At 42.0% G+C, this 141,058-nt stretch overlaps 13 protein-coding genes across 16 annotated transcripts in view; 4 read left to right on the plus strand and 9 right to left on the minus strand.

The window, feature by feature from the left end:
- Positions 1-18,080: 18,080 nt before the first annotated feature.
- On the minus strand, positions 18,081-23,902 carry LOC308364963 (rho-related GTP-binding protein RhoE-like). The gene is made up of 5 exons (XM_080838255.1): positions 23,701-23,902; positions 23,312-23,399; positions 21,973-22,082; positions 21,447-21,581; positions 18,081-19,542 (listed from the first exon to the last, which is right to left on the minus strand). Exons 1-5 carry the CDS (start codon positions 23,803-23,805, stop codon positions 19,294-19,296), a joined length of 687 nt encoding a protein of 228 aa, XP_080694381.1. The 5' UTR covers positions 23,806-23,902; the 3' UTR covers positions 18,081-19,293.
- Positions 23,903-33,653: 9,751 nt separating this feature from the next.
- On the minus strand, positions 33,654-38,609 carry nmi (N-myc (and STAT) interactor). The gene is made up of 9 exons (XM_080839362.1): positions 38,209-38,609; positions 37,276-37,338; positions 37,025-37,183; positions 36,606-36,722; positions 36,156-36,318; positions 35,795-35,901; positions 35,414-35,600; positions 35,018-35,121; positions 33,654-34,708 (listed from the first exon to the last, which is right to left on the minus strand). Exons 1-9 carry the CDS (start codon positions 38,218-38,220, stop codon positions 34,508-34,510), a joined length of 1,113 nt encoding a protein of 370 aa, XP_080695488.1. The 5' UTR covers positions 38,221-38,609; the 3' UTR covers positions 33,654-34,507.
- Positions 38,606-52,616, plus strand: parp14rs3 (poly(ADP-ribose) polymerase family member 14-related sequence 3). The gene is made up of 26 exons (XM_080839363.1): positions 38,606-38,870; positions 39,071-39,261; positions 39,728-39,755; positions 39,940-40,101; positions 40,232-40,468; positions 40,673-40,909; positions 42,983-44,529; positions 44,799-44,895; positions 45,019-45,123; positions 45,379-45,441; positions 45,551-45,727; positions 45,826-45,989; positions 46,080-46,131; positions 46,277-46,381; positions 46,654-46,716; positions 47,768-47,944; positions 48,284-48,456; positions 48,599-48,707; positions 49,244-49,363; positions 49,493-49,555; positions 49,890-50,066; positions 50,414-50,593; positions 50,677-51,339; positions 51,473-51,636; positions 51,739-51,913; positions 52,307-52,616. Exons 1-26 carry the CDS (start codon positions 38,696-38,698, stop codon positions 52,600-52,602), a joined length of 5,700 nt encoding a protein of 1,899 aa, XP_080695489.1. The 5' UTR covers positions 38,606-38,695; the 3' UTR covers positions 52,603-52,616.
- Positions 52,617-53,150: 534 nt separating this feature from the next.
- On the minus strand, positions 53,151-60,328 carry ubxn4 (UBX domain protein 4). Of its 2 annotated transcripts, none has more exons than XM_080839540.1 (13): positions 60,173-60,328; positions 59,110-59,212; positions 58,974-59,002; positions 58,680-58,798; positions 58,010-58,199; positions 57,629-57,722; positions 57,384-57,438; positions 57,115-57,279; positions 56,578-56,705; positions 55,581-55,683; positions 54,718-54,849; positions 54,323-54,531; positions 53,151-53,966 (listed from the first exon to the last, which is right to left on the minus strand). In XM_080839540.1, exons 1-13 carry the CDS (start codon positions 60,252-60,254, stop codon positions 53,828-53,830), a joined length of 1,548 nt encoding a protein of 515 aa, XP_080695666.1. In that variant the 5' UTR covers positions 60,255-60,328; the 3' UTR covers positions 53,151-53,827. The 2 variants fall into 2 exon arrangements, with proteins under 2 accessions (XP_080695666.1, XP_080695665.1); XM_080839539.1 differs by having other exon boundaries at positions 57,629-57,725.
- Positions 60,329-62,349: 2,021 nt separating this feature from the next.
- Positions 62,350-73,282, plus strand: ankar (ankyrin and armadillo repeat containing; the record flags this gene model as incomplete). The annotated part of the gene is made up of 22 exons (XM_080839684.1): positions 62,350-62,962; positions 63,422-63,856; positions 64,085-64,248; positions 64,351-64,466; positions 64,603-64,783; positions 64,889-65,118; positions 65,453-65,680; positions 65,943-66,151; positions 66,646-66,750; positions 67,094-67,341; positions 68,753-68,921; positions 69,373-69,614; positions 69,867-70,020; positions 70,728-70,889; positions 71,071-71,177; positions 71,271-71,393; positions 71,590-71,748; positions 71,841-71,958; positions 72,367-72,476; positions 72,605-72,801; positions 72,912-72,958; positions 73,110-73,282. 22 exons carry the CDS (start codon positions 62,350-62,352, stop codon positions 73,280-73,282), a joined length of 4,290 nt encoding a protein of 1,429 aa, XP_080695810.1.
- Positions 73,281-75,534, minus strand: osgepl1 (O-sialoglycoprotein endopeptidase-like 1). Its single transcript, XM_080838851.1, has 7 exons — positions 75,323-75,534; positions 74,852-75,239; positions 74,562-74,766; positions 74,312-74,460; positions 73,854-73,984; positions 73,698-73,769; positions 73,281-73,614 (listed from the first exon to the last, which is right to left on the minus strand). Exons 1-7 carry the CDS (start codon positions 75,523-75,525, stop codon positions 73,530-73,532), a joined length of 1,233 nt encoding a protein of 410 aa, XP_080694977.1. The 5' UTR covers positions 75,526-75,534; the 3' UTR covers positions 73,281-73,529.
- A 285-nt stretch (positions 75,535-75,819) lies between these two features.
- Positions 75,820-77,743, plus strand: adat3 (adenosine deaminase tRNA specific 3). Its single transcript, XM_080838634.1, has 3 exons — positions 75,820-75,944; positions 76,286-76,351; positions 76,460-77,743. The coding sequence occupies exon 3, from the start codon at positions 76,493-76,495 to the stop codon at positions 77,546-77,548; it is 1,056 nt and encodes a 351-aa protein (XP_080694760.1). The 5' UTR covers positions 75,820-75,944; positions 76,286-76,351; positions 76,460-76,492; the 3' UTR covers positions 77,549-77,743.
- Positions 77,744-77,984: 241 nt separating this feature from the next.
- ormdl1 (ORMDL sphingolipid biosynthesis regulator 1) lies at positions 77,985-81,817 on the minus strand. Its single transcript, XM_080839457.1, has 4 exons — positions 81,740-81,817; positions 80,001-80,183; positions 79,119-79,270; positions 77,985-78,943 (listed from the first exon to the last, which is right to left on the minus strand). The coding sequence occupies exons 2-4, from the start codon at positions 80,172-80,174 to the stop codon at positions 78,808-78,810; spliced, it is 462 nt and encodes a 153-aa protein (XP_080695583.1). The 5' UTR covers positions 80,175-80,183; positions 81,740-81,817; the 3' UTR covers positions 77,985-78,807.
- Positions 81,818-83,762: 1,945 nt separating this feature from the next.
- me3 (malic enzyme 3, NADP(+)-dependent, mitochondrial) lies at positions 83,763-96,615 on the plus strand. 2 transcript variants are annotated; one of them, XM_080839314.1, is made up of 15 exons: positions 83,763-83,862; positions 84,332-84,549; positions 85,949-86,082; positions 86,551-86,700; positions 87,526-87,601; positions 87,991-88,152; positions 88,470-88,573; positions 88,694-88,803; positions 89,110-89,207; positions 89,608-89,721; positions 90,013-90,118; positions 92,475-92,617; positions 93,061-93,234; positions 93,508-93,606; positions 95,052-96,615. In XM_080839314.1, the coding sequence occupies exons 2-15, from the start codon at positions 84,337-84,339 to the stop codon at positions 95,211-95,213; spliced, it is 1,845 nt and encodes a 614-aa protein (XP_080695440.1). In that variant the 5' UTR covers positions 83,763-83,862; positions 84,332-84,336; the 3' UTR covers positions 95,214-96,615. The 2 variants fall into 2 exon arrangements, with proteins under 2 accessions (XP_080695440.1, XP_080695439.1); XM_080839313.1 differs by having other exon boundaries at positions 83,801-83,945.
- Positions 96,616-96,688: 73 nt separating this feature from the next.
- On the minus strand, positions 96,689-106,722 carry LOC308366050 (coiled-coil domain-containing protein 81-like; the record flags this gene model as incomplete). Its single annotated transcript, XM_080839685.1, has 13 exons — positions 96,689-96,836; positions 97,274-97,399; positions 97,724-97,944; positions 98,787-98,904; positions 99,581-99,750; positions 101,181-101,285; positions 102,917-103,066; positions 103,230-103,305; positions 103,967-104,075; positions 104,938-105,109; positions 105,368-105,630; positions 106,039-106,176; positions 106,578-106,722. 13 exons carry the CDS (start codon positions 106,720-106,722, stop codon positions 96,698-96,700), a joined length of 1,932 nt encoding a protein of 643 aa, XP_080695811.1. The 3' UTR covers positions 96,689-96,697.
- A 7,285-nt stretch (positions 106,723-114,007) lies between these two features.
- On the minus strand, positions 114,008-117,406 carry LOC308365067 (NXPE family member 3-like; the record flags this gene model as incomplete). Its single annotated transcript, XM_080838393.1, has 5 exons — positions 117,219-117,406; positions 115,969-116,762; positions 115,405-115,472; positions 114,801-115,007; positions 114,008-114,579 (listed from the first exon to the last, which is right to left on the minus strand). Exons 1-5 carry the CDS (start codon positions 117,309-117,311, stop codon positions 114,008-114,010), a joined length of 1,734 nt encoding a protein of 577 aa, XP_080694519.1. The 5' UTR covers positions 117,312-117,406.
- A 15,294-nt stretch (positions 117,407-132,700) lies between these two features.
- LOC308365430 (NXPE family member 3-like) lies at positions 132,701-136,091 on the minus strand (the record flags this gene model as incomplete). Its single annotated transcript, XM_080838849.1, has 5 exons — positions 135,970-136,091; positions 134,732-135,525; positions 134,102-134,169; positions 133,455-133,661; positions 132,701-133,272 (listed from the first exon to the last, which is right to left on the minus strand). Exons 1-5 carry the CDS (start codon positions 136,060-136,062, stop codon positions 132,701-132,703), a joined length of 1,734 nt encoding a protein of 577 aa, XP_080694975.1. The 5' UTR covers positions 136,063-136,091.
- A 588-nt stretch (positions 136,092-136,679) lies between these two features.
- The window catches only part of LOC308365043 (NXPE family member 3-like), a 6,499-nt gene continuing 2,120 nt past the window's right edge, over positions 136,680-141,058 (minus strand). For both annotated transcript variants that reach the window (XM_080838361.1, XM_080838362.1), the window contains 4 exons: positions 140,439-141,058; positions 139,809-139,876; positions 139,174-139,377; positions 136,680-138,991 (listed from right to left, as the gene is read on the minus strand). The exon at positions 140,439-141,058 is cut by the window's right edge and continues 174 nt beyond it. In XM_080838361.1, the coding sequence (XP_080694487.1) occupies positions 138,420-138,991; positions 139,174-139,377; positions 139,809-139,876; positions 140,439-141,058 (1,464 nt within the window). In that variant the 3' untranslated portion in view covers positions 136,680-138,419. The remainder of the gene's footprint in view (positions 138,992-139,173; positions 139,378-139,808; positions 139,877-140,438) is intronic.

Below are 141,058 nucleotides of genomic sequence, written 5' to 3' on the forward strand. Positions count from 1 at the left end.
TATGCCTCCCATCCCAAATATGAGCTTGAGTGTGATGTCTGTGTGTCTGTTTCCTTTTTGCTTAGCTTTCATCTTCACATGAACCAAAAAAAAACACATCTTTTCACTCAGCTTACACATCTGTATTTCATTCGGAAATATTTTCCATACTTTCTAAAACATTCAAAACTGACAACATAGCCTAAGGGTTAGCTCTATATAGTCTGTGTATACCTACTAACCAATAAGGGAAGATGACGTTCCTTAAAACACATGTGCCTTGTTAAATGCAACCATGTGTGTATAAGAGCAGTTCGCATTCTGGCATTGAAGTTGTACTATGTCAAATCTCATAACGTACGTAGGAAACAGCTTCACAGTGACTGAATCTCAGTTTAGTGATGGAAACAGCCATAAATTATGGTTTGTGGTCTTGTCCTTTATGTATGTGGCATAGAGGAGTGAAAATGGTTCTTGGATGTGATCAAATCTAATGAGCATGCCAAACTCGAAGAAGGGACTGGAAGACGCAGTCAGGATTTCCGGAGTTTAGTTCAGTGTGGAGACCCCCTCTAAGCGTGTTGCTCAGAGAACGGCCTACCTGATCGTAGCATGTGTTGGTATTCATACCATTCAGTCAGGTGGAGCACAGGGGGGAGGAGGTGAGACATCACTCTATAGGTGATGGCCGGAAGGGAAGACAGTGGGGTTGAGTTGTTCACCTGTGGTGGGTGAGGACAGAGGACAAAGGGTGACAGCAGGAAGGAGGCTATCTGGGGGGAAGGGGTTTAGACGCTAACGGTTCAGGTCTCAGTGAGACAGACAGAGTACACATCCAGGGGTATGAGTTATAGATACAAAATAATGCTACACTTGTCTCTATCAACAGTAGAATATCGATATTCAGTTCCATCAAATGTTTGGAGGTTCCCTCGAAGATTACCAAATCTCACTCAAAGATATTCAGGCACTGGAAAGGGGGTGTGCCAATGGCAGTTAAGCTGTGCCAAATAGATGAGGTAGGTATAAGTTCCACAGGATTAAAGATGGAGAGTCAGAATTGTGAGTGATAAGATAAAGAGAATCATTAGAGGCAAGCACAATAATTATGACGACATGATAGTACTTGCTAGGGAATACAGTCATTATTGTAAATAAGATGACTTGCGGCTGAATTAAAATATGGTTTAATCTTATTTTGTGGCTCAGAAATGACAGGGCACATACCATGGTTGTAAAGGGACAACAAACAAGTCTCTATCTTCTACTGCACTTACACAAAATTGGAGGCAAAATAGAATAGCTGCTGAAATTATTTGAATTACCCCTAAATGCAATGATGCATAACAATGATAAAGATATTCATCAATTTGGCCAGTTATTCTTCCTGCCACTTTCCATTTACAGGAAGAGGAAGCTCATCTTAAACAGGTAAGGAGATTTCCCTTCTCTCTGGCTTCTTGGTAAGTCATGTCTGTAACCTTGAAAATCGTGCACAAGTGAAAACGTTTGTGGTTGGCAGTTCACATGCATGCTGAGAGTATAATCTCTTCGCCATGTTGTCTCAACATGGAACGCCTCATATTCATCCTGACCCTGACGTGAGAGGAATTTTAATCTATCCGACAGCATTTTCATCAGGCACTGTATCAAAATTATCTGGGGCTTTTTAACAAGGTAGAATAATATTATATGTGCATCTATGATATATTTTTTCAAGTTGCCTAAATATTGTGTAATTAAATAATTCCTTCAGGATCTACATTAGCTAGTCAAATAGAAAAAGAGACCCATACCGTAAGCGCAAAAGCCTTTTTCCATTGCTTGTATGGATATAAGTGTTTTAAGGGATAAGTGCTATGTTATCATTATTTTCATTAAGTTATCAACATCAGAGAGGACGCAGGCTTGGTTATTTGGATGACAGTACTATAGCAAGTGCCAAGTACCAGATGCATCTCTCAAACCACGAATTCTCCCTCTTCTGGATTCCTTCACTGGTTAATGGTTAAACCAGATCCAAAATATCCATGTGCCACAGCTGGGCTCCTGTCACAGTATCTCTCTTTAAAGAAGATCTCCCTTATCTCTTCATAGCTAGGAAGGCACATATTAAAGCAGAAACTAACTGCAGGAAACGTCATGTCCTTGCATGTGGCCTGGCCTGATGATCCTCATCAGTAATTCAGGACCATGCATCTCCTCTCTCTCTCGTCCAGTGTCTCAAATGCCAAACACCTCTTCCAGGTTGGCCCTCCCTCCCCCCTCCCACTACTCCAGACACAAAGGTCGGAGCCGGCTACGCTCCCTCCTGATTGGAACGACAAGCCCTGCGGCCCTCATCCTACAAGCTCACCTTTATCTGTCTGGTCTGGGACTCGGAGGTGACCTCCTCAGGGGGAGCTGCAACGGTGACCTGTGACCCCAGACTTCTGCATTATTCAGCAGTTCCAGGAGAGGAGAACAAACATCATTAACACTCTGGGAGCTACCCACAATCCCCCTGTGGATGGTCCTCAGTAGCTCTATATTTAGGGTGAGGAAGAGAAGGATGACCTTTTTTTACCCCAATCCTTTTTCCTTACCATGTTTTTTTAATGTTTTCTTTTCACCCCAATCCTTACCCAGAATCCCCCTGTAGGTGGTCTTCAGCAGCCCTTTATCCGGGGCAGCCCAGTGAGGAAGAAGACGATAACTTGAGCTGATGTTTTTACGCCAATCCTTTTTCCTGTGGCTGTGTTTCATGTTATTGTTTTCAGGGGGCTGTTATGTGCTACTGTCATATCAAGGTCAAATTTAATGTCACAGTTAACAGGAGATTTAGGTTTTGTTTGGGTTTTGTTCCCCAGTATAACAGGTGCACACAACAATGAAAAAGACGTAAAAAAGAGATGGTCACAAAGAGACTTTTTTAATAAATCCCTTTGGCTGACGTTAAGCCATTACGTACATGGCCCCAACAATGAAACTTGTGACACTGATATTTTTCCATGGTAGAGACCTAGATATGTCAAGTATGCATGCGTCACTAAAAGGAGGAAAAAGGAGAAAAGATTCATTTCCTGGTTTGTCTCTGACATGCTTGTCACTTTGTGTCATCCTGAAGACTGGGTTTGTTCCGTTCTGCCCCAGAAGATGATAATCAGAGTGAAGGTTCCTGAGAGTCATGACAAATACCACATGGATGGAAGTGATTGTTGGGGACCCAGGGGCGCTGGTGATGTCATGCAACCCTTGTCCTTAAACGCTGGCTGGTACTGTGTGTTTGTGGGGTGGCGTGTGTTTGTGTGTGTGTGTGTGTGTGTGTGTGTGTGTGTGTGTGTGTGTGTGTGTGTGTGTGTGTGTGTGTGTGTGTGTGTGAATCCAGCCAATAGAATACCACCTCACTGAAGAGCCAACCCTGAACACTCAAAGTGTGCTCACACTGGACATTTGCCATTCACAATGTAATGCTTTTCAGTAGAATGGAAATTTAAATGCAACTTAATCGTTACACTCACAATTCATTAACCAGAGTGTTTTTCATTAGATAATAGTCCATGAGTCATAGTCATGTGCAGTACCTTTTCAAGGTGATCTAAGGAAGAGGAAACCTTGTTTCATGTGTCTATCCAAATTCCGTTTGGGGTTCCATATGACTGAGCAGTTGAAACAGTGTAGGTGTGAACCACAACATCCCATAAATCCATTTGTCTTGGATGCCCTTAATGTATATTTAGAGATTCTTTAGCCATGTCCCCTTTGAGACAATCTAACTATAGATTTCCCAGAGGTTTTGTTTGAAAAGCTTGCAGCCTGAATCTGCCCTATTTCCTGTTTTGAGACCAGTTTCATAGGGTTATACATGCCCGGGGTAATGTTTATCATGCAGATTCCCTGGCACATTCAGACTCTTCAGTAAACACAGGAAAGCTGGATCAGGAAGGTGACTCTCCCTCTAATCCCCCTAAATGATGCAATGATAAGACCGCTGTGTATAATCACGCCTAAACTGTTGTATTAAGTAAATCCTGCCCCAAGATAAATAGTGGAGGATATAGGCATCAGTTAAGAATACTGTGCCTCCACTATTCCACAAATGGAGAAGCTTTATTTCACCAATTAAATTAGACTGTGTGTGTCATTGGAAGTTTTTTTTAATAATTATATTTGTCACCACACATTCAAGGTCTTTAGGACTGGAGGAAAGCAATCCAAGGAAATTGCTGCCTGCTATCTTGGGGACGCAATGCTTGAAATGCATGTGGGGAGTAAACATGAATGTTCATTGATGTGGCCGCACTCCCAGAGGGGAATTAGTCAAGTCAGCTCCAACTTATGCAGATGGATGACGAATCTGCAGAATCTAAAAGGATGGGAAGGATTCTCGCTCCACTGCATAAATAAACGGACCCAAAAACGCAGTGTTACATTTTTTATATTAGCCACGACGAGTTCCTTTCTCTGCCACTGTGTAAATATCCCTTAAATTGCGTTTAGGGAACAGACAGGAAATGAGATAGCCCTTACTTGCTCTTCGAACATAAAAAGCAGCATGTATTATGCTGGACTTTAATTGAGTTTCACGAGTGCAGAATATGACTTTGCTGATTATGGGCTTTGATGACTTATTCATGAGATGGGATGGAGAATTATACTTCTATCAGCGGGGCGACGTCCTCACCCCTTACTGACCTTGAGATGGATGGCAAATAGGACAGACTGAGGGAGGAATGCCACATAAACAACACGAAAGTAAACATGGTTAGATATGTTTACATGTCAGTGATATGATGAGATATGGATAATGTACTGTACATCTTGACAAATACAAGGTAATGCTGGTATTATGAATGTGTATGGGTACATGAATACATTGTATTTGGGGAAATAGTATGGGTTGATAGCAGACTGTGACATGACCTCTTTACATAGCTGGTGGATAATACACCCCTGTGTTCTGTACTCTCATGTGTAAAAAATGTGAAATAAGAGTATTTTATATCTTGGCACATGAAGGATATTGCCTGAGTTTAAAATGTTTACGTATAGACATTTTACTAGGGAAAATAGCATGGGCATGATTGCATATTCCGACACATTCTCCACAGACAGCCACAGGACAATACAGCCTGTAAAGTTTTATGTATGCCAATTAAGATGTCTAGTGCAAGAGGGTGGAGAGGAACTGCTGCTCACTCATGCACAGCCAAATGTGACCAGGCCAGCGACCGCAAGTCAGCTCATGTTGGTTCTTTTCAGTTTCTCCATTTAGAAGGGAATATGGGATCAGTAAAGTGGTGATATAAGAGGAGACATGGCTATGTGTTGCACAAGATATCATTTGAATTAATTTGATGACGATGTCATTCATTATATAACCTGCCACTACTGAGGACTGAGGATCTTTCAACATCAGAGGCTCTGTTCTATTTAACCTGACCTCAGGCTCAGAAGACCAACTGAGCTACTATCAAAGTAGCCTACGGTTGAGCCTGAATGAGAGGTGTCAGCTGCAGAAAGTGAGTTCCAAATCCATGGAGACGGGTGCAAAAGCAAGCACAGAGACTGGCACACCACCTTCTGAGGGAGCCCATGTTTTTAAACCACAGGACAAATCTCTTATAGCTATAGTTATTATAGCTATCCACAGACAACATTTTATGTGACTTTTTAATATTTTTTGAATGTTTCTATATTTATAATTTAAAGGTTTAAACGGCTGTCATAATTGTGCTTTATGTACTTGTCTTAAAGAGTCTCTTAAATGTGTTTTAATGTCATAATTTTGGTCTGACCACAAATAAAGTCAATATCTCTCTAAATGGGTCTTTCCCTCTGCTTGGACACAGACCAGTTTTCACAGCTGGAAGTGTTTTCTGTACACCTGGAGTTGATCGTGTAGGTGATGCAGTTGAATTATAATTTGATATTGTAAAACATTCCTCTGCCTTCCAAAAGAGAAAATAGGACTCTTGATCTTGTGTGTTCTTGTATAATTTCCCCCAAAATTGAATTAGTTATTTTCTCTTCCACGAATTTCCCATTACTGAATTCAAAATAACAACCATTGAACCAATTGGTGCTCTTTCTTTTTTTAATTGTAGAGTCAGGTATGTGAAGCTGTGAGCAGAGCTCTGTAAATTCTTACCTATAGTTAAAACTGCAATGTCTGTCCCAAGCAAGTCTCAGCATGGCACAACATCAAACATTTACCATCTATAACCTCTGGTCTGTGATATACACAACAATACAACAAACTGAGTGTTCATTGGTTACGTATCAATTTGTTATGTAGATGAACATCAAACATGTAGTCATAGTACATTGAACAATATTGTGAGATTTTTGTTATTCAAATTTTTAAATGTTTACATATATTTATATCTATTTGTTAGAAACATGTGCTAAATGTTTGTTAAGTATTAGTGATAGTGAAGGCATTTTTACACCACCAATACCACTTTCATTTAGTACATGCTACACTGTACACAATATATAATCCACCAGTCTCTGTCTGTTTCATCATTGCAACCCATCTCCTAGCACACACCAGGAAGTCAGAGAATATTTTGACTAAGGCACAAAACACAAATACAGTGGCGGTCCGTGCATTTCACGACTAGGCCTTCAGCGATGTCCTACACGATGTTAAACTGTGTAAATCCACCTCCTAATACCATCATTATGATGACGCCATGGCTCTCGAACCATTATATTTATACAGAAAGGCAGTATAAGTGAGCATTGCATCACCTTAACATAGTCGAGTACAACAGACTTTATTAATATTTCCGGAGCATTTAAAATCAATACACCCGTATTAACAATACATTAAGAGTAGTAAACTCTCAGTTACGATCGCTTGGATATTACTGTCACAACTTTAAAATAAAAGGCGATTTTCAGGGATTAGTCTACAAAGTTTTATTAAGTCCACCGAAAGTAGCCGTGAGCTGTAACAAGTTTGCCCACTAAACATCGCATTGTCCCACCTTCAAAGCAGTTTCATTAAACTTCCCATCCTCACGATATCCAGTTTTTCTTGAAAGTTCCGTCTTGAAAATGGCGTTGTAATTGTATCAAAAAACTGGAATTATCAAGTTGGTGTAAACTAGTTTATTTGAGTTGGTTAATGTTATTATATTTAGTCTTACCAATTGAAACAACTAGCATAATAAGCATTGAAACCGATGTACGTCGTTTTCGCATTAGCCAGCTAAACTGAGCACTGAAGCACTGCACCGGTCTGCCTCAGTGTCCAATCAAAGGACGTTTACGTGTCACGTTCAACGCGAGGAAATAAATCTTCCGGGCCTTCTAGAAGGCCCAGTGTCGCCAACTCGAAATCTGATTGGTTGTCACAACTGTCTGTTTCAGTTCATTCAACTTAAATGAACTGAAACAGCCAGTTGTGATAACCAATCAGATGTACACGGGCCTTCAATGTGAATTCTGAAGGCCTCAGGGAAGATTTCTGTTCTCGGGGAAGATTCCTCGGAGCGTAGCAACACATGATTAGGGATGGGTATCGTTTGGCTTTTTTCCGATACCGGTACATAACCGATACTTTTAAAACGATACCGGTGCCTAAACGGTGCCAGAACCGATACTTTTTTTTTTTTTTTAATTAAAGACATTAAAGGCTTATTTATTGCCAAGGCAAATAGTTTTCTTCAAATTTAACAATATATTCACTGTTTAAGGTATACTATAAATAAAAATAAAATACAAAACACTTGGCTTCAAACCTTTTAACTTCAAACTATGAACAATATATTAACTTATAACAACTGTTTACAGTGTACTTAAATAAATATAAATAAATACATAACACACTCTGTACACACACTTCAAACTTCAGTAATTCTTTTGCAGAAATATGAGCATGTTTGCCTTCAGAGTAAAAAAAAATATTATTTAGTTTGCATTTATTTAAACCCACTGGTTTCGTGAATGTGTACTGCCCTTTAAGAGTTTAGCTTCAGGGCCTCTTGAGTTCTCTACCCCATTTACATGCTGCACGTCGCGTTGTTTGAATCTTTTTGTGCGAAATACAGCCACACTTTTGATCGTTTACCTTACCTACATTAGACTGTTGCAATGTTATTGTAGCGTCCGAGCTAGGGCTCTCTTAAGAACTCACATTGAGAAGGAATATCTTTGGATGAGACGGTAGCCACAGAGCCACCAACGCCCCCCCCCCAAAAAAACACGCACATTAACACTCACGCGCAGATAATGGGTTACAGCCAAAACGTATTGCCCTTATAATTTAAGTTAATTCTCCTTCTGCATATTGTTTTAGTACTTTTTCACTGTCGATTTCCAAATCTGTGTGAATATTCATGAGAGCAAGTCCGGTCAGTCATCGTACTTCTATATGTCTTAAGATTGTACTGAATGACCGCTCAGCAGAAGTTGTTTAAACGGTCATTGTCAACAAGACGCAATGAATGTTTGGGTAGAAATCTGCCGAACTTTGCTTGACAAAGCTCACTGCGATTAGGCTGTAACTCATTTAGCTGTTTCCACAGCTCCAGCTCTGCATACTCAACGGCCATTAGTTGTCCGTACTCCGATTTTATTTCCTGCCATACATTGTCGGATAAGGACGAGGGGCGTAAGATACTGAAGCAAACCCTGAATATGCTGATCATAAAGTCAAATGACTACCGCAATTTTTGCGCGCCCCTCTGTCTGCAGTTTCCCTATTGTAATATGCGTTCATAATATTGAATTACAGTGGCAATGCATGCGTCGTGCTGGGAACAGCGTGTGCCAGAAAACTTTTGTAAGCGTTTGTTTGTGCTTTAATCACTATTCGTTTGTTTGTGCCTTGTGCACTGGCCAGGCTCAGCGCATGATTTCAGACTCTCTCTCTTTTTCTTCTTCTCGCGTAGCAGAAGGTACGCACAGTGCGTACAGCCGTACGGCTGCAGGCGCCACTGGCTCTCCGTTTAATAAAGCATATCCAACTTCTGCTTAGAACAACCACACTTATCTTTAAACCGAAACCACACGCAAGTCAGCCCATTACCATGGCAACTCCTCAACACAAATCCCGTTTCCACTAGTCCCATATGGAATGCTACATTATCACCAATGAGCGTGAACACAGGCGAGAGTCTACATTGGGAGATGGAGCAGTTTTATATGTGCCACCACGAAATCTGTTAGCAACACAAAAAAGTATACAGATCGTACTCAGAACGATCTACGCCACTAACGTTACTTCTCGTTAGCTATCGCTAGTTTTGTTAAATTACAAAAATTAAAAAAAAAAAAAAAAAAAAATCTGCTCAGGCACCGAAAGGAAGCACCGAAATCTGCGTTGCATTTCGGTCCGGGTAGGTATCGGTTGTATGGAACCGGTGCCGTATTGGTACCGGTTCTCGGTACCCAACCCTACACATGATAGCTGAAATATGATTGGATGAAAGCTCTAACATAAATTAACAACGCTGGAAGCTATGAAATGAAGATAATGGACTATGGGGAATAATTTAATACATATTTATGAAAAGAAAATATTAAAATTAAATTTATTTTATTACATTTATTTTCTGATGATGTTTAGGCCAGCAGAGAAGGCCTTGAAGGCCCTGACGGACCACCACTGCACAAATACAATACTTTATTCAGGAGCCCAGTCCACCCTCAGGCAGATGGTGACTGTCTTTAACCTTTCAGAAAAACATCCCAGACAAAAGGCAGGAAAATGAACCTATCCGAGGCTTATCTCGATGTAGCCTTTACAGAAAGTATCCATCAAGTGACAGAGACATTTGAATAACCCCTTCGCTCCTGACGGGATTGCCTCTGGTCTGCTTGTTATGCGTTTCCAATCTATGTACTTTGTCAGCTTTAGTATCTGTGTATTTAACTGACTCCTATTTGTGTCACTGTTGTTTGAAATTGGCAGCTTTGAGACAGGAATAGCTAATCTGAACCAATGCAAGACACACTTTACATTACCTGTAAAATAACTTTAACAGGGTATCAAACCTTGAGTCAGTTCTGAAGACACTAAGTATACTACACAATCAAAACAGGCAAAACAGTTGCCCCTAAAGGAATAGAATAAATGATTCCCACAGTATTAAAGCTTTCAGAGCAGATTTTCTGTCTCTAGCTAAACTAATGATATGATTGAGCAGATATTCTATGATCCCACTGAGACCAAGGTGACACAGCTTAGGAAACGCTCTGTAGTTTCCAATTTCGCCAACAGTGAGGCTTAAGCCTTCACACTGCCTTGGGAGACTCGGCACTGACCTTGTCAGATACTGTAGGGTGTTCGTCAGTCATTTTATGTCAACATTACCTTGTTAACTTCGCAATAGAAACAGCTTCCATTTTTTGCTTTGTCCTTTTCAGATGTCCCTCTGTTGGCTAACTTTCTTACTCACTTGCCTTTTGTTGAACAATTTTACAAATGTGTTCAGGACACCCATCCTATTTCTGCACCATGTTATAAGAAGATTCTTGCACCTTGTTTGAGTCAGCACAGAATTCAAAACTGGCATGTATAGCCCATCTGTTCTTTCCCACCTTTTCAGTATAAAAAGTTAAATCTCTTTTTGAACATATTTTGCCATGCAAAGACATCAAGAGTGTTCAAAGGTCATAGTAAGCAGCAGCATTATGTCAGTAAATAGTTTGACAGTATTGACATGATACTTTGTCACATTGTCACCTTCACTTTTCTCTGCATTCCTCTTCTTTGGCGTGAACAACCTTGACACCTGTCTGAACAGTATGGTGCAGATTGTGCTGTGCTGGTTGTAATGCAGTGGTAATATCTCTTTGATAGACAGAGGCAGCCTGGACTTCATTCCCTTCACCTCTATGTCTTTGTCTGAAACTTTTTTTCTCCATGTATTTTTCATTGCATGCTTGTACTGGCCTACTGCATACATTTCCTATTAATGAGTGAAACCTCATAATCTTGCTACCGCAAAAACATTCTCATGAGTTGTGCCCCCAGTGAATGTGTTCGTATTTGTTTTATTGTGTGTATTCAGAGTGTTTAATAAGACAATTCCTGCTGATAATGTGGCTTTGCATATTTGATCAAATGGAAAGAAATGCATGCTGTTGTTTACAAAACAGGATTTCTGAGATTAGCTCTATGTTTCTCGAATCATCATGAAGATTGCTTTAAGATTATCTGCTGTCTCATAGGACTCATAGTATTAGCACTCAGCTTTTTAAGGGGATGAGGGGAAAAATATTTTGATGAGAAAACGGTTGCATTTCTAGTAGGTGTCACTACCTCATGAGAAATATAGTTAGATGGTTTCTTGATTTTATACGAGACCTCATATTCAGAGGGATGCAATCCCTGTATATGTTGTAGATCATGAATGCAAAGAGATCTTCCATATGGCCCCATTCAGCTATGCAAGCATAATTCAACCATTCATCATTCTTTTAATCATTCCGTTGTCATGTGGTATTCCCACACTGTTAACTAATTGACATCACTGACCAGAGATCCACTGTGGTTGCTTCTCTCTGATAGGTGTATCAACAGAGCAGTCTTTTATGTGTATACAAAGGGTCCATGGTCCACCCTGACCGCCCTAATTGTCATTTAATTTGCTTGTGAATCTTACAATAAGTTTGTATATTTAGAAAACACCTTCCACACATGCTGCAAATTCATGCCCCCTGTGGCCTATGCTAGAGCTTAAAATAACACATTTCATCCCAGGGTCCTCTGTGCACACTAGTACTAGAGTAGAGCACATAATCTTAATGTCATTTTACAACCACTGACCTATTTAAACGGTCTTCAGAAGACCCATACACGTAGTCCCCAAAAAGCCTCCCAGGTATGCCAGGGGGAGAGAGGATTTTCCCCCACCCACCCCACTGTCAGCTCCCTGCACAGTGCTCTGTGTCTCAGAAATACCATCAACCAACTGGGGAGAGGACTGCAGGGAGTGCTTCACAAGCATATGGTGCCTTTTCATCTCACCCAGTCGGCTCTACAGCGTACACAATCAAATTAGGCTGTGCTAATACTGAATATAAAGTGATCTTTTAGGTTACTGTGAAGAGTAGAGACAGCTCATGGTGTCCGTCTAGTCCAGCTGTCACAGCCTGGAAAAATGTAATTGAATCCCTTTGGCTGTCATTCAGAAGACTTGCCCAGCTGCTGCTCTCCAGGATAGCTTAATTGGAAGAATTTAATTGGAGTCTGAATACACTATAAAGTCAGTTGTCTGCATAATTGAGTGTAGTGTCCTGTGCACAGCGCTGTTGAAATTATGCTTTACATGTGGCCAGGATGTCATACATGGAAAATGTAGTTATGCAGATTGATTGTTATGCTAGTAATTATCACAAAAGATAACAAAACATTCCAATTTAACATAAAATATGATCACCAACTGTGACAAAAAGTAATCTGCCTACCTGGTGCTTTCATACTGCGCTCTTTTTTTCAGTAGTTAATAATCCTTATTACATATAGTGCAGCATGAAAATGTATCCTCTCAAAATCATAACAGCATGCAAGAGAAATGATTAAAGTCAGTCCTTGGTATGCTAACTGTCCAATTGCAATAGCTTGGGTTGCATCCAACTCATTCTCATACTTTAGGAGCATTTATGAAAGTTCAGCAAAATAAATGCGAGTGTGTACACTTTTCCATCCGCTGTGTCAATAACTGGAGACCCTCACAATCAAGGGAGGAGTTGTGAACAGCTGTGGGTTCAAAACTTTCAGAATAACATGTAATAAAATCTCCAAAAATGTGATTTGAAGCGAATAAACCCATTTCCATCAACCTTTAACTCACATTTAACCCTGTGCCAATCGGGAGTTAATGTAACCCCCCAGCAAATTAAGTTGTTATTAGACTTTATGTGAATTTCAAGCATTTCCACACAGGATTTCATATTTGAATGGTCCAAATTGGCATGAAAAGTTGGACGGACACCCAGCTAGTGTTCCGTGAGTGCGCTGGGAATGATTAATCACCGGCTGACCTCCAGATGATCATCCTGGAGGGTGTCGCTTGCACACAGCAGCTGCAGGAGTGATGCAACTTCCTAGGACCGGAGTCAACAAGGCAGCACTAAAGCACTAGACCCTGCAGCTCTCGTGCTAGAGCCCACTGAGTGTCCTCATGCCCTTGACTGAATTGATCTCCGCAATCACGTCGCTGTGGACCTGAATCCTCTCTGGGGGGGAAAAAGAAGGCCCCCAGGCAGGTTCCCACCTCTGTGGAAGAGGACAAACTTAAGAGGAGGCTGTCAGGACAGAGCCCACCTCCCCATCGTCGACCCCGGGAGAGACCCCTGGCAGATCACACACCAGTCTGTGTCATGAGGTGATAATTGATTCACATGCATTCATCACCCTGTTAGAATTGTGCCGATAATGATGTCCTACAGCTGTGTGACTCATTCCCAAACACCTTCACAGTCCTGAAAGCACTGAATAAATCTTAAAATAAAGCCTTTCTAATTAGTCACAGAGTGACGGTTTGTGCATGATGTGGTGTCAGCTTTATCAGATTGTTCATCAGTGTTTACATCTAGTAATATGGATACCATTAATAAGATAAGCTCAAATGTTAAAATTAATATGATATGGATCATTACATTGTGTATGCATGCTGAAATATACCCTCATGCCAGTCAGTTTTGTTGTCTTTTTGCTCTCCCACTTTATGTGCATTCTCAGTGAGGCGTCTTACTTCTGTGAACACAGTGTCCAGATGATATGAGGTCATGTCTGATGTCATAGCTCAGGGAGGTGGTTATGACATTTTTTTGACAGGATACCTGAGGTTTCAGCAGTTGCTATTTTGCGCAAACATACATTTACAAACGCTTTACTGACAAGCGTGCTCATGACTCACCATGAAGACACTTGTGGGGACATGTGACATTTTTCAAGGACAATCATTACAAATGCAAAAGTCATGGAAATCAGAAGAGCAATGCATACACCCATAGTTGTTTATGGCAATCACACCCCATCTGTAGACTCCAAAGGAAATGGCAAAGAGGTGACATTTGTTTAAAATATAAATATGAGACCAAAGGGATGGTAGAGCAACAGCCAAAGGCCAAGCTGTGGCCTCTCTGGGGGACAAGGGAATCAGACACAGATGGTATTCAGAGTAGCGGAGTATGTGTACATGGTGCGTGCCAGGAAGGGTTGAACACTGAGAAGAATACAAAAGCACAGGTAGGAATTATCCATGTATTATACATAATTATATAGTGAGATACTATAGTTAGTAGTTAGTTAGTAGTTCTATACTTTCTGTATATCTTCTATCTATCTGTGCATAAATACATATGCATATACAGTATTACTACATGTTTTAAAATATACATTAATGTATATGTCATGACAATGAGATGGACAAAAAAATTGCTGAAAAAGATGGCGTTCAACAAAATGACTAAGTGTCTGCCCATGATGTCTTTTTCAATATCCACAAGGAAACACATAATTACTACAAACAGCAGTGTGGTCTGCCTCCCACAAGACAAGGGACAGGTCAATTAATCAAACCAGACAAATTGACAATTTATGCAACATAGTGCGCTCATAATTGGTTATTACAGACTTGGGCATCTGGTGTGAAACATAATTACTCTTCCGTATGTATGGATGTGAGTCATTTCAGAAAAGTAAAGTAAAGATTTGTATCTCAATCCCATCAGCCTATTCCCTATTATTTCCCATAATACCATGTCCCCTGCCGATGCCACCGACTCTTGCCTGACTGGACCCCTGGGGGACTAAACCCTGTAATGGCATCTTTTGCTTCCCTCTGTTCTGGTCGTTTTTTCCTTCGAATAACTCCAAGCACTTTACTGTCAGCTTTCAAAGCTAATAGTAGAAGAGAAATCTTTTTGTCTTCATACAAAAATAGGCTCCCTAGCTTATGTAAGGGCCAATATCTGTTATTATAAAGCCAGACTAAGACAGCTGTGTCTTTCTACATTTCAGTTTTGTCGCTTAGTCCATTGAGCTCATGCTGTGGATGTCAACCTTCCCTTTGTCATTTTTAAAGATATAACTAATACAGTAACTTAGAAACACTCTAGGCTGCAAACATGTCATCAAAACGCCACACGCACCTACTCTACACTGCTGGCATTTTCCTACTCACAGCTATATTGCTGTCCGTTTCTGAAATATGTAAATTAGGGGTTTTGTGGAAACTGTGAAAAATGATTGTTTGTACAGTCAGTGTTTTACCTTATCTCTTTTTCCAGTCTCTGACGTAACACCACATTCATTGTCTGTAGTTGATTGGCCTACCTATGGTGCTGCAGTGGGTAGTCAAAGGAGAGCACCTCCCTTCGATAATCTACAACATATGCACTGAATGGGGTGCTATGTCACAGACCAGAAGAAGTATTATTACTTTGTTACATTACACCACTGTGTACACATTATATCTGCATCTGTGTGGTCTCTGAGGGGACCTGCTTGCAAAATAGATGAAAAAAAGTAATGTATTATATCCACACATGTTCATGAGCAACACTACCAAATTACTTTTTACTGCTACACGGATGCAAAATAAAATGTTCAAATCACATGACGATGTCTAAAATACACATCTTCAGCAACATGCATGTGTATGTAGACCCGAACAGATTCCATGTACATTTGGGATTTGAACTTGAACTTGACCTTGGTTGTTATTTATCCATTGTGCCTGGGGTTAAACTCACCCTTTAAAGATAAAGGTTATGCCATTTTTTTTCCATGACCTATGGATCTGTTATGTACTGTGGCAAGTATGTTTTCTCAACAGCTGCACCCTGCAGCAACCTACACCTACACACATGAGCATGCTCCACATAGAAAGGTCAGAAAGTTTAGAGCATTTTTGTCAAATTTGTTTTGGGAGAATGCTGGATAACCTGGGATGTCTAACTATATAAATGTCTCATCCAAATACTATACTGTTTCCATTGTGTTTTCAGTTACATTGTCTGCATGCTGTAGTTCCATGCACATGGGTTAACTAGAAGAGAGAAGCTCCTTATTTTCATGTATATATTTTTATTTCAATTGTTTGGACATTTCTCCATTACTATATTGCAGTTCACAGTACAGTGGTCTTCTATATACCACTATAAGCACAATTGTGGTTGGTTTTGGCTAAGTTACTGTAAGGTCACAGCTATCCAAGCCAAGAATCCGATGTGTCCCCATGTCACGATTCAAATGGCAGCAGTGAAGAAGCACTGTGGCAGCTGAAATGGGAAAGGTTCTTCTTTGTGACAGCATCTCAGGTTAATTGTCCACAGGGTTACCACCCAATCGATAGCTACAGGGACTCCCTGACCCCGGGCATGGTGACTGCTCTTAATGACTGCTTTCCGGTTTGTGGTGGAGAGGGAAATCCATGAAGGTCAAAAGGTTAATCAGAGAAGGTCGATCCCACTTTGTCTCCGATGTTATCTTTGCATTGATGGCTACTCTGTAACATTGAGGCTTCACAGAGAGAGAGAAGAGTAGCCATTAATTAACCCCAAGAAATGACAGCTTTGAGTCCAAGGAAGGTTATTCTTTTGGTTACGGACAGAATAAATCTTTTTCCAATGGAACATGAGGAGTCAAAAAGCATTGAATCATGTCTTGATTACATGCCCCATTGATTTATTTTCACCAAAAATGAAGCCCTAAAGAATGCCATTCTTTTGTTTTGTGTTAAAGACCCACACTATATTGCCTACCAATGAACACAGTTAACGCGACACAAAAAGTGAGACTGTAGAAATTTCCTATCAGCACCAGACTGTATCTGTTGTGCACTGTGCAGTTTGTCTCCAGTGACAGACTCCCTTGGGCTTGATTCTGGCACGCTGCATCACAGTAAATTAGGGACTTAGAGCATCAGCAGTACTTTGAGGAAAGAGGTGGGAATGCCTGTCTTCCTGTTTACATACACCATAACACTGGAGACACTCAGGGATGTCTAAAAAGATAGCTCAAAGTTTGTTTAAACCAGTTAGCCAATGATCCTGAGATGTTTAACCGGAACTCTGCGGGATAGGCAGTATAAGTTCTAGCACAAATATCTGTTGGGGAGGAATGGTGGAGCCATTTTACATGCCAGTGCCTTGTGATCTTCTGTTTTAAAAGCTCATGTCTCTGTTGAATGAGAGCTACATTCACAGAATTGGCTATCTTAAATCTCACCCACCCACGTATAGAAAACTGTCTCCACTGTCAGGCGGGGTTGCTACCCTCTGCAGTGCCTCATTAGGCCTGCGCTGTGTGCAGTCGGAAGTGGGAAGCCTGTAGCCTGCTTTGTCTGTTATGGCGGAGAGTGTCTCGTGAAGTGAAGTGAATTGCCATTTAAATTGTCACCACACTACGAGTCTGCCTCATTATGTTGGAAAGGAGGCAGGGAGGAAGTATTAAAGGGCTCTCACACATGATGGGAGAGGTGGCTGCGGATTAGGGGGCTAATGGCGGAAACACCAGGGATGCTGTCACGCACCATGTCTCACATTCTTTATGGAAATAGTATGTAGGGCCGGGCCACCATCATAGAGACACCCAGCGTGAGAGAAAGGAAGATGGAGGAAGAGGCACAGGGAGAAAACACCACCCTCTGTATATTATTCTTTAGAGGAGATAGAGAGTTTAGTCAAATATGTTGAGCACCTTGATAAATTGCAATCTGACACATGCTGTATCATGGTTACTTTGAGCAAATTAGCCGGCCCAAATCTCAACACATCCGGACGAGCAGTAAAGTTTTGAGGACAACCATTTGAGCTGATTGAAATAAGACAGCATGGAAAGGGGCTCAGCGGATAATCCATCACTATGACTTATTTGGCAGTGTGAAGCGAAAAACAAAGTGAGGGATATTTTTCCCTTTTATGGGCCATGAAGCACATTGAGTGAGTCTGAGACAGTCACTTGGACAGATTGATTTACAACTAATCAATCTTGTTTTATCTTTATTGTGAAGTTAAAAAAACCCTATTAAACATCATTGTCACCTGATTGGACTGAAACAAGTTGACTTCCTTCCACATAAATTCAGTTGTGCACTATGCGTTACCTTGAACTGTGATTGTGTTGACTACAAATAAAGGGAAGCTACTGAAAATTCTCTAAACGGACATTTATTACAAGCAGATCAAAAATACATAACTTAAATAAATACTTCAAAAACTAAGTCTAACCACAGACATTCAAATGGCAGACGTCTAAGAGCCGATGGTTTTCATGACTTCACTGTTCCAAATGTAATTTTCATTTCATTTCATGCCATGTACATTTATTTTTCTTAAATGCAATGAAATAAATGGCCCATGTATGCACCAGCGCATATACTGCCCTGTGAAAGGCTGAGGTCTTACAGGCTGAACCGTTTTGAGAAGTTCCAGGACAGGTACTGTAAGTAGTACTATAAAAACAATCCTTGGGTCACGCAGTGGTCAGCTTCAGTTTCTTGTCAGCAGATTCTGTCAATTATCGCAGGACTGTATTGTTATGAGATTACTCCCAGGGTGACCTATAATAGCAGACTGATATGACGAAAGACAGGATGCCAAAAAGGCAGATGACTGATAGTTGTATATGGCGGCTATACAATTTGCCAATCAGAATTTTTGCATAGCTGTTTACTCATGGATCTAATGTTCACAGACTGAAAAACACAACTTCATCTAGCCGACATGTTAAATTCACAAACCCATTTACTTAGGCACTGAAGTTGAGGTTTGGAGCGGTTCTACTGGCATAACGAGTTACAAAAGATGTACATATCTTCTTAACAGAGGTTTCTACCAGAACAGTCCACAGCAAACCCCTCCAATATCAAGCTACTGTAGGAAGTTTGGAAATATCAACAAACTGTCAGGATTTCTCTTTGGTATGTAAAGAGGACAAAAGATCTGGAAGGCAGAAGTATTTCATAACAACATCCTGGAAAGTAGGTAAAAAAAAGGATTCCACTAATTTTTCAGTATAACAGATTGAACCATTCTCAGAATAAGACCTCAACACAGTGATGGTTTGTCACCCCTTTCGTGATGTGATGACTGACAAGTAGACTACATCCAGAAGCAATGTCTACTCTTCTTACCAGGACTCTGACATCCACAGCATCTTTACTCTGCTGTTTCTTTAAATCTTGGCTGTAGTTCTGGTGGCCAGTCAACAACCAATAACCTGGGCGAGATGCACACGTGTTAAGGTGTAGAACCTTTCCCAGGAGGTATTCAGAGACAACTAGCACAGTATCCCAGGATCCTTCAAATACTGTCCTCCTCTGCCCGGCTGTCAGGCTTCATATGAGCACCATTAGGTCCATCTCCTCACATCACAGTACAGCTTCTGGTTTTGTTTTTGCGTATATCTGATGGCACAGCAGCCAGGTCAGCCTGGGCGGGCATGTGGGAGATCCTCTTTGCGGCCTTGGAGGCTTTCTGGCGTTTCACATTCTTGTGGCCCTTGTTGACGCAGGCCAGAGTGGCCACGTGAAAAATGTCCCTTACGCTGTTCTCAGACTGCATGGCCGAGCACTCCAGGTACGGGGCCGAGATCTGCTTGGCCATGTTTGAACCCTGAGAAACAGAACTGTGTTAATGTTTGTGAAATTAACTAGAAAATGCATTTCCTGAAGGAAATACCAGTGCATGAAATGCAAAAGTTAGGAAAGGAAGAAGAAAAGAAAGAAGAGTGAAAGAAGGAAAGAAGAGTGGAAGAAGGAAAGAAGAAAGGATAGAAGAGTGAAGAAAGGAGAGAAGAGAGGATGAAGGAAAGAAGAGTGAAAGAAGGAAAGAAGAAAGGAAAGAAGAGTGGAAGAAGAAAAGAAAGAAGAGTGAAGAAAGGAAAGAAGAGTGAAGAAAGGAAAGAAGAGTGAAAGAAGGAAATAATAGTTGAAGAAGAAAAGGAAAGAAGAGTGAAAGAAGGAAAGAAGAAAGGAGAGTGAAGAAAGGAAAGAAAAGTGAAAGAAGGAAAGAAGAGTGGAAGAAGGAAAGAAGAGTGAAAGAGAAAAAGAGAGTGAAAATATTGAAAAAAGGAGATAAAAATGGAGTGAAGAAGAGAGATTGAGTGTGAGAGAAAGTAGACTGAGAGGGATAGAGAGAAAGATGGAGAGATGGAGAGAAAAAAAGTAGAGAATGGAAGGTGTCTTTATGTTCCTAGTTACAGTTAAATTGAGAGGGACAGAGAAGAGGTTCCTTTGATTTGGCGCAGCTGTCAGTGAAGCACAGGTGCAAGCCAGTTTAAAGACCCTATTATGATGTCATAATGGCCCAATGTAAGTCAATGGGAAAATTTAGATTAGTTTTTATTTAATATCTTAAAAAGTATAAAGTTTAGAAAAGTGAAAAATACATAGCATAAGTGTCCTTTACAAGACCTACGCGACAAAGTTTGAATGAAGTTTCTACGTTAAGCGGTTCGGGCTTAATTAATCGCAGAAAAAGGTAACAAGAATAAGAAGAAGAAGAAGAAGAAGAAGCCTAGGAATAACAATACAGGGCATTTCATGCACTGTAACTAGAAAATGCATTTCCTGAAGGAAATACCAGTGCATGAAATGCAAAGGTTAAGAAAGGAAGAAGAAAAGAAAGAAGAGTGAAAGAAGGAAAGAAGAAAGGAAAGAAGAGTGGAAGAAGGAAAGACAAAAGGAAAGAAGAATGAAGAAAGGAGAGAAGAGCGGAAGAAGGAAAGAAGAGTGAAAGAAGAAAAGAAAGAAGAGTGAAGAAAGGAAAGAAGAGTGGAAGAAGGAAAGAAGAAAAGAAAGAAGAGTGAAATAATGAAAGAAGAAAGGAAAGAAGAGTGAAGGAAGGAAAGAAGAGTGGAAGAAGGAAATAAGAAAAGAAAGAAGAGTGAAAGAAGGGAAGAACAAAGGAAAGAAGAGTGAAAGAAGAAAATAAGAAAGGAAAGAAGAGTGGAAGAAGGAAAGAAGAGTGAACAAGAGTGGCTCTGGATGAAGAGATAAAGAGAGAGTGAAAATATTGAAAAGATGAGATAAAAATGGAGTGAAGAAGAGAGATTGAGTGTGAGAGAAAGTTGACTGAGAGAGAAAGATGGAGAGATGGAGAGAAAAAAAAGTAGAGAATGGATGGTGTCTTAATGTTCCTAGTTACAGTTAAATTGAGAGGGACAGAGAGAGTAGAGGTTCCTTTGATTTGGTGCAGCTGTCAGTGAAGCACAGGTGCAAGCCAGTTTAAAGACCCTATTATGATGTCATAATGGCCCAATGTAAGTCAATGGGAGACATTTATATTTGTTTTTCTTTAATATCTTAAAAAGTATAAAGTTTAGAAAAGTGAAAAATACATAGCATAAGTGTCGTTTACAAGACCTACGCGTCAAAGTTTGAATGAAGTTTCTACATTAAGCGGTTCGGGCTGAATTAATCGCAGAAAAAGGTAACAAGAATAAGAAGAAGAAGAAGAAGAAGAAGAAGCCTAGGAATAACAATACAGGGCATTTCATGCACTGTAATAATGCTCACCTGGTCATATGACACTGGTATCTGCTGGTGATTCGAAAGTTCTAACAACGTGGACAGATCTGTGCGAAGGTCTGACTTGCATCCAACCAGAAAAACCTGGGTGTTGGGGCAAAACTCCGTCACCTCAGGTTTCCACTAGAGAGAGTGTGGGAGAAGGTTGTTTTCACTGCAGTTTTTACAACCTATATATCCACCTAAAGTGGTGTAGAATATACAGTATGTCCTGCTGATTTATCCCTTCTAACTATAGTCCACAGGTAAATGTCACAGAGATATTTTGGTGCCTTAATGCCACCGTGTCAAACATACTGAGATCTAATACCACTCATCATACAACAAGGCGACATCAAATACAAAATTCCCACCAATCCCAGTTTTCTATACCACTTCACCGTCACCACCATAACAAACAAGATATTCTGAAGTCCATCATAAGTCTATAAACTGCTTCTCTGTCAGCTTCCCACTGATGGAAGGGCAAGGGTGTGTTTATTTTAGGACGTGTTATAGCCTCAGGAATGCTTACTTTCTTAAGGACACTGTCCAGGGTGTCTGCTTTACTGATGTCAAAACAGATGAGGACCGCATCAGAGTCAGGGTAGGAGAGGGGGCGAACATTGTCATAGTAGGCTGATCCTGTGAACGCAAAATGCCATTACTAGTATACCACGTATTGTACCAACATGTATTTTTTATCACATTCAAGCTCTCTTCATGGTCTAACATTTTCATCTGGACATGATATAATACTCCTCTAAGGGGAAGTCTGCACCTCCGCATATTCATACATTAATAATTTCCCTGACCAATCATTTTAGCCAGTCTGTCTTTGGCCTTACATGAACTCTTCAATTCACTAATGCTAACAGAGTTGAAGTGAGGTCAGTGGAAACACAGATATCTCTAAATCATTCTAGGAGGCTTAAGTCATAGTAGTGGAAAGATGGCCATCTTAGTTTCATTATTTTACATAACACACGCAGTATACCTGAACTATAGTAACTACAAGTACACATTAAAATGAATGAGCTACATGTATTTCAGAATATTCCTTTCAGAAATTATCTTTTTTTTTTTTTTTTTAAATGTATGTCGCTGTGGTACTTATTGCCTAATTGCTCATTGACTCAATGAGAAAACAGTGTTTGGCTGAGTGTTCAAGGCTTTGCCACCTGCATCACTTTAAATTATTAACGTTAATGGGAGGTAAAGCCAGTGGCTGGGAGTGTTTAGTGGATGATGCTGTGCCCAATTAACTGCTGTGCAGCTGACCACATGAAAGACCCCAGGTTGTGATGAAGCACTTTTGCTATTTCTTTATGTGATTTTTCAGGAATTCCTCTGAAAACTCTACCTAATAAATGAGACAATATATCTTATGCAAGTAACCCAAGCATGCGCGAACACCCAAAACAGCCACCTATCTTCTTTGAAATTTCTAAATGTATAAGTTAGGTAGTGTTGTTACTGCCTATTGCCATATGTACTCAATTCAATTCATATTGATGTATTTTAATGCAGCTATTGTCTCCCTAATGTCGACAGGGGGTGGCATTGGACAGTGACGACGGTTATCCTCTCTAGGTATTAACGTTTCTTATGGACTTCCAACTGGAGCTTTATGGACCTTGGTTTGTAGCCTGAACGCAAATTACCTTATTGTTGTCTCTGAAATGCAGATGTATCAACTGGGACAATCTCGATCTGAATCGTGTCTTTGTTTGCATGTAAATCAGACCAAGCAAATATGTTTTTCCAGCAACCAGGGTGGCCGACTTCAAAATGAGATATTGATAGGTTATCCTTGAATCCTAATTATGACTGGGCTGATATCAAGTCTTTGTGACATAAAGAGAATAATTTACCTGAGGTGTCCCACAGACTAAGTTCAATTCGTTGTCCGTCGATTTCAAAGCTGGCAGTGTAGTTCTCAAATACAGTGGGAACATAGCTCTGCACATGAAAAGAAATATGTAACACCAAGTAAATTGGCTTTCAATTCAACATCATAAAATCATTTAAATCACTGTAATATCATTATTGGCTAAAGTGCTGTAATGTAACTTATCCTACTGAAACCAAATCTATACATAATATTGAAACGCCGCACATTATGTCAGAAACTGACACAGTGCCAGTATAAATTAAAGAACTTTTGAATAGCATGATGTCCACAAGGTGCCTTTATGCCTCCGAAACCCATGCGCACATGCAGGATTCCAAGTCCCGTGAAGGTCGAAGATCCTTAACGTACCTCTGGAAAGCAGTCTTTTGCAAATATATGAAGTAAAGCAGTTTTCCCACACTGGCTATTCCCGACAACCACGATCTTATATTTTACATTCTGGTTGAGATCCATGTCGCGTTGCTGTGATAGCTTCTCTGGTGCTCATTGACGTCGTGAAATAGAAGTCCACAGATAGGAATACCCAGCAAATGAGCGCCGCACGTGCCAAACCTCAATACGCTTGCTGGGGCAGGTGAAGCCCTTACGTAGTTATCCCACCAGTGCGTTAGTGGACGTGACGCTCTTTCGAATCTTGTTTACAAATAGGCAGGGATGTAATGATAGTCTAAGGACCAATCATCTTTGTCTTAATAATCTGAGAACGCAACTCCTACTCGCTATGTGTGAAAAGCAGAATGGACACAATAGGAACGCCCTCTAAGGTGGGCAGCATATTTGAACTGAACCAGCACAGAAGAGGTAGGGTAATGTAGTGTATGAATGAATGTGGGTTAAGATAACAGTTACAATAGTAATACTCCCCGGAGTTTTTAATTACTTTCAATATCTTTCAGGGGGAATTGGGGGCATATTCATCCCCAGCACAGCACCATATCGATGTATGCTGTATTGTGTGCATTGTATTGTGTTGTGTGTAATGTTTGTCATGATCAGCAGGGACAATTGTCTTCAATGCCTCTGATATAGACAATGGGTGCCCCAACCCTAAATCCAGAATTGTCTGAAACTGTGATGAAGTTTGTGACCAAATAGAGAGCAAGCCAACCAAAAGACAAAATAAATGGAATATTGTTTATTGTATTACATTGTAAAGCCTGCACATGCTGTTATCACATCATAGGAGAAACAAGATCCATAGATCCATATCTGCTTGAGAGTGAAAGTCTCAAGTCTAGACCAAAACAGTGGGACTTTTTTCTGCATGACCAACACTCATCGCTGGTGTTAGATGGCATGTGCTCACTGTGCCCTCAGTGGACTTCTTCCCAGGAAACATGTAATGAGGGCTACATTGGAGAGAGGATCATCTGCCTTAGGGCCACGCCTGCTCTGTGGCATGAGTCACCGACTGTTGGTTGTAATGAACACTAGAAAGCATTGTGTGGGTGATATTACATTGCAATTAGTGTGTCACCCCAAAACACACTTGAGAGTGTGGTTTTCGACACACACACACACACACACACACACACACACACACACACACACACACACACACACACACACACACACATACATACACACACACTCTCTCTCTTTTACCAAAGCAGACCACAGGATTATTGTGCATCACATAACTGATGACAAAGCATTAACAAGGCAGTGGTATGATCAACATCACAACCATTTCATTTCATCCACACCAGTATACATAGAATAAAGTCCTTTCCCCCCCCAGAGCCCAAAGCAGACGGGCTGATAGGCTGATATGGGCTGATATAGGCTGATATGGGCTCATACGGGCTGATATGGGCTCATATTCGTATCACACCTTAGACTCTGAATTTACTGGTCACTTTTGAGGCAGACACTTAGGCCGAATCTCGATTCTTCCCCTTGCCCCTTTTGCTTTGTCTTTGTCTTTGTCTTAACCCTAGCACTTGCAAGTGTAAGGGCCAAGGGCTGAAAACTTTCCCCTATGAAATGAGACGCCACTCGGTTTCGGGTACGTCATGCGTGACTGTATGAGTTATGAAACTAGCGATTTAAAAAAAGTTTCAATGAAGAACATGGTTGCAAATATATATGTATACATAAACTGTGTAGACCACGACACAAGACTGTCGTCATTTTTAAATTAATTATAAGCCAAAAATACTTACATGTAGTGTATGTAGCATCTAGCTAGAAAGCTACCATATAAGCCAATGGAGTGGTGGTATAAGCGCTAATTGTAACCTAAAACTACTGTTTGAAAGCTTCAGTTAAGACTTACAATACTCTGCATCGTTCGTGTAGCACATTTCAGATCAAACCGAGTCATTATAAACATATAAAAAGTTGTGTAGATAGCTTTATTCATGTAAAATATTCCTCACTTCAAGCAGCCATGTTTTTTTGAAAATTCCCAAGCTGGTTTCGCTGTGTGCTCTGGGATAGCCCTTGGGCAAGTAAGCTCTCCGATCATCTTAAAACCAAGGGGTATATAGCCCTCAATCTTATCCCTTAATCTTGATCAAATTGGGTATTGAGACACCACTAGCTCTCACATGAACGCGCAACTTCAAGGGTAAAGGGTAAGATAAGGGGCAAGGGGAAGAATTGAGATTGGGCCTTATTTTATATGATCTCAGTTCTCTCCAGACTCCGACCGGATAATAATGCCAAATGTGTGAACTGCAAATTAAAATTCTTGCAAAAAAAAATGTTTTATTGCATACAAAATCATTTTTTATCAGTTCTTTTTAACATAAGACCCAAACATCAAGAACATATCTCCCCACACCTGTCCCCTAAAAAAACGTCTCCTTGGTATATATCTTATGACTACACGTTGGTAGTCAAACCCATTCATACTCCATAGCATTTGTATGATATTATGGCACAGAGCAATTAGTCACAGCTCTTCGGTCATCCAGCCCTGTCAGCAAAACTGCTGATACCTGGAAGCCAGCTTCAGGCTGATATTGGCTAAAAACAAGTGCTTGTTGATTGCACCATCAGCAGCAAACACAAAGCCTGCAGTCAGACGGGAGTAATGAACCTTTGACAAAAATCAATTACTTCCAGTCCTACCTTCCAGCCAGGAACATTTGATAAATCACATCACATTAGCTCTGATTCCCTGCACCCAGATTCTAACATTTTCTAGACCTTACATTGTCTTGAGGGCATTCCATACACCAGCACAATACAGTTACACTACATTACTACAGCACAACCAGTTCAGAATAATGCTTGCTTCAGGAGATGTACAATGTATCGACACCAGTGTAGACAACACCAGTTTAAGGTCATCTGTCTGTCTATTTTTTTTCTCAACACATAAAAGGCGATGGTAGCTTTTAGGTGTTTTTTTTATGATGGCAGGTAGTTTTTGCTTAGCATGGCTGAGCCATCGCTATGAAACAGGGAAAGTGTGGAGGAGGGGAAAGTAATTACCTCTATCAGTGAGACAGCCAAGACAATACAATTAATATAGTCTCTGCCCTGCTTCTTCATCATCAGCAAATCAGCTTGAATTAAATGTCAAGGAGAGAGACATAAAATACACCACCTGTCTTAGGAAATAAAATTAAGTACTAGCCCAATATACTGCTATGGAATAATAACAATTACAGATGGCTAGCATTCTAGTTTGATGTTGATATTTATCACAAATAGCAGAACTTGTTTCTTTGCTTTTGGCCTCACTCTTGCAGGCTCCTATAGTCCTTTTGAAATTAATCTGATGCAACCTAGACCAAAGTGATGACCATTTCACCATAAAGTTACTTGTATTATTAAACATTAAATATGAATCCATTAAGTTAGGCATTAAATCCCCTCATGCACAATTTATTTCATCCCATTGTTGTATGCTTAGACGGATATCCCAATCTTAGATACTTAGTTTCCTTAAAACGTGTATCCCACAGCCAATGGCAGTGCTTGATTTGTGGCTGTTATTTGTCCGAGTGTCTCCATGTGTCAACAGCAACACATTATTTGTGGCTTCCTGTTCTCATCTACCTGTAATGTTCCTTTGCCTAATACTATTGTATTTTTGTCTTTGTCTCCAGACAGTGTTTTCCCCCTTTCCAGTTGTGACTCCATCATTAAAAGACCACAATTCAGGTGTTTTCCTGTTTCATGATAGGTCTGTTTTGAGTTTTGTCTGGTTTTGTTTGTGTGGGCGTGCAGGTAGGCATGACCTCATCAGAGGTGCCATGTGGGTCAGGTCAGGAGAGGTACTCAGCACTTTGTTTCACAAAGGCAGATGAAGCCACGATGAACTCACATGGCTACAAAAGCAAAATAGATAAAAAATAATCCAAAGGATTTCAACAGGGTTTCAGTAGCGAGTACATTTAATAGCTATTGCCAGATAAAATAGATCCTAAATATGAAATTTGCATTATCATCCAATCTTCACCTGTTAGCTAATGGTGTCTTTATATTCTAACATGTACATTTCATTTGGAAAACTTGTTCACTTGCCACTACTTGACATATTGCTGAGCCTTTAGCATGTCTAGACGGAAATTCGCAAACACCCCCTGGCAATAAGAGGAGATATACATCAAAATGTCATTTTCTAACATATGCACTGTTGGAGTCTACATCTTCACTGTAAGAGTCTACATCATGAGCAGTCAGCAGGTATACTTTAGATGGTTATTTATGTACTGGTTATTTATTTACTTCTAGTGTACCAATATGTATATTTTTTATTTTTGCCAGATTTTGTCATATGCATTAATGATATGCGTATACTTCAGGTTGCAAGGTTTAATGAGGGACAATAAGGAAAAGCACAATTGGAAATTAATTTCGGAAGTTGTAATGGGGTCAGTCTATGGCCCACACGAGACTAGGAGAGTTCAACAGCACTGCCCTCTAAGTTTAGAAAGCAGCGACCCGCCATAAATAGCAGCCATTACATTTCTGCGAGAGGTACGATTACAGCAGTTCCTTCAGTTTAGGGGTGCACATCCTGAGACGCCTGGTGATATTAGGACATCTGTTCGGCTTAAGTCAGAGTATCAAAGTCAGCCAGATATAGATAAATATACATATATCATACACATATGCCACCTAAAGCTACAGAGTCTCAGAGGGAGAGTATATTCCAGTTTACAATGAACTGCCTAGTAACAGCCTCAGTCACTTCTTTATGAGACAAAAAACATTCATTGAAGGAGCTTGTCAAGGGTGCAGAGAAGGTGGAGGAGGGAGGGTTCTGTTGGGACTGGGTGTGAGGGAACAGATGTGTTCTCCATTATTCTGGTCTCTAGAGACCTAATAAGCATACCAATCCGCTAAGCCAACCGACTTTAAAACTAGAGTAAAACAATACTATTATTCAGAAACATAATCAAAGTGGGGACCCAAATAGATACATTAACTGATTTGATTAAAAAAAAATCTAACAGTCTCTGTTTTATTGGAGTCTAAAATGTTGTGTTTAGTTTGTCTACTCTCTTACTTCCCTGGAGTTAAAATGACTGTGGCATCAGAATTCTCCATTTTACAAAACATCTTAGAGATAGAAATGTTATTCTTTTGATGTATATTATTTTATTAATACCAGTTTTAAGAATCCATACCCTGAACTGAGTTGTGTACACATGACACTGGTTGACAAACTCAGCTCTCTCTACTGCTCAAGTCAAAAAATTCTCCATTAGCCACGGTAAGTGCTTGGGCCTTATATATGGACCTGCGTGCATTCATCATTCTGCACACAGGAGGACTTGAGCTCTGACACAGATAAACTTACTGCCCAGGAATGTCACCACAGCCGGGAGAGGAGCATTCCACAGCAGCATTCCATCCACAGCTGGCCAGTAATTTCCTCAGAAGTCATGCCTGACAAACAGTGTATGATGCATCAAGCCCCTATACACGCTCATATGCACATTTCTTTCTTTCGTTCGTTCTTTCTTTCTTTCTTTCTTTCTTTCTTTCTTTCTTTCTTTCTATGTCTATCTCATTCATTACCAATAACAATTGTGTTTATCACACAAGCTGTCAAGGTTTGTAATCGATTGACAAGCCTTTTGCAATCAGTAGTGTGTCATCATTTTGAACTCCTGATTACTCATCACCTATTAAAAAAATATATTCCCTTTTACACTAACAGCTGATTTCAGAGTCAGTAAGTCTCAGCCCTGAGTCATACATGAGCTCATAAAGGGAAGCAGAGCAGAAAAGGACTTTTGTCACTGGGCGGTGTCCGATGTCTCATTTGTCTTCTCTTAGTCAGTGTTAAGGCCAACTTATAGTCCAGGTGACTAGAGCTGCTCAACAAAACTGATGTAAAAGTGACAGAGTTTGTGTCTGCTGGGTGGCTCAGACCATGTTAACTGCATGTCAATTTTTGAAAAGGTGCAGGCACTGAAAACTTTCGTCACTCTCTCTGATTGGATGACAAGAGAGTGTCAAGTGTTTCTCCTTATTTATATGTCCACAGTCATCTAGCTGGCTTGAATGCTCCCCATCATGATACACTGCTTCTCAAAACAGATTTGTAATTAGCCTGGTTAAATAAGCCTATTTGGAGTGGAGGTTTGTGATGTTCACCATCATGTTGCCTTGAAAATATATTTTTGCATTTTATTTTGATATCTACAACTTGAGTATTTTGGTTATTCTATCAAAGCACATTTTGATGTACCTTTGCCCATCCCTGACCCAACCAGGAATTGAAAAATGAAGTCTATCTTGCCCCCAATCTAATAAACCCCAGGCAGTGAATACAACGCAATGTTGCTGCATGTTGTCCTTTCTCTTGAAAGTTTGTCTTCGTAACTGTGGGAGGCAGACAGAAAGTTAGCTGGTGTAGGAAAACAAAGGATCTCACTGCTGGCAATGACCTAAACACACTAACTCTCAAGGGTCTGTCAGTGCTCGTGGCTGAAGAAGGCAGTACTTTCACAAGCATGGTGTTTACACTGAACATACTTCTATTTTATGTGTCATTCGTCAACCTAAAATCTATCTCATGTTAGGGTGACCAGATGTAAATAGACCAAAGTAAGTTTGTGTGGGAACATTTTGTGGGATATGTTACCAACGCTGATATAATGTCTATTATTTATCTAACTGCATAAGAAACATTTCTATTCTGCCTTTCAGCTCACGAACACATATACTCTACTGTAGTCAATTCCACAGCACACCAGTTGGGCCATAAGAGATGCAGGATACAGCTATGGCTATATGAAAGATATGAGATAACATGGTAAGATGATAACAGATAAGATGAGCCATGATGTCACCTGGTAGTTTTACCTTATTTGCAAAGTCTGTGTAAGTAGGCTATGTTTTTTGTGACGTGGCAGAGGAGTTCACCGGCCCCAGGTCGGTACAGGTGTATTGACGGTCGCCACAGCCAATTGATTACCGCTGCCACTGCTCTCTTCTCAGCCATTGGGTGAAAGCCAGACTTATAGAAAAGCTTGGCTATGTTGCATTTGTAAATGAGACAGGGACACGTTCAAACTGAAAACGGTGTGCAATGTTTTGCTACGATTTCCAGGCTGAAAAAAACAGTGGGCAAAGGGCTTACGACACTTGGTCACTCTATCTCCAGTGCGTGCCAGGACTGGTTATTTGCAGCTCACCATCCAGCCAAAAGGCACTCCTTTGACCCACTGATATTTTAAGCAATGCCGACCCCTTAAATATCCTGTTTCTGAAATGCATGCACACTGGATGTATCTGAGTGTTGTTTTTCCAGACTGGCTGTCTGAAAGACTTCCTGTGCCTAACCTTTATCTATTGTTCCATCTTTAATTGGACTTTTATTTAACTTATTTGTCTTTCTTTCCTTCTCATCATGCACAATAATAAACCAGTTTTGTGCACTGGAGTATGTTCTAATATGCTTCAAGCTCAAGCAATGATAAACCAAGATGCATTTAAATGGCTTCTTTTACAGTGTCATCATATGTGTCACTATTTCATGTCACCCACCTTTGTCTTGGTACATAATAAATTCAGTCTGACATCATTTCCATGTATTACACTGAATTTCATTAAGACAGCACAATCTAAACTCATATACTTTTTTCTCCCAGAAATCGCATCCAGTGCACCCATGTTCTGCACAGAGCGGGCTCCATTTGAGAAGTTTACAAAAAATTTGAGACCTTGAGGGGGCAACTTAAGCCTTTATGTCTTAAAATCTAATCTGATTGTGTTTGAAAAGCAGGGTCCTCAGAGTGAGACCTGTGTTATTCCAATGATCCGTTACACTCCCTGCAGGTCTCCAGCATCCCTTAATGAGCTGGTGTAGTCACCTACTATAAACGTCCAGTCCAGCTGCCTATATTCACCTGACAGGCCAGTGATGGAGATATTCCCCCTGTAGTGTGTGTTATTGTGAGCGGGGGTCCAGCGCTCCCGAGGGTCTGTGCATTGGGGAAACTGCAAATGGAGCAAACATAAGCTTGGTGCCAACGTTTGTTTCCCTGACAAGTACCTTGTAAGACCACGCTGTGACATGTTTTATGGAAACCTTATGGAGTCATTTGCCCCTGTGCCCCTTTCAGTAATCTCATGAACAAAGTGCTGCACTCAGATTTTTTGCTGCTGAAATAACCTTTAGTTATAATAACCTTGTGTTTTTACTATTAATATATCTTCTTTTTATCTATTTCCAGACAGAAACATGTATTGTATGTATGGTAGAAACTTGACTGTGTAAGGCAGCAACAACCCTTTGTTTTGGTTAAAATCCAAATTTTTAGTAGTCTTTTAACCCTAACACTAATGCCTCAACTAAATCAATCAGCAGACCTTGAACTGGCTTTCAGGAAGCTACTATAGCCATTAATTATTCATGGTGGAAAGTCTTAAGACACTGTTAAGTGGTTTACAAAGACAGACAAATAGACAATGAGAGAGATGAATGAATAATTTACAACTGGACATTCTGACTTGGGTTTCTGTTTGACAGCTGTTGTATTTTGATGAATGAAATAGTGCTGGCCAGAATTGCAAATAACCTTAACATACTGTCCTGTGATATTGTCAACCAAGGCATCTTTTAAGATCGTAAAATTGTGAAATCTGAAAGCTATAAAACAGAGAGGGTCACTAACTCAGTCCAAAACAGTCTGTACTTAGGTTAAACTGCCAATGAAAAGAAAACGGTTATTGTTATGTTTCAAAGCAATGTAAACATAGAACAAAAAGTAAGAAAATTTGTGTTTGGTAGATTATTTCTTTGTTGTTACAATGCTTCTTGGCAATAAATCGTATACCGTTGGAAAGCCTGTTTTCTTCCCTTTCAAATGGTGCCACATTTGTAAGGAGCATGCGTTGGTGGGATGAGCATCAGAGCTGAGTATGTGGGTTGCGCCCATGAAAAATGTGCCAGAATAAACTGAAACTAAGGAAATTTGTGTTTGGTAGATTATTTCTTTGTTGTAACAATGCTTCTTGGCAATAAATCTTATACCGTTGGAAAGCCTGTTTTCTTTCCTCAAATTTTCTTACTTTTTGTTTTATGTTTAGATAAGAGTGTAAATAGCATGCCTGAACAAGTCAGCTAGCTAGATGTTTGGACCAGTGTTGCCATAGTTAATGAGTATTACATAACATTCTAAAGTTGAACCATTTTTATTACTAAAACCATATTCGGACAATCTGGCCTGAATACAGTATGTTTACTTATATACTCATGTAATTGACCAGTGGTTAAGAATCGACTCAGCATATGTAACTTCAGCATTTTGTAATGCAGCCTTTCATCATTTTATGGGTGGTGCAAGATTGGGGCATTACTTTAGTGAAAATGTATGATCAGTGTTTGTTAACCTGTTAATCCAAGTACATTCCCAGCGAAAAGCGAGCTAGAGATATGTAGTCTTATGCTATTCAAGCCAGAGAGTTTTATCAGGTCATGTAAAAGTGTGTGAGATCTATGTGAGGAAGGTGGAGGGTGGTAGAACACACCAAATCCCTAAAGTACATGTACTCTGATATTAGTGTGGAGGAGTGGGTCCTCTCGTGAAAGATTTATTATTTACATGACCATATAGGTATAATGTCCTCTGGACTTTCCATGAAACTACTCTGAATTGCTTTAAATTAATTTATCATAAATGTCCGGTGCTGATTAAGAATTTAAATAGATTCACACTATTGTGTCATTATAGCTCCCTCTACTGGCAAGCCACACAAGATTTAAAGACAACTTTATGAAATGATAATGTAGATACAACCATTTCATCTCTGTTCTGCAAAATAAAAAAATAGATTTCATACAGTATTTTGAAGGTTTTTATTACTGTTTATTATTAGGCTACAGGGCTATCTGATAATGAATTTCCATCTGGGAAACAAGCATTCAGCAAGTAAAATTCACATTTAATCAAACGCTTCTTGCAACACATGAACAACGATTTTCCCCTATACTGTAGTTTTAAATGTTCTCCTATGTAGCGCACACACTCCACAATTTTGGTATTGTATTAGTTTCATTTAATGTGCTGAATAAAAAATATATATATCTTTTCCATTTTCTCATGTTAAATTGCATAGATGGTGTTGATGTTGTTGCAGTATGTTGATATGTTATAATTACAATGGAAGGTAGTCATTTCTAAGCTATTGTGTACATGTACTTGATGGCATGATTTCTGTACCGATATGAGGACTGTTGGCATGATTATTGGCATAGTTGTTGGCATGGTAGTTGGCTTGGCTTGGCCTTTATTTTATAGGTTTTATAGGTTTCGGCTATTACTCAAAAGAATTGCTTGATCAGTAAAAAAAAAGGGGGTGGCACAGCTAAACAAGAGAACAATAGAGCTATGCTGAGTGGTACTATATTATTATGTATTAAAGTGCTATAGAACAAATAAACTCCCCTTTATACTTCCTGAATAGAGATATGTATACAGTAGATATATGTTTTGTATAATAAACCAAAAAAACAAAGCATAGTTCAAGTATTTAAACTGAAGTGAACTTGAAGTAAATTTCCCCCACATATTAACCATGTTAAGATTTCGCCTCCACCAACTGTGGAACAAACCTTCAAACTAAAGCTTTATGTCATTAATAACAAGAAAAAAATCGCAATCTCCTATTATTCCTACACATTTAGGCATATGATATGTGATTGCATGAAAACCTTTTGCATTTGACACTGTAAGATTTAAGCTTTCACGCCAAGGTCCTCACTAAAGAAAGCCTTCACCTCCGTGCCTTTGGAGACGTATTTAATGCTCTCCACCTCTCCCCCGTAGTTGCTGGGCTTCTGGAAGTGAATTTCCAGATAATCCTGCAGATCCTCCTCCTCCAGTGCGTCCTGGATCCCCCTCAGCAGTATGGAACGTGTGGGAGTGCCACAGTAGGTCTAGAACCCAACAAAGACATGTGTCAGAAACAACATGCTAAGTTTGTTCATGTTGACATTACCTGGAAGTTCCTGGCTGGAACTCCAGACATGTGGTTTAGAACAACCTTTTATTTTCCCTGAAATGTCCTGTACCAGCCTGTATATTATTGTGTTTCATTAAGCTTCTATGTGTGCTCATAAAACCGGTACAGCAGAAACCTTGGAAAAAGGGTGTAGAAGTACATTTCTGTAACTACAGTAGGATACCTCATTGAGGGATTTACCTGTGCTTGGAACACACCACACCTGAGACCCCCAAAATCATACCTGGAACTTTTTCAGCTTGTATTGGTAAAGGGGGGCAACATCCACCATCATTTTTCCGCCAGCATCCACAGGGTACCTCCCACTCAGAGCCAGCCTCTCTGCAACTGAGGGAACAAGAACAGGTTTATTTTGTCCTGTTTACAGTAGCAGAAAACTACGAAAGAAAATGAGAGCATATTTCTTTAAATTATAGTTAAAATCAGAAAATCAGTAATTAACAGGAGAGCCCATGTCAATGAGTAAGACTTCATGTTGAGTAGTCTAATGACATTTTCTACAAAATTGTGTTGTATGTTATACCTGCTAGGACATGATACTTCCATAGCTAAGTTCGTTCTATAAAATGCAATCTGCAATATGCCTGAGGCAAAAAGCTCAGACTCAGACAGAACAGACCTCCAGTGTTGAGGAAGGCGATCTGAGCAGTCCCAGAGCTCTTGTCGTAAGAGACCCTCTCCACCTCGCCTCCTCCGCGACTCGGCTTGGAGAAACTGATCTCAAGCCTGTCCCTCATACGTTCCTCAGGCAGGACAGGGGGAGCCTGAGAGACCTGCACTGTCTTCTTAGAGACCGCCAGGTGCACCTAGAACACATAGTGCTGCAGTATAGTCTGTGTTTGTCATTGGTTTTACATAACTAAACTTTCCAGCTGGATAAAATATCTAATACCTTTAACAGATAAACAAATAATAAACAGATAAAGGCAATTCAGCATAGGTGTGTCCTAGATTGCCCTTAACTGATTCAAGAACTAGGGGCATGTTAATGAAAAAATACCTCAAATTTCACAGAAGGCTCCAGATTCAAGCAGAACGGCTTCACATCCATCTTGGTTTGGTCAACAACCACGGAGCACTTGGCCAATCGCAGGATCTGCTGTGCCACTACAAACAAAACACACATAGTAGATACCAACTGTGTGTTCTCCTGAAATCTTGATTTTATGTCCAGATGAACTTTAAAAATGTGTTTGGATAGCACCCCAATAAACACACATTGTTATGAATAAATCAATAAGGTCATTATATATTTGTCTACTTTCAATTAACAACCAGTCTTCTGATTAAAAAAAACTACTATATATTTTTGACACAGGTTGCGCTACATGCTGTACTAGATGTGGATAGCCTGTATGTACCTTTCTCCTCCTCAAAGGTGATAAGCGCTTCTCCTCCACTCAGAAGGGTGCAGGGCCTCTGAGTGATGGTGAACACCCCCTCTGTGTCTGAGCAGAGGTCCTCCCTCTCTTCTTTCTCCACCTCAGAAAACTTCAGACCCTTCTCAGGGATTTCGGCTCTTATCTGAGAAGAACATAGAGGGAATCGTCATCTTGACAGCACTAGCACTAGAACACTGATATAATTCACTTACATTTCTGAATGGCACTGATTTCATTACATTAGAAAAGTGTTAGGTTTACATTAATAAAGGGTTCACGCCTAAGAAGAGGCTTGAACCTCCGCAAATTTGCATTGATTGCTTATCATTTTCATAAGCAATTATCATCCTAAACACTGAGTTTACTTCTTTTCTTTTAAGAAACCAGAAACAGAAACCGTACTGCTAAAATACATAAAGCAAAGCATACCTTAAACCTCCTCTGAAATGTGTCAATTTCGGCCTTTTTTACTTTCCTTTCTTCATGGAACCTCTCCAGATTATTCCTCAGATCTGTGTTCTCTCTCTCTATGGTTCGGATTTGTACCTTTATGACATTAAATGATGACAATCAGAGGCGACCAACTGTTGTATTTTATCATGACTATTTGACCTCAGGGTTGAGGTCAACTGGTTAGTTGATTGTATGAGGCTATATAATCACAAACAATAATATACTACACAAAATGATCATGCATTCAAGAGTAAAGAACATCATCTCATTAAAAAAACATTCAAGACATTAATAACAACAAACATAACAAATTATTACAAACAATTAATTGTCTTCACTTGTTCCTTAGGCTTGAAGTACAGAAACACCTACTGAGATAAGGATTCTATCCATACCTCAATCTCCTTCATTTTGTTTGCGGAATCTTCAGCAAGTTCTTGTTGGGCTTGTAAGATCTTTTGTGTAGAGTCCTGGGCTTGCTTCTTTTTGTCATCTGTATCCAGTTTATCCAAGGTCAGTCTAGATTTTTCTTGATCTGCTTGCTCTACTTTCATCTAAATCAATAAGTAGAAACAGGTTGTATTTACAAGTTCTAGATAAGAAAAATGAACAAAATCATTCCAAACATGTAGAGAATAGACAGCACCTTCCATTGTTCCAGCTCTGCTACTGCTCGTGCAAGGCTCTGTTCATCCTCACTGCTAACAAGCTGAAGAAGTAAGGACACAGACAGAGTCATTTCAACAGCATATTCTTTGAACTAAACATTCAAACATTATTGACAAAAGTATGCCTTGCATTGTTATGCAAGTGGGCCACTGGTTAATGCATGATGCCAATGTCTACATTTATGAAATACTCATCATGCTTTCAGGATTTAATGGAAACGTCTGATTTTTCAAACTGGGCCCTATTTTTAGATCTTTTTGGTTCCAATCTAAAACCGGCGACTGCAAAATGGCTGTACAATGGATTCCTATATGGGAAGCCAGCACATCAAAGTGAAGTGCCACTGTCAGGCTCGTAAATGTTTTTTATAAGGTTCTGAGAACATGAGAAGCGACAGGTGTCTTTATCGTATCAATCAATCGTGTCTTCAAAAGAGTGTCTTCGTCGATATTCTTTAGAACGTTCATTCTACTACATTCTAAATACACTGGCATGACAGCACGCTACCTCCTGAAGGGTTAAAGAATCAGAATCAGAAAACAATAAAAGCAACAACAACTGTTACAGGCAACTCGTTTTGGTATCTTCAAATGCTGTGTAGCCATGTGAAGGACTGAAAACACACATGGCGTTCCCACTAGCAATCTAGGATCCAGGCACAGAAATGTAAAAAAAAGAAGAGTGTACAAGAAGCTTTCACGGCATGACATTGCAAGCTACAGCCTTCAGCAAAACACACTAGTTAGCATGGTAGCAAGCTTTTATCGGTGCCAGTTGAGCTGGTGCTCCAAGCAAGGTTTTTGCATGGTTTTTAGGTAGCCTAGTTGACCGATCGCTTTAGACTAAAAAAAACAATTATGGCTGCTTTACATTTTGTTTCACCAAAAAAAAATAAAAAAAAACATTTTACCTCTCCGTTCATTATTTGAGTGGTATCCGGACTCGCAGATATTCGTGAAATATGAAATCGAAAGTATTTGGGTGAACAACAAATATGACTTCCAGAGCCCCAGCTTATTGATCCCCAAAAATGCCTAGTTCTACTACAAATAATTCTAGTTCTAATTCTAATTCTAATGTTTTAGGCTACTTGTTTTTCTCCTGGTGTTTCCGCGTTGTTTCTGCCAAGCAGGTCCTTGATTAGTTTCCCAGAAATCACATGGGTCAAAAACTATAACGCGAAAGCGAAACTATGTCTAACTAGTTAGGTAAGCTTTGGGCTGGGCTTTTCGGTGTTTCCCGATCGAAATATCCCGGCTTTATCTTATTATTTGTACGTATACCCTTGCGAGCGTATGACAACTGCATTGGCTTAAGAACTATGAGCGATTTTCACTCAAACTCCAAACACCAATTCGTCTTGACAGCATAGGCTATTGGTCATACTTAAAGTCGGCATGGATGAAGTAACATTAATTCTGGAAGGCCTTCCAGCTGACGACTTCACCAACATCAAACCAAAGCTAGATCTATATTTCAAAAACAAAAGAAGATCAGGAGGAGAAATAGCAGAGCTTCACAAGCACCCGACGGATGACAAAAAGGCCTTGCTCGTGTACCTACAAGAGGAAGGTAAGGATGTGTCATGGTATTTCGATAATGATGGTAAAATAGGAAACAAATTATGTACATGACGTGCTACTGTATTGAAGGATGTTTCTGCAATTGAAAGTGACAGTGTGCATGTACATTATCACTTACAAAATGAATGAGGGCTACAGTCACCTGTGACCGAGAGACAAACAACTTTTGATGACAATGTCTTCTCTCAGGTGCCCAGAAAGTTCTTGATAAAAAGGTGCACAAGATAGCTTTTAAAGGCTTTGGAGAAGTGGAGCTTATGGTGAAACGGCAAGATGATAACAGTTCAAAAACAGCTAAAAACAAGCCTCCGGTTGCACATCGTCCTCAAATGAATAAACCTACTCCAGATAAGACGCCGATGTCCCCCCAAAGGAAGAGGGTATGTTCCAGCTGAGTGTTAATTGCATTGTGTGCTTACACACTATGAACATTTCACTTAGAAATTATGTCCACACTGCATCTGAAGATATTTAATACAATTCAGACCTACTCATAAGCAGTGGTGTAGTGGTCCCTGGAGAAGTGGGTTTCCTCTTATTTAATTTTTTAAGCAGCCCATACAGCACAGGATAAACGCCCTGTTTTGAGAAGTGGGTATACGCAATGCTGACTGAAAGAGTGGGTATACTCCGTATACCCTGGACTACACCACTGCTCATAAGGACTCAATTGTTTAACAATGAGGAAGTGATCATGTGCTTCATGTTACTTATTAAGCTAGAGGAGTACCCTGATTATTAATAAACTGTTAAATCTGTTTCCGCTATATCGACAAAAGTGCCACAACACATTATGGTAAAACATATGACACTGTCATTGTCTTTCTTTTCATTTTAATGATAAAGCCTCCAGACCTGACTGAAGAACAAAAAGGTATCAGTGTCTTACATTAATATCAAAAAGTTAAATGTTAGAATATTTAAATATGGTTTTGCTACATTCATAGCAAACTGGTTTTCAAATTGTGCATATTTGACCAACCAATATACAACCAAAAGCTTGGAAAATGTTTTCAAGCAAAGCAATGTGGTGTTTGTGTGTGATCTTTTATGCTCAGAGCCAAAACACGAGACCAGTGAAGTTGATGCCCTTATTGTGACCAGCACAGAAATAATTGACAAGGATATCCTCCACATGTACTTTGAACAGTTCTCAGAGAACTGTGAAATACAGAAGAATGGAGAGACTCAGTGGATTGTTGAATTTGCTAACCCGTCAGGTAAAACCATTAGACTTATGTATTTGCACTTAATACTACTACTACTACTAATAATTATCATTATTATTATAAATAATGTCATAGATGCAATTCAGCTATCAATGTAAAAGTGCTTTTAAACCTCAAACAGATGCACAGAAGGTTCTAGCCAAGGAAAAACATGATCTGGGGATCTCGGTTGAGGTGTACAATGAGCAAGATATGCAAAAGAAACGGGACCCTCGGCGATTCATCCTGAGTGGGTTTGGTGAAAGATGCAAGTTGCAAGTCGTCTCAGTGTACATTGGCAGCTGTTGTCAAGGGACAGAGCACACATGGGAGATTCTTGAAGATGAGAAGATACTGGTAACCTTCAAAAGTGACATTGGTGAGTTTAAAAACGCTGCCTATGCTGCACATTGTTGTGGCATGATGAACTAGTTGTATTTCTGAGTATCTGTGGACTTTTTACATTTTCAAATATTTTTACTTTAGGCCAAAGTTTTGTTAAAAACAATATTCATTATAAATACCCAAATGTTTTTATTTATTACTAATTAAATTGTTTAAGTGCACCTATTTATTCTCCTAGATATACAGTCCTTTGTGAAGAGATGTGCCAAAAAGAAGTGTCAGGGCATGGAGATCACAGCCACTTGTGTGGAATATACTGACTCAGTACTTGTCCAAGGCGACATGAGTGAGGTTTCAGATGATGCATTGATGTTGTACCTCACCAACAAAAAGAGGAGCCGAGGCGGAGAGGTCAAGTCCCTCACATGGGTCGACAGGAGGAAAAGTGTTGTGGTTGCCTTTGAAGACTGCCATGGTATGTGTATCATCATACTCGTTGCAGGACTCCAGAAAAACAGGTTCAGCCGGCTAATATTTCAAGCCAACAGACAATTAATGAGTCATTCACCCTCATGCTGTGTTCCAATCAGAAATTACCGATTTGAAACTTCAGTCTGTCATAAAAATCTTAAACTCATGAGGATTATACATTTCTTGATGAATATTTTATGTGTTGTTAATTTTTAAATACAGTTTTCCGTTTACAAAATATTAATAATCCTGAGATTTGCACTAGTTGTTTGTATTGAATTTCCCTTATTTTGAATAAACCCAGCCGGTACAGCATCACTATAAGGGGGCTTAAAAAAAGAAAAGATATAATTGTAAAAAAAAAACTCACAAAGACAATTACTTGCTTTTTTAGAAAGGTTTTAATAAAAATAGATCAAAATCAAATGTTTAAAATCATTATTACAGTTTATGTCAATTCAAACCGGAACCACAACAAGTAATCATGAGGGTTAAATCCACAATATAATTTAAGGCTGGTTTGAACATGTTCCCTGAAAAAAAGGTGATCATTCCTGGTGGAATCTGGGTCATAGGCCATCGTGCTCCCCTTGCATAATGCGTGAGGGAATAATACAATGCAACTAAATGAAACAAATTACATCTGTTTCCAGGCCGACTAGTCCAAATCAGTAATGAAGGCCCATAGGGTCAAGGAATTATTATTATTATGTATCATGGATTAAGTATAGTGAATACTGGGGGAAACCAATATTTCCTCGAGATTCACAAATTATTAAGCATACTGCTCCTAAGAAATCAGAAGGTTGTTTGTTCAGTGGCAATACGAGTGTTTTACTGTGTGTGTGGAATATCCCAGTCAGTGTGATATACCTGTTGCTCCTACTGTTCAAAGTTCAAAGTACTTTATTTGTCATTGTCACAAAGACAACGAGACCGTAGAGGCAGCAACAGACAGCTAAAAACTTAAGTTGCTGTGGAAATTATCTGCTACAGCTAAAAAATAATAAATAACAATTCGAAAATAGATAAATAAATCTCTGAGAAAATAAAAAAAAAGAAATATGAGGTGCATCAATAGTTACAGGGTAGAGTGTTAGAGTCCAGTCCATGGGGGGCGGGCAGGCTGGGCCGGGGGGAGAGGGGGAGGGGGGTTAGGGCGAGCTGTTGAGAAGCCTTATTGCATGAGGATAGAAGCTCTTTGCCATCCTGGAGGTGCGTGTCTTTGTCAATCTGAACCTTTTCCCTGACGGGAGTAACGTGAACAGATGATAGGCAGGTGGGAAGGGTCCGTGAGGATGCGATTTGAACGCTGCAGGCAACGGGAGGAGGAGATGGCATAGATGTCGGGCAGCTCTGCTCCGATGATCCTTCCCGCTGTTTTAATCAGCCTCTGGATGGCTGCCTGCTCCGCCTTTGTGCAGCTGGAGAACCATACGTTCAGGCAGTATGTCAGCACACTCTCTATCGCACAGCGGTAGAAGTTGCTCAGTAGTCTCTGAGGAAGGCGTTCTTTCCTCAACTTCCGGAGGTAGAAGAGGCGTTGCTGGGCCTTCCCCAAGAAGGAAGCTGTGTTGTTGTCCCAGGACAACTCCTCTGTCAGCGTAAGACCCAGAAACTTAAAAGAGGTGACTTTAGTTTTCTTTAACTTGAGACTGAGGTTGTGCTCAGAACATCAGACTGGCAGGTTTCCCACTTCTTGAGGTTTAAGTCCTGAAGTTTGGAGATGAGTTTGCCTGGAAGGATCGTATTGAAAGCAGAACTGTAATCTATAAAGAGAATACGGATATTAGTGTTCTTTAACTCCAGGTGCTCCAGTGCAGTGTTAACCAGCAGGGCTAATGCATCCTCTGTAGATCTGTTCGCTTTGTAGGCAAATTGGTGCTGATCAAAGGAAGATGGTGTGATGCCTCTTATGTGTTTCATCACCATCCTTTCCAAACATTTCAACATTACTGACAGAACTCTAACCATGTTACAACTGGTATTGTTGTCTTAACTGCTCTGTTGATGTAGACTAAGTTACTCAGACATTTGGTGCCCTATTGTAAATAGAGACTGTTTTCCCTTTTTACAGTTGTCAGCCGAATCTCGGAGAAGAAGCATCACATTTTTGGCACAGATCTCAGCATTTTACCCTTCTACTCCAACTTCCAAAAGTCACTGGTGGGCACAGCCCCCTCGTCATTGGTCAAACCCTCGGATGTCACCATCCCTATCAAGAAAGCACTCCATGATTACATTACTCGCAATGAGGTGTGCAAGAAAGAGATCATTAGTGAACTAGGAAAGATCCATAGTAACGTCGCCTTTGACAAAAGCTCAGACACTTGTCTTATACTTAGTTTTGATGTCGTCCCAGAGTCTCTACTCGCACTGAGGTTTGGGTCCAACTGGGAAGATAAAGTCAAAAAAGCAACCCAAGACCTTTTGGATAAATACAGTGTGGATGAACTGGCTGTTGAGCCAGATGTCTGGGCTCGAATAGAGGGTGCCAGCATCAAGCTGAGTTCCCTCAATGCCACTGTGCGCTACAAGGAAGAAACTACTACGGTTGTGGTTGTGGGTCTACAGGGTGATGTGAGGAGCTGCGTGGATGATATCAGGCAGATAGCGGAGATCGCCAGCCAAGAACTGGAACGTGAAAGGAACACGATCGAGCAACGGATCCAGATGGGCTCCAGGGAGGAGCTGGATTTCATATGGGACCGTATGCACACCAGTGTAGGAGAGCTGGACTTTTCCAAAGATGAAACAAGCTTGACTTTTGTCCTCAAAGGTTTGAGGGACCGTGTGACTGAGGTAGAGGGGATCCTGAAAGACAAACAGAGTGATGTTGTCAATCAGCCGCTTGAGTTGTCACCAGCTCGGATAGAGTTCATTAACCTTGCAGGTCCAAAGAAATTAGAGAGAGACCTAGCTCAGAACAACATATTTATTTCCTTATCGAATCAAGAGGAATCCATTAACGTCATTGCAGAACGAAAGGATGTTAAGCGTGCTGAAGATAACCTAGTTGAAATACTCAAAGAAGAAGAGCTTCATCTTACCCCTGATCAGGAGATGGTCACCCAGGGGGAAGAATGGAAGGAGTTTTATGAGGGCTTACAGGATGAGGTAAAATCCAGCAACAGTGTCCTCTATCTTAAAGTTCTGGAGGGGAAGATTCAGGTATGTGCCTTCTCCACTGTGTTCGAAGAAGTGTCAAGGAAGCTCAAAGGATATCTAGAAAACAAGAAGCCAACAACTGAAGAAGTAACCCTGAAGTCTGTGAGAGAGGTAGAATTTGTTCATTATTGTATGAATCTCTCAGAATATCCTGAGCTGAAGTCCCTTCGTGTGACCATATTACCCAACATGACGGAGGGCTCGCCTTGTTTGAAGATTACAGCACCAAACAGTGTCATCAAAGAAGCTGTGACTGTGGTGAAGAACAAACTGACACCAATTGTGAGTGACACGTTCCTTTACCGTAAGGCAGGAGAGTCCAAAGTGCTGGAGAAAAATCAACAGTCACTCCACACAAAAGCTAAGGATATGGGATGCAAACTATACTTCACAGTCCAGAAACCTCCTGATGTGAAAGTAGATGATGGGCTCACAGCAGCGGCTCCTCAACCTTCAGTGAGTTTCCCCAAGCTCTCCCCTCTCCAGACAACTCCACTTACAGTCTATCACTTCATCAAAATGTGCAACATTTTATTACAAGATTGTTGCTCTCGAGGCTTAATCACTGAATAACTTTAACAGCATCAGTTAGTGAAGGTTGATGAAGTTCAGATTTCATATGTGCTCCTTTGGTAATACACAAAGACAAGACTATGAGCTACATGTGAATAACTTTAGTTGCGTCTCATGATGGATCGTTCTCATCTGTCTTCTTCCTTGTGCAGGCAGGGGCAGGGGCAGGGGCAGGGGCAGGGGCAGGGGCAACAGGCCCCACTCCCACCTCTCCATCTCAGACACCAAATTCAGGAACGGACCTAAAAGGTTTGTCTTTTGCCATTGTTTTGCTACTTGCCTTCTTTTGGTGTTGTAAGCATGTAAGACAATAGACCTCATTGAGTGATTTTATTCTGATTACATGTTGCATACTGGCTTGGCAATTGGCAGTGAACATCAGTGGTGTGTCAGTATTCCTCAAAAAAGGAGATATAACTAAAGAGACAGTTGATGTCATTGTGAATTCCACCAATACCTCTCTGAATCTTACAACTGGTAAGTGATTTTGCTGCACAGCATATCAATTTTCTCTCTCTGTCTATCTCTTTCTCTTTTTCTCTTTCTCTCTTTCTCTCTATCTGTCTATCTAGTGCTATTTGATTATAATTGAATCGTCAATGTTTAAACCAAACAACATTAATAACGAAGTTGAAATGAATGAATCTGTAACGATGTACATTTACTAAATGATAATGAATTTCCCGACAATGTCACATAGAATTGGAGTATAATAAGATCTCTTTCCAAAAGGTGTTTCAGGAGCCATTCTCAAAGCAGCAGGTCAATCAGTAGAGGCTGAATGCAAAGCTCTTGGTAAGTTAGAGCTCCGTGCAATTATGTGTCTGTCCTCAATTCAACAGAATTGGGAATACTTTTCACACATAGTATATAATAACATTACATGTACTGTTTTATTTTCCAGGCACTATAGCATCTGATACAGTGGTCCTCACCTCTGGTGGGAAGTTGTCATGTAAACACATTGCTCACATGGCTGGGCCCAACACTGCTGCTGACATTACATCCTCCATTGAGAAGGTTCTAGATCTCTGTGAAGGAAAGACAGCTTCTTCTTTGTCAGTTCCTGCCATCGGAACAGGTGACATGTCTTGAGTTTTGAAACCTTAGATTAAAATGTTGCATGTGATTTTGGTTCTTAGTGTTGTTGGTAAATACAACATCAACTTATGCTTACAGGTAGAGGTGGTATTGGAGCAAAAGAGTGCCTTAGAGCTATTGTCAAAGGTCTGGAGAATCATCTGTCCTGCACCACCCCATCAAGTGTCAACGCCATGTACCTGGTCATTTTTGAGCAGAAGATATTTGACTCCTTCTCTGACTATTTCAACAAGAAGAATATGGTTGGTAATTTTAATGAGCTATTATTAAGTACTGCATCACACCTTCTTAAACTATTGTTTCATGAAGTTGATGTTGTCCTGTTTTTGTAGGGCTCCTCAACAATTAGACACAGTCGCCATGGAACACTTGCTGCAGATGAAGGTATTGTAGTCACTATTACGAATGCAGACTAACATGTTTGCAGAATGTGACAATTATATACAGCAATTGCTTAAAAAAACAAATCAGTTTGCTAAACAAAAAGTGATCCTCATGATATCTAAAAGTGCTGTTAAATCTCCTTTAGTGAAGATTGGTGGTGTGAGAATTCAAGTGAAGAAGGGTAACATCACCATGGAAACGGTAAAGGGCATCGTGAACACCACCAGCAGTGACATGTCCTTGCAAGGAGGTACGTTATCTAAAGCACATGTGCATGAATGCAATAACTAAAAGCGTCTCAGTAAGGTGTCTCTGAGCACGACCATATATTTACAGTTGGACTAAACCATAGGTATACTGTACAGTTGGACCAAACCAATAACGTACCATGAAGGCATTCATGTCACCATTTGTTAAATATAAAGAAACAATCATTCACTGCAAATCGAATGTGTTCCTCAACTGCAATGATATTTCTAGAGTAATGTATTTTACAAATGGCAGTTCCTATCTATTTTGCAGGGGTTTCAGGAGCTATATTCCGGGCAGCCGGATCATCAGTAGAGCAGGAGTGCAAGACCCATGGTAAGTATCGACTGTGTAATACAACACTTACACTTACATTAGTCCTTTAGTACAGGGGTCCCCAACCTTTTTTGCATCACGGACCGGTTTAATGTAGGGAATTTTTTCACGGACCGGCTTCAAGGTGTCATTTTACACCACTTATTAGTCACGTCATCCATTCATATTGATGTGAGGCAAGCGCGAGTTTGATACAATGAAGCCCGGTCTGCTCATATACACAACAGCTAACATTAACGTTAGGTATTACGAACGTACAGTGCATGAAAAATACAACTCACCATAACTCCGAATCAGTGCTTGGTCTCCATGTGCCGAAGCAGTTTTGAAGGCTTCATTGGCTCGTTTGTTAGCTTGTCGCCACATATTAAACAGAGCGGACTTGGTGCTTGAGAATCACCTGTTGCAATAAACCCGTATTTTAAAGTAGCCTATGACTCCTGGTATTGTCTGTTAAAAGAAGCTTTCTTTTTTTGAGGTTCTAGGCTCCTCTTCTGGCTCCTTAATTGACCGTTTCACCTTTGAAGCTCTCCAAAGATGTTTGTTGTATTACTAATTTTCGCTAGAATGCGGGCTTTTTTTTTTAAGTGACATATCACGTGAACGAGACAAGCGTCTTGACGTGACAAGAGGCACAGGCGAATGTTACGTCCGGGAAAATCCGGTAGTTTTTCAAAATAAAACACCTTTCAGACTCCAATAATTAATACAGCGGAAATTATATAAATTATTTATTCTTTCTGTGCGGCCCGGTAACAAATACCTCACGGACCGGTACCGGGCCGCGGCCCGGTGGTTGGGGACCACTGCTTTAGTAGACGCTTTTATTCCAAAGCGACGAACAAGGGAGAGAACAGTCAAGGTACGAGCAATAAAGACCTAGTGTAACAATAAATACTATTTTGCATAAGAAAAAGAAAAAAAGTGCAGGAATGTAACTGCTGTAAGGGCAAGTTAAGTACTAGTAGAAATGCAAGTTAAACACTGCTACAACACCCACTTTAAACATGCCTCTCACCATTTCCTTCACATTTGCCCGTGTGCACTAAAGGTCCACTCAAAGGCAACACAGCTGCAGTGACCAGCGGTGGCAACTTGCAGTGCGATTTCATCATTCACCTGATGGGCCCGCACTCTGCGGCCGATGCAACATCTCGTGTGCAGAACGTTCTGGAGAGGTGTGAGGAGAAAACCATCACCACAGTCTCCTTTCCAGCAGTTGGCACTGGTAAAAGGAGTTTATGGCTAGACTTAAATGAAATGAGCCCACTTAACATGTTAAAGTTATCTAATTGATAAGTACATCAACACTTAAGGTGATGGTACGCATGGCATCTTTTGAGCAATGTTGCCAGGCAGTGCTGATGTGCAATGTTATTCAGGTACTTTTTTTCCAGTGATGACGGGCAACAAATTCTTATCCGGAGACCTTAAATCATCAGTGGGCAACTTGCCACCATCATCCAGTCAGAACACTAGGAACCTGTTGTGTGGTTGCCTGGCAACATGGCTCAAAAAGTTGCCCCTAAGTTTTGTCATCACCATGATTCTTTATTTTGCTTTGAAGGTGGTGGTGGTCTGAAGGGACAAGAGGCCATCAATGCCATGTTGCAGGGTATGGAGGACCATTTTTCTCAGTGCTCTCCAACGGTCCTTAAGCTGATCTACATCGTCATCGACCGTGACAACATCCTCCAGGCGTTCTTACAAGGACTTCAGCAGTGGAAGGCCAAAAAGCAGGTATGGGGCCACCAAGTGAGTCTTAAGGACATGGTAGGCACTGTGCAATGGAGCTTGCAAGCTTAGAAGCTACTTTAACTTACGAATAATTCGTTTTGTGATTTGTTCAGTGATAATACATTTTCATGTTACATTTTGACAGGATAATGATGATGAAGATGAAGATGAAGATAATGAAATTGAGGATTCTGATGAACACAGCAGTGGGGAGGAGTTATCAGCGGAGGAAGAAGAGGAAGACATGCCAGACGGTTAGACTTGAGAATATTACAAGTCATGTGCAAATTATGAGTGGAATTCTTCTAATAAGTGGAGCCTGTAATGGGTTTGCTATAAAGCTGTTTGGCAATTTGTTTTTTAGTCTGGTAAATGAATGCAGGCAAATGTTTAGTCTGTAATGGACTGCAAGTATACCTATGTGTGCCATCTGAAAAAAATCAGATGGGTATAATTATCACACCGCGGGAACTGCACATTTTAACAGTAGGGCCCACGTGCCAACTTGACTTTGGGGCTTGCATCGTGTTTGTTCTCCTCTGAATGTTTTTGTTAGTCGAGAATATGAATACAGGCAAACGTTTTGTCTGTTGTCATGGTAACTTCAGATGGGTGTCATTATCAGAAATGAATACTGTACAAGAAATCTGTCTGCCAATTCGACCATGGGGAATGTACAAATCATTAGAGAACTCTGCTAATGAGTGTCACCTGTAATTGCTTAACATTTTCTGAAAAAGATAATGTTTGTAAGAAATCTGTGCTTTACCCTTAACCCTTTTGTGTACAGGCCAAAACACTGAAACAATGATTGGGCAAATTAAAGTCAAAGTGTTTTGTGGTGACATCACAAAAGAGACAACACAGGCCATTGTCAATAGCACCAACACAAGTCTGGACTTAAATTCAGGTGAGGACCTTGCCTTCTCAGAGTGACAATTTCTGTTTTCACATGACTGTGTTCTTCAAGGACGTAACTGATTCCTCTTTTGTCTTGTAAAGTGATCAGTGTTAAGCATTTTGACTGTGTAATCACCAGGAGTCTCAGGAGCTATTCTGAAAGCGGCTGGACAGGCCGTCGTTGATGAGTGCAAATCAAAGGGTGTGTATTCAGACCTCTGTACAGTGGATGTCTTATTATGTGTAATAAATAAATGAAACGTTATCAGGAATGTATGTACACAAAAAACAAGTTATATATGGTGCTTGCTACTATTCATGGTAGGTCTTCGTACATATCCACGCACATATGTGAGCACTACTGTGTTAATCTTGAAACCATTTTGATGTGAATGATTGTATAACAGTATGATTATATTTTTATGACTGTGTATAACACAAGTTCATGCAGTGTTTAAATTGTTAGAACCAAACCAAGCTAAACAAACAGGATTGCAGTTTACTGATTTCTCTCAATCTTGGTTTTCCTTTTTCAGGCGCCCAGCCTAGTGATGGTGTAGTCCTTACCCAGGCAGGGAACCTGGTAACTAAACACATTGCCCACATGGTTGGCCAAACAAAGGAGAAGGAAATCACAAGCTCTGTGTACAAAGTTCTAAAATTGTGCGAAGAAAACAATATCCAGTCTGTGTCCTTTCCAGCACTGGGGACAGGTAAGCCAGTGGTGCTAGTGGTGTTGTAGATTTGACATTCAAGTAACAAGCACATCCCTATATGCATGACCATTCTCATGAAAATGCATCAGTAAACATTGGGCAGTAATGAACACCATGAATGTTTGTGTATATTGACTTATACATCTGCCAGCTGAATAACTGTTTGTAAGCGATCAGTCTTAAATCATGTAAGAGCATTTGTTGTTGTCAAAATGTCTAGATGTTTTTTTTAAAGGTGACCTAGGTAGTTTTTGATACCAAAATACTGTTTGTATTGTACTTTTATTCTGTTTTAGTGTTGTTTATGTTGGGCATTGCTAATCCATGCTCATCCATTTCCTTAGGCGCTGGAAACTTAGGAGCAGCTCAGGTGGCACATGCCATGATAGATGCTGTTTCTAATTTTACCATTGACAGACCAAAAGCTGTAAATGCTGTGCACATCGTCATATTCCAACCCAAGATGTTGTCAGACTTTGTGGAGGCTCTGAAGAATTTAAAGAAAATAACACCTACAACCCTAAGTAAGTGGGTTTGGACATTTTTAAAATATATATTTACAATTTTTTTTTCTTTTAACATCTTGCTTCTTGGTTATTTTGTACAGGCCTATTAACAAAACAGTTATCACTCAGTCTGAAGGCTTTGGGGAAAGTGCACTCTTTGCTTACTAAGGCTGCCCAGCCTTCAGCCATATCCCTAGCTGCTGCAGTAGCCAATGTGACTTTCCCCGTCATGGCTGTTGAAGTTTACAGTACATCCTCTAATGACCTGCTGCAAGTCCAGAAGCTCCTGAACGACCTGCTCTCTGAGGAGTGTTGCAGTGAGGATGTGGTCTCCAAACATCTCAACCTGCTCTCTGAGTCTGACAAGCAAGCCATAGTTGCCCTCAACCAGAGCCAGCAGGTGCAGATCCTCGTAGCAGCCACCGACAAGCTGTCCGTTTCGGGGAAGAGGAATGACGTGCTGGCCGCCACAGGGAAGATCAAGGACCTCCTCCTAGGGGTGCAGGAGAGGGAGGCACGAGAGAGCGGGGAGAAGCTGGTCAAGGAGACCCTGCGCTGGGAAGTTGCAGAGGGCGAGATGTGGAAGGCGTTTGACTCGAACATCAACTACACCATTGAGTCTGCCTTCCAACAGAAAGAGAAGAAGGTAGTGTTCCAGGATGGGGGGGAGACCTATACGGTGGACCTAAAGAAGAAGACGTGCACAGATAGTAAGGGGAAAATACGGTGTATAAAAAAGACTCTGCTTGGAGACTCAGACACAGGTAACTTGAGGTTTTGAGAAATATTCAGAGGTCACTTATGTGTTTGAAGACATGCGTATTCATCATTATGGTACAATGTCATTACACAGGTTGACTCTTCCTCACCACTTTAACATTTTCTCCACCTTTATAGCCATCATTCATCATCCAGCCACATGGACTCCAATGACTGGGAAAACTCATGATATTGTCGCACTCTCATCCACTTCAGAAGAGTACAAGAAAATTGAAAACGAGTTCCTGACGAGTAGCGTACACCCTACACCAACCCAAGTTCAAAAGTTCCAAGTAGTCAAGGTAATTACTTTATCTTCAAGTGAGAAGTAAGATCCAAACGTATGGTTCATTGGTTAGAGAGAAAGCTAAGGCTGTAACATTGATTTATGCCACCACATACAGATTGAAAGGATTCAGTGTCTGGACCAGTGGCAGCGGTATGCAGTGTTGAAGCAGACTATCGATAAGAGGCACCATGGTCAGAAGAATCAGCGCGATCTTTATCATGGAACAACCAAGGAAATCGCTCATAAAATCAACTCTTATGGCTTTAACAGGAGCTTCTGCGGCAGGAATGGTACCGATCATTCATATTGTTAATGTAGCATGAATTTTGTCGGCCATAAGAAAGTTAAATATGTTGACATCTCCTCTGCATCACCTTTTGGAGTTTTGCACATGATTAGGCGGGAATACATTGTACTGAACACTGCCTGTGGGACACATGGATAATCAGATAGATCTCCCACCCTCAAAAACATGACTTGAGCTCTCCTCATTGGAGGCTCATGAGGACTGTGTTGAGAAAAGCACTAATTTTGATTCCAGGCTACACAGTATTCCAACGAAGCTAGCTACAATTTCAGAATCATTTGAAGATTAGTCTCGCCTTATTTTCACGACTCTTCTTTGTGCCTCTGTTAACATTTGATTTTGCTTTAATACATTTCTCGTCTCTTTTCCTGGACAGCCACTGTCCATGGTGAGGGGACATATTTTGCCAAAGACGCATGGTACTCCTGCTGTGACGCGTACTCAAATCCGGATCCTGCGGGTCTGAAGTACATGTACAGGGCCAGAGTTCTGACCGGCTCGCCCTGCAAGTCTAGAGGTGGCATGAAGGAACCTGACCCACTGGACGCCAACAACATGCAAGCAGGCCTGCATGACTGTGCCGTGGACAACCTGGCAAATCCCTTCATTTTTGTGGTGTTCTGTGATGCTGGAGCCTACCCTGACTACCTCATCACATTTAAAAAAGCATAAACATACATACATAAAACTGGCCTCTCGATCAGAAACTTAAAAAAAATAAAAATACACAGTACTCTGGAGCCTCACAGCAAATACCTTATTGTCTTCCGAGATGAGTACTGTTCTACTGTAATATTATTCAGATTATACTCAGGTAATTTCAAAACTTGTAATCCAAGTTTGCCTTTCTGGTTTGACTATTCTACACAAACGCATACGTTATACTATATAATAGAATTTTAACAACCTATTTTTTCCGTAATCTTGTTAGCAAAATGAACTGATTTAACTGTGTTCTTGATCTACTTAAAGTTTGTTCAGCAATTTACATTTTTAAAGGGGAAATAACTTGAAACAGAAACTAATATTTTAGTCGTTTGGTGATCCAAGATCACCACTGACTTTGACATTTAGATGTGACAGTCAATTGAAATTGTATTTCAATTTTTAACAAAATATGTTGATCTTTATCATTGCCAAAATTAAGGTAACTACAACCAGAGCCTTTTTTTATGAGACCTGTAATGTGAATCAACCACAAAATAAAGAAACACAACAGCTTGTTTGTTGAAAAACATCTTTTATTATCATTCGTCTAGTTAGATAAGAATGCTAGAGTGGATTCCATCATCAACTAATAGAAACACATTCTAATTCCGTGGCTGTCTGAACCAAGAGCCGGGAGCCTTGATACAAAACGTGCTGCTGGTGGCAACTGCTTCCTTGCCTAAGAGCCCTTGGTCAGGTTCCTTTAGCGTCCTCTAGGTCATTGGGATTACTGTTAAATAAAAACCCATCAAGTGAGTGCTCTGGGCATTCCTTTCCCAGGCGCGTAGGGCCTCCCAACCTTTGCCTTTTTACATTTAAACAATCCAGGTTAAGAGGAAAAGACATTGTCATTGTTTACGGGGGAAGTCATCCAGTAGATTGCTCACAAAGGGTACTCGGTCAAGCTGATGGCGTTAACTGGATTATATTTGCCCATGCAGGGAAGTAGCTGAGGAAACATTTATGGACTCGAGAGGGGTTGTGACACCACCATACCCCCCCTTCCCCATAAAAAAATCAAAGGCTTAAACTCAGCATAATCCACCATTTGGACTAACACACGCACATACATACATACATACACACACACACACACACACACACACACTCCAACAGACTCGAACCGGATCAGAGAGAACTGAGGGAGCAAGAAGGAGAGGTATGGCAGAAGTTGTTGCTTTTGTTTGCTCTACATCTGCTGAGTGGAATTGCCATTCCATGTGTTGTTTTCGTCTTCGCTATCCTCTTGAGTCCGTAGCCGGTAGATCTTGCCGTCTTTTTTGAAGTCCTCTGGCCGCTTCTCTAGGACCCTTTTGCGAACCGTCTCCCTGGAGAGAGATTGGAGGACGGGGAGAGGAAGCACAACAGGTTTAAGTCACTATGGCAACCAGCAACTAAAAAAGGTGGCCCTACTTCACCCAACTGAATATAATTGTTCTGATTTCCGGGTATGGGCACATTTAAAAAAAAAAAAAAAAAAAAAAAAACTCATGTCATCAGAAGATTAATAAAAGTATTGCTGTTTGTTCGTACTGTTAAAGGTTTTAGCTAAGGAATTCAACACATTGCTTTAGGCGCACAGAAGGGACGGTGTTTTTAGATTGGCTGTTGAGCTACAATATTTACAACCTTTTCAGAATCACTGACTGTACCTTAAACGACCAGGAACAGAGCCGGGACTCACCTCTTTGGCTCCCCAGAGGATGTGGAGGGCGTGGCGTTGCGTTGAGGGGGGGTCTGGGAGGGTCCTCCTCCTGAGGCGGGTGGGGGACTGCAGAAGAGGAACCCGCTGAGGAACCTCCACACGGCCAGCAGAGGGTAGAGGATGGTGCCCAGCAGGGCCCACATGCCCCCGCCTGACGACTGCACCACCGCATTGGCTGATCTGCCCGACTGCAGAAGGTTCATGCACAAGGCAAAAAAGAAATGCACGTGGTTAGGTGGTGAGAGAAAAAATGTCTGGCTTCGGGTTAAATACCGCCATCAACTACTACCAAACTCCTTTTTTGTACAACAGTTAACTTTTCAATTTCGGTTACATTTCAATTGTCCTTGAGAAATAGGATGAAGATCACTTACAGGGAGCAGTACAATTGAGGCGCTTGGGGCTAGCTCAAGTTCCAGGAAGCTCTTCTCCAGATCCTCTCCCGTAAACTCCCTCCTGGGAAACATGGTAGCCAAGGTGAAGTTGCCGTATTTGTTCCCCACCTCCTAAGAGAGAAAAAGAGAGAGAGCTGTCTCTTAAGATATTGAGCATGGATCTGAGCTAGATTTTAAGTAAAGGGGAAATGTGGAGTTAAAATAGGGCCTTGTTTTTGTCTGCCAGCCTGCATCTTGGAAACTTAGTTTTCACTAACTAACAGCTATAAAACATTTGACAATGGAAGATTTCCTACCATGCAAATCAGCGTGCTATGGGGAGTGTTTAATGTGGTCAAATCAGTCCCAGTGTAGATTTCATTCACATTCATTAGTGCCACCTCCAAGTCAAACAAAGACATTTGATCCAAGGGGTCCAATCAACAGTGAACCTGATGATGAACTCATGCTATATAAATCGTTAAGCAGATCTCCTTATCCAGGGCCATTTAAAGCGTGTAAGAAGCCAGAGATTCTATCAGGGTGTGTGAAGTCAGAAAACCGATCCATTGATCCTGATGATTCTTCTCTATGTGACCTTGTGACCTTCCAGTTGTGATAGCGAAGCGGACAGGGGTCAATCGCAACAGAACACTGTAACGCTAAAGCCTATAAGCTGCACTAGGGCTCGGGCTGAATTAACACAGGCCACCCACGGACTGCTCACATCGCCAGTGAACAAGGGGCGCTAATGTGGGGGTGTTGAAACGGTGCATTGACACACAAACATTAGCCTGGGGGTGCTTAGTCAGACTCTGGGGGTAGGCAGACAGGATGGTGAAATCATTGCCATAGAAACGAACCTGTGCTACAAACTGCCTGGCCTCCTGCAGTCGCGACTCTGAGGCGAACTGGTTGGTGAGCGAGGAGCCGTCTGGCAGGCGGAACTGTATCCTCGCAATGGCACTGCGAGGAGGAGAGGAAAACAGTAAGACACGGGCACACAAATAGCATGTGATGGGGTGAGGTCTGGGGTGAACTACAAGCTCCAAGGAGATACTGTGGGCACTCCTAAAGGATTGCTAAGGCTAAATTGTATCTCTATAGTTTTACAGCATAACACTGACACTGATATCATCTTTTCAAGGTCAGTAATGTTTCTTGAATTAGAGTCACCAACCACATAAAGCTGTTTTATGTCAAATACAACTAGACTAATTTTAATAGTGTTAGTGTTGTGAAGGAATCACCATCATCATCATATTAGTAGCCTATTGTAATAATTATTCAATAAATTATGTCTATATGATGTAGAAACACAGAGAATCTCATCAGATGCTCAGTATACATGTCCTGTAAAAATCAATCATAATTAAATATATCTTCTTAGCCTTTATGTTCTGGCCATAGGCCTTATGTTAAGTAAGGTGAAGACAACAGCAATGTTTTCACTTTTGTGGTTTGAACTGTGCTGGGCTTTTATCAAATCAACACGACATATTTAATAATTTCCCTATGACAATTTAAGTTAAATATTTGTATAACATGCACTGATGTTGGACTTCCTGTTGATATGATTGGCTCCAAAGACATGAATTCAAGAGCACCTCCACACATCTATATTTCGGTTCACCTGCCCCACAAAGGTTTCCCATTACTCTAGCGTCATATGAGTGAATAACAATTCTTCTTGACTCCTTACTCTGATGTTGCACCAGTCACACGCATAGCTCACAACCCTCTTTTTTGAATCGCTACCAAACCTTCACATGTCCTCAGTCACTTGTCACTTCCGCCCATAGACCTTAGGTGGTGACTTTAAAAACAATCACCAGTGAAGAAATTATCCCAGTGCCATACCTCCTCTCCCGCTGTGTCGATTCTTTCTTGGCCTCCGCATCAGCCTGCCTGGCCTGTAGGGCTGCAATCCTGACTGCCTCCACCTCATCCTGGTTCTTGGAGTAGCGGGCAGCACGGTCAGCTCGGTCCTACAGACAGAAACGACCATTATTGTTCAAGTACTGACAAATACGGTTCTGACAGACTATATCAGAAACTACGTAACAGTGCAAACATAACCATCCCTGTGTGTGTGATGTTTGTTGTTAAGAGTAAGTAATTGCTGCAATATCTGTGCAATATTAATAGTACAGTTTAAACTTTTACGTGAGATATATTTCTGGTTGTGACAAACTGTGTGTGCGGACTAAATTATTTTAAGCCTGTAGTAGGTGGCTTTGTTCGCACAATCCTTTTAAAAACACATGTTGTCATGGTGTATGGCAGTCATGATTGAACTCTAACGGAGCTACTGCTATACAACCCTTCCCAAATGCCTGATCAACCCCCTCTCTCTAACCCTGTCTTCTGTTCCACTGTTCAACATCAAATGGTTACCAGAGCAATCTGCTGTTTGACCCGGTCACGGGCTGCCTTCTCCTCCGCCTTCTCCTTGTTCCTCTCATCCAACATGCGTTTGGTCCTGTCGTCGTCCTGCTTGCGTTTGTAATCCAGCATCTCTTTCCCATGATTTCGTCGCTCCATCTCTTTTTTGATCTCATTCTGCCAGCACACATCAGTGACAGTGTGAGAAACTCCATTGGATGAAGCACTCCTCTTACAGTGTTTTTGTATTTGAACATGAACATGTTTGGATAGAGACTTACCTCCTCTTCTCCTTTCTTTCTCTGCTCCCTCTTCTCCTCCAGTTTCTTGTTCAACCTTTATAAAAAGTCAAAGTTAGCGCCACTGTAGATAGGTTTAATAAATAATCAAATAAGAACGCCACATAGATTTAAATAGGATATATCATTTACTAAATATGATTCCAAGATTCCACAACTGACCCTCTAAAACGTCCTTTAACTCACTCACACTGTTGATGGCAGGTGTGAGTTTGCCAAGTGCTTACCTTTCCACCTTGACCTCCAGCCCTTCATCTGGCTGTGAGGCGAGGGACACGTCGTCTGAGGACAGGCTCCTGTCTTCACCTGGTGTCACAGGGCCTTCTTCCAACGAGACAGGGGATAAAAAGAAGGGGCCACATTCAACAAGTTGCAAAAATAAACTGGATTCTGTGGTCATGGCAAACACTAAGGTTAAGCTGTTCATCTCGTGAAGTGATACTACAAGACAGTTTGAGTGACAATCAGAACATATCTAAACTGATATGGATAGATACATCTGGAAGAGTGTTACTGCCTTGAATGTGACCAAAGGACCTTAAATTAATTTTGAGTTCAAAAGCAGGACAGGTTTTTAGCCTTGAAGCCCTCCCTGCAGAAGCATTCACCTCTAGATGTGGAGGCGGGGTCAGGCTCCTCTGAGTTCTCCATGGGGCAGGCAGGCAGGTTGGGGTCAAGAGATGTTGGCGTGTGCTGGGCGGCTGCCTCTAGAGATGTGCTGGTCTGAGGAAAGGGTTCCGCATGCATCTCTGTCTCAGCTGCGCTGTCATTTTGTTGACCTGCCTGCTGAAAGTGCATCTGAGATGCAGAGGACGTTCGGAAGGTTAAGAGTGGCGGTCATAAGGTTTCTATTCCCTCAGAGAACAGGCACACATTCAGGAAATAAATCCTTCTCCCATTAGGCTATTTGAAGTCAAATGTGGATTCTTTTAGATTCTAGTTAAAGGTAGAGTCCTCGATTCTAGTCCAAAACACCTTTTGTCAAATTCAGTCGTGCTCCTCGTGGGCTTCTAATTGTTCGTTCTGTGTGCGGTAAAAAAACTCCAAGTGTTCGTCCTCACTGCTGGCTCTATAAATCCAGACCCATAAACAATTTCAGCCAATCAACACCTTGCTTCAGGAGCATGGAAAGAAGGAATGTAATTTGATTGTCTGTTGAGCTTTAATATCAGCAAACGTTCGTCAGAACCGCAGACTCTACCTTTAACTGGCAATGCGTTTTTTCTTACTACTGTGGGCTATCACTCTTGACAGTAATGAACTGACACCAAGTCAGACCTGTTTGACTTTGTCGATTCTCTTTGAGAGCTCTTCTGCAGACACACTGCCAGCAACAACCTCCAGGGGAATACCATTCACTCCAATGAAGAAACTGGACGGGACGCACACCACAGGATCTTTTTATGAACAAACATTAAGGTCATCCACCTTTTAACAAACAGTTACTGAAAACCATTGCGCAAACGGTCACATCCAGAATAGCAGTGGTAATATTCTTGATTGAAATGTATACCATCTGTTATACAGGTCAACTATTTATAGTCTGGACAGAGTACTTTTGTGGAAGGATACAAATCTGGGAAAACTGGACACAGGTTTCACTGCAAGAAAGGGAAAACATACACTGCCATTAGACACTACGTTACTTCAGCAGAATCGGTCACATACAGGATTGTTTTTTCCCCCCTGTGAGAATCTAATATTGTACCTCTTGGCGTCTATTTTAATAGCTACGAAGGAGTTGTTGGATGTTTCGCTGACTTGCTCATCCTCCCAGCTTGACATCATCTGTGTGGATGGTTCATCATCTCCTATACATTTGAATAGACATTTATCAAGTATGTTGAGGAAGACAAAGATCACATATGTATTTAAACTGTAATCTACAGCAAATTAGATGACTGAAACACTAGCTGAGTTGGAACACATCGAGCAATACAAAATGTATTTTTTTGTGTGCTGAAACGGCATGATATGACTAAACTGTGGTGAAACAAAATCAATGCTGGTATTAATGTTACCAAAATCGTCATTTAATGTGTTGAACATGGCTCAACACACCATTCCCTGCTTAAAATAATCGTGAACCTTGCGAAGACGATGTTGACGTAGAGAGAACCGTTTCGGACCTACCGGAAATCGAAACCCAGAGTAAGGCTCAGAGCTGGGGGTTAAGTTACACTTTAAGATAAACAATGTAAGACCAATTGTCAGCTGGCCTTGGATCCAGCTGACATGCCAGATTTAAAAAAAAAAACATGTTATCTTGTATGTTTAACGTTAGCTGTAATCTACAAGCATCCAGCTAACAAGGTCGACAAGAATATAGGCTCGGGGACACTAAGGTACACAAGAGCAGGTAGCCAACTCTCCCTTTCCTGTCTCAATTTAGCACAAAGCAAAACTCGCTGCACCAAATGTTTCGTTTACTCACAAGATGACACGCAACAGTTCGCTTCAGTAACGTTAGCTGACTAGGTAGCAAGATAGCTAACGTCATCTATTCCGTTTCGCTATCTGATTAGCTAACTAGAATTAACTGCCAGACAACGACACCCCATTAAAAGAAGATATCAAGTCGGGGAAGGTTATTTTAAGATACCATATTTTAGTGAAATGTCATAATGATAGAGGCTTATTATAAACGTTATTACATTAATGACACTGGCAAGCTACTTGTGCTAATCCCGTAGTAGGCTAGGCCCTGTCACAGTAATCCAAGTGCCGAATGACAAACTAACATTAGTAATTTGGGTTGTTAAGACATGTACCTGTTATAACGACGACGAAAACAGCATTTTGTTGTTTGGCAGTGGCAATGGCAGCTGGTATTGAACCCTCGAACCAAAACATCTTAGCAGAATTTGGTTGATTTACTGTGAGGCAGTTGTTGAATGCATCTATGCTGAGGGCTGCCAGCTAGAACCTTCAGTGTGTAATCACGGAACTAGGCGCAAAGAATGATGGGAATTGTAGTGTTACAGCTAATGCACCTGCGTAGGTTGAGTGATTGCTTCCAACGTCCTCATGTGAGTAATTATCACCTATCTTTCAACTCTCAGTATCAGGCAGGTGGAATGAATCATGTAGATGTTCAAACGCCTTCCAATTATTTTTTCCCAGATGTACAACACTAGCAGGCTCTTTGAATTAAAAAAGGTATTTCAAGCTTTTTTTCATTTTGGTTTGTTATTTCCCCATTTTTACGTTTATTGTACCTTTGGTAGCACATACAGTTTTGTATTATTACTTTCTGTCCTTGTATAATTTAAAATTAATAAATAAGTTTCGACCTCTATTTTGAAAAAATAGTGCATATGTATGTTAAATTCATGTCATTGCAGTGTAATTCATGCTTTTCAAGGATATCTAGGTTTTGCAAATGGTGTAAGGGTCAGACAGACTCGTCAATGTTTTACCATATAACTTGCGCTAACTCTCTCAGGTAGGCAGAAAACAATCATGCCTACCTGTCAAAAACTTCGAAAACCAGGGAAGGATACCGCTGTACATTCAATTCAGTCGGTATCTATGACATGTCTGATGACGAAAATACCTATTACAACTCGCTTTATAGGTGCAGGGAACAAATGACAGCTGTGGGGTTAACAAGGTGTCTCGACGAGTCTCTCTCATCAACAGGTAAAAAAAAAAAGGATGAACAAGAAATGTAGGCTACATTGCCATTACACTGTTTAGACAGCGAGAAGCAGTTTCACTATTGAGGTCCGTATTAAAGATCTTTGACCATGGGTATATTTCTCTATAGATGCACTCCTTAGGGGTTATGGAAGGTTGTGGATCACTGTGTCAAAGAGTTTCTCCTGGTCTATCTCTATCTAGAAAAGGTCACGACAAAAGCATTTAAAGTATGCTCGAATCCATGTGTCAAATTGTCATACCTCATTACCTTCATCACTGAGAATCTTCACATTGGGCAACTCCTGAGCCCATGCCCGAGTAGAGTGCATTTCTCTAAGGAGGAGATTGTTTACAGTATTGGCAAATACAAGGTTTGGTTCTGATTCTTGCAGGAATTCGGTTAATATGGACCAATGCGGGTAACTTACGACAACAACTGTGGTATCCACATCCAGTTGCAGACTTTCCCTTATTCCAATGAGATATAAGTGGCCAACGGGAAGCAGTGTAATGGCCAAACTTGAATCGTCCAGTTTTGTCATTCTCAGCATCTCTTTGCAACCTTGTTGCATATCCTACCGCTAGAATAACAGGTTTCATGTTGGAAGCTAAATCAAACAGAAAAGTTTGCCCATGGAGGTTAGCAAATTAGCTAACGCTGTGTGATAGCTGAAAGCTTCTCCGTTTTCAAAACGACTAGTTCAATCGTAAACTTTCGTAACAGCCTTAACTTTCAGGTCTAATAGTTGGAATTGTTATACGAGTAACCGTAGTTAACCTCGATTCCGGTTAACATCCCCAATGGTTACAGGAGGATTTTCTGATCTGAAGTGACATGTGCCCTAGAGCTGGTCAAATTGCACATTCAAAGCTCAAAACGATGCAATGCTACCCTCTACTGTTTACAAGGCCCTTCAAGTGAACAAGTACATGACGCAACCTGCACCTGGAACAAGAGCGCCTCTGGTTGCCATGTGCACCGCCGATATCTGACAAACTTGAACTCAAGTTGAATTCTACTTGGACGCTACGAAAGTCTTGATTTTTTTTCCACTTTAAAAGATTGATTTGAATTGTTGGCTGGCGATGGTAGGGAATACGATATGTATTGATGGATTCAGAGAAGTTAACGTTACTTACTATTGATTTAGAGCTTGTCTAGCGATGTGTATTTAAATGGCTAACGTTATTGTTTGGCTGTCGAATTGTATGACTATTGACTATGACTGTATAACTAGCCTGCTAATAATTTTGTTTTGCCTGCACGGTGTATCAGTGAAATCATTAACTGAAGGATTAATTGCGTATGGCGCAGTCTCAGATTACAACTTCTTTTTCAAAGTTAAATTCATGCACAGATGAGAGGGAAGACACATCGCTCCGTGCCACCTTGGCAGCCCAGAGAGATGCTACAGCGTTCTTTGAAAAGTATGACAGAAAGGAGCTCCAGGAATTGTTGGCTCTAACGACCTGTAACTGGTTGCTGTGCGGCGACGATTTTACTTTGCCTGTAGAACTGCCTCCAGGAATCATAAAACAAATGAAAAACTTCACACAGTCCAACATCACTGTCCTTATGCCTTATGACTCTACTGCGCCACTTGATTACAAAGTTGTCCATCAAATTATCAGGGAACTTACAGTCGGAATCTACTGCTTTAACCAAGTCCCAGTCATCAGTCTTGAATCCAACTATGATAAGAGTACCACATGCCAACTGACACCAGCTTATTTTGACACTAAAGTGGGACAGATTTTGGTCAGCATAGACTACACAATTAAGGCCCTCTGGCATGGAGCGATCATTCCCAGAGACAAACGGATCCGGTTTTCTGAACTGTGGCGATCCAGTATGGGAGTAGATTCCAGTGGAGTCCCACAGACGAAGAAGAACATGCTTGCAGCGTTTCTTACAGCAGGTGAGGTTCATTGTAATATGTTGTACTCTGGGTCATGTACTCTGGGTCATGTACTCTGGGTCTGTTATTATACTAATATTAAAGGTGGAAATCACCAGAGATGATAAGATTCTATTAGTCATTACTCATGATTTACAACATTGATGAGAAACAATATGAAGTCACAGAAACATTGTTGCTGGGCTGTTACAAAAGCGTAATATATTCAGTGCAATATGACAGGACGTTCACAACACATCACACATACAAAATATCATGATACTCTACTGAATCCATTATTACCTCCACCCTTTATTATTGCATTGTCGTCCTTTGAATTCTTGTTGTGCTCCGTTGTTCACCTGTCACTTAAAGACTTCCCTAGGAGTTTTAGTCTTTGTGTTATGTAAAGCACATTGAGACAGTATTTTAAAAAGTCCTATATAAATAAATACAATTGCATTTTAAATACCTGTACAGGTTTAATGGACATTTCAGAGGATCCTGCATACCAGGGCATATACGTGGACCCGTGCCCTGACCCAACCTACAATCCTAACCTTGCAGACGAGGAGAGACTCTTCCAGCAGTACTCCGACAACGTCCTGCTGAAGCTCACGTCCTACCTGACCTCGGCCTGCCAGCAGGAGAACCTGTTCACATTTGAGAGCACCCACAGCCTGGTGAGTGCACTGAGGCTCACTGAGGATAAACTGGAGCTGGCAACCTACCAGAGGCTGCAGCAGAGGCTGGCTCGCCAGGCGCAGGTCGTGAGGGAGAGCCTTTCGCGGAGGCCCGACGTCTGCACAGACCTGGCCTACCTCAAGCTCATCACCTTCCTGGTGCCCCTGCTGGTGGGCCTGAAGAAAAAGATGAAGATCCCCGACCTGTCGAAGGTGCTCCCCGGTTTTTCAGGTCAGGGCTAAGTTGATGACAGTTTGAGACTGACTTTTTTGTGTGTGATGATGTGAACGCTGTTTTTCAGAGGCTTTATGATTCAGAAATCCTTATGACATTATGTTTGTGTGCTTGTTTACACCACTTCTGGGCCAAGGAAAAAAGGAGGATATTATTATCCAATCTTACAGTGGCTTCTATTATTGATGTGAGTATTATTCCTCTTTGTCCCAACTCACTTTCCAGGAGATACACTGAAGACTGAGAGGGAGCTGCCTCCTCTCATTCTTGGACCTGAGTTTGCTTGCAAGCATTTTCCATACAAAGAAGATGAGTACTTTCACCTGCATGGCGGGATTGAAATTGATGTGGGGACGCCGTCTCTTGATGAGTTTTCTCACGAAATTAAGGTGGCACTGAGAGCTTCAAGTTAATTATCCTCGCCTGCATTTTGATGACTACTAATGATGACCAGTAATGTTCTATGGCAATCTTTAAATGTTTTGACACAGGGAAATGTCCCATATATTCAGAGACTTGCGGCAGATTGCTTGAATGACCTGTTTCGTCAAGACACAATGTACAAAAAACACTTCCCTATACCAGTGATAGACATGGATGGGAAAAGGTAGGGTGTTGTGCTGTTGAACTGCAGACACATGCATTTATGGCAGCTCTCTCTCTTTATCTCCAAACATTGCACAAAAAATGTCCACAAGTATGTGCTTGCAAGAGTCTGAAATCCCCCTTTGTGTCTGCTGCAGCTATCATGTGATCTCCATTGAGTTGGGGTCTCTCTATCCCCAACCCTGCCTAATCCAGTGGTGGGAAGCTCTGCATAGCTCCATCAAAACCCTCAGGAAGAAACGACTGCCGCTAACAGACCTTCAGCTACACGAGCAGTTCAAAAAGACCTTTGGGTACAAGAAGGCAATCCAGTGTAAGGTAATGGTCCAACGGTAGCAGTCAATCTTTGAGCAGTCAATTTATTTGAGTTGCAATGTGTTGCAAGTATGTCAATGAGAGCTTGTCTTGTGATTGACCAATCAGAGTGTGCCCCTTGGGCTGCGGGCAGCGGCCGAACGTGGCCTGTCAGCGGTGTTTCACACGCTTTGTCGGAAGAACTCGCCGTCACATCTGGGCGCTATTGACGACCAGGGATACACACTCCTTCACCACGCTGCTGTCCACAACCAGACGCACATTGTGTGCCAGCTCGCCATGGCAGGGATCAACCTTAACCAGGCACGCAGCAGAAGGTTCACCCGCACAGGTTCTGTGTGTTTTAGCGCACACACACACACACACACACACACACACACACACACACACACACACACACACCTTACACGTATATGATAATATATGATGATAAAAATAATAAAAAATATTCCTTAAGGCTCATTAAATCCTCAAGTTATTTTCACTCCTAAATTCTGATGCTATTGACTATACGTATATTTATTCTACTAGAAGGTTTATTTTATTCAAAGACAATAATCTCATACATTTCAGCCAAGACTGGAGTGGATGTGCAGCTAAATGAAGGAGCTGGTAAGCAGTTTCACCCACTTATCTAACTTTGTACAATCAAAATCCCTTCCACTGTACGAGATATTCATACTTTTTAATTCAAATAGGACCCACGCCACTTCATCTGGCTGCACAATGTGGCTCCCTGGAGGCTTTGAACTGCCTGCTGGCACTACAGGCCGACTATAAAATGGTGGATCGCCGAGGCTGGATGGCGGTCCACTTTGCATCCTACTACGGCCACGTTGCCTGCATCCAGGCGCTGTGTAGAAAGGACCCTGCTTTGGTCGAGTGCCAGACCGAAGCAGAGTAAGTACCTCCTGACCACTGTCCTTCATGACTAACTACACATGAAAAACCGGGAGCCAGGAAGTAAAACCGCTGAGGGTATGGCTACTGAGGCAAGACTGCAGGAAGTGAGAGCATGAACCTTTATCATCATGTATCAGTGCAATTACTGATCATTTACTGATTTAGTTGAGATTAAACATAATTAAGTCACGATCAGTAATGTATCAACTTTGTGGACATTAATTTAACTAAATCATGATCACTCATCATTTTTCTGAAGGTACCGTAGCTCTCCATTGTTGCTCTCCGCTACGTCAGGTGCTGTGGAGGTTCTGCAGTACCTGCTGTCCATTGGTGCAGACTGGGGCCAGACTGACAGTAAAGGGAACAATATTGTTCAGCTGGCCGTGCTGTATTTCCACATAAACATTCTAATTCTTCTTGTTGAGCTGAACTTGGAAGGGCTGCCAGTATGGAAGATTCTTGTAGGTATGAAATGGTTTGTTTAGTTAATACAACAACATTTTTGGATTTATTTTGCAATTTCACTGCCTGTTTTTCCGAATCAGTTTACCCCCCAATATATCTGTACTTGGTTTTGCTAGACACTGACTTGACATTATTGTGATTCAGAGAGTTTGAGTGTATAATTGCTCCCAAATCTTTTAGACACGAGTGCATCAGGACTTCCCAGTATGACATATGTTATGTGCTCAGCTCGATTAGTGATTTCCACTGCTGTGTCATGAGGTATTCAGATCCCTTCTCAATTTAAATCAATTCAAGTAGTGAGACACAATATGTGTTGCCAAGCACCTTCTCAAAAGTGAAAGCAAGTTGGAATGTGAGGAGGTAAGGAACAGTTCCACAGAATTATGTTAAACACGGACTACCCCACACACCTACCCCTGAGGGGAATTCCCAGTTAACTGCATCATACCGGTTGCTGCTGGGGTCTGATGCTGGGGTCTGTGTTCCTGCAGAGATGCTGCACAGTGAGGACCACAGGAGACTGGAGATGTCCATCAGGTGTCTGGAGGTACTCTGTGTGAGAGTGGAGTCCTTTTGGAAAGACATCATGGATGCAGGTAACATGTTCCCCCTCTCATGACCTCTCTTGAAACCATAGATGTTAATATCCAGTCCATATGGCTGCTGTTTTGGTATTGTTTTGCCAATATTAATACAAAACACTGCAATACAAACTGCATTCCTGGTCCTATATTCACAATCTATTGGTAAATATAGCTCCTCATGGGCCAGGCTTGGAGTAATGCAAGATATTCAGTCACAAATATGATGACCTATGCAGATGGAAGAGGCTGCACTCTCAGGGTCTCTGTGAAAATGCTTATCAAAGAATGTTTAATGGCTCAAGGAGGTTCCTCCTGATCACGGGCTTAGAATCTCATGGCTCTGGCTGCACCGCAGGTGGCATCGCCTCTCTGGTGGAGCTACTCCGCAGCGGAAAGGCGTTGTTCCAGCGGCTGGCGGCGGCTGTGGTGTGTCACGTGTCAGAGCGGCCGCAGGTGTGCGAGGTCCTGGTGCGGTACGGGGCGGTTCCAGCGCTGATCCAGCTGCTCAGCTGCCCTCAGGCGGAACTCCACTCCCGCTGTGCCGTCATTCTGGCCGACCTGGCCGGACACAGCGACCAGTACAAGGCTCTTATTGCCCAGCTGGTGAGTCCAACACAGATGAGCTTTGCTGATATATCCCGGCTTGGTTATGATGATGTCTATGGACAGGTCCAGGAATGGTCCTGATGTGTCCAAAACTTTAATGACTAAAGGGAGAATAAACTGTGTAGTTGCTATTGTTCTATTGTTGATAAATAAGTCCCATTCAGATAAGCTTTGGAGGTCTATCCTGATTTGCCGGTTTAAATTACTGGTGTCCAGTTGTATTCATTGCTGGCTGGCATAGGGGCAAGTTTGCATAGGTGGCTTGCTTAGATAGAATGAGAATGAATACCTGCAGTCACACAGGCTGTGTGGTAGGATTGCCCATTCCTGATTTATATTTACATTAACATTGCCAAGGGGTAGAGCATTTAGGCTTGGAATGTAAACGATGTGGCTTCCTTAACTTGAATTCTTGAGCCAGGAGTGGAAACTGGTAATAGTAGCAGAGTCATCTCATGAGAGTTTCGAACCAGATAGAAAAAATGTATACACTTACCAAAGTTAAACTGAAAAGTATTGAGTTCAACAAAATTGTCTGATCCTGACACAGGTCTGTGTTTGTCTTGGACACTGTGGGCATGCACCATCTTAATGCTATGAAGCTACTTTAAGTTAGGGTGACCATATTTGAGTTTGAGAAAAAGAGGACACTTCGTCGTGGGGGAGGGGGTGTGGTAGTGTATTGCATACAGATGACCCCGCGACGATGTTTTGCCATCTTTTTTCACATACAGATGACCCCGCCTCCTCCACCCACGACGAGGTATTGCCATCTTTTTCACATGCAGGTGTCATGTGCTGGTGTAACAATGCAACTAGTCACTAGTTGCATTGTTTACAACAGCACATGACGTCTGTGTAATTTGCTGTTGTAAACATTGCAACTAGTCACTAGTTGCATTGTTTACAACAGCACATGACCTCTGCATGTGGAAAAGATTCTAGTTACTAGTGGAAGCAGCAAGGTGCTCAGTGATGCCAGATTGGAAATGGCGAAGTATCGTACCAAATGCTCAAAATGAACGTCTTTGGAGGATAATTATCGTGCATCTGGCAACACTGAGAGGGCGGTCGACCAATGACAGTTCTGTCTACAGTCAAATCTCGCAAGAAGGTGGAACATAAGGGAGAAACCCTTTCCAAAACTTGTAAGGGCGTAAAAACTAGTTTGTGAAAGTCTCAGAGAAACACAAATATCCGACGAGGTAAAATCCAGGACAATTTTGGAATCCCTGCCGGATGCATTTTTTAGGTTTCGGGTAAAAGAGGACGTCTGTTCACCCTACTGTACGTGCTAAAAAAATCAGCCCTTTAGCTCCTACCCGGGACGTTTTAAAAAGTACAATAAACATTACTTATGTTAACAGGCATCTGAGGAAAGGTTTATAATGTGTATTTCTCCCTGTAGGGTGGGATTACCCTCCTGGTGAAACTCCTGAACTCCAGTCTGCAGGATGTGCTGGTGAACACAGTCAGATGTATTCGGGTTCTGTGTGACGGCATTCCTGACCATCAGAGTGCTGTTGCTAAATCTGGAGGGATTCCCTATCTGGTTGAGTTCTTGATGGTCAATTCTGGTATTGTAGACTACATCATTCACTGACTCTTAAGCATTATCCCTATGTAATCATACTTAGGTGTGTAGCTCTTATCGCAATTAAGATAGTAATTGTAGAATACAGTATTTTTTAATAATTGTTAGTTTTAGCATCACCATTGATCTTCACTGAGCATTTGAGAATTCATACTGGCAGATTAAAAATCAACCAATCAATCAATCAATCAATCAATCAATCAACATATAAAAAGAAATTGAAAAAAATGGATGAAAGGTCATAAACAGTTTCCCTTCCCTTTTGAACTCTTTTTGCATGATATTGGCATAAACAGAAGCACTTTTAAGAGTATCGCCTTATCTACCAAACCTTGCCAACCATCTCCCAAACCTTGCTAACCATCTCCCAAACCTTGCCAACCATCTCCCAAACCTTGCCAACCATCTCCCATACCTTGCTTTTTCTCTAACAGAGCGCCTGCAGGAGGAGGCGTGCCTGGCCTTGGCGGAGCTGGCCCACGGCCACCGAGAGAACCAGGACGATATTTGTTCAGCCGGAGCGGTGAGCCCTCTGGTGCTGATCCTGCGTGGCAGGAGGATGACGGCGCAGGTCAAGGCTGCCAAAGCCCTGGAGGCCATAGCTGACCACAACGCAGCCATACAGACTCGCTTTCTGAAGAAGTCTGCCAGCAGGCACCTCCTGCGACTCTTGAAGGTGATGTATCCTAAGATGGAGCCTTAGTGTTGTACCTAAGCCACTCATCTGTGATTGAAACACTGGTGATATTTGTCCAGTAACACAAGTGAATTAGTTAATAAACACTTAATATTTATGTAAAAAGTCTTAAAACTGAATTCTCCTTTCAATTAATCTCATGCTTTCCAACACCAAGTCCAATGAAATGGACATATTATATAACAAGGACATGTCTAATGTGTTTATCAGTAACCTTTATTCCGTGCTCAGGTGTTTCAGGTGGACATCAGAGAGCAGGGCGCCGTGTCTCTCTGGGTCCTGGCTGGACAGACGCTCAGGCAACAGAAGCAGATGGCAGAGAACATCGGCTACCACTACATCCTAGATCTCCTCCTGACCTCCTCTGATAAGATGCAGTATGTTGGTATGTTTCTTTTTTAAAGCCTGACCCTCTTTGCTTCCTGTAGGTAAAGGGATATAAATATGTGGTGCTGGTTATTGGTGTTGTAGGCTGATTGAAATCCATGTAGTGTCCTTATTTTCTCAGGACAAAAATAAACACTTGTTTACTCTGCTTTGCATTTGGACTAGCAAACACCGCCCCACCCCCCCAAAAAAACTTTCTGTCAAACTCCTCCCGTTTCGTTTCCATGGGGATAACAGGTTAGACGTGGAATGAACTGAGTGAGGGTTTCACATCTCAGCCTGTGCTTTGTGACCATAAACTGCACCTGTTTGCTAGGCTCTGAGGCCTGACGGGGTTTCCGCAAAGCATATTTCCGATAAGATGCGGTAACATTTCTTGTTGAACTATAACTCAGCCACCAGATAAATACTTTAGGTTCATTGAGTTCTCCTTAAGTTAAGTGGGTATGGAGTGGCCATGTTCTTACTCTGGTCTACACATCATCCAGTTCTTTGAGAACCAGCATTGCAGTCCTTGAACAGCTTAAGTGCTTGAGCCCCCTCCCTCAACATTCCTTTTTTTTTGTCTCCATTCTGTCTTCTTGTTTCTTTTCCATGCAAGCTGTGACCACAAAGAACTTCTCTAAAATCTAGATGTAAATGTAGATGCTAGAATACATCCTCTTCCTTACATCCTTATCCTCTGTTTGTGTTGTGATGTTTCAGGCTGCCAAGCGGTTATCGCCCTGAGCCACGACTGTTCTGCCCACCAGAACGGCCTGCTGAAGGAGAATGTGGTGCCCCCCCTGGTGCGCCTACTGCGGGGGACCCGCACCAAAGAGAGAACCCTCCTCAGCGTCATCACCGCCTTAGCCAGCCTGTGCATTGGTATGCCCTCTCAACACTCCGTAAAACTAAATTTTACAGTTGTCTGGTTTGTGGCATTGCATCTCAATGGTAGAAAAGGAAATAATTTTGATTGTAAAATGGGTTTATTTTGTGATTGTTTTATGGCTTTGTTTTTATTTGTTTATGCCCCTTTCTTTCTATGTGTTCTTGCTGTCTTAAGGTGTTGCCCATACAAACAACACAGCCTCTCAGGGAGTCATCTTTGAGGAGAAAGCCGTTCCTACTTTGTTGGAGCTGTTGAGGACACATGATTCCCTGCAGGTCAAGGTAATCAGTTAACCCTTTTATCCACAAAAGCTTAGCAGGGATGTTAACGTGCACAGCCCGCTGCAGTTGTTTCATATTTTTGGCCTCTTTTAGGTTCAAGTTGCTCAGACTCTAGCGTGTGTGTTGCTGGGAAACCAGGATCTCCAGGCTGTGTTTTGGGAGCAAGAGGAATTCTCTTACGAAATCATCCTGGATCTCCTGCAACTACCAGACCAGGTAATCTTTGCCCCACTGCCCTGTTGGAATCAATCATTAATCATTATATCATGTCTAGACATGCCCTCGTTGCTGGTGAATGTGAAGTGAAAATGTAAGTGTTACGAATGTGAGGCCTTTTCACTGTTGTGGTCATTTTGGTGTGATTTAAATCTCCGCTGTTGTAACTTGTCTCTGGTATTTCCTACTTCAACAGAACATCCGTCTGGAGGCTGGATGTGCCTTATCTCTCTTTGCATACAACAACACAGCCCAGCAAGCAGCTATACTAAAAGCTGGAGGAGTTCCTTTTGCAATGTATGAATCCTTCTTGAACTCAGAAAATGAAATTGCAAGGGCTAAAGCAGCATTTCAGGTATTAACCACTTTTATGTATCACCCCAGATCTCTAAAGGTCTCTCATTTGTGTCTCAAACTAACAAATCAAATATTCTGTTGTTTCGTCAGACAGTTGTGCTTGCAAAGGTGATAATAGACACTGACCAGGTGACCCTGTCTGCTAGAGGTGTCACCATCCTCACTGAGCAGCTCCAGTCTGACAGCCCAAATACTATTGTCGTAACAGGTAAAAGTGTTATGTACTGTCATTTAAAACATCACAGTAAAATACTTTTCATGTCATATATTTTCAGGTTTGTTACAGCCTAATGAACACATGCATATGGCATGAATCCCTCATAATATTGCTGACAAAAGTATTTCCTCAGGAATGCATGTTTAAGCAAATGGGTTAGCTGACTAAAGGTTCTGATAGCCATCACAAGATTAAATACCTCTCCCAGGGACCCTTCAGGGCCTTGTATTCAACAACACAAAATTAAACATGGCCCATATAAACTAACCAATGAAATAGCTTCAAATCCTGCCAACTACCTTGTTAGTACAACTTACATTTAAAATATGTTACCATAAGTCACCAAGAGTCCCAATATTGGTAACAGTAGCTTTAATCTCCTTTTTCATTCCCCTGCAGCTGAATTACTGTCTAGCCTGGCTCACACAAGAGCCGGTATCCCAGATGCCATCATCACTATGGGGGCTGTGGCCCACCTCTCAGCTCACCTAAACTCACCAGAGGAAGAGGTTCCCTCTCAATACAATATTTACACTATTTGTCTGTTTTTCAGGACTTATCTGTTTATCTCTCTGTACAGTGGCCTTGTTCAACAGTGTTTCAGGAACATCAGGAATATACGTTACATATTCCACAGGTACGCACCGCTTGTGCGGCTGCACTTGGCTACCTCACCTTCAACCGTCATGCTCACCGCCTGCTTCTGGTGGAATGCCGGAACACTCCGTCCACGTACGACCTCCTGACTCGGCATCTTAGTAAAGACGCCAAAATATCTTCAGTCTTTACCGATGAGTTCAGAAGACAGAAGACCATTGGCCTTCCCTCACTGAGGTGACACAAGATCTCTGTTCTTTTGCAACCCTTTTTAAAAGTACCCATTAATGTTATTTATTCAGTGTTAATAGTGTAAGTAATGTACTTTCCCCACTCATTAAATATAGCTTGGAGATTAATGGGGGCCCACCTGTACTTCAACGAAGTGTGACAAGTAAGTTCAAATAGTCCAATCAAACAGTATTGCATTTATTTGACATAACTAATTGCAAAATCCTAAATAACCAAGTGCACAAATTCTTTCAATAATTGAAGTACATAATAATGACCTCAATTTATATGTGTGGTTCTCCTCTCTCAACAAGGCATGTCTAAACGGCTGAGTGACACAACCGGCCTGTTGGGCTCTAAAGTTTGCTTTGAGAGGACCAGGTCTGCCCCAGTACTTCAGCTCCACAGGGCGAAGAGCAGGTCAGCCACAGTCAGAGCAGGGACTTCACATGGCTCACGACCTATGCAGGACAGACCCAGGCTCTGACAAGTCCCTCCGCTACTGCTCAGTGCTACATGGAGAACCAACATTTTAACCATGAAGAACATCATAGAACTGATGTGTATGAGAACTAAGACTCACACAACTGAAGCAGCTCCACATCCATGTGGAGATAAGGAAAGATTACACCAAAACCTTGAGTTTGAGTTTGAATAAATAACACACATGGTATTATTGTTCCTTATACAATTGAAAATACATTTGTACATAATAACTGTGTCAAAAAATTCTGTTAGTTTTTTACTCTCAGTTTTAAAGGCGGCATTCTGATGGCAGCATCCTTCACCTGGGTTGTAATGTCAATACCTAGGGGAGCCCTGAAACACAAAACAATTACTGATCAAATAATCAATCAACTTCAAAACTGTTGTGAAAATGTTGTTCAGGAATGCCAACTTACTTTGGTTCATAGCGGACCTCCTCTTTATATGACAAAATGCCCCTTCCCGCTTTTAGCTTTTCAATTCCATTCCTATACAACAGATAGCCATGAGTTGAGCTGAGCAGAACCAGCAATACACCGAACTGCATGTTAACTGCATGTTAAAGTGCTCACCATGCAACCATGACTCCATTGTCGGTGCAAAACTTGGATGGAGGGCAGATTAAATGCAGCCCTGTGGCGTCTGTGACAATTTTCAGAGTCTCCCTGATGTATGTGTTACTCGCCACCCCTCCAGACACAACCTACACAAAACACAGATTGGAACAAAGACCATCATAGCACTGCCGTATAGTAGAATGAACAGTATACACGCACCTCACATCACACCTATTCAAGTGGTGATATGAATAGCCACACAATACATTTTCTGTGGATAGATAACTCCAGCACCCAAGTTCTAAATTAATTAAGTTAGTTTTAATAAAACAGATGGCAAGTTATCATGACTACATACAGATAGAGTTGTACATGTGTGTTTGTGTGGTCGTACACAGTTGTTAGGTACCCACCATAACTTAACATGTATCACACTGTGGCATGACAACTTAATGACCGTTTTGAGTGCATACCAGAGAAGGACTGTGTTGAGGCAACAGGCCTCTAGCTTTGCAGAACAGAATAGCCCGATGTGTGCGTTTAGCGATGTGGGAGGCCACTGTGTGCTGTGTGCCAGCAGCAATGTCGTTGACACATGAAAGAAGTTCTCCTGACTTCACTCCTACAGAGGGGAGAAGATAGAATCATAAAATGGCTATGTACCAGAAATGCTCAATAGGGGATGTATGTATTTGTGTTTCCAAGAGAAAAATATTTCCATACCCTCCTCAATTTCTTTCCTGTCTATGGCCACTGACACCTGGGTCCGTAGACCAGCAAAAGAGAAATTGCAGTCGAAGACCTGTCCCATCGGCGTCGTCAACAGAAAATTACGTCTGTTGCCTTGCTTGGCTAAGTGTTCAATTGCCTGCCCACCACTCATTGCAGAACACTCAGGGTGATTTTTTAAGTGCAGTCTTCGAGCTACCTGTCAATTGAAGATCACCTAAGACAATTATTTTACTAAACAAAAGTCTCAATAATAATGATAATGCAAGCTCTTAAGTGTTTACCTTGTCTAAAATATCCCCTGGTGCTTCATCTGTGGATTGCCCTAAGAGAAGGAAGTCATCAATGTCCCTGGCAAGGGCCAAAAGGCCATGACCCCCTGAGATGAGAAGGACCAGAAAAGGAAATTCAACGGGCTCCAGCATCCTTACGGTCAGAGCGTGTGCCTCCATGTGATGGATAGGGATGAATGGTTTTTGGTGCTGCTTTACGAAGGCCAGACTGAATTCCAAGCCAATTCCTAAGCTTAGGGACAGACCTGGCTTCACAGTAGTTGCAACGGCTGAAAGTTCACTTGGGGAGACGCCACTCCTGTCTATCGCCTCCTGAACAACTCTGAATATGTTCTCTCTGTGGAGTCGCTGGGCAACTGCTGGTATGACCCCACCTGCTCTACAAAGATCAAAATACAGTTTGAATGACAGTTACCACGGCATCATACTGAAAGAATAAGTGACACTTCAATAAGCACTTACTGCAGATGGACCTCTTTTTGAGAATGCAGGGACTCCCCGAGAATCAAACCCGTCTCATCCACGACAGCTGCTCCTGTATCGTCGCAGCTTGTCTCGATGCCTAGAACTAACCTGGAGCGTGCTTGTTGGCATAATGTTCCTCGTTTGACAACATGACCGAGTGAATAAGTACTGTGCTTGACTAGACCCTTCAATGAAAACATTCTGTTCAGTGCATTTGACCTGACTTATAATGTATATTGCACTGTCGTTTAAGTAACACAAAAATAATTCCCACTAGGAAACATGGGCTTTCAAAGCAAACTCCCATGGCAGCAACATTGAAATATCGATACTAAAAATATTATGAACGTGGAATATTGTAGAATTTCATTGTTATGAATAATTAAAATATTGTCTGTGATCTATCTATCAAGTAAACATTAAAAACTACTTTTCCAGGAAATGTATATTTTAGCTTGTGTTTCTAGACGGACCACAGCGGTTGCACTGATTCACACAGCTCTGGCAGCATGTGTACGAAAGACGGTTATGCAGGGATGACCAGTTATGTGTAAATACGTTTTTAATTCAAAGACTGCATTTGCGCTCTTATCTTACATTGTCCCCGGGGTTTAATAAGGTAAGTAACAGAATTCTGCAAGACTCCAGTTTTCACTGCATGAAATGAACAGTAGGACAGTCATCACTTTACACATGAATTAACTGCAAGTCAAATGAGCTCGCTTTTTACACTGGCAGCTGGGCAGTAATTCACGATAATTTAATGTAGCGAATTCATTTTGGCTTATTGTGCGTTAAAGCAGTAATAAGGAGTTCTGTTCCAAAACTAGCAAGCTAACTACCTAAAAGGAATGCAAAACCACCAACAGCCCATTTGACACTGAAGCTTGTAACTGGTGTGTTTTGGCAGTATAGATGGAAATGTCATGCTGTGTGAAAGCTTTTCTTCTATTTTTGCAGGGTGTTCCATCCCGGTACACAGCACTTCATGGGGCATATCCTGGATGGCTAGTGGGAAAGACACAGGTGTTTATATGTCCTTCACATGACCATATGCTATTAAAATGAATTTGAGGATGTAACCGAAACGAATTGCCTTTAAAAGTGTTACTATACGTGTCTTGCCTGCTGTAGGTTTGAAAAATGTCAACTTAGTCTCACTTCAGAATGGAGCCGCTGCCCAAACGCAGTAAAGGGATGGATGAGGGAGTAGATTCGTGGGAGGTTCATCCCGTCCTTTCTGATGAACAGTCCCACGACATCAAGTTAGTGGAAGCATTTGCAGCACCCATTATCAACAAAAAGGAAACCTCACGTCTCCTTAAAGATCTCACCACTACCTATCCACTGCCAGGGCTCCAGCACATCAAAAGGGTGAGGGCCCGGAAGAGTGACAAACACCCACACCCATTAGAGGTTGTTATATGTCTGGTGGATGGCGCTCCAGAAGTTAAAGACTCCAAGGAAGTGTCTCTTTCCACCTTGTTGCCCTCTGAGTCATTCAACAGCAGTGGACTGGGGGAACCCTTCACTGTGAAAATACCAGCAAGTCCTTCTTTGACCCGACCCCAGTTTGAGCAAGCCAGTGTGCACTGGCCCACGTCGTTTCACGAGGACAAACAGGTCACAGCTGCCCTCAGAGGACAGCTCTTCACTCCTGCCCAGAAGGCCAAGATGCACGAGTACATGATGGCTGCCATCAGAGCTGCCAAAGCAGGCCAGGAGCAGGGCATGATCCCAGTGGGGGCTGTGATGGTTGATCCAGCATCTGACCAAATACTCGCCACAGCCCACGACTGCGCCTGGGGCACTCACCCTCTGCTTCACGCGGTAATGGTCTGCATTGACCTGGTGGCACACGGACAAGGTGGCGGAGCCTATGACTTTGATCCATTCCCAGCCTGTCAGTTTACGGTTCCAGACCGCCAACCCGTTGAGGGGTCATCAGACTCAGTTGCTCCTGGATCGACTCAGGAGCAGAGGGGTGAGCCATACCTATGCACCGGGTACGACCTGTACGTGACCAGAGAGCCGTGCATCATGTGCACAATGTCTTTGCTACACTCCAGGATCGGTCGTGTATTCTATGGGACAACCACTCGTGATGGTGCTCTGGGGACAAGGTACAAGATCCACACACAGAAAGAGCTGAATCACCACTTTGAAGTGTACCGGGGACTTACACAGCAACTTTGTGAAGACCTTGCAGAAGAGCCTCACTGATGGGAATCTTTATATTGAAGACTTTAAACCATTGTTTTAATCTGACTCAGGGTGACCAATGGACCACTTAAAAACAGAACACATTGAAAAGTGTAGACGCTTACAATAGAGACACACTGTTTGTATACCAAACCTGATAGTCCAAGTATGAATGAGTTTTCTACAATGTCAACATTGTACCACCTAGATCTTCAACACTGCCTAAATTAAATCTTTATAACATTTAAAATGGTGTGATTTACTTTAACACTCATTCACTTGAATTGCTATTCATTATGTCCAAACATTTAAAAACACGATTGTTAACTTGTTTCTCATGATGACATGGGAAATAATCCAAGGTTGTGAAGCTCTAGTCATTGCTGTGCCTCCAAACATTGAGCGAAACAAGACTGGCTCCCCACTTAAGGGCAGAATTGTTTTTAATGATCTCACATACAAGGGTATTCTGAGCCCCAAGAATACTATGGATGCGCAGAGGCCAAGAATGACTAGCTGCCTTGGTAACAACATCCAGAGGAAATTTATGAAGTTCTGAACAGTTAAATGAATGTCAGTACATAAAACATACCTCAGAACTTTTAAGTAAACACTTCATCCTTGTTAATCATCTTTGTGATTAATAGTCAATACAAGAAACGTAGAAAAAAAATTATATACACGGATGCTGCTCACTTGATTGACCAAAGACAAAGGATTCATTTTAACAAGGATATCATGCAAAAACACATTTCATTTGACAGACCACCGCGGAGGGGGGTCAATCCTCGCAGCAAAGTCTCGTACTTCGTTTTGAACCACGGGTTCCCGTCCTTGTAAAACAAACTATTTTAAAAAGGTAGTTTTTCGTGGCTTAGTTTAAGAACATATCCAGAAATGTTACACTGAAACAAAAAAAATCTATTCCCACTGTGCAGAGGGCTATTAAGCAAAACATTTAAAATAACAAAAGAAACGAACAAAAACAGTCACCAGTCATAAACTCCGAAACCTGGGCCAGCCCAGATCCATGAGGATAAAAAAAAAATAGTTTTTACTTAAGTTAGTAATGCACATGGCATTCTCCTCTGTCCATATCCCTGTTATAGTTTCTCCCGATGTATCCAAGTAATGAAAGGGACAATTACAACAGACAGTACAAAACTGCTAAGTATACACCACCGCCGTACAAAGGTTTACCTATTCACCTCCCCACAGAATGAAGCAATAGCTTGTGGCTGAGAATCGGGTCAGAAATGCGACTCCCAAGAGCTCCACATTTAATACTTGTTGATCCCAAAGATTCGAACACCGTGTAGTTGTGGCAGCTTTGGGATCAGAACACTCAGGAGCGAGGCTGTGTTTACAATGAAGTGTGTCGGGTCATATTTTGTGTAGAAGCTGGCGAGAAAGTATCTGGTAGAGAGGAGGAAAAAAGGATTAGCAAATGTTAACATCAAACATATGAGGAAGTTGCATACTGAAATATTTCATGACAATTAAGAACCAGGAGCTTCAACTGTCTGTAAACTATATTTCAATGACAGGCATATTGGGTACAACATTTAGAAGTCACATTAGTAAAACGTACAAAATGATGGGAGAGATGGTAAAGAATTTCCTGGATGATGTGAACTGCACGCCGTAGTCTAGCTGTTCCCAGTGTGTTAAGAGTCTGGCTTTGCCCTGGTCAGGGGTCTCGAACGGGGTTCCCTTCACCGCATGCATAAACACATACATTCCCTGTGAAAGCACAGCGAGCACACAGATGCATATCAGTCTTTTAGCACACTATGGTTATTAAATAGAAATGCATTTCATTATGCTACAAATCACATTAATGTGCGTCTAGGGCTCATGTTTGCTGAGGGCTGTGGTGAAAGCATATGCTTGCTTTCAGGAAGGGTCACATGGTAAACATGGAGGAATTGTTTGGAGGGATATTCCCCTTTAATTCAGTTATCGGCTAATGGGAGAAGACGCCATTCAGTCATTCCCGACAAATGCTACACATGTTAATTTTAAAAAGTGCTCCCTGGAAAAAATTATTGGCTACACATGTTAAATGGATTGTGGCAGTCAACAATGGGCCCAGGCAGTAGGCAGTATACTGGCAGCAGATAATGGGGGGGTTTTAATGAGTTTCCTTATCGTTGAGTTGCAACAAGATGACTTCCACCAGGTGGCAAAATTGCTTTAACTTAGTCAATTACATCATGCTAGTGTCCTTGTTCTTTACTCTGGGGAACTCCACACTCAACAAAAACACACACATTTGCTAAGGAAGCTCCCATTGTTTTCAACACCAACTGGCTTTAGTAGAACTCACAATGAAAATGACAAAGGCTCAACAACTAGGAGAAATGCTTTTACCAGACATCACTGTTGAAGTTAAAGCACTCAGGAAAGAAGGAAAATAGGCTAGGAGAGCAAAAGGGTCCAATATTGTAAACCTCTTTTATCAAACACTTACAAAATTGTGTATAACATTCGTGAGCGTCCACACGACAGGAACACTGAAGAAAGGAATGCTTAGCAGGACAATGTGAAGCATTCCGACACCAAGAGCGTATGTTAACCAAATGCCTCGACTGTTCATAACTCGAGTGTTGGGGTTTACTTCACTGTGGGCCACGCCGACGTTCATTTTGTTTTTCTGTGGATAAGAGAGAGAGAGACAGGCAAAGAGAAAGATTAGTTATCCTTCTTCTGATAAAAACAAAGAAAGTCATCAGCAGTATTAAGCAATTTGACATCTGTATAAGGGGCAATGACTGCAACAGCTCTACTCCACCAGTCAAGACATCATTATTTATTATCCCATAGGGAGCTATTTGACAGTTTGAACAGTTCTTATTTATTCTGTGAGTCTTAAAACATAAATGATGCATACGATTTTCTGTGACCACACAATAGTGTCATTCATTTAATCACCTTGACCAGAAACATTTAGAAATAACTGCAAATGTTGGCAAGTTTGAAATGTAACACAAAGCCATTCAAGCGCATTATGAAAACCAGGCAACGAGGTTAATCCGGAGGATGTGGCCTGCAAGGTAGCACGCAGCTGATTTCTAGCTGATAACTGTGAAATGTTGAGATGCAAAGTTCAAGGCTGTATCGCATACTCTCCGCTTTGCTCAACATGCAGTTGCATGCACCGTCTCTCTGGAAATATGCGTGAACACATCTGTCGGTTGGTTTTTGAGCCAATACACAACCAGAGAAACGCGTAATAGCTTATTAGTTAGACAAGTAAATGTTCCAGTTTTCAGGAAAGTCGTCAAGCATTTCAGAACTGAGTCTCCATATACCTCACAAATGTGACTACAAACAGATTTTACACACACATTTGGCCTGATATACCAAATGATCAAATAATAGGCGGAGTCCATCTTTAACTATAGACTGTCAAGTGGGCTACTTAAAAAAAGCAGCTGTCCGTTCTATGCCAGTCTTCCACCATACTCAAGGGAATCACGCTTTGTTATATTTTTCACTGTGGACGGTATTATTACAATGCATAGCTAGCCGTTTATTTAAAGGACATTTTCCATGCACATTTGTCCACTGCTGTGATCAAAGTAAGATTCAAATCATTACAATAAAAAAAATCAAAACTCATGACTACATGTTATCACAGTCGTATAATTTAACTTATCAAGTTGATATCATTTAAGCAAGAAAAGGTAAGTATGACTAGGCCCCGTAAATACCGGGAACGTTCTCACGTGTAGCTGGAATAAGCTCTAACGTTTCTAAATGACATATTTTCTATTGCAAGCTAACGTTAGCTTTGTGCTGGCACTAATGTTCGTTAGCCTACATGTACATTACATTGCAAAGTTAAGACTGTTTTGTTTTCCTTCAACAGAAGCAAGCTCAGTTGAACAACTGGCCACGAATTAATACATTGTCGTTGACTGACAAATACGTGTTTCTATATAAAATGTTACTCGCTTGGCTGATATCTAAGATAGCATTACAACAGATAAGCCGCAAGCTACACTATTATGTGCCTGGCTGCAAGCTAGCGAGGGCAGCTAGATTCAGCAAGCTAGCCATCCTCACATCTGCGAAGTACTGAAACACCACCACCAGTTGATATGGGAATTCGCGCTGATATAAAATGTAGGTCACGGTTAAAACCGTCAGGCAAACTCAAAATCAATGACATTAAATAAATACATGCAACGGTAACAGCATACTTACAGAAGTACCTTTGACAAATCTGTTTTGAAACGCAGCTAGCTGTACTGCACTGCGAAGGCTAACCTTCCCACTCCTCGTTTCAGCTGTTGTTGTCTCACCACATAACAGATAGCTCGCTATATTTTTGGGTGAAGTGGTGAAAAGCACACAATTAGCCTCTTCAAAAATGGTACTTCCGGTACAGCTCTCTTTCAAATTAATAGCTGCCTCACAAAGGAATGTCAAGATGTTTTGGTGTGAACATGTCTTAAAGTATTTCCCATCCCAGTGTTATACACTATATATACACATTAGCTTTTATTTATCAGCAAGAAGCTAGGAAACTAAATGAGCAGCAGCAGTTTCTCAGGCAAAGCAAGTAATGGATGTACATAATACTTGAGGAAAGGAGGATCAGCTGGAAGGAGCCATAGGGCTCTTCTTTTAGGATGTTTACCACTTACTGTTTACACTTACACTTACTACCACTTTAATTTTGTCACTAAACCACGTACTTGGAAAACCCCACAGTGTTGTATTCTGAGTGTGAGCCTGTTGTCACAAGATTTTTGGGTGTCCAGGGTCGTATCCCATTTTATTCTGTTACCCTTAACCATGTTCTTAATCCTGGAGGGGCTCTGTTTACAACTCAAAACCAAACTCAATGACACAACTTTGTCAAACAATATTTTGCAAAATTGAATGATCATATAAGTTCAACAGGCACAGAGACAGCAGGCGACTGTGACAGATACTGTGTAAGGGCAAATAGTATACATTGGAAGTGTGCTTGGAATAGATACTTGTAACACTGACGAAGGAAGGTGCATACCTGAAATGCTTAATGAAGGTATCTTTGTTGTTGTTGTTAAATATTGTTAAGTATCGGTATGATGGTGCACCCTGTTGTTATAATACTTAAGCTTTGCTGGGAATGAATACTTGCATGTCATCGTGAGAAGTTTGGCTGCTGTGGGTAGTCCCCAACCAATAACACAAGAAATATTTTTCTTTGTAACTGAAATCATCATATGTACACTTTGTCATGATACAAAATCAATAATACATTCATAAAAAGCTTCTAAAGCAACAACCAAATAAGTAAGTTAAATGAATGTTAATGTAAATGTAATTTGTACATAGGACATGAAGTTGATCACACAGGGTAGGTGAGGAAAGATTAGCCTAGAGGACTAACAAGAAATAATCTCCAACCAAGCATTTAACAAACCTGTCATCCATGGCATGTTTTAAACATGAGCATGTCACTTCTGAATGATCCCTTTATGTCCCTTGCTCCTTTCAATATGCAAATGTAATATTTTTTTAAGGGTGCGTTCTTTGATCAAAATGGCTGTGAGATGCTTCTCTTTCTGATGACAAATTGTTTTAAAACTTTATCCTAATTCTGGATAACCACATTTTTTTATATACCTTAACACTCTGGTGTTATAGTTGCGTCAATAATCCACGACTAAACATCCGTTTTGACGATGTTCACAAAGCTTCAAAATAAAAGTTTAAAAACTTCTTCATACTTTGATTTAGGCATATTTTGTCGTTTTTAAAAGGATAATGTTCTATGGATTAGTCTACTTTGCAATAAAGTGATATGGTTAGACAAAACCCTGTGGCATTTCATATTGGCATGCTTAAAATGTTGCTGGGAACATCCTTCAGTTGTGTGCACTCTCCAAAAACTATTGGGAACTTCAAAAGCTGCTGTGAAACAGCCTTGATAGCTGTTCTTATGGGGGAAATATTATTTTACGTAGCCTTAGTGGTCGCTTTAAATGCAGAGTCATCTTTGAACTATGTTTTAATCGTGAAAATCTCCCAAAATCGTGGTTCACAATGAGGTAATTTGTGTACATTTATTTCTGGCCAATATAATTGATCAATTTTCACAAAGAGAACATCAAAGGCGGGATGAGTGGGTGATAGACATGTATCTTTTATTTGGAGAGGTCCTGAGGGTGGCTATCGGTAGAGTCTCTGTATCTGATTGGTGGATTCATTTTACAAGGCGGGTCGTAAGCAGAAACTCGAAAGGGTCAATGTCAAACAAGCTTGTCCCAGCTGTTCCTACCGATTGCAGCAGCAACAGCATCTACAGCTTAAGTGCGACAAGGAGCGTGGACCAGGTAGTTACTGTTTAAACTACTGTATGTGCGCATCTTAAGTGTCTGTGACGAAGAGTGTGAGAACAGTGCCTGGTTCTTCTCAGGTAGGCTACATATTTTGCTAAGTAGCTAACTAACTGGATCCTTTTATACAGGCTTAGAGAAGTCAATCTTTTTAGGATTAGACTATTTCTTGTTCGTAGGAAGCACCTGTTAATTGAATTGAAGATGGTAGGGATTCGATAGTCTATCACCTCATCTATCCAATATATGCATTATTTAAAGACTAGCTCCTAAATCCATTTAACCCTCCTGGAAGACATGTCTCCAACTGGGTATTAGCCGAGGCCCTGCGTTGTTTACGATTTGAGAGGGCGAACTTGCTGAACTTGAGAAAGGTTGTCATGCACAGAATTCACACGTATTATATTCTGTTTGTAGTGTGACTTATTTTGACGGGTCAACTCCACAAATCTACATCTTATTTCAGGAAACATGAACTCTGGACCAGGCAGAAGTGTGCTGTCGCTGTGCAGACGCTCTACAAACGCTCTACGGTTGCTCGCCAGCCCGCCAGGTCACCCTGTCACTCGCGGTATAGACAACACCCTCCTGGGGACAGTGCGGGTATGCCATTCGGGGGCCACCCGCAGCGTTAGCACCAAGAAACGGGGCTATGATATCACCAGAAACCCACATCTTAATAAGGTAATGTGTAATCTGATAGAAACCGATGTAATTGCTTGTGAATGGCAGTGCGTTTATATAAACCATGCAATAATGCAATCAAAATCAGAGTTCGTAGAGATAAGAATGATACAATGTTTAGCAGACATTATCTCTGAAACGCAGACGGGGCAATTTGGGACATGAGAATGCGATTACCTAGGTTAAACGAGATTAACGTCTACTTGAAGTGCACACTCACTGAGACTGATACACCTGTAGCTTTTGTGCTACATTGACCGTGGCAAGTTCACATATCAGTTGGCAGTAAATCCTGTTAGATTGCCGCAGTTCTTTATTACAGGGGGATAAAGAGACTACAGCAGTACTTTCAGTAAATCAAGTGACCTGCATAGCACAGCACCACCTCCCATCTTCTGCTGTATCTGTGCCATATTTGGAAGTTCTGTGTTGGGTCCTTTAGGTACCTTGGGAAGAAATGTAGGGTTAATTAACTTTGCTGGTTAAATCATGATGCCTGTTGAAAATATGCCACTTAAGTTGTTAACATAGCCTAAGGAGTTAACTTAGCAAAACATTATTTTTAGTTGAGCTGGTTTTTTCCCCCTCAAATGTTTAGCAACGGCACACATACTGCCAGGAAGATCTAGCTCAAGAGCAATTTAAACAGGACGTGACTAAGGATTTTTTCTTGTGCTGTGGTAAGCAAAAACTGCTCTCCAAGAGCAAAGGTTTCACTTTTCTAGGATTGCCTTGTGACCAGTCGAAAATATCAAATAGATGCTGGATGTCTTTATTTCTAAAGCAAAAGGGGGACCATACAATGGCAGTAAGAAATACAGAGTGTGTGGAGTATGAGAAATAGGTATTATAGGTACTGTATGGAACTGAACAGGGGAGGATAGTCAGGAAGGCAGTCTATTGGACAGAAATAAATAGAACTGACATGTGCTGTGTGTCTTCCCCCCCCTCCTGTTTGGAAACCTTGCCAAGTTCTGAAGCACACCCCAGTGCCGTGACGGGGTGAAGTGGTAGTTGTTTTAATATGAACCACATTGTTGAGGGCTGTATGGATGGCTATGCCTTTAATGGTGGGTGTGGTGTACAGTTTCAGCGAAGCGCCTATAGGAATACACTTTGCAGTAGATATTTAAAAAATTGAAAATTAAGATCAGTTAAGTTTTCATGCATTTACACATCATACACAGTGTACAGTGTGTTAAGGTTGGGTCCTGATAGAGTAAGGTGCAGGGTTGGCCAGGGCTTTGATATATTCCCTGGGAGCCCATGTACCGGTTTTAAATGGGAATCTGTACCAAACAGTAAGTCGTTTTGGATAAAGGTGTCTGCCAAGTGGATACATGTAAATAGAAATGTGAATGTGATGCTAACAGGGTTTGGTGCTGTTGGGTCCTCACAGGGCATGGCCTTCACCCTGGAAGAGCGTCAGCAGATGGGCATCCACGGCCTGCTACCCCCCTGCTTCCTCACACAAGACGTCCAGGTGCTGCGGGTCATGAAGAGCTACGAGACCCGCATCAACCCCCTGGACAAGTAAGCCAGCACCTCCCAACTATCTGATTGGACAGAAGAGTGTCGTGGGGGCACTTATAGCATATTTGTAAGACTGACACACACACACACACACACACACACACACACACACACACACACAAACACTCAATGTGTATACAGTCAACTCAAAACTCACATGCTTCACGTGGAGAAACCCTTTTGCAGATGTAAGGTCAGATCTATAACACCTGCTGTATATAGCATGATTAGTTGTGCAGCTGGATAGCATGGTTTATAACAATTGAGTTAGGCCCCCATACACAGGCTGACGCAAGATCCACTGCTGACAAATTGATACTGTTGAAATGTGTGTGTTGGAATTTGTCATTGGCCAAACACTATGTTTATTCTGTACCCTGTGCTGCTTGATGCTTGATGTTACTTTTTATGCCCCCCCTTTATATTGCCCCCCCCCCCATAAACCACCGACTGCACCACCCTTCTCAGGTACATCTTGCTGATGACTCTACAGGACCGTAACGAAAAGCTCTTCTACCGGGTGCTTATGTCAGACGTTGAGGAGTTCATGCCCATTGTTTACACCCCCACGGTGGGATTGGCTTGCCAGCAGTATGGCTTGGCCTTCCGGAGACCTAGGTGAGGAGCAGAGTGGGGCTGTTTATAACTCCGTGGGTGTAGGTTTCTAATCTCTAAATCACACCCGGGAGCACAATGCTGTGGTTAAGCCTCTCACATGTCAGGAATTGTCACTCCCACACCAGCCAAGAAAGCTTCACATGGCCACATCAACTTCTTTTTTTCTTGGAGGAAATAAGGCTATGATCACAGACATTTTTGTCTTTATTGTTCAGTTTAGTATTTGTTATTGGCCCACATGTCGTGTGTAAATGCACACATCTTTGCCTTGAAAGGACCTGCATAGCCACATGTACAAAAAGGGGCATGACCTGCATTTTAAGAATTGGAAGTGGCAGTGTTGTAATACACCTGGAGAGTGTTGCTTGATGTCAAGCAAATATCAATTAAATAACATGTCTTCCATCTCTCTTAACAACTGCTCTTGGTGCTGTTCTCGTGTAAGTTGGCTGCTGGCAACAATCAATCATATTGAGAAAAGTGTGCGCTTATTTGGTGGGGCATATTAAATTCCACAAACAAACAAACAAACAAACAAACAAACAACAACAAAATATGTCTCCATCATACAGTTCTTCCAGAGGCCACTTTGGCTATTGCTGGTCTGTGGTGCACTTTATGGCGATGAATTACATCTGGTCTTGGTTCAGATTTCAGATCACATTTGCATTCATGTAGACTGCAGAGAGGGGACTTTGGATATATTTCTAGCCTGTCATGTGAGTTCAGCCTCACATATGTAAAAATAATTAACCCCAAACTGACTTTCCTGAATTAGCCTTGCAGATTAATTTTGTTGCTGACTGTTCCTTGTTTCTCCACCAGAGGTCTCTTCATTACCATTCATGACCGAGGCCATATTGCTACCATGCTGGACTCCTGGCCCGAGGAGGACATCAAGGTATCCAAATGAGTTGTTTTCATTATGTACTGTAGCGTAGCTATGTCAGTTATCGGACAGTGTCAAACATTGGCCATTCTGTTAAACAATCAAAATGCTAAGTTTAATAATGGATTAACATGGCAACGCAAACTTTTGCCGATAACACATGCCGATAATTAACACCGTTACGATGCATACATACTGCTTCAATTATTCATGTTATTATACGGTTACATAACTCAGTCACAAACATGCATATTTGCAAACATACACACATGCATGCCTTTATTATTTGTGTAAATAGATGCCTTTGTTTTTAATTGTATGCCTGTATATTTATCATATGTATTTATGAGTTATATTTTACTCATATATTTATTTTATGTTATACTTTTGTTTGCGTGTAGGCCATTGTGGTGACAGACGGTGAGCGTATCCTGGGCCTTGGTGACCTGGGATGCTATGGGATGGGCATCCCCGTGGGCAAGCTGGCCCTATACACGGCATGTGGAGGAGTGCCACCACAGCAGTGCCTGCCAGTGCTGCTGGACGTGGGCACAGATAACCAGGTGCAGTTGGATGCCCTCACTGATTCAGTTCTTTCGGGGGGGGGGGGGATAAAAGGATAAAAAATGGTTCCAACTGGAACGTTTGGCATTAAGTGTTGCCAAGCAATAGATAGCCATTCTGCTCTCTCTCTCTCTCTCTCTCTCTCTCTCTTCAAAGAATGAATGGAGTGTAAATGTAGAATTGTACAGTTGAAATAAATCAAAGTAAATACTAAATATGCAAGCATTATGCACAGTCAAATCAAAGTTAATGTTTCACTTTTATCAGTTTGTTGTGCAGTTTTGGAAGTTCTTATTATTTAATGATTTCCCCTCAGGAACTTTTGGATGACCCTCTGTACATCGGGGTGAAACACAAGAGAATACGAGGGAAGGAGTATGACGACTTGATCGATGAGTTCATGCAGGCAGCAACTGACAAGTAAGTGGATTGCTGCTAAATGTGAACTTCCATTTGTCTTCAGATGCATTTTATCATGTGGCCTCTCCTAAACAGATAAGATGTGATGGAAACGGAATGTCTTTTAACTCCATTGTGCAGGTATGGAATGAACTGCCTTATTCAATTTGAAGACTTTGCCAATAGCAACGCCTTCAGAATCCTCAACAAATACCGAAACCGGTACTGCTCCTTCAATGATGACATCCAAGGTAGAGGTCACCAGAGTTTATCTCTATAAACACTGAGGCTCTCCAGTCACTAGGTCTTATACTGCCTATATGACTATCTAGTTCAGTATTTATTCATCAACTCAAGATCAGTGGTTTCGTTGCATTGTACTCATTGACTGCTCTCTCCAGACAAGTGCATTGGATGACCCCCTCTTAATTTCATCCTGAATCTCTACCCAATTTAATTCTTTCTTATTGTCTTGTAACTCTTTCATCAGGCTCTTGTGGTTATGTGTCCTGAGTCACTGTGCTGACTGTTACCTAATCTGTTTTGGTTGTGAACAGGCACAGCCTCTGTGGCGGTGGCAGGAGTCTTGGCTGCCCTGAAGATCACCAAGAACAAGCTGTCTGACCACACATTTGTGTTCCAGGGAGCTGGAGAGGTGGGTAGCAGCCAAGTCCCTCTTGGTACCCCTGTACTAATGTAAATGTCCCGATAAGCAGCAGGTCTTTTTGCTACTGCAGAGAACCAAGAAAACATTGAGGCCAAATGTCGCTGTTGCTTCTGAATTTTGAATGGTAGAATCTGGAAATCGCCCACAAAATATTAAACTGATATATGTGATTCTTAAGTAATCCACTTATCTTAATGTTTTTTTGTGACTATGCTGTTCGTTAGCCTTTCCAGTATGACACTTCCCTTCATTCATGACAAACTCAATGAAAATTGCATTACAAAAAGGGGAAATCAAATAGCACGCTGCAGAATGCAGAAATGAGTTTTCGACCTTGTTTGTGGGAGACAAACGACCAATCACATGCAAATGCTGCCTCTGCCTCCAGGCTGCAATGGGTATCGCTCAGCTTCTGATCATGGCCATGGCCAAGGAGGGAGTGTCCAAAGCAGACGCCCTCAAGAAGATCTGGATGGTGGACTCCAAAGGCCTCATTGTGAAGGTATGTGAGCCTCTGGGCATGTGTAACTCAGTGCTGGTCACACAGATTGTGCAAATGTCCTAATCTGTTACCATGGGTAGTTTTGAAAATCTAGAAAATCGTTTCGTGGTGTACGTGATAAATGGGTAGATACTTAAATAATCCCAAAGGAATCACCAGTTATTTGCCATGATTTGGCTGCATGTGTGTGAAACCAGTCTTTGATCAAAACCTTTACAGACCTGATTAATCGGACTGAATCCTGTTGTTTTCATGTGCAATCCATGACCCTTAATGTCGTTTGATCCTCAGGGTCGTGGCAACCTGAACCACGAAAAGGAAGAGTTTGCCCAAGACCACCCTCACCTGAAGACACTGGACGAGGTGGTGGAGACCATCAAGCCAACAGCCATCATCGGTGAGTGGCTCCTAACACAGCCCAACACAGCCCAACACAACTCAACACGACTCAACACAGGCCAAGACAGTTCAACACCACACAGCCCAAGACAGTTCAACACCACACAGCCCAAGACAGCTCAACACCACACAGCTCAACACAGCTAAACACAGCTCAACACAGCCCAACACAGCTCAACACCACACAGCCCAGCCAAGCCTTATGAACACCACACAGCCCAACACAGCTCAACACCACACAGCCCAGCCAAGCCTTATCAACACAACACAGCCCTCTCACTTGAATGAAAATGTGCAACAAAGTTTCCAAGAAAACACAAATCCTTAGCAGAAGACTTGGCTTTGCAGCAAATGTATTTGAATGACCAAAAACCTAAAGGTAAACTTGAAAGCTCTTGTTGATTCCATGGGATCTCAATACAGTGCCACTTTAAAGTATGTGAACCCCTTGACCACTTAGGAGTTTTCTGTTGTTTTACCATGATTTTTCACTTTTTTCATCACCAATTTTCCATAGAAGGAATGTCAGGTTTATGTTTATCATTAGCATGTACTTTTTTTAGAGGGAATTGTTTGAGTAGCCAAAAGACTACATGAAACACGGAATTAGTCCATTTCAAAAGTAAGTGAACCCCCAGCTGAATTGGTAAAGTCAAGCAGGTAACAGATTCAGTGAAACTTATTTGGGTGCTTTATTAGTCAATTAAGCAAACCGATCATCTGAGACATCCTTAGGGAAAGGTTTGCGCAACACAGATTAAAAGAGAGAGGAAACCAACCAAACTACTGTAGTGCCAAGGTGTACCCACACAGATCAACAATGCCGAAAGGAAACGAGAAATCCAAGAACATCAGGGAGAAGGTTCTGACAGCCCATCAGTCTTGGGAAAGCTATAAGACCATCTCCAAAAGATTCCAGCTCCATCCATCCATCCAAGACAAATAATTTAGAAATGGAGGGCATTCAACATGACCGCATCTCTGCCTAGAAGTGGACGCCCATCAAGACCATCACCAAGAAGCACCAGAAGAAGAATAAATCAGGTAAAACTCAACCCACACATCACCTCTAAAGAGTTTCAGACCTCTCTGGCAGCATCTGGGGTAAATGTACATGGGTCTACAATCAGACGAAAATTGAATAGACATGTCATTCATGATCGGGTTGCTAGAAGGAAGCCTCTGCTCTCAAGAAAGAACAAAACTGCCCGTTTCAACTTTGCCCGAGAGCACTTGGATAAACCAAAGGCCTTCTGGAAGTCCCTTCTTTGGACAGATGAGTCCGAGATAGAATTATTTTGTCAAGATCAAAACCAACAATTTTCGTCTGATTGTAGACCCATGTACATTTACCCCAGATGCTGCCAGAGAGGTCCGAAACTCTTTAGAGGTGATGTGTGGGTTGACTTTTACCTGATTTATTCTTCTTCTGGTGCTTCTTGGTGATGGTCTTGATGGGCGTCCACTTCTAGGCAGAGATGCGGTCATGTTGAATGCCCTCCATTTCAAAATTATTTGTCTTGGATGGATGGATGGAGCTGGAATCTTTTGGAGATGGTCTTATAGCTTTCCCAAGACTGATGGGCTGTCAGTATCTTCTTCCTGATGTTCTCGGATATCTCGTTTCCTCTCGGCATTGTTGATCTGTGTGGGTACACCTTGGCACTACAGTAGTTTGGTTGGTTCCCTCTCTCTTTTAATCTGTGTTGCCCAAACCTTTCCCTAAGGATGTCTCAGATGATCGGTTTGCTCAATTGACTAATTAATCACCCAAATAAGTTGCACTGAATCTGTTACCTGCTAGACTTTATCAATTCAGCTGGGGGTTCACTTACTTTTGAAATGGACTAATTCCATGTTTCATGTAGTTTTTTGGGTACTCAAACAATTTCCTCTAAACAAGTACATGCAAATGATTAACATAAACCTGACATTTCATCTATTGAAAATTGTTGATAAAAAAATGAAAAATCATGGTAAAACAACAGAAAACGCTTAAGTGCTCAAGGGGTTCACATACTTTCAAGTGGCACTGTATGTGGGGAAAAACATTGCAAGTACGAACTGTAGATACAAAATGATTGTAGTTGTTGTATGTTGGTATAAGGTGTGCGTCTCCCATAGTTGCCTTACTCCAACTGCTACAAGAAAGTGCTACTAACTTCAGGGTCATGGATTCAACGGCCACAAAGCACACACACTTATAAAATATATATATTCCTTCCATATTATATTCATTTATATATAGGTTCCTTTTGATGAAAAAAAACAAACATTGTTTGAATAAATAAGTACACATATAAACACAAGTTGCTTTTATAAAACCATGGTCTGGCTTTGTGTTCTTCCTTCAGGTGTGGCGGCCATCAGTGGAGCCTTCACTGAGAAGATCATCAAGAACATGGCGTCCTTCAACGAGAGGCCCATCATCTTTGCCCTGAGCAACCCCACCAGCAAAGCAGAGTGCACAGCCCAGCAGTGCTATCAACTCACCAATGTAATCCACACCCACAAAGACTATGACATTTACTAATGTTGGTTCAAGAAAATGCATATGTACTCATAAAAGGGTTATGCTCAAGTATTTTTTTGGTTCTCAGGAATCCAGTTTAATATGAGGTTGCAATTAATGAGAGTATGCTGGTGTTGATGTTTTGAGAGTTATTTTATGCAGTGAAAAAATACCATAATACTCAGCTATTTGGTTTGAGCAGCACTTCTGTAGAGTAGTTTATATTCCTTCTTACAGTTGCAACGCAATCATAAGTATTGATTTCTGTTTTTTGGGCCATTTTATCATTTTGCTTCAGCAGGATATTTCTTTGACGCTAATGTCAGGGTTCTCTCTGCTTGACTGACTCTCTGCATTCAGCGAGTGATCAAATCATCTGCAGTAAGTTTGAGAAAGTTTGTGTCCTGGCTTGTGTGGTGTTTGAATAGGGCAAGGGCATCTTTGCCAGTGGGAGCCCCTTTAAGAAGGTGACTCTGGCCGACGGGCGCACATTCCATCCCGGCCAGGGCAACAATGCTTACGTCTTCCCCGGAGTCGCCCTGGGGGTCATCGCCTGCGGAGTGCGCCATATCTCTGATGACATTTTTCTTACAACTGCTGAGGTGATTATTTTTTCAAAAAATGTTACACACACACTGACGTGCACACTTTAAGGGAGTGGACAGTGCCTGATAACAAGCTTTGCTGCCTTACCTTTGCTTCTCCTACATAACTGATATGACCTTCCTGGTCTTATGGCTTTTAATGAGCAAAACCACCACTCCCACAATAGTCATACACATACGCATTTAGACACTTTTGTACTTTATGTTTAAGGACAATACATAGCAGCATATGAAGCTGAGGGTGCTGAGGAACTTGTCTTTACCCCTCAGGCCATATCAGACATGGTGACAGAGGAACACCTGGCAGAGGGCAGACTCTACCCCCCTCTCAGCACCATCAGAGAGGTGTCCTTCAAGATCGCTGTCAAGGTCAGAGTCTCCGCCATCTTAAAAAAAAAAAACATCCACACCCATATTGCTCACGATCGCAACACTACATTCTGAGTGTCTTATTACTTCCTACATGTGTACGCCGAAATACCTCTATGATACAATTATTAGTTAAATTTGACTTGAGTACCGTAAAACACAGACTGCCCACACACACTCACAAAACCTGAACAGTCTCAGTGCCAGCCGTATAATATGGTACTTTATTTTCTTAATATTGAGGTATCCACCTTAAATGCCTGACTAATTTAAATATATCTACTCAACTCTTACATACCGCGGCATGGTTGAGTGTGATGCCATTGCGCAAGGTCCTTCAAATTGAGCTCAGCTATATTCAGATATTAGTCTATTTTATAAACTGGGTTAAGAGGTTTTGTGTGGTTAATGTAGCTATTTAAAGCTATTGGATCAAACGCTAGACGGCAACATGGGTGACGCACACCCTCACTCCAATTATAAGAACGTTAGCTTACAGTCACATACAGTATCTATTTGTGTTACACACCAGGAATGACAATTCATTTTCTTGTCAAAATTCTGTCTTGCTTTAAATACACGAAAATAATTGTTTTCCATAAAAATTATAATTTTTTAAATTTTCTCTTCACACTTCTATTGCACATAAACATAAAATAATAACATCGAATTGAACAATCATACACACACCACTCATCATCAAAATCTGAATCAGGTTCCTTTTTCTCTGGAGCTGACTTTCCTTGTATGATGCAGATCACCTCCTTTTGGCATTTAGAGTCTTCATAGTCCTTGAAATCCTCCAATTTAAATTTTTTTGGTGCCAACCATAAAGCTGTTTCTCTGGCTGCTGGCAGAGGCGAGTTCCCGACAGTGGGAGCAAAACACTGACTGACTAGCCTACTCTCATCGAAAAATAGCCAGTCACGTAATTCCCCAGTGTCGTCTCTTCTCGTGGGCGTTAAATGCCCCATTTGTTTACCCTCCACCGTGGCTGGTAGGTTGGTCAAATTCACCGCCAATAAAAAAAAAAAAATGTTGTTACACAATGTTGGCTCAGAGCATGAACAACATGAAGGGGAGGCCAAATGTAGTTATAAGTTATAAAGTGAATTTATTAAAGAACATTAAAAAAAAGCACACACACAGAGTGGGCAGGACCAGTGTGGACCTGCCAGGGGTGTAAGAAATGGTCACGTAGAGACAGAGGGTAGGGAAAACTGCTTCACCTTTGGTTATAAGAAGTAGGAAATTTGGTCCTGCCAGAATGAAGCAACTTGACTTCCAAAGCACAGGATCTGCCTCACCATTGTTTTATTGACCTGACACCACGTAACATGTTTTGGCAAAACTGCCCTTATCAGAACAACAGGCTCATCATCAAAGTCAGTGTTGATTTGTCTCAACCCTGTTAACATTCCTCCATGTCCCTTTCTTCTTGTCAGATTGTGGACTACGCTTACAGGCATAATATTGCATCGTGGTACCCGGAGCCTAAGGACAAGGAGGCGTTCATTCTGTCCCACGTCTACAACTCCGACTACGACTCCTTCACCCTGGACAACTACAGCTGGCCTGCTGATGCTCAGAAGGTCCAGGATGTGTAGACAGCTGCCGGTGCCAGAACTGATGCCTGGATCTCTCTCCCTCTTTTTTAAATTTTTTTTATTCATGCTCTCTTTCTGCTCTCTCTTTCTCTGTCTCAACGCCTTAGTGTCTCACTCGGTTCTCTCTGTGGGAAGGAAGGACCGAGAGTGGAGGAATGGGGGGGAGGGGGAGGGGGAGGGTCAATGAGGTCATTACTGTTTTCCATCTCTCGTTTCCAAGCTGTCCACCCAGTGTAGGACGGAAGATGCACAGAGAACAGCGAAGGAGAGGCTGAGAAACACTCCTTCCCTTAACTCCCTTTTCTTTTTTCATCTTTTCAGTCCCTTTTGCTTCTGCTTTCCTCTTCCTCTCTTCCCTCTGTGCCCGGGACAAACATATGACTAGCCTATTTTTTGCCGTTACTCATCCAGCCAATCAGCCAATCACTATTCAACATTTTCCTGCAGTGTAGCATTTTGTATTCCTAAGATACCCTTTTTTAAACTCTGTCCACCCCCTTGTCAAGTGCTCTTGTCTGAGCCCCATGTGGCCTGTACCAAAATTAAATTAACTTGCATCCTTTTGTATCGTCACTCCATCTTCCTCAGATATGACAAACACACACACTCCTTTACAGCTTGCGACAGGACCAGTCAGCTCAAAGCTCAATGGTCAAACCAGTTACATCTTATACCTCACAAACTAACTCCATTTCGTAAGAAGGTATATTGCTCTGTATTCTAAAACATGATATTTGATATAATTTTTTTTATCATTGATATTATTGTATTACTGATGCTATTATTATCATTGACAGCACTCCTATCAAGTGTCCATGGTTTCATCAGACTTGCTCTACCAATTTGCAGGAGCTGCAGTGAAGGTTTAGATAAGAGGTTATTTTTATATAAAGTGTGCCAGCACAAAGTGACCTGTGCCTGTGACGGTCTGAATGTTTGTAAACTGAGAGACTACTAAATTATGGTGGAAGGAGTATTGGTTAGCCAAGAGATTTAATTTCTTGACATTCTCTGAGTCCTGTCCTGTTTTCTATGTGAGTTTTAGACCATTTGATTTTTATTTTTTTTGCCAAAATTACAGAGGATGGAAAAGAACTTGTTCTATGAATAGTGTATAGCCACATAGATGTGTGTGTGTGCATGTGAGTGTGTGTGTGTGTGTGTGTGTGTGTGTTTCCTTCCATTTCCATTAGCACATGCTTGGTGTCTTGTTGTGTTAGAAGCCAAACATAAAGCTCTGTGTTTCTGTGCTGGCTTTAATGAACCTGCTTTATAAGCGATGCACTATAAAGGAATTGTATTCTGGGGAGTTTTTTTTTGTCTGTTTGTTTGTTTTTTTGAAGGCGGTAAATATTTTGAAGGGAATACACTAAATAAAATAAATACATGTATGCTTTTGCAACAGCCCACTGTCTTTACTAAAGAGATGAGATTTGAAATGTTGGAACTCTCGAAGTTCAGGAAGTTAATCAAACTGCCCTGAACTACACCATCAGCCGGGAGCCGGAGATGAAGCGGGATTCCTTCCATAGGTTTGTCCCTCCACAGAAACTCAGCCGTCGCCTGCATTGGTGACAGTGGTGGTGCTGTTCACACTGGTCTATCAACAGACGACTGCCTGCCCTACAAATACAGCACAGGCATTAGACAAGGGACTACAAAGCACAGTCTGAAATAAAACTGTATTATAGACTCTTTATTTTAGGCTTGTGCCTGAATACTACAAGAACCACTGAGTCAGAATACTTCATGCATTTGGTTTTTCTCTGAAGAGAAGTGAGGAGTGAATTGTGTGCCCTGAAATCTCCATTATTCATGTAGACCATTCAACCTCGCCAGTTCTTGTGTTTCAGTGGAGCTCTTGTCTTACGTTCGTTTGCTAAATTCAGCAAACCAGATGCAGCTATGGCCATATCTGGAGCAGCAAACTCACTTTCAATAAACTAATAACCTCTCACAGGCCTGTGTAATGTGTAATAAAACAAGCAGTTTTTCTTAGTTTGCCATGTGATCTGATATGAAGCCTGCAGGCTCGAGTTCTTGCGCAGAAGAAGACTTACTTCATGAATCTCCTCTCATCCTGGTCTCTCAGGCACTTGGCTTTGACACTGTGAGCCCAGAGGTCCTCCAGTGCCTCCCTCATCCCACACAGTTTATTCCGACGGGTCACATGATCCACTCTCATCCTGTGGGAGGAACATCATCACATGCCATGCATTTTACCCCACTGGATCTCTGTCTTTGCAGCACACCTACCCCACCTACCCAACAGCTTGCTCCAATGTTAATTCCTCTACCTATCTATGATATATGAAGCAGATTTTCATTAAAAAATTATAAGCAGGTTACGTTCAACCTTGATTATTCTCGAGATATCATTTTTGCATTTTTGCATTTTTGATTCTTATTTCACCTTTTCCCCAGAAACAAAGAGCTGCTTTCAGTCAGCCCCCTACACCACCCCCCCGGCCCCTTACTCCTTCTCACTCTTATCCTCAGCTTGAACTCACTCCTGTCGTGTCCTGTTCAGCATGTCGATCTCCTTCTTCTGCTCCAGGATGCGGCTGAACTGCATGTCCCTTCGCCTGAGGGTGGCAGTGTTGATCTGATGCTGGTGCAGCTCACGGGCCCTCTGTCTCTGCTCCGTGACCACAGTGGGAAGGTCATCATACTGGCCAAAGGCCAGGCCTTCTGAGCATGACTGCCCCGACAGACTCCCCTCCACTTGTGACTTTTAACGACACAGTGGTAAGGGTATTGTTATTGTTGTAGTATTATTTTATACATTATTTTTCAAGCCACTTTTGATAAAGCATCTGCTTAATAAATATCTTTAAACTTAAATGGAATTACATAAGATCCAGACAGGACCTTCCATCTGGAAGGGATACTGATCAGAGCCCAATCCACACCACAGTTTGAAGCTATCTGAGCATTTCTGGGGGTACTTATGACCTTTATGTCTTTTATGTGACCTTATGACCTTTACAGGTCATTTCTCACAGCTCCTTATCAACAGCTCAGGCTATCACACCAGGCGTTATTTGTTACTGTTACAAGCAGTTTGAGGTTCAGCATTATGCACAGTCATACACTTCTAAAATGAAGTCTGACTGATTGATAAAGTAGACATTTTTCATGTGTCTGTTTTTGTAGTCTGTTAAATGTGTTTAGGAAAGGGGCTTGACATATGGGGTCTGTAGTTCACAGTTAAATCCAAAGCCAGATACAACCAGCTGAACAAATTAATGCTCTGTGGAATTTAAACAGTTAAGGGTGAATGCATTTGACATATTCAATACCTTCTGCAGCGTGAAAGCTGGAAGTTGACTCGTAGTATGAAAGTCTGACTTCTCTAAACAATGTTTCCCGTTCAACTCTGTTTTTAGTTATGCCAAGCAGTTAAAGTGAGTGCAAGAGCAACAGCAACAAAACCACTTCACATGCAGACAGAAACAATCTGTCCTGTTCTTGGTTACACACATGCACACACAATCAAACACACATATATCTTTCTCTATGTCTCGCTCTCTCTCTCTCACACACACACACACCTGCCTCCATGTAACATACCCGTGTTGTGATCTGCAGCCCTCTGCAGCTTCCGTCACACTGTGTGTCGAGAGCCCTCTTATAGCTCTTGACAGCACTGGCCTTTTTCTGCAACTGCTGCTGTCTCTGCTCTGCAATCCTGCCAAACATAACATTTCATTCAGATGTGTGTGTGTTTGTGGGTGTGCTTGTAAATGTATGTGTTACTATAGGAGTCTGTATATTAAAAATCAATTTTTCATAATAATGTGCATGTCTTCCAGTGTGTGTGTGACTCAGATTTTCAGTATGTGTGTGTCTGTGAACCCTTGGCATTCAGTGATGCATCACTCATCTGTTGTACAGAGACTGTCTGTATTGTAGCGCAGTTTAGGTCAGAATATTTAGAGATCTGAGTCATGTGCTTTACAGTGCCTTTCTCTTCGGGGGCTCCCAGAAAGCCCAGCCTGAGCTTCTGTGCGTTTGTCATTGCTGGAATGAATAGAGGTCTGTGCCTAGCTCTCTGCTTTCAGTCACACACAGATACACATGCACGTGTGCTCACACACACACACACACACACACACACACACACACACACACACACACACACACACACACACACACACACACACACACACACACACACACACACACACACACACTTCAAACACTGCCTTTGCCTGCACATTCTCTCTTAGACCATGATGATCTGTCTTACTCTTTGACTTGTTGACTTTGGTAAAGTTTAGCCTAATTCTCTGTCTTTTTCTCCGTCTCTGTCTTTTTCTCTCTTTATCTCTCTCACTCTGTCACTCACTCGCTCACTCACTCACTCATCAGCCAGCTCCATCTGACCCATACTGTCCATGAGGTTCTCGGTCTGCTGGTCCAGTGCCTGGCGCTGCTGTTGGTCCTGAGCTTGCTCCAGTAAGTCCTGCAGGTACTGGCCCTGTCTGGGCAGCTGGGTAGGGGTCACAGGCCGCGTCCTGAAGATGTACGACCCCTGGAGTGTTTGAGATTGGTTATGTGTGAACAACACTGACATGGATTTCAGAGTTCATGGATTTCACATTCGGTATACTTTCCCAAGTAATTGAACTGAAGTAACATGGCGTGAGAGTTATATAAATTGTGTAATGTTTTATAACAAATCTTCATCATGTTCTTGCACAGTCATCATCACACAGCCCATTCAATTAATTTACCTTCTACTGTGTTCGCTCTGGATCTAGACTGAGATAAGATGATTATCTCCCCATTCAACACTGAAGTGAAATAAAAATGATTGGTGCGCACATCCAGCAAATAGCAGGACCAGCCATTGTGCACACGCACACTTTATTTTGGCTACCATGTACACATTAACAGCCTCTTTCGCACACTGCTCGGGAGAAATGAGAGAGAAGCAGATTCTCTAGAAAAGATACGAGAATGATCCACATCTGCTGACATTTTCTGAGCAAATCTTATCAGTGTAAGATCCTATCAGTTTAGCTCAACAGTGAAACAGAGTGCTTGGAGTAAGTGTGTGAGTGAGTGAGTGAAAGCTTCAGACGATCGGCGGAAAAACTAACGGTTTACATCTAGACCCCTTATACATGAGGCAATTGTAACACGTTCGCGAGTTTCTATCGTGGTAGAAGCGATGTAACAGCTTTACATTGACGCATGTATAAGGGGCTAGTGTGTGAGCGAGCAAGAGTGTGAGTGAGCGTAACTACAGGACAAGCACACCAGGAAATCCCTAAACGAGGCCTCTTCCCCTTGACAAACTGCAACCCACTCTAACAAAGGCATCCCCAAAAAAATCAAAACACATTAAGCATGGTTTCCTAGTGGGGCCCAGACACATTGTGCAAAGATATGGGGTGAAACTGGTATAGTCTGGCTTGGTCTTTCAGTTGATTGTGCTTGCTCTGTGCTCAGACTTTGAGTATGATAGCCTGGAGTCTACTCACACAATACTTGCTATGCCGTTGAGTTTTTCTCTCCTTGCCAAGTACACATGTTAATAGTATCGCTATCACTGTCTTTATTGCCAATTTTATGTTTTATTTATTGGTTTTGAACTGCATCCTAGTTTTTATGTTTATTTGATATCTATTTTTAAGTATTTGCTTTAAAGCACTTTGAGCTGCATTATTTTGCATGATATAAATATATATAAAGTTGTATTATTATTATTATTATTATTATTATTATAGTAGTCTATACAAAATGTAATGCTACATTCTAACTCAAAGGTAATATTGTCCTATGGTTAAATATTTTACCCTGCCAAAACTGGAAATGTGTAAAACACCCCTGAACAACCTTTGTGGGATATGCTTCAAAATTGTGCCGTTTTATCACCTATTCAGCACATGAGGTGGGACCTCCAAGTCTTCAGTCAAGTGCTCAGCCTTTGAGTATGATGGTCTGGAGTCTACTCACACAATACTTGCTATGCCGTTGAGTTTTTCTCTCCTTGCCCTCGGCCATCTCAAGGTTACATGCTGCATCTTGCTCGTTCCACCTCCTAGACGTCTCCTGATAAGCCTGCCAGAGGGACAAAGACGGGTATGCAGTGTAGAATACAGTGATTTCATGTTTTATTTATGATGAATAAAATGCTGTTTCTCCTGGGTTCTCCGCAGCATTTTTCCTTCACTGTAGGTCTTTTCTGCTCTTACCCAAGTAATTGAAATAGCATCACTAACGAATTACACAATTACCCATCCTACTGATAGAACTGAATGTTAACATTATTTTGTAATATCTTACTCTGTAACCCACGTTCCTGTCCATGTTTTCTCAGTAAGAGCAGATAGCTGAGCCCATTGGCATTAGAATGACTGATTCAGGCTCCAGTATGCATTTGAACTCCTTTCCCTCAGAGAGCCTCCTTCCTGCTATGAACAAACCACCCAACGCCCGCTTCACCTTTAGTCTTCTGTCCCCACACCTCAACCCCTTCCTGCAACTTCTCCTCTATCTTTGTACACTGGCTAATTTATTTGCACAGTGTAGTCTAGTAAGAGTTTTATCTTGAGTCGTAAATTCTATTTTTTATATTTCTATTTAAATGTTATGTAATCTACTTAGCTATAGTTTTTAATATAGGTTATATTTTGGTTGTATACAGCCAAATAAAGGTAGGTAATTTGTATTATTGCTATAAATGCATGTATGTGAAATGTTTCTTTAACATTGACATTTTACCATGGTGATTATTTAAGAACTCTATCAAAGGGACACTTAAATGAAACACTTTTCACATTTCAAGCCCTTGACACCTGCTGCATTGGGTGAAACCGACTAACGTGGTGTTACAGAGTCCCAGGAAGAAGAATGGAAGGTGTTCGTGAAGGTGATAGAAAGACAGAGGCAATATAACACCACGAACCTGCGTGAATTAGGTTTGGATGAACTAGAATTGAGGGAGACTAAACATGCATGATGTGTGCAAATACATGTTTCTTCCTTGGATACAAGGTGCATGCCTTGCCTGGCATGGAACCAACGAGAATCGTTTGAGTTGTGAATGAAGTCAGTAACTGTCAGGCAAGCACAGTACTAAAACCTCATTTGGCCGTTGGGGAACCTTTATGAGAAAATCAATGACAATGCACGAGACATTTTCGGTTGAGAACCCTGATAGCCTGATTAATATTTTGAAAGATCAGGCAAAATGTGCATTTGACAACACAACAATCTTCCATTTAAAGCACACACAATTAGGTTTGGGTCAACTAAAACTAGCATTCACTCACACCAATTCCTTCATATGCCCATGGGGATAACATGCACCATTAAGTTGCTTTGCAAAATAGCAGTCTTGGTGGAAACTTTCTGACATACATCAAACTAATGGATCTGAAACACAGTCACAACCATCACTTGCAATGCCTCAGGACCGCACAACTCCTGTCCTCTTTTATAGAATGGCAGATTTACTATTTAAACTCCTCATGTTAATGTATTGGGCCTTTTGATTTTATGCTATTATGCTAATTCCCCTTGGTTTGGTCTGTCCTCCGGTGTGTTTAAGCTCTTTCTTTTTGTGTGTGTGTATTTCTAACTAACCTAACTGACCTGCTCTCTCTCAGCCTGATAGGCTGGCGGTGAGTTAGGTAGCCTAACTGGCCTGCTCTCCCTGAGTCTGATAGGCTGACTGTAACCTAACTGACCTGATCTCTGTGAAGGCGCTCCTGTTCTTGCTGCAGCTGGTTGATCATGAAGAGCTTGTCTTCCTCTTTCTCTTCCCTCGTCCTCTCCTCAGACAGGTGCTCCGCTGACATGTTCTTCTGAGCACGATCCTTACACAGGTAGCATAGCTCCTGTGCAGCACATACGTATGTGTACATACGTAGACACACACACACAAATACTCAGTAGTAGTAACATACTGCCTACAATTGAGTGATTCAAATGAAATCCAGACATGGACAGACAACACCTTATTCATGCGCATCAGTGCACTGCAGTAGGAGACTTGTTCACCTGCCCCGTATGACTGTCCTCACAGGAATTGGCTTCCTTGACCTCCTTATCCTCACTGTCTCCACCCTCCTGTGATCTAAATTAGGAGAAACGAACATGATGACAAATTATAACTGGGTGGAAAATGTTGCCTATAAGTTTGCAGAATGAGTATTGATTTAAATTGTCTCTCATTCACAGATCACTTTCAAAACCTGTCCTAGAGAAGTCATAGAGAACATAGAGCAACTTTTTGTTCCCATTTCAAATAGAATTGCATTTTGAATATGTCTTTGATGAAATTGCTGGGCACAAGAAAAACCGAAGAGTGCTGAGTCACTGCATGCAGCCCCATGTCTTACACAGCTGTATATGCCCTAATTCAAGGATTTGCATCCTCCTGATGAGTTCCGTAACTATCAGCCCATGGGAGAAGTACGTGTGGCACAGTGAGAACTAGTTAGGGCCCACAGAGACAGCCTAGGGCAAGTAATCCCAGCATGCATCCCACCTTGGAACACCGCTAAATAGAGGAAAAGACTGGTGGGACTACCAAGGGAGGTGTGATGCCGACAATGCATGATTGTCCAGGGTTTATCTGGGTTGTCTTGGAAATCTGTCAAGTACACATGTTTATAGTAGTCCATACAAAATGTAATGCTACATTCTAACTCGAAGGTTATATTGTACTATGGTTAAATATTTTACCCTGCCAAACTGGAAATGTGGACGCTACAAGTGTTGTGCCGTTTCATCACCTATTCAGCACATGAGGTGGGACCTCCAAGTCTTCAGTCAGACATAGCCCATTCACCGTGGCCGGCTTTAGGGTCTCTCTTCTATTCAGCTGGCAAGTGGTGTTATCAGCTGCACCAGACACAAGGAACATAAAATACAACTCTTCATTAATAGAATGTTCACAAAATGTTCAGAAAAACAACCACAACAACAACAACAAGGAGTTTAAATCCCACACAAACACACGCAACTATCACACGCAACTATCACACACACACTCGCCCATAACACACACACACACATGCAGCCAAAGCATGGTAGGTATGCCCTGAAACTTCTTGATTTTTAACACTGTATCCATGCTAACCTACTAGGACACCTGCATAGTGTGCTTTACACATCCTCTTCAGAAAGAAGCCTTGCAGAAAGCCCCGCCTAGATTCCAGTCAGAGTATTTGCAGAAAGCCCCGCCTAGATTCCAGTCAGAGTATTTGCAGAAAGCCCAGCCTAGATTCCAGTAAGAGTATTTGCAGAAAGCCCAGCCTAGATTCCAGTAAGAGTATTTGCAGAAAGCCCAGCCTAGATTCCAGTCAGAGTATTGGCAGAAAGCCCAGCCTAGATTCCAGTAAGAGTATTTGCAGAAAGCCCAGCCTAGACTCCAGTCAGAGTATTTAGAGAAAGCCCAGTCTAGACTCCAGTCAGAGTATTTATAAAAAAAACAGCCTAGACTCCAGTCAGAGCCTTTGACATTGCTAAGAGTAATAGCGGTCTGGGTGTAGAGCTCTGCTTTCGGTCATACAAAAGCAAAAGCCTATTCGGTAGGCTACACACACACACACCCACATACACATATAGCTCTAGGCTATGCACACACACACACACACACACACACCAAACACACACGCACACACACACACACACGCACGCACGCACACACACACACACACACAGCCCCCCCCCCCCCCCCCTCCCACACACATGACTACTTCACCTTTTTTCCCTTCTTTATCCTCTTTCTCTTCCTTGTGACTAAAGGAGGAATGTTGCTCCCTCACGTCCAGTGAAGAGTGGCTGGGTTGGTGGGTGATCAGCTCATGCTCACTGCCTTGACTGCACTTACTACGGGTTCTGTCTGACACCACAAAGCTGCTTACCCCTGCCCTCTGGGAACACAGTAGGGAATGCACAGTGACTCACACACTGACTTATAGTCATTCTCTTTTTCTCTCCTTCTTTTGCTTTGTCATTACTAGATAAAAATAATGTTGGTGGATGTGGAAAAGCAAAGAAAGTTCATAATTAATGCGGAGAGAGAATCAATGTAATCATCTTTATGATCTCTATCTCTCTCTCTAACTCTCTCGCACACACACACACACACACACACACACACACACACACACACACACATTCACACTCACACTGTTCCCAGACTGGTCCCAGACCAGACTCCACGTGCTGTCCAGTGCCACAAGGAAATCTTTGTGGAACTTCATGCGGACCCAGTCCTGGCGGAAAGACAGCAGGCCGATGCTGTGAAAGCCGAGGAGGAAGGCAGGCTGTGAGGCGACCACGCGCGCCAGTAGCATGAGGCTCTCTCGCACGATACGCTCCACCACGTCACGCTCGAACGGGCTGTCCACCGACAGGGCGCTGAAGTTCAGCGGCACCACCGGCACCTCACCTGCAGTACACGCACAGGCTGAGGTACACACCCAGAGCTGGGCCAGAGCCAGTCCACATACGGATCAGATCTTTTCCAAATTCCAGGTGCTAACTGGGAAGGAACCCATACCACTTCACTTGGGAAAAATAATAGTGTGCTCACAACCCTCACAGAAGAGCTGTTGCCAACATTGGGTTGCAAAGGGAAATATTCAGGGTACACATTTTAACTTAGTAAGAGCAATGAACACTTCTCTACATGTGGAAAAGATAAGGTTTGTGGAAGAACAGGGAAAGAAAAGAGGAGAGCACAAGAGAGAGAGTGGGGTTACAGTACTGTGAAGAACCAAAATGCCCAAAGTTAGAGAGAGGACAAACTCGGGAGGAGAAGGGGGGGCAGATGACTAAGGAATGAGTCATCACTGACCTGTTGGTGAAGCTTTCATCTGTTTCAGGTCACTAGAGTGTCTGAGCTTCTCCGCCAGGATAAAGATGGGTCTCTTGATGAGTTTGTGCCTTCTGCCGATATCAATTTTCTGGACAGAGAATGTGAAGGTCCCCAGCCCTGCAATGTGAACCCCCTAAAACACAGATCACAATCAAAACAATGGATTCGTCTTAAACCATTAAAATGTCTCAGCAATTAAAAAGAAAATAAGTAACATCAAAGAAGTTGCACTAGTTTCCATTAGCTCTCATTATTCAAGACACTAGCGAAATCTTTATAACCAAATGTTTACTACTTCACATAATTGTCAAGTTACCTTCTGGCACAACATCTGACGTTCGATGAAATTTGACACGTTTGACCAGATTCTCTCAATGTCTGTTAGTATAAAAATAAATATTAAACTAAATCACCAAATATAGAATTTTAAGTGGCAGATATATTGCTACTACGTCTAGTGGACGGTCATATAGGAGCAAAACAAATGTGAGTGACACATGTCAATCAAATCGAGTTACCATTCTCAGAGAAAGCGAACAGCGTGGGGAAGGCATATCTTTGGGCACCGGATACGAAGGACAGAATTTGAGAGATTTTGCCATCTTGTGCGGTTAAATCAGCGTAATGGCGCGATCTTGAACTCACAGCCTCATTATTCTGCATCGTGAAGGTCGCTATGCGCTCTCATCCATTTCTCTGGATGTTCTAATCTAAAGCAACGGGAAGAGGCGTCACAATAGTGACACTTCGGCCTACCTGTGATCATTTCCGATTTAAAAATGAATCGGATCTCTCCGTTTTCTCTGGCCAAGTCTATGTGTTGTGTTGAAAACGTGTGTAGCCAAAACATAGGCCTATAAGATGTATTTCCAGTTGGTGATTCATATTCATTTATAAAAAAGTAAACATGCTTGTTTAGTGGAATACATTTTGGAAAGCTTTACATATTTTCTTCAGCTACCTTAGCCTCAGAACCACTTTCCTTGCTAAGTTGACATTGGTCTGTTCTGCATTGGAACTTCTCTTACATCTTAAGAGATAGGCGCACGAAAATATACAAAGTCCTTATGACGCATAATAGTTCACTTTATTTGAATAAAGTTTTACATTGTTCTTCGAGGGTTCATAAGCGCACAGAGCAGGTAAGTAAAACTAAGCAGTCTGGTAATGACCGTAATTTTTGTGTTACCGCAATGGTTTATCTCTATGACGTGAAAAAATATGGCACAGTGGCAGAGTAAACAGTTAGTCCATGGGCCAGACCACATATGGCAAGCCATTTTAACATTTAATAGCCAGGCTAGATATGTTTTGCAGATATCTGTAATTCGATTTTGCCTATAGTCATTTTGGACATACGCAATTCTATTTCGGATACCCACAACATAGATTGCAGCAGTGGCGGTCCGTCAGGGCCTTCAAGGCCTTCTCTGCTGGCCTAAACATCATCAGAAAATAAATGTAATAAAATACATTTCATTTTAATATTTTCTTTTCATAAATATGTATTAAATGATTCCCCATAGTCCATTATCTTCATTTCATGCTTCCAGCGTTGTTCATTTATGTTAGAGCTTTCATCCAATCATATTTCCGCTATCATGTGTTGCCACGCTCCTTGAAATCTTCCCCGAGAACAGAAATCTTCCCTGAGTCCTTCAGAATTCACATTGAAGGCCCGTGTACATCTGATTGGCTATCACAACTTGCTGTTTCAGTTCATTTAAGTTGAATGAACTGAAACAGACAGTTGTGACAACCAATCAGATTTCGAGTTGGCGACACTGGGCCTTCTAGAAGGCCCGGAAGATTTCTTTCCTCGCGTTGAACGTGACACGTAAACGTCCTTTGATTGGATACTGAGGCAGACCGGTGCAGTGCTTCAGTGCTCAGTTTAGCTGGCTAAAACGACGTACATCGGTTTCAATGCTTATTCTTCTAGTTGTTTCAATTGGTAAGACTAAATATAATTACATTAACCAAGTCAAATAAATTAGTTTACACAAACTTGATAATTCCAGTTTTTGATACAATTACAACGCCATTTTCAAGACGGAACTTTCAAGAAAAAATGGATATCGTGAGGATGGGAAGTTTAATGAAACTGCTTTGCAGGTGGGACAATGCGATGTTACTTGTTAAACTTGTTAAACCTCACATTGAGTCACATAGGCTACTTTTGGTGGACTTAATAAAACTTTGTAGACTAATCCCTGAAAATCGCCTTTTATTTTTAAGTTGTGACAGTAATATCCAAGCGATCATATAACTTAGAGTTTACTACTCTTAATGTATTGTTAATACGGGTGTATTGATTTGAAATGCTCCGGAAATATTAATAAAGTCTGTTGTACTCGACTATGTTAAGGTGATGCAATGCTCACTTATACTGCCTTTCTGTATAAAATATACTGGTTCGAGAGCCATGGCGTCATAATGATGGTATTAGGAGGTGGATTCACTCAGTTTAACATCGTGTAGGACATCGCTGAAGGCCTAGTCGTGAAATGCACGGACCGCCACTGGATTGCAGATATCTGCAACTGAATTGCAGATATCTTTAATTGCAATTTGAGATACCTGTAATTTAATTTCGCCTAGTCAAAATGTCAGTTCAAGATATCTTCAAATCCTACTAATTCAAGATATCTTTATCTTCCTTTTCTGATATCCTTAATAGAGTTTTTTGACTAGGCGAAATTAAATTGCAGATATCTGTAACTGGAATTATGACTAGTCAAAATGGCGTTTTAGATATCTCATACTGGAGTTATGGATAGTCGAAATGTAATTGTAGATATCCATTATGAAGTTATAGATATCTGGAAATGATTTTTGATTAGAGATATCTCAAATTGGAGATATCTGTAATGTTCATTCTGCCTAGTAGAAATGAAATTACAGATATCCAGAATTAAAGTTTTGACTAGGCGAAATGACTTTACAGATATCTGTATGCAAATGACACATGCACACACCAACCCCCCTCCCCCCACATTAGGCGGGAGCACCTCCACGATTTCGCTTCAGCCAACCACTTTAGTTTTCGCTAAGTGAGTGATTAGTTGCACCTGTGCCTGGTTCAAATGGACAGCGAGCATCAAGTTTTCAATCGACGTCTTACTAAGTCAAGGAGGATATTTTACACTATTCAAAATGACGTTTATGATATCTTTAACTTTCATTCTGCCTAGTCAAAACTGAATTACAGATATTTGTAATTGTTATTTTAGATATGTGACGAGTTGAATGTCGTTTTCAATGGCGTCATTGCAGATATCTGTAATTCAGTTTTGCCTAGTCAATATCTATAACTATCATTTTGACTAGGCGAAATGGAATTACAGATATCTCCAATGACCATTACGACTATCCGAAATATAATTACGACTAGTCAGAATGACATTGTTGATATCTACAATGGCAATTTCGGATATTCGAGCACAGCCTTTAAATGTTAAAATGGCTTGCCATAGACCACATATTGGTACAATCTGGGTGGGCAAAACTTTACCTATAGGCTACTAAGTTGTATGTAGGACTGATGTAAGTCTATTAATATATGATAACCCTTGCACAAAAGCAGCTTTTCATATTTTTGGGCTAAATTACCGTTTTCACTGCGCTTTATCAAAATTTCCCCAAATCGCACATCAATTGTGCATTTTGTGATAAAAGCGTGAAATTTGGTACACATATAGCCAAAGACAGTCTGAAAAAATGTAGATATCGGCCATCAAGAATTTTCATCATACGTCATCATATATTTGGTAAGGCCATAGCAGAGTTTTCAGATCAATTATCTTATTTTTATTAGATATAATATGATGTTGATGATCTTGTTAGTTAAATTTAGTCATCATACATAGTTTTTGGAAGTTTATACATACTTATGAACTTCTAAGGAAACTTGAAGCTAAATATCACACCTAATGCCTTGTAGGTCTTTACAATCGAGCCAGAAAGGTCAGCCATGACATACATGATGACTGCCAGACAGGTAGCATCGGCCTCTGCAATTGTGTTTCCTGAGCTGGTCCTTTACATCGAAGAGAACAGGCAAGATGAGGAAACAGCACCAGTCTTCAAGTTAGCTGAACTTCATAAATGGAACAGCTAAGATTGGAAATTGATAACAGAAATCACTCTACCCGGCTGAAGGAAAGGCTTCTTGCTGAGTTCCCTGATATGCGAGCTCATACAAAGGGAGTATAAATCCTGATGGCCTTTGAAAATGATGTTGGAATTGCTCTTGCCAAAGCCTGTGAACAGGACAAAACCAAAGATGTTGTGCACATTACACCAGTGGCGGTCCGTGCATTTCACGACTAGGCCTTCAGCGATGTCCTACACGATGTTAAACTGAGTGAATCCACCTCCTAATACCATCATTATGACGCCATGGCTCTCGAACCAGTATATTTTATACAGAAAGGCAGTATAAGTGAGCATTGCATCACCTTAACATAGTCGAGTACAACAGACTTTATTAATATTTCCGGAGCATTTCAAATCAATACACCCGTATTAACAATACATTAAGAGTAGTAAACTCTAAGTTATATGATCGCTTGGATATTACTGTCACAACTTAAAAATAAAAGGCGATTTTCAGGGATTAGTCTACAAAGTTTTATTAAGTCCACCAAAAGTAGCCTATGTGACTCAATGTGAGGTTTAACAAGTTTAACAAGTAACATCGCATTGTCCCACCTGCAAAGCAGTTTCATTAAACTTCCCATCCTCACGATATCCATTTTTTCTTGAAAGTTCCGTCTTGAAAATGGCGTTGTAATTGTATCAAAAACTGGAATTATCAAGTTTGTGTAAACTAATTTATTTGACTTGGTTAATGTAATTATATTTAGTCTTACCAATTGAAATAACTAGAAGAATAAGCATTGAAACTGATGTACGTCGTTTTAGCCAGCTAAACTGAGCACTGAAGCACTGCACCGGTCTGCCTCAGTATCCAATCAAAGGACGTTTACGTGTCACGTTCAACGCGAGGAAAGAAATCTTCCGGGCCTTCTAGAAGGCCCAGTGTCGCCAACTCGAAATCTGATTGGTTGTCACAACTGTCTGTTTCAGTTCATTCAACTTAAATGAACTGAAACAGCAAGTTGTGATAGCCAATCAGATGTACACGGGCCTTCAATGTGAATTCTGAAGGCCTCAGGGAAGATTTCTGTTCTCGGGGAAGATTTCAAGGAGCGTGGCAACACATGATAGCGGAAATATGATTGGATGAAAGCTCTAACATAAATGAACAACGCTGGAAGCATGAAATGAAGATAATGGACTATGGGGAATCATTTAATACATATTTATGAAAAGAAAATATTAAAATTAAATGTATTTTATTACATTTATTTTCTGATGATGTTTAGGCCAGCAGAGAAGGCCTTGAAGGCCCTGACGGACCGCCACTGCATTACACATGCTGCACAAATTGTACGTCATCATATATTTGGTGAGGCCAAATGTTTTAATTGATTCCCTTGAAGATGCCAAGAGAACTCTGTTCCACAGCTATTACTGACCCTCGTGCATATGCTGTTAGAGGGACCTAGCATAAAAAATCAGATGGCAGAGATGACATCAGCCACAGCACTGGCAATTGCTCAGATTATTAAATTCAACAGTGTCAAGCACAGATGGGGACCAGGCACAGGATTTGTCAGTACTACACAGGAGATACCAGTTCCTTTATATGTAGGGCTGATGCTGCAGCTCCACACACAAAAAAAGGAACTGACTTCTACTGTTCACTGAGATGGGGAACAACATCTGCAAGCATCATCACAACACCCACAACATCGTTTATGAGTAACATAAACTTGTAGGAATCTTGTAGGAACCCTCCCCGTTCAGTTCCTGCTTTGAGAAAGAGTTGTGCTCATTGTTGTCTTCAGTTGAATGACCAGCCCTGACAGGAGGCTGCTACACTTGTGATCTGATGGGACCAGCTGTGTGCCTGGAGTTGTTCTGCTGATGGTGTTTGCAATGTGAGGCTGTTAGGTGTAAGCTTGCTAGTTTTGGACAAACACTCCATAATGCCTCTTAGTATTGTCGTTTTATTTGTGTACTCAACATTTACAGGTATATACAGCCGCGGAAAAAATTAAGAGACCACTTCAAAATTATCAGTTTCTCTGGTTTTACTATTTATTGGTATGCGTTAAAGTAAAATGTACATTTTAGTTTTATTCTATAACCTACTGGCAACATTCCTACCAAATTTCAAATAAAAATATTGTCATTTAGATCATTTATTTGCAGAAAAATGACAATTGGTCAAAATAGCAAAAAAGATGCAGTGTCTTCAGATCTCGAATAATGCAAAGAAAACAAGCTCATATTCATTTTTAAACTACACAATACTAATGCTTTAACTTAGGAAGAGTTCAGAAATCAATATTTGGTGGAATAACCTTGATTTAAAATTTAAAATTGAACCAAAGCGGACTGGAGGTCATCTTCTAAGTTCATCTTCTCTGAGTCCAATTTTCAGCTTTGCCCAACACATGGTCGTCTGATGGTTAGACGGAGACCTGGAGAGGCCTACAAGCCACAGAGTCTTGCACCTACTGTGAAATTGAACTCATCAGAGAAGACGAACTAGGAGACCCTCCAGTCGGCTTTGGTTCAATCCTTATGGTCTTTTACAAACCTCAGCCAGGCAAAGTACAACGTTGTCCCGGAAGAAAAACTTGCTTCCTTTTGCTCTGACAATGTTCCCCAACTCTGAGAAGTGTTTTTTTCCAGCAGGGCAATGCTCCATGCCACACAGCCAGGCCAGTAAAGGTGTGGATGGAGTATCACCAGATCAGGACCCTGTCATGGCCAGCCCAATTTCGAGACCTGAATCCCATAAAAAAAACTCTGAAATGTGATCAAGAGGAAGATGGATGGTCACAAGCCATGAAAAGAAGCCGAGCTGCTTGAATTCTTGCGCCAGGAGTAGCATAAAGTCACCCAACGGCAATGTGAAAGACTGGTGGAGAGCATGCCAAGACACATGAAAGTTGTGATTTTAAATCAAGGTTATTCCACCAAATATTGATTTCTGAACTCTTCCTAAGTTAAAGCATTAGTATTGTGTAGTTTAAAAATGAATATGAGCTTGTTTTCTTTGCATTATTCGAGATCTGAAGACACTGCATCTTTTTTGCTATTTTGACCAATTGTCATTTTTCTGCAAATAAATGATCTAAATGACAATATTTTTATTTGAAATTTGGTAGGAATGTTGCCAGTAGGTTATAGAATAAAACTAAAATGTACATTTTACTTTAACACATACCAATAAATAGTAAAACCAGAGAAACTGATAATTTTGAAGTGGTCTCTTAATTTTTTCCGCGGCTGTATATAAAATATATAAAAGCAAAGTGACTCAGAAACATATCTCACATTGCAAATTTAGCAACACTGTTTTAAGAATACCAGTCCAATTGTCTTCCAACACCATATTACAACTCTGGACTAAACACCATCAGTTAATTTAACAACATCAGTTATTTGGAACAGCAGTAGCACTAGAAAGATGAAAATTCCCTCGTCAGGTAATTTACAGTGGAATATTGTCTCTCTGAATATTGTCGTCTGATATTTTCTATCTTGTGCGCATAACACAACTATCTTGTGCGCTCAAGTTATTATCTTGCCGGAACAAGTTGTTATCTTTTGCCTATTACAGAATTATCTTGTGCGTTCAGGTTAGTATCTTGTGCGGACAATATAATCATAATTTTTGGGAACAAGGTAAGCATCTTGATAAGTAACTTGTTTCCACAAGATAATAACTTGTGCACACAAGAAAAAAAAAATATGACCTTTTATGATTTGAAGGGCTCTGTAGTATTCTCATGTCAAAATGTCACTACTTCAACTCTTTTCTCTCCCCCTGTCCTCTCCCCCCCCCCCCCACCCCTCCCTCTGCTGGCTAGCTCTTCTTCTTCTCCTGTTTGGCTGGACAAATGTGGGACAGGATGAGATCGATCATGTTCTTCACAATGTCTGGGGGAGGGTGCAGAAGGTGGGGCTGGGTGGGGTGCGCCAGAGTCATGTCCCACGCATCCAGCAGCACCACCCCCCGCAGGCTGCGGAACATGGCCCTCAGTACCGAGTCCAGCTGCACGGAGAACCAGTCGCTGTTGTACAGGCTATAATCTGGGTCCAGCTTCTGCGGGTTGGCTGTGCGCACCACCACCAGCGTGCCTGGCGCCCGGTCCAGAAGGCGGGCTAAGGCACGGCGGATGTGGCGCAGTCGCCGCAGGTACACCTCTACGGGGAATGTGCTGAAGTGCGACCAGATGCTCAGAGCCACAATGGTGTCATGGCCCCCTGGCAGGCTGTCAAGCTCATTAGCCACGTAGCGTAGCTCACTGGAGGAGATGGTGGGGAAGCGGATAGGCGGGCCGTGGCAGCGGTACTTCAGCAGGATGTTATGGACCATGTCTACAGCCATGAAGGGCCCCACGTTCTTTAGGCTGTGAAGGTTGATCTCCTTCAGTTCTGTAGGCGGAGGGACAGAGAGAGAGACCAACAAGATGGAGAAAGGCAGAGAGAGAGAGATTACATGAAGAAGGAACAAAAGTGAGTCAAAAATCTATTTTGACAAGTTAGTTAGACAAGTTAGACAAAGTGAACGTGTGCATGCCATATAGAAATGCATTGCTGAATTTGAAAATATGATAGGAAAAACATTTTTCAGCATTATGCAGATAAGTGCTGACCTGGAACATAGGCGGTGAGGTACTCAAACCACTGTCGAACAGTGGAGTCTCCATACATGTAAAACAGTTTCCCTTGAAGACACTGGGTAATGGCGGAGGAGTCATTGAACTGTTGCATTGGGCTTCCGGCTAAAGGTCTCCAAGAACCCTGGTAGTAATACCCAGACGGCAGGAACTTTGCCTGGTCTCTGCGAACCAAAGACTGCTCTGTGGAGGAGAAGTAGAATTAGAACTCTGCTGCATGCATGCACATCCGTGGACACGCACGCACCCACACACACACACACACACACGCACTCAGGTACACACACACACACGTACATTTATGTTAAAAATACACCAAAGTCACAGATTACTACACTTTGATTACCATTATCTAAACACACACACACACACACACACACATACATACATACATATATAAACACACTCATCAACATTGAAAACATAACAACATGGAAAACGGCTTATCCCCCCCCCCCCCCCCCCCCTTTCCTGTATCCCACTCCTTTATCCTTTTCCAACAAAGCCTGTGTTCGGCCACTCCTTATTCAACTAAATTGTTACCATGTTCCTTTTAATACTAGATTGCTCTTTCTCTTACCTTTCACTGCGGGCAAAATAGTTATGTTGCCTATCCCGAGGGCTTGGACCGGAGCTTTGACGGTGGTGCTGTGACAAAAGATAATTTTATCTTTCCCCCCAGTTTCCTGTCCCACAGTGGTGAATAGACTGCGCATTGGTTAGCCAAAGGTGACACTGGCAAATAAATGTCACTCAGTATTCCTCTTTGTTCCTCAGAACCAGAGTCCATTAAATGCACTTATCTAAAGCACTATTGGCATTAATGCCCAAAATACAGAAGGTTGATGTCCTTAAAATAAGACTATATTGACTCAAAATCACCTGATGCCTGGATCGTTCCATCACTCAGTTTTACTGCCATAATTTGTCGAACATGTCGGATGGACATGGGTGATTAGACAGTGCTTTTATTTCTGCTTCACAATATTAACAAGCGCATTAGTCTGTAACCTACTGTAAAGATTAATTTGTGGCAGACAGAATAATATTTCTGGTTTGATTCATAAACTGAAACCAAGGTCTGACTGTAAGACTCAGCTCAGAATAAAAAGTGAAGGATGGTGATTCCTACATATACTCATACCTCAAGAACAGCATTGACTCTGTGGTGGTGAGCAGGTGCTTCTTGTAGTCCCCTTTGGCATGGTTGATGCGTCTGTCGCATTCCAGCATCCTGGGTTTGTAGCAGTACCAGGGCTCACCTGTATGCGGATCTGTGTAGTTGCACAACACCGGCAGACGTGGTCCGGTGGGCAGGCACAGGTTGCAGACGGTGGTCTCAGACAGGTAGCCGGAGCGGAAGAGGCTCTTGAAGAAGACTCGGTCTGGCCGCTCCTCCCTCAAGCGCCGCAGCACTGCCACCGCCTCGCTTGAGTGCACCAGCGTCACCTCAACCTGCGCCGGCCCCGCCCACAGCAGCGGGAGCTCCACCGCGTACAGGCCATCCTGCCGGTCCACGACCGAGCCCGATGCACCGGCGCCAATCTCTGGGGAACGGATCCGGGCCAGCAGGAAGTCCCCGCCATACCTCTTGGGCTGGCCCAGGAAGTTCTGTATGTGGACCAGCACTTCCAGCTTGCCGCCCACCCGCCATGTGGCTTGGCCCGAGATGTTGGAGGGCGGCTGGATCACAAAATAACTTTGTGCCGGGTCGCTGCTCTGGTGGACCGGCACCCCCAGCGCAGGGGGCTCAGGCCAGGAAATGGACTCCAGGAGGTAGCGCTCCTCATTGGCCTCCGCCTGGGACACCTCCTGGCCCAGGTTGGGACAGTAGCTGCCATTCTGGTCCATAGGCAGGTAGGGTCCAGAGAGCTTGAAGACGGAACTGATGCTACTCTGGAGCTGGTAGAGAGAGGACACCGACTGGCAGTTCCATCTCTGTGAGAGGGGATGAGGGTGAAGGAGGGAGGGGGAGAGGGAGGGGTGTGCAAAGGTGGAGAGAATAGAGTGAATGAGAGAGGGGGAGAGAAAGGTGAGAGACAGGGAGGGCGATAGAAAGAGAAGGGTGGGGTGAGGAAATAAATACAGAGATGGAGGAGGGAGAAGATAGAGAGGTAGATGGGAGCGAGACAGTGACTTAGATAGGGAGGGAGGAGAGAAAGGGAAAATACAGGGAAGGAGACAGAGAGAGAGCAACAGTGGGGTGGGGGTGAGAGAAGAAAGCGAGAAACAGGAAGAGAGCAGTGCATAAGATTGGCATACAACAGCAACAATCTATAATCCAATAAACATTTTGTGAGTACTTAACTGTTGTGTGAGACCTCTTTAAGTGATGTGGCACCACATAACAAAAGTAACAAGTTCAGTTTTATGAGTAACAGTAACATTACTGACCTCCAGAGTGTTAATGTTCTGCAAAAGGAGGATGACTCCTGACAGCGCAAGGACGAGGAAGATGAGGGCATATTTGGACAGGTTTCCTTCCATCTTGTGCGGTTGAATCAGTTCATTATAGGCTACGGCTGTCAGAATGTTCCAAAAAGTTCCGTTAATTTGAATTGGCGTGTTTTCAGGCTCGCTTGTTATTTTTCTCTCAGTGTTTGCCCTTTCTGCTTCCCATCCACCGCTCAAACTCAGCTAAGTTCGGTCTTTCCGGGAAATATCAATCTGAGGCTTTGGCGAATCAACCTATCGCGAAGTTGTTACATCCTGGCCTCAGTTTGATATTCCTCGACATGAACAAACGGTCAAGTTTAGTAAGTTGATAATTGATTAATGACCACTGTCATTGACAACGGGATTTGTGCTTCTAATTACAATCTACAAAAATAGGTATTTTGGAGGAATATTTTCTATTGTTTTGGCAAGTAAACGCATAATAATCGGGATAATAAATCGCTTCAAGACGAGACAAGACCCCTGCGCAAATGTATTTCCAGGCGGGAATTCATATTCGTTTATAAAAAAGTAAACATTCTTGTTTAGTGGAATGCATTTCGTCTTCAGCCCCCTAGCCTCAGAAGGACTTCCCTTGAAGTTGACTAATGGTCTGTTCTGCATTGGAACTTCTCTTACATCGAAAATACGAAAAGTCTATAATAGTGCATAATAGTTCACTTTATTTGAATATAGTTTTTAGGGGTGCAACGGATCATCATTGATCCGTGATCCGTTCGGATCATCTATTTCGGTTCGGCACACGCATGATCCGCGGACTGATTTATGAAAAAAAAAAAAAAAAATGTGCGCATGTTCAGTCCACACACAGCCGTAACCATTCCTGCTAGTTCCAGGGACAGAGCTACTTAACACGCTCTGGGTAAAAGTCTGCAACAGTTCCTTTTCAATAAGCAAACAGTCCTATGGCTCGTTGTGATTTATTGTCCTCGTACAACATGTAGAACAGTGGGCATGGAAAACAAAAGTATGCTAGACTTCGGTGAGTACTGTGAAAATAAAAAAAATCACCAACAAAAGCAAAGCTCCATGGCTACTAAACCCCATAGTCAAATCCCTTAAAAGAGAATGCAGGAAAACTGAGAGGAAATGGCGGAAACAAAAACTCACAATCCACTATTGCATCTACAAAGAAACACTCCACAAGTATAATTCTGAAATATACAAGGCTAGGAAATCCTTCTTCTCAAACACCATCAGTGGAAATATTAACAACTCCAAGGTGCTGTTTTCAATTGTGGAAAAACTTACATCTCCTGTCTTTCAGTTTCCCAGTGAGTTTATCTCTACTGAAGCCTGCAATGACTTTGCAGCTTTCTTTAATAATAAGATTTACAATATAAGAGCTAGCATATCATGTACAAACCTTACAAAGCCTGGACCCATAGAAGGAATACCAAACAATGTAATGTCAGAATTTTCTTTTATAGACAGTACAATCCTTCTAAAAACTGTACAAGCTCTGAATTCATCAACTTGCAGTTTGGATGTTCTGCCAACTCAGTTCTTTAAATCTGTCTTCCATCTCCTAATCACAGATGTACTGAAACTAGTGAATACATCTCTTCAATCTGGCATTTTCCCAAAGTCCCTAAAAACAGCCATTGTAAAACCCCTTATTAAAAAAAGGAATCTGGATACCTCTATATATAACAACTACAGGCCCATATCTAACTTGCCTTTCATTAGCAAAATAATTGAAAGGATAGTTTTTAACCAACTAACTGAGTTTTTAACTGACAATTCATGTCTAGACCCATTTCAGTCTGGTTTCCGAACCTATCACAGCACAGAAACCGCCCTTGTTAAGGTACTCAATGATATAAGGCTAAGTACTGACTGTGGGAAAACAACTGCTCTGGTATTATTAGACTTAAGTGCTGCATTTGACACAGTTGATCATGCAATACTGCTCCACAGGCTTGAGCACCTGGTTGGTCTGAGGGGCACAGTGATTGACTGCCTCAAATCCTACCTCAAAGACAGAAGTTTCTACGTCAGTATTGGCAATTACACGTCCTCATCCATCCCCTTAAACTGTGGTGTTCCCCAAGGATCGATCCTAGGCCCCCTGTTGTTCAATTTGTATATGCTCCCACTCGGGCAAATTATCAAACAACATCAGATTTCATACCATAGCTATGCTGACGACACTCAATTATACTTAGCAATTTCTCCCAACGACCTTAGCCCACTAGAATCACTTAATCTGTGCATAGATCAGGGGCCGTATTCACAAAGCCTTTTATCTTACCACTAGGAGTGCTCCTAACTCGCGCTAAAACCTTTTACGTAGGAGTAATTTCTTAAAAGTGATTCACAACGGCTCTGAGACCTACTCATACTAAGGATAATACCAACTCCTAAGCTTAAGATAAAACCACCGTTGCTATGGATGACGTCGACTCTCATGCACGAGTTTAGAAGGGGTGAGGACGGTGATTGGTTGTTGACAGGCTCTCTCATTAAAAACTCATTCGTGACGTCCCTCTAACAATCCCACTATATCAACTGAAAATAAGAGAATAACCTAGGCTTCACATTAAGTCATATTAAATAGTTATGGACAGTGCAGTTAGCAGAATGCACACGCATGATGACAAGTTTGTGCATCCAACGGGAATGACACTTTGCACGTTAAGAGAAATAAAAAACGATCAATATAAAATATGGCAATTGCATGTAATCAAGGCAGTAATAACTAAAGCACCCAGCAAACTGTAAGGCTATTATATTTCCAGCCCTTGACCACTTCAAATATCAGCACACACGGCCCTTCCAGCGAAACGAACGTGAAACGTATAGCGAAAGCCTACTGGTCCCAGGACCAATAGCCACCGTCACCCCAGCGGCATCCAGCTGGTAAGTTCTTAAAAAACTGCTGCAGACCGCTCTCAGTTGAAATGCACGAGTCGAAAACGTCCTCATCTTTTGATGGGGTAATTATTGTAATGTGTGGACATTCCTGCGATCGCCATGGAATTTACTTTGATCTTGTGTAATTGGCGATTGTCCAAAGGGCAAAGGCAACTGGATAAACTGTTGGATGATGTGGGGTCTACAGTGCGTTGATAGTTTGATGAATTAAACGGCTGACTGATTCCCAGTGTCGTCATTTGCGTTTTCCGCGAAGCCAAATGGGCTATATTTATGTTTCCAAACATTTCACTTCGGGACACATCGTTGTTTAAAGGCGTCATTGCATCCCGCGCTAATTCTACGACAATATTAATACCTTCACGGTTTAAGCAATGTCTTTTATCAATTCCAAGTCGGCTGCAGCCATCTTACGATTTTTTGTGAATAGGTCTTAGTGACTTAGGAGTCCTCATGAGGAGTTTTAAGCTGTCCTAGACTTAGGTGCTACTTTTAGGGATAAAATATTTTGTGAATTGCTCTTAGTAAAAAAAATTAGGAGTCCTACATTTAAGACTGACACGCCCATTATTTTTAGGAGTTTCTCCTAAATTCGCCACTTATGACCTACTTTTAGCCCTAAGATTCTTTGTGAATACGGCCCCAGGTCAATAACTGGATGTGTCTTAATTTTCTTCAACTTAATAGTGACAAAACAGAAGTTATTGTCTTTGGAAAAGTAAGCGACAGACACCAGGTCAGTGAATTTCTTAACACCAAAGGACTAAAACCAAAGGCCATTGTTAAAAATGTGGGTGTCATTCTAGATAGTGACCTGTCATTCAATCAACACATAAAATCCATCTCTAAATCAGCCTTTTACCATTTAAAAAACATTTCAAAACTAAGAGGTTTCATGTCACAGGCTGATCTTGAAAAACTTGTCCATGCATTCATTTCCAGCAGAATTGACTATTGTAATAGTCTTTTCACTGGACTCCCCAAAAAGCATATTAAAAAGCTCCAGCTAATACAAAATGCGGCTGCTAGAGTTCTTACCAAAACCAGGAGAACAGAACATATAACTCCAATACTGAAATCTCTTCACTGGCTTCCAGTTAGCCACAGAATTGATTTTAAAGTGATGCTACTTGTTTTTAAGTCCATGCATGGGTTTGGACCTTTATATTTTAAGGACATGCTCCAGCCGTATGTACCTCCCAGACCCCTCCGATCCCAGGATAGAATCTTGTTGGTGGCCCCTACTGTTAAAACTAAACAAGGTCAAGCAGCCTTCAGTTATTATGCAGTAAAACTTTGGAATCTACTACCAGACCACATCAAAACTGCCCCCACCATAGACAGTTTCAAGACAAGACTAAAAACAAACCTATTCTCTTTAGCCTATATGTGAAATTCTCTATTTATTGCGGTATGCTGCTTCTTAGTGCTGCTAATCATAATGTCTCTTACCTGCAATTTATTGATTTTAATGTTTTATTTATTTATTTATTTTCATAATTATTTTTATTTTATTTTTTATTTTTATTTAAGTTTCTTTTACTGTGTTTCAATTTAAATGTTATTACTGTTTGTTTATGTAAAGCACATTGAATTGCATAATGTACGAAATGTGCTCTATAAATAAATTTGCCTTGCCTTGCCTTACGGTAACGATAACTGCTGCCTCTAGTGCTACGTCTGTTTCCATATACTCGCGCTGCCACGCAAACCTGTCGCCTAGGTTACCACACAGACGTAACACGTAGCTGACATAACATAAAGAAAACCTGCAACACAGCGTGGTCATAGCGAGCGGAGGAACAGAAGAACTTGAACGCCCCACATTTAAATCCCCTGTTTGGGAGCATTTTGGCTCCCCTGTCAAATTGAATGCAGAAGGAAAGAAGTTGGTGGATAAAACCGTGACGGTGTGTAGGGAGAGTGGGGTAAGATGTGCCAGTTTTTACTTAAAGTGACTTATAAGCGAGGCCATGACGGTAATGCTTCAAACTAAAACAAATATTTCAGGATGTTGTGCATCTTTGGGAACAATCAATTTGGATCTGAAATATAGTATTAAAGAAATATAGCTTACTGAAAAAAAGTAGTCTCGTGGCACAACTTGCCCCCGGTGCGGGGTAAGTTGTGCCATTAAAGAGAATACATTGGGGTAAATTGTGCCATTGATTATTAAAGTAAAACAGTATATTTGCATAGACAAATTCAATGCAAAATTACTCATTTAAGGTGTATTTAAAGTTATTTTTCAACAACAAAAGCTGATTTTCTACAAGCCTATTGCGCCACATGAGCACATCAAAGGTGCATTTTCTTAAACAAGGCCTAGAGCTTCCTGAACACATCAGAACAAAGCTGAGTTGAGCCAATTCTATTTAAAGGTAATTTACATGAACACATGTTCAAATGAAGACCAAATTGAATGGAATTCTCTTTACAGATCACTGGCACAACTTACCCCAGGCCCTTTGGCACAAATCACCCCAATCCCACCTTTTTGGAAAAAATGCATCATCCAGCTGTTTTGAGCTAAATTCATACTAGCTATATAGACTTATAGTGTAGCTTACCAAAGCACTAAAACATGTGTGAAATGTTTTTAAACTTGTCTAAACCCGTTTAGACACAACAATCAAAAAAACGTGATCATAGAAATTTTACTTTGGAAGGCAAAAAAAAACGTTTTAAGAACTTAAATGTGCTTATCTCTCATGCAAAGAGACTCTCTTTTTTGCAGGATGAGTTAAATGGCTGATTCTTCAAAAATATATTGTAACTGTTTAGATTTTGTTTTGTTATTTTTTGTCTTAGTTTTTGCTTGTGGTGATTATTTTCGTTTGATAAGTTTGTTTTACCTTTTGTCTGGCATGATTGGGTTTAGTTTATAGGAAGTGAGGTCATGGGGGTCAGGGGTCACACACACACCCTTATTATGGTAGCGTTCATTACACCTGACTAGGAGACCTAAGACGCCGGCTCGCGGTCGTGCTAGTATACCGCTGAGTCCAAGCTGATGAATGTGATTGCGTTTACCTTGCCTCATTTCCCCTCTCAATTGTTATGCAGCCAACGAGGTATGTTTGTCTATTCATGATGCTTTATTTCTTTGATTTCTTTGGGTTTGATTGTTTGGTTTGATTGTCTGTTGATTGTGTTTTTACTGCTTTTAACCAGTTCGACGTTGGATTACAACTGAATTAAAGAGGAAAAATAAATCCATCAGTAACTGAAGAACTTTGGCCTTGCGTCTTTCCTGGAGGGGAGTGATAGTCGAACTCGAGGCGAACTCGGAGCAGAACTCTGCATCGGCTCACGGGTTATCTATCCTCAACGTGAAGATTCGTCAGTTTGCCGGGGATTAATGCAAATTTCTCGGATTAAAGCCACGTTTTCGCTGAAGAAGCAAGCGAATTGGACTCGTTGCCTAAAGTGACTTCACGCATGAACTGTATTCGGATTTACAACGTGCTGTTCAGCGATTGAAGACGCGTGGAGGAACGGCATGAAACAGATAAGCAGCTTTTAGCATTCATGTTTTCTTTTAGACGGTTTGAAGCTTTAATGAACAATGATGATGGGTTGTCTTTATTAGCCTGATGGCCACATTTAAGGACATTTAAAATTGATATTGGGGGTTTTGACATGCAACCGAATTGAAAATGTTTGCACCACCAGGTTGCTGAATTGTATTATGTTGATGTACGTTCGTATTGTTATTGCCGACTACGTTCAAGTGTAGCTGAAGCTGTCATCAAGTTGTTTTATGAACCCTTCAAGTTTAGTAGATAGTAATTGTTTGAAGACAGCCTCTCAGTGTAACAGTTAATAGGCAATACACAATCCACTATGTCTCAGATTGGTAGAGATGAAGGCCTGCCTTTAGTGGAGTCTCAGCATTCAGCAGAGCTTCAAAAGGCAAATGAGTGTGATGTTGTTGAGCAACAGCCTTTAGGCGCATTGGAACTACAGAATGAGCCTCGTAGAAGTGACCGATCACGTACATTGACGGAGAAGGGCAAAACCCTACACATGGACCAGTTAAACTTACTGCTGCTTCGTTTTGACAATGTCTATGAATGTTGGAAAGTCATGACTAAAGTGGCTAAAAGATCTGTGCAGCAAAAACTTCCAAGTGACATTCTTCAAGAACATGAAACCCGCATTGAAAAGGAATTAACTGAACTTAATGATATTTACGATGCTTATAGAAAACTTGACGTTCCAACTCAAGACATGCGCCGCAAATTCGACAAAAGCGCCTCTATTACTAAGGTTTTGTTTAAGAATGTTAAGTCTCAGATTCAAGGAGCCGAGGAAGAGCTGCTTTGGCCTGATGACGAATCCGTATTTGCATCCTCTGCCTCTAGTATTCCACTTTCTGTTAATAAGGGGCGTGGAAGCAGTTCAATTTGTTCCAATGAGTCTCTAGCAAAAAGACAAGAAGCTGCTGCCGAGTATGCCGCTACAAGAGCAGTGCTCAAGATCATGAGTGAACAGGAGCGCAGGCAAGAAGAATTGGAAGCACTTGAAGTCAAAGATAAGCAGATAACTGCAGCCCAAGAATCAGCAGCATTATCCCGACGTCTCCAGGAAGAAAGGGAAGAAGTTGAACGAAAAATTAAAAGACAAACCCAAGAAGCTGCCCTGTTGAGAACACAACAAGAAGAGAATGCCGCCAGAAGACAGTCCGTCGAAAACTTAAAGAGGGAGGTGGATCGTCTGGAAAGATTGAAGAAATTGAATGCTGCCCAGGCAAAGCTACAAGTGTACGAAGAAACCAATATTGACGTGAACCAAGATCTCGCTATTCAGAGGCCTGATGTCTCCATGGTTATGACGGTAGCGAAACAAGCTGATCCTGTGTGTGACGTACAACCAAGAAGTGTGCCATCAAGGGGTGGTTTCTCAAATGACACTCAAGAACTTGTCAAGGCCTTGGCTGAGGCCATATCAGCAAATAGGCTGCCGGTTCCAGAACCAACCATCTTCTGTGGCGACCCACTGCAGTTCAATCACTGGAAGTTATCCTTTCAAACCTTAATTGAGAGGAAGAATATCCCAGATATAGAGAAGATTTTCTTCCTCCAGAGATATGTTGGGGGCACAGCAAAGGAGGCCTTAGAAGGTCATTTTCTGCTTGCATCAGAAGATTCATACAGCTTAGCTTGGAATATGCTTGATGAAAGGTATGGCCAGTCATTTGTCATTGCAAAGGCTTTCCGAGATAAATTGTACGCCTGGCCCTGTATAGCTACTAAAGATGGTGCTGCATTGAGACGGTATGTAGACTTCCTGCGTAGTTGTGAATGTGCTATGTCCCGTAACGAGAATTTGCATGTTCTCAATGATCCAATGGAGAATCAAAAACTTGTTGCTAAGCTGCCTGAGCGTTTAAGCCATGGATGGAACAGAAGCGCTACACTTTACCAACTAGCGCATGAACGTTTTCCAAACTTTAGTTATTTTGTAACATTCTTGTCCATGGAGGCTAGTATTGCTTGCAACCCAATAACCTCGCCGCAAGCTATATGGGCAAGTGAGTCAGAAAAATCCAAAACCAAGAGTCAAGGTGCAGCTGCCTCTGCCAAGAGCCTTAACACCAACATCACTGACAATTGGGTCTCTTGTATGTTTTGTAAGAGAGCTGCACATAGCCTCCAGAAGTGTCACAGATTTCTCGAGCGACCAGTTGCTGAGAGAGTTCAATTCATTCGGCGTGAGCATCTGTGTTTTGGCTGCTTGAACCCGGGCCATCAGTCAAGAAGCTGTAAGAGGCGGTTGATTTGTGATTCCTGTTCCAGACCTCATCCCACTTGTTTACATGGGGGCCACCCAGAACCGGAATCCAAGCAGAATCAAGTTGGCTCTACATCACTAGACATCACTGCAGAAACTATGTCTAACAGGATTTTAAAGGATGGCAGTAGTATTCAAACTTCAGCAATAGTTCCAGTCATTGTGTCAAGTGACTCAGGCAAGGAAGTTGTTGTTTATGCTTTGCTAGATTCCCAGAGTGATTCCTCTTTCATTCTAGAGCATGTGGCAGATGCTTTGGAAATGAGTGCAGAACCTATAAAGCTGAAGTTATCCACCATGTCCTCAAGGGAAACTGTTGTCTCCTGCAAAAGACTCAAGGGTTTACAAGTAAGAGGGTTGAATTCCATCAAGAAAATCGCAGTGCCAACAGTGTACACCAGAGAATTTATCCCTGCCAATAGATCACACATTCCTACTCCTGAGATAGCCAAGGCATGGACACATTTGGAGCATCTGGCACAGCATATTGCTCCACAAAGCGAATACGAAATTGGATTGCTGATAGGATACAATTGCCCACAGGCTCTAATGCCCAGGGAGGTTGTCTGTGGAGAAGAAAATCAACCATTTGCACAGAAAACTGACTTGGGCTGGAGTATTGTGAGCTATGGTGACCCAGGTGAACAGTATGGTGATGCGCTTGGTGTGAGTCACCGTATCATTGTAAAGCAAGTAATCCCTCAACTTGAAGTGCCTGACCAGCTCAAAGGTGAAGTTCATTTTGTCTTCAGGACCCAGATTAAGGAAATGATTGCCCCCGATGATGTCATGAAGATGCTGGAGTCAGATTTCAGTGAGCGTGTAGGAGAGGATTCCTTCTCTCAAGATGATGTCTTGTTCTTGACAAAGTTAAAGGATGGAATTAAACATAAATCAGATGGTCACTTTGAAATGCCCTTACCTTTTAAAGGTGAGAGGCCGAACTTGCCCAACAACAAGCGTTGTGCAGACCAGCGCTTGATGTGTCTGAAGAGGAGGCTCAAAAGGGATAATGGCTACTTTTCTGACTACGTTAACTTCATGAAGGAGCTTATCGTCCAAGGCGATGCAGAGAAAATCCCCGAACAACAAGTTAACACTTCTCCTGCTTGGTATATACCTCATCATGGGGTGTATCATCCTCAAAAGCCAGGGAAAATCCGTATTGTCTTCGACTGTTCAGCAAGGTTTCAGAATGTGTCTTTAAATGACCACCTTCTTACAGGTCCAGAGCTCACTAATACCTTGGTGGGGGTCCTTTGTAGGTTTCGTAAGGGTCCCATTGCAATTATGTGTGATGTCGAACGAATGTTTCATCAATTTCACGTAAGACCTGAAGATCAAGACTATCTGAGATTCTTATGGTGGGAGAACGGTGATTTGGAGTCTTCACCAATGAAGGTCCATCTATTTGGGGCAGCTTCCTCACCTGGCTGTGCCAATTTTGGTCTTCAACATCTGGCCTCTGCAGGCCAAGGGAAGTTCAACCAAGCTACTATAAAGTTCATTCAAAGAAACTTTTACGTTGATGATGGGCTGGCAAGTGTTTCCTCTGAAGCAGAAGCGATTCGACTTATTGAGGAAGCAAGAGAGCTCTGTGGCACTGGTAACCTTCGCCTCCATAAATTTATCTCTAATAGCAACAGCGTCTTGAGAGCAATTCCAGAAGAGGAGTGTGCTCAAAGTGTTAGAGATCTGGACCTCGGGGAACCACTTCTGGAAAGAGTTCTAGGTGTCCAATGGTGTGTGTTCTCTGATGACTTTCAGTTCAGAGTTACTGTTAAAGAACGTCCAATGACCAGAAGGGGGGTGCTGGCTACAGTTGCTTCCATTTATGACCCTCTGGGGTTCGTAGCGCCCTTTATCCTTCGCGGCAAGCTAATTCTGCAAGAGCTCTGTCAAGAGAGAGCAGGTTGGGATGAGCCACTCTCAGATAAGCTTAAATATCAATGGGAACAATGGTTACAAGATCTTCCAAATTTGTCTAATGCAAAGATGAGAAGGTGCTATCTGCCCCCAAGCTTCACAGATGTGAGGAACTATGAGCTCCATCACTTTGCAGATGCAAGCGTCTCTGGCTATGGGGAGTGCTCTTACCTTCGAGCCATCAACATCAGTGGAGATGTCCATTGCTCGTTTGTTATGGGGAAGGCACGTGTCGCCCCTACCAAGATCACAACAATACCTCGACTTGAGCTATCTGCAGCGGTAGTGGCAGCTAGGGTAAGCGTTATGCTCAGGAATGAACTTGAATTGGATGGCCTGCAAGAATATTTCTGGACCGACTCGAGAGTAGTCCTTGGCTATATAAATAATGATGCCAGACGTTTTCATGTGTTTGTGGCAAACCGAATTCAAAGGATAAAGTCCCTCACTGATCCAGAGCGATGGCGCTTTGTGCGTTCAGAGGATAATCCGGCGGATCATGCATCAAGAGGCCTAATGGCAGATCAGCTTATTTCCTCAAATTGGTTCACCGGGCCAGACTTCTTATGGAAGAGCCAGCTACCTGTAGGAGATGACAAGGTGGGAGAAGTCACTGAGGATGATCCAGAATGTAAAGCTGTCCATGTGTTTAGGACCAAAGCAACGGAAAATGGGACATTGTTAGATCGTCTGACAAAGTTCTCTGATTGGAAAAGAGTTGTCAAGGCTGTTGCATGTCTTAAGCGTCATGCTAAACGTTTCAGTGGCTGTAAGTCAAAACCAAGTTGTGCCACAAGTATTGAAGAAAGACGAGAAGCAGAGGTATCTATTATTAAAATGGCTCAAATGGAAGCATTCAGCATTGAAATTGAAAGTTTAAAAAGGAACCATGAAGTTAAAACCAAGGACAAAGCCAACAAGCTTCAACAATTAAGTGCATTTATAGATGAACACGGTGTCCTTAGAGTTGGAGGACGGTTGGCAAGATCTACTCTCCACCCTCACATTAAGCACCCTGCCATCATCCCGAAAGGCAGTCATGTGTCCTCTCTGCTCATTAAGCATTACCACGAAAGAGTACATCATCAAGGAAGGGGAATGACCGTTAATGAATTGCGTGCCAATGGATTCTGGGTCATAGGATGTAGCAGCGCAGTGACATCACACATTTTCAAGTGTACAACCTGCAGGAAGTATAGAAGATGTACACAGGACCCAAAAATGTCAGATCTGCCAATCGAAAGAATGGAAACCACAGCGCCTTTTACTTATTCAGGCGTAGATTGCTTTGGTCCCTTCTATGTGAAGGATGCAAGAAAGGAGCTGAAGAAGTATGGTCTTCTCTTTACATGTATGTGTTCCAGGGCTGTGCATATTGAAATGCTGGATGACCTTACTTCAGATGCTTTCATTAATGCTCTCCGTACACTTATTGCAATACGTGGAAACGTGCGACAACTAAGATGTGATCAGGGGACCAACTTCGTGGGGGCCAGAAATGAATTCACCTGTGCATTGAAGGAGGTTCAGAATCACAAGCAGTTGAAGGATTATGGATGTGAATTTGTCATGAACATTCCATCATCTAGTCATATGGGTGGCGTATGGGAGAGACAGATAAGGACAATTCGAAGTGTTCTAACTGTTATTCTTGATCAATCTGACAAGAGACTTGATAGCGCTTCACTGAGAACTTTCCTGTACGAAGTGATGGCTATTATAAATAGCAGACCGTTGACCACTGAGCACCTAAATGATCCAACAAGTTTTGAACCACTTACGCCAAATCACATCTGGATGATGAAATCTAGTATTGTGTCGCCCCCCCCTGGCCAGTTTGTGAGCCAGGACCTGTTCCTGCGCAAGAGATGGCGACAGGTACAGTTTTTGGCAAATGAATTTTGGTCAAGATGGAGAAAGGAATATCTCCTCAATCTTCAACAAAGACAGAGGTGGCAAAAGGATAAGCCTAATACAAAAGTCAACGATATCGTCATCCTCCGAGAAGATGATTCACCTCGAAATCAATGGAGATTGGCAAGGGTGGCTGAAGTTTATCCAAGCTCTGATGGAAGGGTTCGAAAGGTTAAGCTGTTGATGAGCGATTCAACTTTGGATCATTTAGGAAGGCGCACTTCTAAACCTGTGTATCTTGACAGACCTGTTCAAAAGATTGTCGTGCTGCTTGAAGCTCAATAATGCTGTACTTTGCACAGTTTGCTATAGGGTTATAAAAGTTTGAACCATTTATGATTTTTTTTTGAGTGAAATCAGTTCTGATTCGGTGGGAGTGTAACTGTTTAGATTTTGTTTTGTTATTTTTTGTCTTAGTTTTTGCTTGTGGTGATTATTTTCGTTTGATAAGTTTGTTTTACCTTTTGTCTGTCATGATTGGGTTTAGTTTATAGGAAGTGAGGTCATGGGGGTCAGGGGTCACACACACACCCTTATTATGGTAGCGTTCATTACACCTGACTAGGAGACCTAAGACGCCGGCTCGCGGTCGTGCTAGTATACCGCTGAGTCCAAGCTGATGAATGTGATTGCGTTTACCTTGCCTCATTTCCCCTCTCAATTGTTATGCAGCCAACGAGGTATGTTTGTCTATTCATGATGCTTTATTTCTTTGATTTCTTTGGGTTTGATTGTTTGGTTTGATTGTCTGTTGATTGTGTTTTTACTGCTTTTAACCAGTTCGACGTTGGATTACAACTGAATTAAAGAGGAAAAATAAATCCATCAGTAACTGAAGAACTTTGGCCTTGCGTCTTTCCTGGAGGGGAGTGATATATATGGTCACTTGACCAATTTTTTCTATGGTTCCCTAGAAATAAGGGGTGGCACAACTTCCCCACTGGCACATCTTACCCCACTCTCCCCTAGGCACTGTGGCACAAGAAAGCCATACAACAGTGGAAACACATCGAGCATGGCCAAGCATTTACAGCGACATCACCCCGGTGTTTCACTGACAGGAGTGAAACCGAAAGCGGCTCAACAACCGCTCATCACCGCGGCATTTAAGCAGCCCCTTCCTCCACATGTTTATTTGTCTTGTCTATTTTTTTTTTTTTTTTTTGCTGATCCGAAAAATGATCCGATCCGTGACTCTGATCCGAGGAACGATCCGAACCGTGAGTTTTTTGATCCGTTGCACCCCTAATAATTTTACATTGTTCTTCCAGGGTTCATGCTAAGCGCACGGAGCAGGTAAGCAGTCTGGTTATGACCGTCATTGCGTTACCGCAATGGTTTATCTCTATGACGTGAAAAACATGGCACAGTGGCAGAGTATACAGTAAGCTACATTTCCAAGTAGCCAAATGGTTACATAATATTAGAGGTTCGTTGGTAGTACAAGCAAACACCGTACAGAAGGAATTGTGCAGATTACATCGTTAGAGCCTAATCCTTTGTGGTATGTGCTATGTTCAGAACACCCACATGTGCCTGTATCCTGCATAATGCTATGCATGATGCTTCATGTCTTTTCCTGACTAACACTTAAAAACCAAGTTATGTGCAAAATACCTAGGGCTGCGTTCACTCCTCTCAATGAAGATTAAAGATCATAAACCTCATGTTCTCACCACCTCTGCTAAGCCTGTGTTCCATGACACCAGGTCACAACTGAAACTACCCACTACATAGTTTGAGTAACTTTGTTCATAGTATGAATCTTGTAGGAACCCAACCCGTTCAGTTCCTGCTTTGAGAAAGAGTTGTGCTCATTGTTGTCTGTGTGCTGTGTGACATTCAGTTAAATTACCAGTCCAGACAGGAGGCTGCTACACGTGTGATCAGGTGAGACCATACGGCTTACAAGCTGTGTGCCTGGAGTTGTTCTTCTGTTGGTGTTTGCAATGTGAGGCTGTTCGGTGTTAGCTTGCTAGTTTTGGACAAACACTCCATAATGCCTCTAAGTATTGTCGTATTATTTGTGTAATCAACATTTACAGTTGTATTTGTTTGCCTTGCTTGTAAAAGCAAAGTGACACTGACAAATATCTCACAATGTCTCTAGAATTGCAAAACTGTTTTAAGTCTACCAGTCCATTCGTCTTCCAACACCATATCACAATTCAGGACTAAACACTGTCAGTTTAATTAACAACATCAGTTATTTGGAACAGCCGTAGCAGCAGAAGGATAAATTCCCAGACCAGTTAAGGTCAGGTCATTAACCGTGGAATATTGTTTTCCTGCTTTGTTTTGTGACACTGCAGCATTCAAACATTGCTCTGCGCGATGTCTCTGCGTACTTCACACTGCAGGGGATTGTTCAACTGACTGTGAATGAATCTGTGTTAAAAGTAGGTGGGAACCATTTGGAGTTCTTTGAGTTCTCAACCCACCTAGGGTTATCATCATCTATTGCATCCCAGGGCTCTCAGTTGGGCTGATGATTCAGGACAGGGGAGTGGAGCAGCTCTCTTCTCCAGCCGGGTGGAAATGGAAACTCAAGGAAAACCTGTAAAATCTTGGCACCAAAATCTCAGTAACCTGTATCAACATGTTTATACTAAGGAACCCCTAAAGTCCCGCATGGTGATATTTTTCATCTTGTGCGCATTACACAATTTTCTTGTGCACTCAAGTTATTATCTTGTGCGCATTACACAATTATCTTGTATGGACAATATAATCATAATTTTTGGGAACAAGGTAAGCATCTTGATAAGTTACTTGTTTCCACAAGATAAAAAAAATATGACCTTTTATGATTTGAAGGGCTCTGTAGTATTCTCATGTCAAAATGTCACTAATTCAACTCTTTTCTCTCCCCCTGTCCTCTACACCCCCACCCTTCCCTCTGCTGGCTAGCTCTTCTTCTTCTCCTGTTTGGCTGGACAAATGTGGGACAGGATGAGATCGATCATGTTCTTCACAATGTCTGGGGGAGGGTGCAGAAGGTGGGGCTGGGTGGGGTGCGCCAGAGTCATGTCCCACGCATCCAGCAGCACCACCCCCCGCAGGCTGCGGAACATGGCCCTCAGTACTGAGTCCAGCTGCACAGAGAACCAGTCGCTGTTGTACAGGCTGACCTCCGGGTCCAGCTTCTGCGGGTTGGCTGTGCGCACCACCACCAGCGTGCCTGGCGCCCGGTCCAGAAGGCGGGCTAAGTCGCGGCGGATGTGGCGCAGTCGGCGCAGGTACACCTCTACGGGGAATGTGCTGAAGTGCGACCAGATGCTCAGAGCCACAATGGTGTCATGGCCGCCTGGCAGGCCGTCAAGCTCATTAGCCACGTAGCGTAGCTCACTGGAGGAGACGGTGGAGAAGCGGATGGGCGGGCCGTGGCAGCGGTACTTCAGCAGGATGTTATGGACCATGTCTACAGCCATGAAGGGCCCCACATTCTTTGGGCTGTGGAGGTTGAACTCCTTCAGTTCTGGAGGTTGAGGGACAGAGAGAGAGAGACCAACAATGATGGAAAGAGAGAGGGAGAGAAAAAACAAAAGTGAGACAAGTTGCAAAGTGAACGTGTGCATGCAATATAAAAAATGCATTGCTGAATTTGAAAATATGATGATAGGAAAAACCCATTTCAGCATTGTGCAGATCAGTGCTGACCTGGAACAAAGGTGTTGAGGTACTCAAACCACTGTCGAACAGTAGAGTCTCCATACATGTAAAACAGTTTTCCTTGAAGACACTGGGTAATGGCGGAGGAGTCATTGAACTGTTGCATTGGGCTTCCAGCTAAAGGTCTCCAAGAACCCTGGTAGTAATACCCAGACGGCAGGAACTTTGCCTGGTCTCTGCGAACCAAAGACTGCTCTGTGGATGAGAAGGAGAATTAGAACTCTGCTGCATGCATGCACATGTGTGGACACGCACACGCACGCACGCACGCACACATGCACACAGGCACACACACGTACATTTATGTTAAATATACACCAGTCACAGATTACTACACTTTGATTACCATTATTAAAACACACACACATAGATATAAATACACACAAGTATACACACACACACACATAACAACATGGAAAACAGCTTCAGGTTATTGTAAATTATAACTACCATTACTCTGGACCTGTTAAATCATTGTCCAGTTCAATATTTTACTCCGAGATCTGACCTTGACATTTGCTCCCCCCCCCTTCCTGTATCCTTTGTCCTTTTCCAACAAAGCCTGTGTTCGGTCACTCCTAATTCAACTAAATTGTTACTTTGTCCCTTTTAATAGAGATGGCTCTTTCTCTTACCTTTCACTGCGGGCAAAATAGTTATGTTGTCCATCCCAAGGGCTTGGACCGGAGCTTTGATGGTAGAGCTGTGACAAAAGATGACAGAAAATCATCTTATCTTTCACCCCAGTTCCCTGTCCCACAGTGGCGAGGTAATAAAATATGTGACAAACATTTAAATAGACTGCGCATTGGTTAGCCAAAGGTGACACTGGCAAATAAACGTCACTCAGTATATATCTTTGTTCCTCAGAACTGTCCATTAGATGCACTTATCTAAAGCACTATTGGCATTAATGCCCAAAGTACAGAAGGTTGATATCCTTGTAAAATAAGACTATATCGAGTTTCACCTTAATTCATCACCTATTAATGTACTCAAAATCAGCTGATGCCTGGATTGTTCCATCACCCAGTTTTACTGCCATAATTTGAACATGTCGGATGGACATGGGTGATTAGACAGTGCTTTTATTTCTGCTTCACAATATTAACAAGCGCATTAGTCAGTGACCCACTGTAACAATGAATTTGCGGCAGACAGAATAATATTTCTAGTTCAGTTCATAAACTGAAACCAAATGTCTGACTGTAAGACTCAGCTCAGAATAAAGAGTGGAGGATGGAGGTACCCACATATACCCATACCTCAAGAACAGCATTGACTCTGTGGTGGTGAGAAGGTGTTTCTTGTAGCCCCCTTTGGCATGGTTGATGCGCGTGTCGCAGTCCAGCATCCTTGGTTTGTAGCAGTACCAGGGCTCACCCGTGTGCGGATCTGTGTAGTTGCACAACACCGGCAGACGTGGTCCGGTGGGCAGACACAGGTTGCAGACGGTGGTCTCAGACAGGTAGCCAGAGCGGAAGAGGCTCTTGAAGAAGACTCGGTCTGGCCGCTCCTCCCTCAAGCGCCGCAGCACTGCCACCGCCTCGCTTGATTGCACCAGCGTCACCTCAACCTGCGCCGGCCCCGCCCACAGCAGCGGGAGCTCCACCACGTACAGGCCATCCTGCCGGTCCACGACCGAGCCCGATGCACCGGCGCCAATCTCTGGGGAACGGATCCGGGCCAGCAGGAAGTCCCCGCCATACCTCTTGGGCTGGCCCAGGAAGTTCTGTATCTGGACCAGCACTTCCAGCTTGCCGCCCACCCGCCATGTGGCTTGGCCCGAGATGTTGGAGGGCGGCTGGATCACAAAATAACTTTGTGCCGGGTCGCTGCTCTGGTGGACCGGCACCCCCAGCGCAGGGGGCTCAGGCCAGGAAATGGACTCCAGGAGGTAGCGCTCCTCATTGGCCTCCGCCTGGGACACCTCCTGGCCCAGGTTGGGACAATAGCTGCCATTCTGGTCCAGAGGCAGGAAGGGTCCAGAGAGCTTGAAGACGGAACTGATGCTACTCTGGAGCTGGTAGAGAGAGGACACCGACTGGCAGTTCCATCTCTGTGAGAGGGGATGAGGGTGAAGGAGGGAGGGGTGTGCAAAGGTGGAGAGAATAGACTGAATAAGAGAGGGGGAGAGAAAGGTGAGAGACAGGGAGGGCGATAGAAAGAGAAGGGTGGGGTGAGGAAATAAATACAGAAATGGAGGAGGGAGAAGATAGAGAGGTAGATGGGAGCGAGACAGTGACTTAGATAGGGAGGGAGGAGAGAAAGGGAAAATACAGGGAAGGAGACAGAGAGAGAGAGAGCAACAGTGGGGTGGGGGTGAGAGAAGAAAGCGAGAAAGAGGAAGAGAGCAGTGCATAAGATTTGCATACAACAGCAACAATCTATAATCCAATAAACATTTTGTGAGTATACTTAACTGTTGTGTGAGCCCTCTATAAGTGATGTGGCACCACATAACAAAAGTAACAGTTTTATGAGTAACAGTAACATTACTGACCTCCAGAGTGTTAATGTTCTGCAAAAGGAGGATGACTCCTGACAGCGCAAGGACGAGGAAGATGAGGGCATATTTGGACAGGTTTCCTTCCATCTTGTGCGGTTGAATCAGTTAATTATACGGCTTTCAGAAGGTTCTAAAAAATTCCGTTCATTTGAATTGGCGTGTTTTCAGGCTCGCTTGTTATTTTTCTCTCAGTGTTTGCCCTTTCTGCTTCCCATCCACCGCTCAGACTCAGCTAAGTTCGGTCTTTCCGGGAAATATCAATCATCTAAAGCTTTGGCGAATCAACCTATCGCGAAGTTGTTACATCAAAGCCTCAGTTTGATATTCCTCGACGTGAACAAACGGTCAAGTTTAGTAAGTTGAAAATTGATTAATGACCACTGTCATTGACAACGGGTTTTGTGCTTCTAATTACAATCTACAAAAATAGGTTTTTTGGAGGAATGTTTTCTATTGTTTTGGCAAGTAAACGCATAATAATCGGGATACTAAATCGCTTCAAGACGAGACAAGACCCCTCCGCTGCGCAAATGTATTTCCAGGCGGGAATTCATATTCGTTTATAAAAAAGTAAACATTCTTGTTTAGTGGAATGCATTTCGTCTTCAGCCCCCTAGCCTCAGAAGGACTTCCCTTGTTAAGTTGACTAATGGTCTGTTCTGCATTGGAACTTCTCTTACATCGAAAATACGAAAAGTCTATAATAGTGCATAATAGTTCACTTTATTTGAATATAGTTTAACATTGTTCTTCCAGGGTTCATGTTAAGCGCACGGAGCAGGTAAGCAGTCTGGTTATGACCGTCATTGCGTTGCCGCAATGGTTTATCTCGATTACATGAAAAACATGGCACAGTGGCAGAGTATACAGTAAGCTACATTTCCAAGTAGCCAAATGGTTACATAATAAAAACATAATATTAGAGGTTCGTTGGTAGCAGGCCTACAAGCAAACACCGTACAGAAGGAATTGTGCAGATTACATCGTTAGAGCCTAATCCTTTGTGGTATGTGCTATGTTCAGAGCACCCACATGTGCCTGTATCCTGCATAATGATATGCATGATGCTTCATGTCTTTTCCTGACTAACACTTAAAAACCAAGTTATGTGCAAAATACCTAGGGCTGCGTTCACTCCTCTCAATGAAGATTAAAAATCATAAACCTCATGTTCTCACCACCTCTGCTAAGCCTGTGTTCCATGACACCAGGTCACAACTGAAACTACCCACTACATAGTTTGAGTAACTTTGTTCATAGTATGAATCTTGTAGGAACCCAACCCGTTCAGTTCCTGCTTTGAGAAAGAGTTGTGCTCATTGTTGTCTGTGTGCTGTGTGACATTCAGTTAAATTACCAGTCCAGACAGGAGGCTGCTACACGTGTGATCAGGTGAGACCATACGGCTTACAAGCTGTGTGCCTGGAGTTGTTCTTCTGTTGGTGTTTGCAATGTGAGGCTGTTCGGTGTTAGCTTGCTAGTTTTGGACAAACACTCCATAATGCCTCTAAGTATTGTCGTATTATTTGTGTAATCAACATTTACAGTTGTATTTGTTTGCCTTGCTTGTAAAAGCAAAGTGACACTGACAAATATCTCACAATGTCTCTAGAATTGCAAAACTGTTTTAAGTCTACCAGTCCATTCGTCTTCCAACACCATATCACAATTCAGGACTAAACACTGTCAGTTAAATTAACAACATTAGTTATTTGGAACAGCCGTAGCAGCAGAAGGATAAATTCCCAGACCAGTTCAGGTCAGGTCATTAACCGTGGAATATTGTTTTCCTGCTTTGTTTTGTGACACTGCAGCATTCAAACATTGCTCTGCGCGATGTCTCTGCGTACTACATACTGCAGGGGATTGTTCAACTGACTGTGAATGAATCTGTGTTAAAAGTAGGTGGGAACCATTTGGAGTTCTTTGAGTTCTCAACCCATCTTCACCTAGGGTTATCATCATCTATTGCATCCCAGGGCAGATGATTCAGTACAGGGGAGTGGAGCAGCTCTCTTCTCCAGCCGGGTGGAAATGGAAACTCAAGGAAAACCTGTAAAATCTTGGCACCAAAATCTCAACAACCTGTATCAACATATTTATACTAAGGAACCCCTAAAGTCCCACAAGGTGATATTTTTTATCTTGTGCCCATTACACAATTTTCTTGTGCGCTCAAGTTATTATCTTGTGCGCTCAAGTTATTATCTTGTGCGCATTACACAATTATCTTGTAGGGACAATATAATAATAATTTTTGGGAACAAGGGAAGCATCTTGATAAGTAACTTGTTTCCGCAAGATAATAACTTGTGCACACAAGATACAAAAAATATGACCTTTTATGATTTGAAGGGCTCTGTAGGATTCTCATATCAAAATGTCACTAATTCAACTCTCTTCTCTCCCCCTGTCCTCTACACTCCCACCCTTCCCTCTGCTGGCTAGCTCTTCTTCTTCTCCTGTTTGGCTGGACAAATGTGGGACAGGATGAGATCGATCATGTTCTTCACAATGTCTGGGGGAGGGTGCAGAAGGTGGGGCTGGGTGGGGTGCGCCAGAGTCATGTCCCACGCGTCCAGCAGCACCACCCCCCGCAGGCTGCGGAACATGGCCCTCAGTACTGAGTCCAGCTGCACAGAGAACCAGTCGCTGTTGTACAGGCTGACCTCCGGGTCTAGCTTCTGCGGGTTGGCTGTGCGCACCACCACCAGCGTGCCTGGCGCCCGGTCCAGAAGGCGGGCTAAGGCGCGGCGGATGTGGCGCAGTCGGCGCAGGTACACCTCTACGGGGAATGTGCTGAAGTGCGACCAGATGCTCAGAGCCACAATGGTGTCATGGCCGCCTGGCAGGCCGTCAAGCTCATTAGCCACGTAGCGTAGCTCGCTGGAGGAGACGGTGGAGAAGCGGATGGGCGGGCCGTGGCAGCGGTACTTCAGCATGATGTTATGGACGCTGTCTACAGCCATGAAGGGCCCCACATTCTTTGGGCTGTGGAGGTTGATCTCCTTCAGTTCTGGAGGTTGAGGGACAGAGAGAGAGAGACCAACAATGATGGAAAGAGAGAGGGAGAGAAAAAACAAAAGTGAGACAAGTTGCAAAGTGAACGTGTGCATGCAATATAAAAAATGCATTGCTGAATTTGAAAATATGATGAGAGGAAAAACCCATTTCAGCATTGTGCAGATCAGTGCTGACCTGGAACAAAGGCGTTGAGGTACTCAAACCACTGTCGAACAGTAGAGTCTCCATACATGTAAAACAGTTTTCCTTGAAGACACTGGGTAATGGCGGAGGAGTCATTGAACTGTTGCATTGGGCTTCCAGCTAAAGGTCTCCAAGAACCCTGGTAGTAATACCCAGACGGCAGGAACTTTTCGTCTCTGCGAACCAAAGACTGCTCTGTGGATGAGAAGGAGAATTAGGACTCTGCTGCATGCATGCACATGTGTGGACACGCACACGCACGCACGCACACAGGCACACACACGTACATTTATGTTAAATATACACCTGTCACAGATTACTACACTTTGATTACCATTATTAAAACACACACACATATATTTAAATACACACAAGTATACACACACACACACACATAACAACATGGAAAACAGCTTCAGGTTATTGTAAATTATAACTACCATTACTCTGGACCTGTTAAATCATTGTCCAGTTCAATATTTTACTCAGAGATCTGACCTTGACATTTGCTCCCCCCCCCCCTTCCTGTATCCTTTGTCCTTTTCCAACAAAGCCTGTGTTTGGTCACTCCTAATTCAACTAAATTGTTACTTTGTCCCTTTTAATAGAGATGCTCTTTCTCTTACCTTTCACTGCGGGCAAAATAGTTATGTTGTCCATCCCAAGGGCTTGGACCGGAGCTTTGATGGTAGAGCTGTGACAAAAGATGACAGAAAATCATCTTATCTTTCACCCCAGTTCCCTGTCCCACAGTGGCGAGGTAATAAAATATGTGACAAACATTTAAATAGACTGCGCATTGGTTAGCCAAAGGTGACACTGGCAAATAAACGTCACTCAGTATATATCTTTGTTCCTCAGAACTGTCCATTAGATGCACTTATCTAAAGCACTATTGGCATTAATGCCCAAAGTACAGAAGGTTGATATCCTTGTAAAATAAGACTATATCGAGTTTCACCTTAATTCATCACCTATTAATGTACTCAAAATCAGCTGATGCCTGGATTGTTCCATCACCCAGTTTTACTGCCATAATTTGAACATGTCGGATGGACATGGGTGATTAGACAGTGCTTTTATTTCTGCTTCACAATATTAACAAGCGCATTCGTCAGTGACCCACTGTAACAATGAATTTGCGGCAGACAGAATAATATTTCTAGTTCAGTTCATAAACTGAAACCAAATGTCTGACTGTAAGACTCAGCTCAGAATAAAGAGTGGAGGATGGAGGTACCCACATATACCCATACCTCAAGAACAGCATTGACTCTGTGGTGGTGAGAAGGTGTTTCTTGTAGCCCCCTTTGGCATGGTTGATGCGCGTGTCGCAGTCCAGCATCCTTGGTTTGTAGCAGTACCAGGGCTCACCCGTGTGCGGATCTGTGTAGTTACACAGCGCCGGCTGACGGGGTCCGGTGGGAAGGCACAGGTTGCAGATGGTGGTTTCGGAGAGGAAGCCGGAGCGGAAGAGGCTCTTAAAGAAGACGCGGTCCGGCCTCTCCTCCCTCAAGCGCCGCAGCACGGCCACCGCCTCGCTTGAGTGCACCAGCGTCACCTCCACCTGCGCAGCCCCCGCCCACAGCAGCGGGAGCTCCACCGCGTACAGGCCATCCTGCCGGTCCACAACCCAGCCCGATGCACCGGCGCCAATCTCTGGGGAACGGATCCGGGCCAGTAGGAAGTCCCCGCCATACCTCTTGGGCTGGCCCAGAAAGTTCTGTATGTGGACCAGCACTTCCAGCTTGCCGCCCACCCGCCATGTGGCTTGGCCCGAGATGGCGGTGGGCGGCTGGATCACAAAATAACTTCGAGCCGGATCGCTGCTCTGGCGGACCGGCACCCCCAGCGCAGGGGGCTCAGGCCAGGAAAT

This window comes from Sprattus sprattus (genome assembly GCF_963457725.1).
Source record: "Sprattus sprattus genome assembly, chromosome: 5".
In the NCBI taxonomy this organism is placed as follows: domain Eukaryota; kingdom Metazoa; phylum Chordata; class Actinopteri; order Clupeiformes; family Clupeidae; genus Sprattus; species Sprattus sprattus.

What these genes read in the sequence shown, in the direction of transcription:
- LOC308364963 (XM_080838255.1), bottom strand. Translation starts at nt 23,805, where the DNA reads ATGGATCTCAACCAGAATGTAAAATATAAGATCGTGGTTGTCGGGAAT. An exon ending in TAGTCTGTGGGACACCTCAG is followed by an intron (nt 22,083 to 23,311) that starts GTAAATTATTCT and finishes TTGCGTTCACAG; the next exon opens with GATCAGCCTACTATGACAAT. An exon ending in TGGACAGTGTCCTTAAGAAA is followed by an intron (nt 21,582 to 21,972) that starts GTAAGCATTCCT and finishes CACTCTCTCTAG; the next exon opens with TGGAAACCTGAGGTGACGGA.
- nmi (XM_080839362.1), bottom strand. An exon ending in ACAAAATGAAGGAGATTGAG is followed by an intron (nt 36,723 to 37,024) that starts GTATGGATAGAA and finishes AATGTCATAAAG; the next exon opens with GTACAAATCCGAACCATAGA. An exon ending in CATTTCAGAGGAGGTTTAAG is followed by an intron (nt 36,319 to 36,605) that starts GTATGCTTTGCT and finishes TGTTCTTCTCAG; the next exon opens with ATAAGAGCCGAAATCCCTGA.
- parp14rs3 (XM_080839363.1), top strand. Translation starts at nt 38,696, where the DNA reads ATGGATGAAGTAACATTAATTCTGGAAGGCCTTCCAGCTGACGACTTC. An exon ending in AACACTTGCTGCAGATGAAG is followed by an intron (nt 46,132 to 46,276) that starts GTATTGTAGTCA and finishes AATCTCCTTTAG; the next exon opens with TGAAGATTGGTGGTGTGAGA. An exon ending in AAGTCTGGACTTAAATTCAG is followed by an intron (nt 49,364 to 49,492) that starts GTGAGGACCTTG and finishes TGTAATCACCAG; the next exon opens with GAGTCTCAGGAGCTATTCTG.
- ubxn4 (XM_080839539.1), bottom strand. Translation starts at nt 60,254, where the DNA reads ATGTTTTGGTTCGAGGGTTCAATACCAGCTGCCATTGCCACTGCCAAA. An exon ending in CCCCGCCTCCACATCTAGAG is followed by an intron (nt 57,726 to 58,009) that starts GTGAATGCTTCT and finishes TCTCGTTGGAAG; the next exon opens with AAGGCCCTGTGACACCAGGT. An exon ending in TCGACACAGCGGGAGAGGAG is followed by an intron (nt 55,684 to 56,577) that starts GTATGGCACTGG and finishes TCCTCCTCGCAG; the next exon opens with TGCCATTGCGAGGATACAGT.
- osgepl1 (XM_080838851.1), bottom strand. Translation starts at nt 75,525, where the DNA reads ATGTTTTCATTGAAGGGTCTAGTCAAGCACAGTACTTATTCACTCGGT. An exon ending in CAAAAAGAGGTCCATCTGCA is followed by an intron (nt 75,240 to 75,322) that starts GTAAGTGCTTAT and finishes TGATCTTTGTAG; the next exon opens with AGCAGGTGGGGTCATACCAG. An exon ending in GAGGTCCGCTATGAACCAAA is followed by an intron (nt 73,615 to 73,697) that starts GTAAGTTGGCAT and finishes TTTGTGTTTCAG; the next exon opens with GGCTCCCCTAGGTATTGACA.
- adat3 (XM_080838634.1), top strand. Translation starts at nt 76,493, where the DNA reads ATGGAGCCGCTGCCCAAACGCAGTAAAGGGATGGATGAGGGAGTAGAT.
- ormdl1 (XM_080839457.1), bottom strand. Translation starts at nt 80,174, where the DNA reads ATGAACGTCGGCGTGGCCCACAGTGAAGTAAACCCCAACACTCGAGTT. An exon ending in CGAATGTTATACACAATTTT is followed by an intron (nt 79,271 to 80,000) that starts GTAAGTGTTTGA and finishes GTGCTTTCACAG; the next exon opens with GGAATGTATGTGTTTATGCA. An exon ending in ACCATCTCTCCCATCATTTT is followed by an intron (nt 78,944 to 79,118) that starts GTACGTTTTACT and finishes CCTCTCTACCAG; the next exon opens with ATACTTTCTCGCCAGCTTCT.
- me3 (XM_080839314.1), top strand. Translation starts at nt 84,337, where the DNA reads ATGAACTCTGGACCAGGCAGAAGTGTGCTGTCGCTGTGCAGACGCTCT. An exon ending in GAAACCCACATCTTAATAAG is followed by an intron (nt 84,550 to 85,948) that starts GTAATGTGTAAT and finishes GGGTCCTCACAG; the next exon opens with GGCATGGCCTTCACCCTGGA. An exon ending in CGCATCAACCCCCTGGACAA is followed by an intron (nt 86,083 to 86,550) that starts GTAAGCCAGCAC and finishes CACCCTTCTCAG; the next exon opens with GTACATCTTGCTGATGACTC.